We start from the raw sequence: 131,862 nt of genomic DNA on the forward strand, positions 1-131,862 counted from the left end.
TGGGCCGAGGGGCACCAACTGGTGGAAACATGCAACAGAGAGCTGGAGACTGGCAGTGTCCTAATGCGTAAATGTTCCCTTTTTTCCGACGCTCCCATTGTGTAATATGGTGCTTCGCTTGTGAATGCATCGCAGTGTCGTGCCTCTACTCCCTTGGTTTTCATTTCTTGCTTTTCTCGTTTTAGTGGATGTGGAAACCAGAACTTTGCCTGGAGGATGGAGTGTAACCAGTGTAAGGCACCCAAACCCGAAGGTTTCGGTCCGCCTCCTTTCCCTCCAGGTAATGGCATCTTTTTTTTTCTTTTTCTTCTTCCAGCTCGTCATTTCATTTTCTTGAAGTGCAGACTGTAAGATCCGTTTAAAAATCTCTTCTCCAAGACTGAATCCGTTTTTTCTCTCTCTTCAGGTGGTGATCGCGGCCGTGGAGGTCCTGGTGGCATGCGTGGTGGTCGTGGCATGGACAGGGGTGCACCAGGAGGCCCCGGAGGTCCAGGAGGATTCCGTGGGGGCAGAGGTGGAGACCGCGGCGGTGGATTTCGAGGTGGAAGGGGCATGGACAGGGGTGGATTTGGCGGAAGGGGTCGAGGTGGGCCGCCAATGGATGACATGCGTGGAAGGGGCCGGGGGATGGGGCCACCAGGAAAGATGGACTTGAAGTGAGTGGGAATTTTTTGTGTTTTTTGTGCAAGGGGAAACGTGGTTGTGCCAACAATGCTCACATGATTAACATGAAGGTGGCAGATTGAATTTCTTTCACGTTGTCTGTTATTGTTAATGATTTAATTTATCAGTATAATCAGAGTTGACAGTTAATTGTATTTTTCTCTTACTCAGGGGAGATCATCGCCAGGATCGGCGCGAGAGACCATACTAAACCCACCCACTACGGTTTTCATTCAGATTTTAAACTCGTAATTCCATATTTATAATGGTTAGTGTTAGATTTGACCGGTAGTTCTTTATATTTTATTTTTTTAGATTTTGTTCGTTTTAGTTTCTTCTCTTTGTGCTTTGTATTTTTCGCTCACAAATCCCGATGCCATGCATGCTGTTACGTGTGCAGACCGAGTCTGTGCAAAATGTTTAATTGTGGAACAAGCTTAATATTTTTTTTTTTTTTTTTTTTTTAAGCTGACACCCTGTTTTTCTTTTGCCCACCCTGTTCCTGTGTAAACTGAATTAAAAACAAAAGACCCTGTGATGATTTTGATGTAATGGCTCACTGTATGATTACTTGTAGACAGTATGTGTTGACCACATCAGTGCACATCAGTTTTGTGAACCATCAGTACCATTTAATTTTGTCCTAGTCATTATTTAATTGAATATGGTGTATAAAATGGGTGTATACTCAGTTGGACTTCAGTCTGCAGGAGTGGACTTAATGACACCGGTGCTAGTCTCAGCTAAATTTCCCTTCAGTCTTCAGACCACCAGAAGGGGTCTAAAATAATGTAAATCAATGGGCCTCATTTATCAATCTGGATGTAAATAAATGTACTGCATGTGCAGGTTGTGTAAGTATTTCTGAAAATCTCAATCTCTGAAAAAAACCTTTGTATTCCCAGTGTGTAAAAGTAAGACTTTAAAGACTTTGAATAATTTGTTTGAGTTGCTGCATTTGTTTTTAATTGTTTGATTTAGCAGAAATCCTTATCCAACTTATAGAAGTGCTTTAAAGTCTGTCCACGATACATCCTCATGCTGCTTCACTGGGTCAAGGAATTGGATTACCCTTGAGAATTATTTTGTGGAAAACGAGTTCATTTGAATTATTGATGTTAACGAAAGAATAGCAAAAAAATTTAGTTAAAACTAACCGTTCAGTCATGACTATATAGATGTTTTTATATAGTCAGACTGTATAAAGCTCTAAGCTGTATACAGACACCTCTGTTGGTGTTGCTTTTTTTTTTTTCTTTTTTTTTATATATAAATATACATTAAAAAGATTTGGGCTATGAAGTAAAATAGCTTTCATTGTTAATTTCACTCTCCTGGAGTTTTGTAGGTGTTGCTCAAGGCAAATGAGCTGTGTCAGGAATGCACTTTGTAATATATTGGATTTTCAACATACCTACACCAGAAATTACTTTCCCAAACTTGGGGTGGAAATGATTTTGTTCTTTGAGGTTTGCAAACATTCACTGTCAAGTTGAAAGTTATGAATGAGGCCCATTGATATTTTAACATTGATGAAAGAAGATTCCAGTGTCGGTGCCTGTCTTACATTCAACACAACATCTTGATGTTTGGTGGTATTAAAGCTGACAAAAGGATAGTGGTGGGTCAAGTACATCATTCCTGTAATTAAGTAAAAGTCCACTGATTACATCTCACTTCAGTATTCCTTTTATGTTACATATTTAGTTGAGTATTGGTTACTTTTGAATCAGTTTTTGACTCCCATCAATCGAGTATAAATGTACTGATCAATGAGATCTGTAGGTGATTAATGGATTGAGGGCAGTGTTTCATTCTCTTACATGTCAAACCTGTATTAGGAGAGAGTTTTCTATAGTTACAGACACACCTGAACTGTGGACTGTTGTGGTCTCTCCAGGGCTTGTCAATAAACGTTCCATATATTTGCTTCAAAATAGCAAAGAACCACGTGTTTTTGTGAAATGTAGTGGAGTAAAATGTTACACGTTCAGATGTCACAAAGCAAGTTTTCCAGATTAAAAATAATCTATCAGTTGTTTAGTAAATGAAAAATGGGATTATTGGCAAATTGCTGTGGTGTAATGGTAATAAAACACCATTTTATGTGTGAATTCCTTCACCCCGTGTCTCAAACCACACCTTATTTCCTATACAGTGAACTACATGGAATGTTGGCCATTTTGTAGTGGTGGTTGCATCCGGAATGCACTCTTGAGTTTGATTGTACATCTGATGGATACGCACTAATGCGTTATTTTCTATATTGCACTGTGACACAGCACACACGAAAATCTAAAAAAAACAAAGTTTCAACAAAATGAAAATTAGCATTACAAGTAAATTTAATACTAGTGTAACTCTAGAGTCGGCTCGGGGACCCTGACAGACGCAGCGCAAATGTGTACAAAATTAATATTGTATAAATTATTATTTTTGACAAACAAGACAAAAATAAACTACTGATTTATAATAAATAATACGTTAGTACAGGGACGGTGTATGTTCATGACCAAATTGTCAGCGCTCTGACGCATGATATTTGTGCCGCTGTCCCCGTTTGCTCACTTAATTTCATCCAATTCTTCCTTTGTAGTAAATGCACGCACTCATTACGAATACTATGCACTTTGCAAGTCAATTCAGTTGTATTTTTTTGGTGCTTTAAACAATGGACATTGACTAATGAGCATGACAGTGGCAGGGAAAACCTCCCTGAGATGGTGCGAGAAGGAAAACCCACCCTCATTCGAGTGACTCCAAATGTCTTTTAATTACAGTTGATTGGTGGGTCTTCAAGCTGTTCATGTGGAACCATCCTCAGAGTGATCTCCAATTGACGAGAACTCCATCCAGAGGTATGCGTATGCAGAGGTATGGGTGGAACGGGTGGATTCAAAAGAACAAAGACAGGACCGCTGGTCACTGTTACCTCAGGAGCATGTTTAACTCGACTGAGATGAAAAGAGAAAAAGGTTGATAAGGAAAGAAAAATAAGGATCATTAGGTAAACTTATTGTTATGCAAACGTTAGACACTGTACAGTGTGTTCCAGGTGTAAGTAGAGACTCTGGCAAGACTAGTTATGGCAGCAAAACTAAAAGGGAGAAAGAGAAGGTAACAGACACGAGGGCCCTCTTGGATAAGAGACCACCGTCAACAAACCTATATAGGGGTTAGAGAATGAGTGAACGACCAAGTTATTTCAGATGCAGCAAAACTGTAATTAGCTTAAACACTGCGATTTTGGCCCCAATTTGGTCGTCTGAGACAAATTTTTAAAATCCTTAAAGATTCCTAAAGCTACAACCTGTAGTCTCTGATCGCTGGATTGACGTTTGTGATTAGCGCAACAATTTCACACACAACAACGAACCGTAGTTAAAGGTCTACTGATTCATCGGCTTTGGCAAATAATTGGCACCTATAACTCGGCACCTTTGTCGATTAATTGGCAACTTACTTAAATTTCTAGTGGTCTGTCATTTAATGTGTTTTTGAGGGAACTCAAAAAGGAATTGCATTCGGTACACATGTGAACCAAACCGACATTCCTGTACCGAAACGGTTCTGTAAGAAAGCATGTACCGTTACACCCCTAGTGTGAACCCGGATTTAGAGCTAAACCTGGTATTTTCCAATGAGGCGCAGAAGAAGGGAGAGGTTGCTGTTTGGAACACACCAATAGCGGCGGTTCCTATTTAATCGAAAGTGCGCAGATTGGACGGACGCTGCAACTCTGGAACACACCAAACAGCCGGTCTGACAATAACAGCGAAGGAAAGCGCTCGGTGCCTCCATCATCATCATCCGCGCCGGGAGGAACATCACCCAGCTTTCATAGAGCCACATACACGGTAAGATTTGAAGAAAAATGTCTCTGGGCTTCTTTCAGGTTTTTACAGGATGAAGGAATATGTGTAGTGTGTGCTTTTCTTTTACAGTACCTCATTTCTCTAAGCTGCGCAGTCAGGGATCAGTGTGTTCACGCTATAAATGTAGATGTAATATTAAACCACCAAGTCTCTGTCTTGCACACACACACACACACACACACACGCGCGCGCGACCTGGGGCTATGTACCTCAAAATACCTATACAGGTGTTAATAACGTGTTATAAATGTATGATTAATACACTACTAAAGTTTTAATGACATTCCTGATGATTTCATTGTTTCTCCTTTCATGGATAGTAAAATAAAGATCCAAGCTGAATGATAACAAAAGCTCTGGTTTACAGCTTTTATAGATTATTTATATGTATTTTAAATAATAACATTGTACGCGTGTTTATTCATATCATTAACCTTCTTTATTATCATTCAATGAGTAATAGACAGGACTGGAAATGGTTTAGCCCGGGGTAGGGGTGTGGAAAAGATTCGTTTAAACGTTTCTTTACAGTGAGGCGGACTAGGAAATGTGTTGACTGATTGGTTGTGATAATATGTAGGTGGTGTCGTTTTAGAATCCTAGAAACGTCTAGTATGAATTGATTTGATGTATTGGAAGTCTCTAGGTTTAGGTGACCCCCACGCACGCAAGATAGACAGTGGTAGGTTCTGCGGTTAGGGTTTTAGCGGATGAGGAGTGAACGACAGGGCGGCTCATGACTGCATTGATGTTCATATCTAATGCATGAATGTTTTGTTTTTAATATGGTATATGGCATAATAATAATTAAGCTTAATTATAATAATAAATAATTTGCCTGATCGGAGATGTCGAGGACAGCAGGACGTCCATATAATAAAAAAAAAAAAATCTTGACGAACAAAATATGAATCATCCATGATGACACGGAAATTTCACATTTTCCTACTTTGTGTATGTTTCTTCTCCTTCCTGAAATTATTCTAGCTCTTGGATGAATCCTCTGGTTTGGAAATGTACTTCCGGGTTTGAATTAATTTGCATATGTGCGAATGGCCAATTGCAGACGAGATCACTGGACACGTGGGAGAAATGTTTAGACGCTGGCGATTACGTAATTCCTGAAACCCGGACGTTCTGCGTGAATAATAACGTATTAGTAAAGAATAAAAATGTGCCAACCCCCTGTCCTTTACATCTGCCTCTTTCAAACCAACCACATGCATGTCTTCCCTCACCACATCCATAAACCTCCTCCTTGTTCTTCCTCTTTTCCTCCTTCCTAGTGCCTCCATCCTCAGGATTCTCCTACTGATATACCCCATGTCCCTCCTCTGCACATGTCCAAACCATCTCAATCTCGCCTCCCCATCTTGTCTCCAAAACGTCCTACATGCACTGTCCCTCTAATAAACTCATTTCTAATCCTGTCCATCGTTGTCACTCCCAACGAAAACCTCAACATCTTCAGCTCTGCTACCTCCAGCTCCACCTCCTGTCTTTTACTCAGTGCCACTGTCTCTAAACCATACAACATCTCAGGTCTCACCACAGTCCTATAAACTTTCCCTTTCACTCTCACAGATACTCTTCTTTTACAAATCACTCCTGCTATCACTCTTTTCCACCCACTCCACCCTGCCTGCACTCTTTTCTTCACTTCTCTAACACACTCTCCATTACTTTGCACTGTTGACCCCAGGTACCTGAACTCCTCCACCTTCTCCACCTCTTCCCCCTGCAACCGCACCACTCCACTGTCCTCCCTCTCATTCACACACATGTACTCTGTCTCACTCCCACTGACCCATGCCATTCCTAACGCAACACTTCCTGTAGGAAAGCGTTCCCCTTCGGTTGTATTTCCACACTTCACCACTAGAGGGATATTCACATTTACAATTCATGATATGTTACTACCTCTGTGACGTCACAGTGCACCACACACTGAGCAGCAGACAGAATAATACATCTCGCAACCAGCGTGATGTTATTGAACAGCAGCTGGCAGATGACTGCAAGAATCACCTCACATGATCAAATCCCTAAACCCAGTAAAGTTTAAGTGTTCTGAATCATGTACTACAATTCTACTGACACAATGGTGTGAGTATCGTATTTTTCGGACTATAAGCCGCTACTTTTTTCCCACATTTTAAACCCCGTTGCTTAAACAACAACTTCACAAACTTCAAGCCAAAAAACTGAACCCCATAACATTAGACCAATGAACTTTCCGAACGGAAACGCAAAAACGCACCTCACCTGTGTTCTGAGCTGCACGGCATCGGGAGGAAAAAAAGTTTTTCTTAAACGCACAACGATGCCAAAAGATAAACTCCCGAGATAAATAGTTGTGAAAGGAAGGAGAAAGACAGTAAACAATGACTTTCTTGGTCGGCTACTGTTTAGATACAAGCCGTTGTAAAGCGTTGAGTCTGGGTGAAGGGAGAGCTCGCTAACTCCAGTTACAACAGAAATCATATAAGCACAGACAGGTTTCCAAAACTCGTGCTTTTTTATTATTCTTGGCAACAGCGTTACAGGCTAGTCAAAGAAACTTAGAAAAAAGAATCAGAAAATAATAAGGACACATGCAGTAATAGCTTAAAAATACGGCAACAGACTATTCCCAAAATACCGCTATGCTCCTAAAGGAAGCGCAACATATTACACCCGTTACACCGTGTAACAGACACTGTCTTTCGTTAAAGCCTGTGTAAAGTTCATTAGTTTCAATGTGGACAATGCGGCTTATAGACAGGTGCGGCTTATTTATGTTTAAAATAAAAATCTTTGTCAAATTCAGTGGGTGCGTCTTATATATGGGTGCGCTTAATAGTCCGGAAATTACGGTACATTCTCCTGATCAGCGTACATCGGATAACCGTTCCCACATTTTGGTCCTTAAAGCCGGATAGCGATCCTTTCTAACACTCACCATTCACTCCCTATTCAGTCCCCATCACCACTAAGAGTCCACGGCCCTTCCACACTGATGGCTGGGCTAACTAAGTGTATAATAATAAAACTAATATAATTAATAATATAATAATAATACAAACACATGTGGGGAAGGCAGAGTGCTCTGTTTCTGTCATCCTGCTTTCCCCAAGAGTACCAAAAATATTTAAGAATGTATACACCTGTGTTTTTGGCCACCCTATCTCGTTCATGTGTGCTTCTGCTGCTCCATACACACTTCATTCAACCAATCAGTGTATTGTATGTGCTGTAATCTTTAGATCGCAAATGTAACATGTTCCTGTGCTCACAGAGCCGAAGATGAATCGAACATGATCAGCAGTGATGATGGCCCCTCCAAAAGCGAGGAGACCCAGGACAACAGGCAGAGGAGTACGCGTCCGGTTGAAACTCTGCATCTTCTGTCAGCCGTGGTAGTGTGGCTGGTTACGGGAACCACCATCTCCAGCCTGAACAAATGGATATTTGCAGTGTACAACTTCAGATACCCGCTCCTCCTTTCAGCTCTGCACATGCTCACGGCCATAATTTTCGGAGTCATAAAGTACTGGTTTGATCGAAGCCAAGGTGTGGCAAGGCAGGAGCTGACCTCCAGCGCCAAGTGCAAAGTGTTCCTACTGAGCCTGACCTTCTGCGCCAGCATCGCCTTCGGCAACGTCGGCCTCAACTACGTGCAGCTGTCCTTTGCTCAGATGATCTACACGACCACGCCGATCTTCACTCTGGCCATCTCGTCTCTGGTGCTTGGCAAACAGCACCATATCCTCAAATACACCGCCATGATGCCCATCTGCCTCGGGGCTTCCTTCAGCATTATGGGCGAGGTGCAGTTTGATCGGACAGGCTGTCTGTTTGTGCTCGCCGCCACCATGCTACGGGGGATAAAGAGCATCCAGCAAAGTGAGTATCAAAACCTTGTGAGTTTCATTTACATCAACAAGACATTAGTGTATATGTTTGATACGTTTTTTAATTATTGACTGTCAGTTATCCATTCATCCATCTATCCATCCATCCTTCCATCCATCCATCCGCCCATCCATCCATTTATCCACCCATCCATCCATCCATCCATTTATCTATTATCCATCCATTTATTTATTTATCCATCCATCTATCCATCCATCCATCCATCAAGTCAAGTCAAGTCAAGTCAAGTCAAGTCAAGTCAAGTTTATTTCTATAACGCTTTTCACAAAGACATTGTCTCAAAGCAGCTTTACAGAAATCACCAGTCAAGGTGAATGGTGTGCATTTATCCCTGATGAGCAAGCCATGGCGACTGTGGCAAGGAAAAACTCCCTTAGATGTAATGAGGAAGAAACTTTGTTCGGCATCTACTTCTTCAAAGGTCCATAATCTTCATGAGGTGAGATGTGACTGGAGCTGGCCAAACCTCAGGATGCCTCGAGATGAGGAGAGAAAGAGAAGCAGTGGAGAGAAATTAGCGTAGCTGCTGTTCATGAGATTAACAGCACAAGTTGATAATGTGCATGTGATCAGATGTTCTGGAGCACAAGGTTATGATGTGAGACATATGTTATGCTCTGCTAAAAAGATATGTTTTTAATCTGCACTTAAACTGGGAGAGTGTGTCTGAGCCCGGAACAATGTCAGGAAGACTATTCCAAAGTTTAGGAGCTAAATGTGAAAATGATCTACCACCTTTAGTGGACTTTGCTATTCTAGGAACTACTAGAAACCCAGAGTTTTGAGATCTCAGGGAGCATGTCGGATTGTAGCGTGTTAAGACTGGATAGATACATGGGAGCCAAACCATTTAGGGCTTTATAAGTAAGAAGTAGTAGTTTGAAGTCTATTCGAAACTTAACAGGAAGCCAATGTAGGGACGATAAGATTGGGGTTATATGGTCATATTTACTTGACCTAGTAAGAACTCTTTGCTGCCGCATTATGAACTAACTGAAGCTTGTTTATTAATGGTGCAGGACATCCACCTGGTAATGCATTACAATAGTCTATTCTGGAGGTCATGAACGCATGGACGAGCTTCTCTGCATCAGATATAGATAACATGTTTCTTAACTTAGAAATATTTCTAAGGTGAAAGAAGGCTGTTTTTGTAACTTCGTTGATGTGATTTTTAAAAGACAAGTTGCTGTCTAAAATAACTCCCAGGTCATTTACCGTTGAACTAGTGGTTACAGAACATCCGTCTAAATGCAGGTTGAGATGCTGGAGCTTCTGTATACTGGTTTTTGGGCCGATAAGCAAAATCTCCGTCTTATCAGAATTTAGTAGTAGAAAGTTATGGGTCATCCAATCTCTTATTTCTTTAACACACTCAGTTATGCGAGCTAATTGAGCTGTATCGCCTGGTTTTGATGAAAAATATAGCTGCGTATCATCAGCATAACAATGGAAGCTAATTCCATGCCTTCTAATAATATTTCCTAAGGGAAGCATGTATATTGTGAAGAGCAGGGGTCCTAGAACTAAACCTTGTGCACGCCATAATTTACTAGCATTAGCCTGGATAGCTCTCCATTTAAGTCTACGAAATGTTAACGATCAGACAGGTAGGATTTAAACCAGCTTAATGCCTGTCCCTTAATGCCGATGTAATCCATCCATCTGTCCATCTTTCTATCTATTTATCCATCCATCCATTTATCCATCCATTTATCCATCCATCCATCCATCTATCCATCCATCCATCCATCCATCCATCCATCTATCCATCCATCCATCCACCCACCCACCCATCCATCCACCCGAACATCCATCCATTTATCTATCCATTTATCCATCCATCTATCCATCTATCCATCCATTTATCCACCTATCTATTCATCCACCCATTTTTCATCCACTCATCCATTTATCCACCCATCTATTCATCCACCCATTCCATCCATATATATAGGGATATGGATGATTTTGTTCTCAGGTATCATGATCTGATATTTTGCCAAAATTTAACATCAAATATCATGCATCAAGAGTCAATCATATATGTTCAGTGTTTAACTTTCAGCAGTTTTTTTATAAGATATAGCTGCGACAACTACATACACACATCACGTCCTCATTACTCATGTGATAACCCTATTTACCCAGCAAGGCTACCTGTCAATAAAGAGCTGTCATTTCTTTTACACAGCTCACAGCGAGTGTAAAGTCTCTTAGCAGACGTTCTTTCTCGAGGGACTCCGTGTGCAGGAATAAATGCCGCCTGACGTCAGGCGCTACTTTTGGTCTTTCCTATGAAACCACTTTTCCGAGGTCATTTCATCCCCGACGGCTGGTCTGAATTTTTTTGTCAGAGCGCATAGCACCGACGCCCTCTCTGTCCACGTCCTGTTTTAGACCGGAGCTGAAACGTCCTGACCAAACACGCGTTGCAGATCCGGTCATAGGGGCAGCTTTTTACCTGATGAAATTTGCTGATTTGAAGTGCTGAGAAATATTCAGATACGTGATACGTGTTTGTTACATTACACTGTATGGATGTCCCAAACGTATTGGGACAGCTGATTTTCAAATCAGCCCAAACTTGTGTACCTCACACTTTTAGCATAGTTGGAGGTACGCAATTGTAAAAAAAAAAAAATCCCTTCAGGAGACCCAAACCTGCTCAAGCATGACAATGCCCCTGTACACAAAGCCAGCTCTATGAAGATATGCTTTAGATAGGTTGGAGTGGAAGATCTCCTGCTATAGTGCTCTGATTCCCAACCCTATCGAACACCTTTGGGATGAATTTTTCATTCTGACTGCACCCCAGTTCAACATCTTTACTAACTATCTTATGGCTGAATGAATCTCCACAAATCTAGTGGAACATCTTACCAGAAGATTGGAGGTTCTTTTCAGAGCAAATGGGGACTAAATGTAAAATGGGATGTTCAAAAAGAGCAGAATGCTCAGTTGTCCACAAACATTTGTCTATATAGTGCCCACTGAACAGATGCCTACGATCTGATGACTAAAACAGACGCAGTGTGAAAACAGCCTGAGGTAAATAACGTGTATCATTATGTTTCCTAACATGTGGGAGTAAACAGCACACTCCCAGGAAGCGTAATCTAATTTTACACACAGAGCTTAAACATGTTTAAAAATGTTTCACAAGGTGCACAGAAGGAACAAAATGCAACGAAATCCGACCTTGTGACGTTGTAGAAATGCAATGTTTTACAGGTCTCGTTTACAGAACATGCAACATTCGAGGGTTTACATGTGATCGCTCACGTGCGCTGCTGTTGTAATTCTTACCTCTGATTAGTCAAAAGAGTTTTTTATTAAATATCAGCAGCTCTTACAATAGTGCTGGATTTGATTTAAGCCACAGATTCATATTAATACACTTTTACTACAACCGTTGATACACAATATATAAAAGTTTGTGGAAACCTGAGCTGAAAATGTGTGTTTTTTTAATATGCTATTCCACATTCAATCCCCATTTGCAGTTATAATAACCTTCACTCTTCTGGGAAGATGTTCTGCTAGATTTCGGATTGTGCTTGTGGAGATTTTCTGCTCATTCAGCTACAAAGGTGTTAGTAAATTCAGCTACTGCTGTAGGTGAGGAAGCCAGAGCACTATATCACTCAAGATCTCATGAAAACTATATCTTCATATAGCTGGCTTTGTGCACAATTGCAGGTTGAAGTGAAGGGAAAATGTCATGTTACTACATCCAAAGACAATTCTTCTAATTGTGTGTGTCCAACTTTGTGGTAAAATTTTGGGGAAGAACCACAAATTGCTGAAAAATCGGGGGGTTCCAATACTTTTGAATGTATAGCGTATGATGAAATCGTTTGTAAGGAGGTATTTTAATACTCCGAAGCCTGAATTTTTACCAGTTTCATTGTAAGAAGTCAACCCGCATCGTTTTGAGCTTTACAGTAGAGAAAAAAAACGAAAGGCTGGTGACAGAGCACCAATACATACTCGATAACAGGACATTCCAACCCTAAATTGTTGGGGAAAAAAATGCAAAGTTGGTGATTTGCTGTAGTAACAAAAGGAATAAAACACTTTTTAATTAACTTTACGTTGTTCATTATTTTCCCCTAAGCCTGCCCCTAAGTGCTTGAAACACTGTTCAGGAAAACATCGACAAAGTTTTATAATGTGGACTAATTGCTTCGAGCTGGACTTCATTATGTTAAGTGGTTTCCACAGGAGAGTGATTAAATCGTTGTTTTACAAAGGGATAGAGAGCGAAAGAGTGTAACATTGAACCATATGATTCCACACTGAGGGATGATTTGCTTCCAACATGTTACAGAACGGAACAAGCTCCTAATACTCATGGGATTTTCCAGCGTACTGATCTAATTAACGCACATTTTCAGGTTGTCAAGTTGAGTTTTAGGTAATACAGTTGTAAAAGCCCACAGCACTGAGGAGAGCGTAAGAGCTCAGATTCGATATCTAGTCTCAGGACAGAGCTGAAATGGGAAATCGTTTTTTTTTTCAGAGACTCGTGCATGCTCCTTTTTATTCATATGCAACAAACTAAGTCATTTAACTGTATGATGATTTACTGCGATCAAACAAATACATAAGATGTTCCACTTCCTCCTTTTTCTAAATTTATCCTCTTGGCATTCTGACAGTTTGTTTCTCCAAACGTTCAGGTGAAATTCTTTGCCGTGCCTCTTGTAAAACTTGCCAAAGATGTTTTTCAGTAGTTGGAGATTTCTTTCTTGTGCTCCAGTTTATCCCAGGGCAGTTCAATAGGTTTAAGGTGTGGTGACTTGGCAGGTCGTTCTATGATAGATATCACTCCAGCCGAGTGTTTGCTCTCCAAATAACGCTCACAGAACTCTGAAGTACATTTTGGCTGATTGTCTTGTTATATGATGAAGTCGGTTCCAATGAGCTGCAATCCAGACTGAATTGCATTTCCAACCTTCCCTGCTCCGAAACAACCCCAAATCATTAAGCTTTAACCTCCATGTTTGATTGTGGGGGCAGTTTGCTAACATCTCTCCTGTTCTCCATTTTGCACAAGTTCATCTGCCAGAAATGTGAAAATTGGACTCCACAGGACTTTCTACCATTCATTTATTGAACTACTTTGTTGCATAGAAACCAAAGAAGCATGCTTGTGTCTCAATCACCATAAAAGAGGTTTCCAGACTTTTCACAAGGGCTGTACTTCTTTAGTTGAGTTTTTGTTAAATAGGAAATGTACCCATTTTTATTACACATTGATATTTGGCATGACATTAAGTATTGGACTTGAATAACAGGCGGTTTGTGTGAGGTTGAGTGAGAGTTTGAGTACAGCTGTAGTACATAGCCGTTTATAGCTTAGTCATTACAACATATCAGATTTTGGACAGTCATGGTTTCGTTATCACGGTAAACATTACACTACTATAACGTGCTTCGTGAAGGTGACAGATTAAAAATAAAATACAGACAGTTTCCTCCTCGCTTTGAATGCAGCTAATGTGGCTGCTAACAGGCCAGGGAAGTGTACATCATCATCTAGTTTGTGCAGAACATGTGCCCAAATTCACACAGATAGGATACTGTGTGTACGTAAGATTTTATAAAGAAATGTCAATTTCAGTTTTTATTTAAGCGACGTGTGAGTGATGTAGTGAATACATATGGCAGGACCTATGAATGTTGTTCATTTTTCTACACAACAGTACATGAAAACAGAACAGTTTTCAGATACTGTGTGGCATGTGTGTGTGTGTGTGTGTGTGTGTGTGTGTGTGTGTGTGTGTGTGTGTGTTGATGATTTCGACATGCACTTTGACATGATTTAACCTCGAGTGCAAGATTCAACAAGCAACACCTTAGCTTATGAAACGCTTCAGGATAATGACAGAGCTGGTGATACTTTATGTAAGCTCCGTATTTTTGTCCTCATTTGGTGTAAAAAAAAATCTTTTCCTAGGTGGAGATATCCACTAGAATAAGCAGCATTTTGAGTCACCCTGAAGCTTCAGTACAGCTGAGCAATTGGGCGCAAATACCCGTCTGGGTTGGAGTGTCAGCGTCCTGTTACAGTGGGTTATTTTTGTAGGCTTGTTTACAGTGCGTGTCATACACCAGGTCAGCACGTGTGCCAGCTCACTCCAAAATCACCTTCAAATATCAAGAGAATGCTGTGGAGATTCTATCATATTTCCTGTTTACTCCAATATGTGTGTATGTTTGCATACGTACTGTACCCACTGTACTCTGTGGATTAGAGGTCACACTGAAGTCTTCATAAACACTGACTTAAGTTTTTATATATATTTTTCAATGAATTTCTATGATATATTGTAATTCCCAATTTCTCTTCATTTTATGGCTTTTGTCTCGATTGCTCTGCTTCCATGACTGTCTGTTTAGATTAGAGTTTCTCTCCAATCATATTTCAGCCATCACATTACGTTTTTCTTGGGTTGTCGGAATCAACATTGTGGGCGCCTGTAGCATAAAACACGTTGCTATATATATTAAGGCGTTAATGCAAAAATGAAAAAATTGACGGCACTTATTTTTATTAACGAAGCACGCATTTCTGTTTGACCATTTAAATATATATATATATATATATATATATATATATATATATATATATATATATATATATATATATATAAATAAATATAAAAGAGGTGAAATTAAACATATTTTTATGGAAATTTCCTTAAAAGTAAAATTAGGTACTTTATACTTTGATTATACTTTTATACTTAATATTTTTATTAGTATTATTTTTTATCTTCTATTTCTATTTACATAATGAACAGTCGTAAAAAAGCATTTGACTACATGTCGTATGCTGTATGAATGTGTATTTGACTTGATTTGACTTGATTTGATTTGATTACCTCCCATATGCTGCTGTTACTCAGAAGGTTGCACACAATTGTATAGAAGGTCACATGCTACAGAATTACAGTTAACCTTTACTGGAACAACGTCAGAAGCTCCACGTGCACACGGTGTGCTAAATTTAGAGTAGAAGAACTTGTGTGTCCTGCGCAGAGCCCTGACCTCAACCTTGTTGAACATCTTTTAAGATTGCACCCCAAACCTCCTGCCTGTTCTCACTAATGCTCTTCTATCTGAATGATTACAAATCTCCACAACCACAAGTGAAAATCTTCCCAGAGGAGTTTTCGCTTATTATATTCCAATATGCGAAGTCCAACAAGGACATACTAGTGCGATGGTTGGGTGTCCCTGTAGTGTTTCACTGTTTTTGTTCATTTACATGTCCTGCACTTTTTTTTCAGGCATCCTTCTCCAGGAGGAGAAGATCAACTCCGTGTTCCTGCTCTACCTGATGGCCATCCCCAGTTTCTGCATCCTGTCTGTGGCAGCTCTGTTCCTGGAAAACTGGTCTGCTCTTCAGTCACCGCACCACTACGACAGACATTTGTGGGGCTTCATTGTGCTCAGCTGCCTGGGTTCTGTGCTCTATAACCTGTCGAGTTGCTTCGTGATCAGCCTTACTTCCGCCGTCACGCTGCACATCCTGGGCAACCTGAACATGGTGGGAAATCTGCTGCTTTCCCAGCTGCTGTTCGGCAACCAGCTTTCTGCGCTGAGCTGTGCCGGGGCTGTGCTCACACTCTCCGGGATGATCATCTATCAGAACTCCGAGTTCCTCATCACGTATATGGACACCAGACGCAAAAAAGAGGCAGAAACTTGTTCAAGATGCACTTATGAGAACACTTATGAGTCTTTAAGTTTATATTCGTCCCAGGACCCATCGTTAGAACTTGAACTATGCCCTTCTACAGAGCCATCTCTCGAAATGTATGATGATTCAGAACCATGGGAAGAACTATACAGTGATCTAGAACCACCTCCAGCACCAGAACATGACCTAAAAACATCTCCAAAACTGTACCATGACCTCCAAGCACCTTTAAAACCAAATCATGTCCAAGAAGCACTTGATCAAGATCTAGAACCATATCTGGAACTGTGCCATGACCCACATCTATCTGCAGATCCACCTGCAGCACTAGACCATGACCTAAAACCGTCCTCAGAAATAGACCAAAACCCAGGACTATCCTCAGAATTAAACCATGACCTAGAACTATTTTTAAAACTAGAGCATGAGCTAGAACCATCTTTAGAGCTGGGCAATCATGTAGTGCCATTGCCAGAATCAGACCATGAGCTAGAACCATTTTTAGAGTTGGTCCATCATTTAGAACCATCTTCAGAACTAGAGCATGAGCTAGAACCATCTTTAGAGCTGGTCCATCATTTAAAACCATCTTCAGAACCAGACCATGAACTAGAACCATCTTTAGAGCTGGTTCGTCATGCAGAACCATCTTCAAAACCAGACCATGTGCTAGAACCATCTTCAGAGCTGGTCTGTCATGCCAGACCATCTTCAGAACTAGACCTTGCGGTAAATCCAAGCTCAGAACTGGAACATAATTTAGAACCATCCTCAGAACCAATGCATGATCTACAACCATGCTTAGAACCAGTTCAAGAACCATCTTCACTATTTCACCATGATCAAGAGCCAAGTTCAGAACTAGACCATGGCTTTTACCCGCTTCCAGCACTAGACAATGACCTTGAACCATCTTCACTACAAGAACATGATCTAAAACCATCTCTAGAACAAGGCCATGCTTATGATCTTGTCCATGACCTACAATCATCAGAACGGTTTGATGAATCTAAGTTACGTCAAGAATCTCTTCTTGGAAGCTACAGTGATGTAGAACCTTCAGCAGAGCGAGAACTGTTTCCGAAAGTAGCTCCCAAATCCGACAGTAGAACAGAGATGAGGTTCCACAAAAAAATGGACTGAAGTCTGTAAGGCCTATGGGTCTTAATTACAATAAATTTTATCTGGAGGTTGAACTGTTTATTCTGTGAGCTCCTATTACACATTTTTCATCAACATGGTGCTGATGTCTGTTCTGCGATCCCTTTTTAGGGAAACCGAACCAAGTTTGGACTCCATTGTAGAGCCCTGCATGGAACTGGTTTCTTTTTTTTTACTTACCTTATAACTGGAACATAAACAACTCTCAAACAATACATTACAACTAGCGGTTTTTATGGGATGGCGGTACTTGCGCTGTATTGGTTGTGAGTCATTAATTGCTTTTGTTGTCATGGTGATGACATGGTTTCCACGTTCTATTTAACCAGTTATGAGTTCCGTATAAAAGACCACAGAACGGTACCATGTTGGCAGAAAAGTGCTACATGTGTCTCGAGCCACTGTCTCGGTATCTCCTCACTGTGCCAATACGTTTGCTCACGAAGCTCACGAAGCTCTGAGACATTTCGGGTTGAAATGCACACCTTCTGAGCGAGTCCACTGTGAAGATACAACCCCAGATGTGTGTGGTACAGGCAGGTCACCTGTACACTGCTCAAGCACTTTTTTTTTTTAAAGGCTACGGTTACAGATAAAGACCACATTTTCGGTTCTGAGGTACTTCTCACCGTCTTCTCGCTGTGCTAGTCTGGAAGGGGCTTTAAAAGGCAGCTGTCCTGATTTTGATTTCTTGAGCTGAAGTTTACGCAAGATCTCCGTTTTTGTTTTGTTTACGGTGACGATGGACGTCTAGGTAACCTGACCTATGTTTTAAAAAAAAATTACAAATAAAAGTTTCTGGAGGTTTTAGCTATGAGGCGAACGATGATGATGTCTGTTTGACCGAAAGGTATTTTTTTTATTCTTAAAATCGTCATCAAGAGAATTTTTCAAGTAGGATTTTGTATTCTTCTTATTCAGCAGCTGATTGTCAGCGATTACAATTATTTATTGTACTAGTCATTATACTGTTTCTTTTTAGGACATTAAGTTCCTGTTGGTTTGTTTTTGTCTCTTTCTCTGTGACACATTTCGCATTACGGAGAGGCAGAAAAGAGACAATAAACCTGTCAGTCTTGAAGATTTAATTGTTGCTGAAAACGTACTGACTGTTGCACTGACACTGGAGACTCCTTCAGTGCATGTTAAATAATCATCTCCTTGCAGAAAGCTTCTCTAGATCTGCTATTCGAGTCTATAAGATTGCACGGTTACTATAGGAACGATGACAGAAAACTTTTTCCTATGAAGGGCCAAAAATCTCACTTGAATAAGGGCCATGGGCCGAAAATAAAAATGCTGCATTAGATTACATATTAGATGAAAATTTGCCATGATTTCTCTCATTTAGCATTCAGAATTTAAAAATCTAATTTTAATCTGCTTAACTAATGCAGTTCAAGTTTCAAACTTATAGTGCAGTTTGAAACGATCGAATTTATTGTACAATACAGTTCCATAACTAATTCAGTGACTTCTAAGAGACATGAAGCTGATCCTTATTTTTGGTCCTAACTAGAGATCGACCGATAGTGGATTTTACAGATTTTGAAAGCTAGTTTCGATCGTACTTGCCGATAACCGATTAATCAACTGATGAACTGTTTTTAAAATAGATACTGGATAATAAAAACAAACAAAATAAAATATATGCATTCAAACTGAAACAAAAACTACCCAAATTAGGGGTGTAACAGTACACGTATTCGTACCGATATCTGAACCGACCCGTAAACTGAGATACGTACCGAACCGTGAATTTTGTGTACCGTTACACCCATACTCTAAATAAATAAAAACAGTAACATCCAAAATGAATAAAAAAAAACATTTTAAATAAACAGCATGTTGTGTCAGTGATTCGCCTCTAGAGGTTGCTCTCGTACTGTATTACGCAACCCGGAAAAACTATCTGTTTATATATTTTTGCAGATGGTCCCTGCAATCGACTATCTGTGCTGATTAATTTACAAAACCGATGAATCGGTTGACCTCTAGTCGTAAGTTTTTCACTACAGAATAGCTAAAACATCCTCATGATGAGGATTTATTATTAGACCTGGCCTGTGTCTCTGAGGATTCCCCTCAGATTTCTGTCGCACAGCCGGAATGAACAGACTATTCGTTTCTGGAACATTTTTGTTTGTGCTTTTTGTATGTTTGCCTTGATGTTTGTTAATCAGTATTATTTATGTTGTTGGGATTTTTCCTGCTGGTTTTCCCATTCAGACAGCAACACCAGTCAAAGTCATATTTTGAAGCAGTGGAACAGTCGCTATGCTGCGTGTATTTTGTCATCTGCTGGACGGAGAGTAGACGTCATTTTTTTATTTATTTTGCCAGTTTTTTTTTCCAATGTGAATTGCACTGAAGAGTTTAGCTTGGAATTAGAGCAGAATCAGAAGTGAGATTGGGAATCAGTAGTTCCTGAGGTGTCAGAGCTGAAAGTCACCCCAAGGTCGTGTTCCAGTAAGTACCCGAGAGAGCAAGAAACACGTGAAGAAACACTACTGATATTGTTAGCGCGAGTTAGTCATGTGCCAATCGTTTGTTGAAGAGTTTCATTCCAATTGGAAGTTCAGGTTTTTTCACAGGTTTTTTGGTTTTAAAATCAAGCTACTGGATACGTTTTCCATATCACAACCATCAGCATATGTAAGGACATCTGTACTGTGCTGTGAAAAAGTATTTTTACATTTACATTTAGCATGTTTCCCTTATGATTGGCAGGTGCTATTTAAGTGATTTCTTGATTCAACAGATCTGGCAGTAATAAGGCCTGGGTGTGGCAAGTGGTTGCATTACTTTTTCACATACTTTTTCCACAGATTATTTCCCTTAACAAATGAAATTGTTACATAAAAACTGAATTTTGTATTTACAAAGTTTATCTTTGTGTAATATTGAAATTTGCTTGATGATCATTTGTCACAAAAAAGCAAGATCAGAAGGCGACAAATACTTTTTTACAGCACTGTAATACCAAGCATCTAAATGCTAACACGTCTAAGCAGTTAAATGTGGGTTATATATATTGTAATGTCCAAAAGAAGCAAGAATGAATGAAATCTTATCTATCCATATCAGTGCTGTTCGGATAGAAACATTCTGATTGACAGAAGGTGTAAAATATTTGTAACGTCCTTCCTGTGACGCTCACATCAGGCTCGCTATTAAACAAACCGGTTTGAAAACGATTAGTAAATATTTACTATGTTTTTGATTTACGTTTATTATCTACTGATCCCCAGGATGCATTAGTGCAACAATAAAAAAAGGATTTCAGTTTTAAAGCTGGAATTTTTTTTTTTATGCTGATACAGTATGATTCAATTTCGCTGCACGTTTTGTTAAAACACACATGACTGGAAACATTTTGTGGAAAAAAAATGAACGTCCTAAACAAAACCAGTGTCTTCGTATTGTATACAAAATGAGGGATCATATCATCATATCATATTTGTGAAAAAAAAAATTTTTGATGATACAGTTAAATAAAAATACATTATTTTTCGAAAAAATTTAAGTCACTCAGGATCATTTTGGGAAAAGCTTTTTATTTTATAATTGATCGCATTATATATTATACACTATTATAAACAAAAGTATCGGGACACCTGCCCTTTCCAGCCATAAGTAGTTCTTCACCAAGCTGTTTTCACAAACTTGAAGGCACACAAGATGTCAATGGATAGAAGACTTAATCCTGCATGAAAATGCCTCTGTGCACAAATCCAGTTTCATGAAGATATGCTTTACATGGTTTGAAATGGAAGATCTCCTGCTGTAGAGCTCTGACCTCAACCCTATTGAACTGAAATTGAACTGGAACGCTGACTGCACCCCAGGCCTCCTTAAATCACCTACATCAGTACCTGACTTTACTAACACCCTTATAGGTGATTGAGCACAAATCTCCACAAGCACACTCCAAAATCTAGTGGAACATCTTCCCAGAAGAGTGGAGGTTACAGCAACTGTGACTAAATGTGAAATAGGATGTTCAAAAAGCACATCTTATGGTCAGGTGTCCACAACCTTTTATAGATATGGTGTATACTGTTGCTTCGCTCAGCTCTGTTTCATTTTTTTCGTAGTTATGAGAAAAGTAATGCCTTTGTGGTGCAAAAAGATCCTGAGGAAAAAAAATCACTGATCTTTGTGTAATTTTGTTTAAAAGATTATCTAGCGGTACCTTGCAATCGCCTCTGAAAGCAGTGCCCCTGACTCTGTTTACGCCTCCTCAGCTGAACGTAACTGTACAGTGAAACTGCAGTGAGGGATTAGTTTGAAGATAAATACCTCATTATTATTATTATCATTCGTTAAAAGCTCATTTCGTCTATCATAGCGTCAAAGCAGCTTGTTGTGCGTGTAAGTCGAAGGATTTACAGATAAAGCAGTAAATGAAACTCATTCTCAGTCACACGGTTACGAATAAAAAAAAAAGCGTATCAATAAAAAAAGCAATAGAATAAACCGTCGACTTTTACATCTCATGAGAATGGGATTTGATTTTGTTTTGTTTTTTTATTTGATCTTCTTCTCAAATGTTTTGTTTTCTCACATCTATACTGCTTTGTCTGTCTGTCGGCTTTATCTCATTTGTATACGTTTATCCATGAACTGATTATTGCTTGTGTTTTTTTTTTTTTTGGTTTTTTTTGGTTTTAAAGATTAGTGAACACGTAGTGACGCAGACTGGCCTGAGAAGGTCTGACAAGGTTTGATGCTTTGTGGGAAAATGTTTTTTAGTGACTTGGAGCTTCTTAATCCAGCATGTCATTCAGCTCCATACACTCCATTATATATAAATGTTGCCAGATTTGTGTCAGAAGGATTTTTTTTTCGTGTGCGCGACTACCTGGGTTCAGGGTCTGGGACTTTCTTCTTTACAGTTCAAGATCCTGTAAATAATTAATTTGGGTTTTTTTTTTTTTTTTTTTAAAGGAGCCAAAATGTTTAATGAACTAAAGGATTCCAGGAATTTTTTTGTAACGTAACAGTACTGTTTTTTTTCCTCAGGAGCTGAATAGTTCTGGATAGGTTTTTTTTTTTCTTCAGGAATGTAAAAGTTTTTTTTCAAGAACCAAATATTTCAAATAATAATTTTTAGTACCTGTTGACCTTTAGAACGTATTTCAGGAATGGTTCTGGAACTGTTTTTTTTTTTAGGAAGCGATTTTTCAGAAATTAAAACGTTTCAGAAACTTTATCATGAATGTAAAGGTACCAGTACCTTTTTTTTAGAACTGTATTTTCTGGAAACTCTTTCATTCTTTTCTAGGAGCTGAAGAGATTTCTCAGAACCTTCCTCCAAATATAGGAAACAAATACTTAAAGTTTTTTTTTAATAATTTGAAATTTTTTTTCCTTTAAGAAGCTAGAAACAGTTTAGAAACTAAAGAGTTCTAGAGCCTTTATTAATAATGTTAACGTACAGTAATGTTTTTTTCAGTCTCCAAACACAATTCCGGAACATTTTCAGTGTCTGGAATATTCAAGAACATATTTAGGAACTGTGAGTTTCAAAATTTCACATTTTGTATTTATTTATTTATTTATTTATTTTTAATGAAGATACACAGGAATTTCAGAAACATAATGGTTCCAGAAACAGAAACTAAAGAGTTCTAGAGCCTTTATTAATAATGTTAACGTACAGTAATGTTTTTTTCAGTCTCCAAACACAATTCCGGAACATTTTCAGTGTCTGGAATATTCAAGAACATATTTAGGAACTGTGAGTTTCAAAATTTCACATTTTGTATTTATTTATTTTTAATGAAGATACACAGGAATTTCAGAAACATAATGGTTCCAGAAACAGAAACTAAAGAGATTCAGAACTCTCCTGATAGTACTGAACAGGTCTTGATCAGTTTTTTGCCTAGCGCAGACACAACAGTGTGCGGTTCTTCTTTCCTTTTTTTTTGTTGTTTGTGTAAATATAATGTTAACACAACACAAACCACACTCATGTCCCACTGCAAACAGTCTGCATCATGTCAAATTCTTACTTAATGGAAATCATGGAAATGCATGTGAGACTCACACGCTATAATGGAAACGTGAGGGACATGAGGTCTGGATTGAGAAGCTCTTAGCACTGTATTGCACTCCATGTGTCACAAAAACGTCAAATGTAACTACTTATTATATTTTATGTATTTTACAATCATGGGAACGCTGACTGAATAAATATGCTTGTTTAAAGATCTTCTAGTCTCTTGTCATACTTTGCTTATATCTTCTTCTTTCGGCTTCTCCCATTAGGGGTCTCCACAGCGGATCATCCGTCTCCATAGACCCCCGTCCTGTACATCTGCTTCTTTCAAACCAACTACCTGCATGTCTTCCCTCACCACATCCATAAACCTCCTCATTCCTGGAAGCTCCTGGCATACCCCATGTCTCAATTGCGCCTCCCTCACCTTGTCTCCAAAACGTCCTACATGCGCTGTCCCTCTAATAAACTAATTTCTAATCCTGTCCATCGTCGTCACTCCCAACGAAAACCTCAACATCTTCATCTCTGCTACCTCCAGCTTCACCTCCTGTCTTTTACTCAATGCCACTGTCTCTAAACCAAACAACATCTCAGGTCTCACCACAGTCCTTTAAACTTTCCCTTTCACTCTCGCAGATACTCTTCTTTTACAAATCACTCCTGATATCACTCTTCTCCACTCACTCCACCCTGCCTGCACTCTTTTCTTCACTCCTCTAACACACTCTCCATTACTTTGCACTGTTGACCCCAGGTACCTGAACTCCTCCACCTTCTCCTCCATCTTCTCCACTCCACTGCCCTCCCTCTTATTCATACACATGTACTCTGTCTTACTCCTACTGACTTTCATTCCCATACGCTTTCATTCCAGCGTGTACCTCCACCTCTCAACCTGCTACCTACGCTCAAATATCATACCACTCTTCACCACTCTTCTCTAAATCATATCAGAATTTTTCTTTCTCCTCCATCTCAAAACCCACTTGAGCAAAGGTACTGGTGACATTTATCATCACCCTTTCAACTTCCAGCTTTACGTTCATCACCCGATCAGAAACTCTCTTCACCTCTACCATACTCTTACTGTACTCTTCCTTCAGAATCACCCCTACACCATTTCTCTTTCCATCCACACCATGATAGAACAGTTTAAACCTCCTCCAATGTTCATGGCCTTACTTCCTTTCCACTTGGTCTCCTGAACACACAACATATCCACCTTTCTTCTCTCCATCATATCAGCTATCTCTCGCCCTTTACCAGTCATAGTACCAACATTTAAAGTACCCACTCTCCCCCACTCTCCTCCACTTCTCCTTTCTCTGCCATCTCTGTAGACGTCTTCCTCCTCTCCTTCTCCTCCTTTGGCTAACAGAAGCACAGTTTACCCCAGTACCCTGTTGGCTAATGATACCTGTGGCGGTCGTTGGTATTCCGGGCCTCGACCGATCCGGGATGAAATTTAGGTTTGAGATCTGTATATTCACTCTAATGGCTGAGTTATCATACTTTGCTTATATGTTCAATCAATAATTTATTTCATTCGTTTATTTGTATTTATTACGTCACAAAATTTTAATATTAAGTTTTTTATACATTAACATTAACAATTGATAATGAAGGCTCAGATCTGAGAAACTCTCCAAAGCAACTGGGAAAAACTAAACCTTTTTTGTAATGACTGCATTTCAACACAAGATGGCACTAAAGTCACCTAAACTCACTAAGCAGCACTTTCTACCACAGCTTCAAACTGGAGGTCAGGCCAAGTCTAGTTTATTTATATTGCACGTTTTATAACAACCAAAGTGGTGTACAGAAATAAAGCTGACGCTTGGAACATCTTAAATGACATACTTGGCTCTGATGATTGGAGGACGTGTGTATAAGACTTCTGTCTCCAGAAGTGAAGAGGATGTAGCCTGTGTAAACTGCAGCACCGGGCCATGCAGCATGTTTTCCTGTTGTGCCTTAATAAGGCAACGTTTCGCTCTCTCTCACGGTCACACACACACTCCTTACATAATTTACATCTATTCGTTTGGAGGAGACGTTTATTAAAAGCAGCATCCAAGAATCCGATCTGAGCAGTGATAGGAAGTAATCAGAATTAGAATCAGAATCAGACAGAGCTTTATTGCCTTTTTAAGCTTTATAAGTTTGCACTTACAAGGAGTTTGTTTTTCGGTGACAGAAGCTTCCAGTTGCACACTTTCCAAATTAAAAAGGAAATAAAAAAGCAAAAAAAAATGAACAAATACTTCGTTACTGTACTTAAGTAGGCTTTTCTGGTATCAGTATTTTACTTTACTATTTATTTTTCTTTTTACTTTTTACTTTCACTCATTACATTTTTTACACAAATATCTGTACTTTCTTCTTCTTATATTTTTCAACCAGACTTGTTACTTCAGTTTTAATCTATTTAAACACGATCAATATTTTTCTTCTCGTTGCGCACCATTTTTCAGCCCATCTAGAAGTCTGAGGTTAACGTGGATGAGACAGAGGGAGTCAGTGATGTAATCATGAGTGAGAACAAAGACATTCCTGATCATCATCATCTTTTCTCTGCTTGTGTTCTATATGGTGGATTTTCAGTCTGAAATCATTCATCAGATAACATTTTAAACTCTTTTATATTAATATTTTAATATGACGTGAGGTTCAGTTACCAGCGTGACACGAAAACAGGTAGTAATAATGACTACTTTTTACTAATGTACATGTCAGAGCCCAGATTCCTTTACTTTAACTTGAGTAAAAAAGTGTATTCATTATTTCAACTTTCACCAATTTTCTGATATAAACTAAGGTTTGGGTCGCAGTGATTGAAAATGCACAAATCTTCTGTTTGGCATCAGTGAATTTCAGCAGCACAAATGTATTTCTTTGATTTATATTAATTGCAAAAGACCAGACAGGATTCACACTTTTACTGTTCTGTACCAGTGTTTTTGTTCTTAGATGTTCATCCATTTTCAGAAATTGTAATTCTGTGTTTTGTTGTCTGTTATCAATTGAAGGTACAAGATTCACCTTTGACCTATGTTCGAGAACTGGTTGATTATCTGATGCCGTACACGCCTTCATTAGTGACATTCGATATTCATCTGCTTAATTCATCAATTCAAGAAACAAAAGAGTTTCATAAATTTTAAACTTGACAGATACTAACGACTGGTTTAACCATTTAGCATTCAATGACAGTGAAATGATGCACAGATGTTTTGGGGGTTAAAACAGTTGATGAGGAACCAGTATAATTTTGATCAACATGACATAAATAACTAATAATGTAGGAAACAGCAGACAGTTGTACACGTTCGATGAAATTAATGTGGATAAGCATTAAAAATTTGATCAAAGCAACAAGAAATGCGTTTATGGTGAGCAAAATTGACTCCATGATGTGGGAATTTCATTTCTGATCTGAGAAACGCCTGTACCTGTAAGCCATACTGAAAACCATGATACTGGATCAGAAAATTCTCGTTGTGTTCCAAACCAGTTTCTAGCACTCATATCTTCATCATCCCCATCGTTGTTTCTCCTCGGCTGTTTCCTGGCTCTCGGCCCATGTAAAGCCTGGGAGGCGTCTCAGGAGAGCCCAGAAGAACTCAAACAGTCCGAGTGAGTTCAGTGTAGCTGATCTAAGGGGGGGAGTGTGTACACAGTGGCTTCCACAGCTCCATTCTGCAGACCACTTGAACATCTCCAAAAGCCTCCTCCTGCTTTCTTAAAGACGTGAGAGCACCAGGTGAGTGTCATCGCCTCTCCTGTTTGTTTAAAATGAAAGTGTACTATGTAGTTATGTAGTTAAATGTATTGTGTAGTTATTACACAATAATAGCTATTTCAAGCCAATTTATCAGGGGAACAATTTTCCTTATTCACAATGTAGCGTATCAGCAACCTGTAAGTAACTGGAATCATTCCAATCCAAAGCATTTTCCAGGTAAAAGACATGTCTGAGTCTCATATATTGTCTTTATGTTGTTCTTTAAGATAATTTAATTCATCAAATTTTTTAATAAATATTTTAGAGGAAAAAAAATGAAGAGATTCCTTCTTTAAATGATATATAAATAAGAGCTTTATGATCCTTATCTTCTCCAGCCGAGCTTCCAGACATCGGCCTACTTTGTTGCTTTCTTGATTTTTCTTTAGAAAACAGTTGGGTGCCAAACCTCCTTTTCGAACAGTCTGCCATGTGTCTGTATTGTGAATATAAACTCTTATATGGAAGGAAAATGACACGAAAGAATGTGCCATTACGATATTTCGATTACAGTAGGTCCCATTGTGTTCTGAACCACATCAGCTCATCTGAGAGTGACATCACTGAAGACGTGCATGTGCTTTGAGGCAAAGAAAAAAAAATTAACAGAAAAAGGTTTTGGGTGAAACAGACTTCCATTACATCCAAGCTGCATTTGAGAGAAAGAAGCAGACGTCAGACACCAAACATCTGGGCTGTTCTGACTCACTAGTGGGGTAAGGGGAAATGGATGTTTCACTGATTTGCTGTTTTATGCAATGACACTCGGTTTTCCTGATGCAGGGGCATGTATAAAGTGATCTCGGTTCTCCATAGTTGTGTATTATTTAGATAACACACCGTCTGTCTGTTTACACTGTAGAGTACTGGGACTCTCAGATCACCCACTCGTTCTCGCAGTGACTCATTCTGTGTGTGTGTGTGTGTGTGGAATATAGCCAGTCGCTTTTAGACAACACGTGAGGTGCTGCTGTGTTTTATTTCAGCTCAGGCTAACGCACTCGGTGTTTACTGTGAAAGCAGATGGCTTTTTTCCATTTATGTCCAAATTCAAACTTTCCATCGAAAATGGAAAATACAGAATTGCATGTTTTTACCCTATAGTTTCTTATCGTGACCCCTATGATGACCCCTATTAGATGTGAAACATCTGCTCTAGTAATCTTCTATACTGGCGTTAATAAAATCCCAAACCTATGAATGATTTCTGTATATGATGCTACTGTGATTGTTTCTGTGATGACAGGACTCGAGGTATTCATGAGTGTAGAAGTAAAACTCTTAAATAAGTTTACCAGTAGATTTAGCCTGATGCGCAGTCAATGCTAAGTCTAATTACAGTCACTGTAGACATATTGATTGTTTTTGTTATTTAGCAACAAATCTGAGGTAAATGTTGATGCTTATGAATATTTTGTCACAATCAGTTAGCCAGTGTGGCTTGTATTAATTCAGTGGGGCACAGTAACGACGTAAATGTAATTCTTTGCTACATTTACTGAGGTAATTACATTTGACTTTTACTTTAACTTCACTGTATTTCAAAGTCAAATATCTCAAAAATCAGTCAGTCCTTTTTATTTATGGGTAAAAACTTAACTGGTCAAATACTGGTCAAAAGGCAAATATTATTGTACTTTTACTCAAGTGAAAGTTTAAATGAGCACTTTTATTTATTATTATTTATTATTTATTTATTGGAGTCATATTCTACAGAGTATCTCTACTTTTACTCAAGTACATGGTTTGTGTACTTCATCCACCGCTGATGTGATTACAGTGTCAATGAAGCTGTTTTCATCGTTCTTAGCAATTTACCAAAAAAATCTGAGGGAAATTTTGTTAATCCTTTTATTATTTAAACTGTAACTGATCTATATGATCTATATTAAAACTCGGCAGTGCTAACGGCATTTGCAGACAATTGCCCGCTTTTTTACTCATCTGAGAATCTTGATTTTCTGACAATTCCTGACAAACTTTTACTGCCATTGTAGACTTTTACATCGTGTGTTTAAAAGCACTATGTGTTAAAGTTAGCATCCTTTTTGTTTTCTATTTTAATTATGTCTTTACTTAGTAGTTTATCTTAATTTCTGTTATCAATGCTAATATGATGAATGCTCATTTATTCTCTTACTTTAGCTTTACATTGTCCGTATTAAAACAATGCATTTGGTGCTAAGGGTAAACACAGTGAAATTGAAACCTGTATCTGTTGTAACACAATGTTAATATTTCCCCATCTGGAGATGCAAACCATTCAGAAATGTCATTAGCACCACTTTTCTTAACAAAACAACACATCTGAGGAAAACGTTGATATTCCTACATTTTACAGCGCATTGGTTACAATTGGTATTAAGTGTAAAAGTGTATTACAGTGTAAAAATGTATTTTCTCTTCAATTCAGCAACATATATGTGGTGAATGTGGCTAATATATTTTTCGTCTCTGTTCTCTCTCCTTTTTTTTAGAAAAAGCGAGAGATACAGATAATAAAACAATGGCTGTGGTCAGTGCAGGTCCACTAACAGAGGAACAGCTTGCAGCCATTGAGGATGAGCAAGTGCTGAATGACATGGTGAGATGAACAGCTACACACACACACACACACACACACACATACACACATGGCTTTTGATTTCAGTAAATCTTTTGGTCTGAAAATGTTTGGAACTGTGTTCTGTTAAATAAAAAAAACATGCAACTTGAAAATGTATGGCTTTAAATGAGCATGGTGACTCAGACCCACGTCATAGTACTATATTGTTAAACAGTTCTTGATTAATGTGTGTGTGTGTGTCTGTGTGTGTGTGTGTGTGTGTGTGTGTGTGTGTGTCTGTGTGTGTGTGTGTGTGTGTGTGTGTGTGTGTGTGTGGGTTGCTCCATAGCTGGATAAGGCTACAGATTTTGAGGAGAGAAAAATGATTCGTGCTGCCATGAGGGAACTGCTGAAGAAAAAGCGGGGTGAGGTGCAGGTCACGTCCCTACAGTGCTGTAAATGCTGCCCAAATCTGGCAAAGTTCTTGGGCCTTGTTTTTATAGCGTCTCAACATCTATTTGTAGGGTGAGGGTCAGGGCTGTTGGCACAATCACACTCAATTAAATCATGGTTTGGCAAAAAATACCAAATGTACACAGTTGATAGTCTAGTGTCTAGGCTGTGTTTTTTTTTGTTAATGTAGTTAACAAGTGAGTAACAAATTCAGCTAACCTCGTATCTTAGATAAATAAAGCTAAATTACAAAACCAAACAATTTTTCTGAGGATTACGTACAGTTCAGGAAAAATTGTCCTTGAGTTAATAGGGTAACTAAGATCTGCATTTTGTGCAATTAATTTGTTTATTGAGCGCATTTACGAATTGTTTTGTCGCGATACATTGTTTATTCTGCATGTTTATCTTTTCTGTTGTCAATGCGGCTGCATCCTCAGAGCAGAGGGACCGAGAGCGTGCGGCCCGGCAGGAGAACCTGCGCCAGCAGGGGGTGTGTGTCGGATCAAAACCGGCCAACGGTCCAAACAATTTTCAACAACACACACACAGTGAGTTTTACTTATATAACACACATATCATTCCTTGTGATCACAATGCAGTGGGTGTGGCTTTTGTAACAATTATTTATAGGAAAAAAGCATGTGGCCTCTGTACCCATCAGGTAAAGAGGGTGTGGCCTGTATATTCATTAATCACAGTGAAAAGGGTGTGGCCTCTGTATCCATCATTTAAAGAGAAAAGGGTGTGGCCTCTGTATTTATTAGTTACAATAAAGGGGGTGTGGCCTTTAGATTCATTAATCACAGTGAAAATGTGGCTTCTGTATTCATCAGTTACACTAAAGGGTATGTGGCCTGTATATTCATTACTCACATTGAAAAGGGTGTGGCCTCTGTATCCATTGGTTACAATAAAGAAGGCATGGCCTGTATATGCATTAATCACAGTGAAAAGGGTGTGGCCTTTGTATCTATCAATTATAGTGAAAGTATGACCTTTGTATACATCAGTCACAATTAAGAGGGTGTAGTCTTTATTCATTAGTCACAGTGAAAAGGGTGTGGTCTCTGTATTAATCAGCCATCATGAAGAAGGCATGCCCTTTGTATACATTAATAACAATGAACGGGGGTGTGGTCTCTGTATTTATTACTCACAGTAAAATAAAGGGGTGTGGCCTCTGTATTAATTAGTCATATTGAAAAGGACAGACCTTATATAATATTTATATTTTTAGGGATATTTTTATATAGCTTTTTTACAAAAAAAATCTGTTTTATTCAGTATTTTTGGATTTCCTTCTTTGTTTTTGCTTCATAGAATCAGCTCATGTGAAGTCTCCAAGTCCAGCACCTGCAGCCTCACTCTCTAAAACATCAGGAGGGTAAGAATGTAATATTTGTTAGGTTTAATATGAATGTATCCTGTTTTGTAGTGTTAACTGGTATTACTAGCATTAGTTTGTGTAGCTGACCTGTTCTTTAAAGGTTGCGGTGCTATCAATGTTTATGTTTGATAGACCAGCTTGTTGGTTAATAGGCTGAATTTGAAGTAATAGTTGCTGAGTAAAGTACATTGGGTTTGAGGGATTGGGTTGAGGTATGTGGTTGCTCCATTGCAAAGAAATGCCACTGTAGACTATCTAGTAGGTAGCAAAGGTTTCTCCATAACTAGCAAATTAGTTTGTATCAGTCTGAATTAGGAAATAAACTCATTATACAATCCCGACAGGCCATTTCTCTGTGTTTGCAATGTATTGTGGGTATTACATATTGGCACAGAACCACCATCAGTAACACTTTATGAAACTTACCGATACATTTTTTAAACAGAATCTCTGGCTGACTTCCTTGTAAGAACACAAACTAGACAGCATTTAATCCGTTCTTGTCTTTTTCCTGGACACAGTGTGGCTCGTCCTCCAGCTGCTGCAGTTCAAGTACCCCGAAGCTCAGCGCTCGGCGGCCCAAACACCAAAGACGTGAAACAGATGCTGCTGGACTGGTGCAGAGCCAAGACTGAACCATATGAGGTGAGTGCAGGGGGGAGCTGACATTTACAATATCCTATACTCCTGTTTGTGTATTAGCATGTCAACACTGTGTAAAATTACAGCTTTTCACTTTACGTTCATTTACTGTTATGTTAGTCTTTATTTATCTTTTTGTTTTTTAAGATGTTTACAATGAAATTTAGCAAGACACTATGAAGACACTTTCACTATCGTTTCAAATAAGGACATAAAAAGCTATCTTCAAGATAACATACCTACGTGATCATACGTGAAGGGGGCATGGCTTCCGTAACTTCTATTTAAAGTAAAAGGGTGTGGCCTTTATATTGATTAGTAATGGTGGGTACGGGGGTTTCACTCACAATTAAGGGGGTGTGGCCTCTATATATTTATTAGTCACAATAAAAAGGGTGTGACCTCTTTACTAATATATTGTAATAAAGAGGGGCGTGGTAACTTCAAGAAGCTACTCAGGAACGTTTTGTAAAAACTTCTGATGAATATCCAGAAGGTAACCTAATTGTGTTTGTGTGCAGGGTGTGAATATACAGAACTTCTCATCGAGTTGGGCTGACGGTCTTGCCTTCTGCGCCCTGGTGCACCGATTTTTCCCTGAAGGGTTCGAGTACTGCACTCTGGACCCATACGATCGCAAAGCCAACTTTGAGAAAGCCTTCCGAACCGCAGAGTGAGCAGAAGATCTAATTATCTATGTCTGTGATCAAGAACTGGTTTCACTTCAGCAGTTATCAGATTTTGTGTAGACAATGCGAAATGAATATATATGATCTTTTTTCTGTAATTTAATGAACATTGATGTGAAATAGTAGGCTTGGATGGGAACAATGAAGATATTTAGTTTTGATATTGTCTTGTGATAACATATTCAGAGTCAAAAAGATGTTGGACTTGGGATTGAGTTCAAATCCCAGCATCACTATGCTACCAAGTCTGGAATCTTAAGAAAAGTCTAAAAAACTCTGAACTGCTCAGTTTTATAGATAATTGTAAGTTGCTCTGGATGCCATAAATGTAAACATCTCGCTGTAGAATGCCACCACTGGAGTGCAAGATGACTCAGCATTTTCTGTTTGAGTTTGGGGGAGGGGAGGAAAAAAACATATTATTTAAATCCTTGTGTGAAAATACATTTGGGATGTACATCTCCATAACTAAAGCCACGATGCAGTGCGATCTGATTTCAATTTGATTCAACACTGCGATTAATTGCAATGGAAAAACATAATTCTATGCAGTTCAATATGGTTCTGATATTTCACATTTATTTCTGAGGTTCAGACAGACAGCAAATCATATATTTTCTTAATGGCCTTCTGACTTCTAACGCATGGCCCTTTCACAAACATGCCATGCAGTGCAAAAAAAAAAAACAAAGAAAAAAAGATTAAATAAAACCAGATGTTCTTTTCCTGTTGTGTGTGCAGGAAGTTACAGCTCTACCTCTGCCATGTTAATCTGTATTCTATGTGAATCTCAGGACGCACCTCGGCCTCTGTAGTGTTGCGATACGTATTGATTACTTACTAAATAATAAAAGTATAGTGCATCTACTAATAATTATATATAAACAAATCATTAACTTGCCAATGTCCCGATGCAAATAAGTGAATCTTACCATCCCTAGTGTACACAGACAATAATTAATAATATACCCAAATAACAGCTGCACAGTGTTCTACAATGTGTGTGTGTGTGTGCTTACTGTTGTGTGTCCTCAGGACATTGGGGGCTGTCCTCGTCTGCTAGATGTCGACGACTTGCTGCGTATGCGGGAGCCGGACTGGAAGTGTGTGTACACCTACGTCCAGGAGTTTTATCGCTGTTTAGTTGAGAAAGGACTCGTCAAAACCAAGAAGAAAACCCCTTAACCACACACACACACACATGCTCATATACATTCACACACAGTGCCAAAGGTGAGTCAGACACAAAAAATGTAAACTGTCACACACTCTTGATTCCTTACAGTCTTACAGCTAATTTATTGCTGTAGAGTAATATATACATAGAATTGTGACATATTTTCCTGACGACAACATAAATCTTTTTTTTTTGTCTTGTACAACTTCAAAAAAAACCTTTTTTAAATATAAAATATCCAAAAGCTAATAAATACATCTGAAATACTCTGGTGAGAGATGGGACATTTATTGCTCAATTTATTTCAAGATTGTGAAAGAAGAGATTGTAGTGAGAAGAATACACTACATTAATCATTATTCTAGTCACTTAGATGTTCAATAAACAGTCTGACAGCATTAAATTAAAATACTGGTAGGTGGAAAAAGTTTGTACATACATAATATGGGCAAAAGTATTGGCATTTTTCCAGCCACATTCTCTAAAATGTTTACCACAAAATTAATTTATATTATATTGAATATCTTTAGATGGCATGAATTATTTTCTGAACTGAGAGACCCAAACCTGTTCCAACATGACATTGCTGCTGTGTTCAAAGCCAGCTCCATGAAGATATGCTTTATATGGCTTGGAGTGGAAGATGCCCTCAACCGTATTGAACACCTTTGGGATGAATGCAAACCCTGACTGCACCCCAGGCCTCCTCACCCTCACCTCCATCAGTACCTGACTTTACTAACACCCATGTGGCAGAATGAATCTCCACAAACCTCCACAAACACATTCCAAAATCTAGTGAAACATCTTCCCAGAATAGTGGAAGGTATTATAACAGTGAATGGGGAGTGGGATGTTCAAAAAGCACATAGTTGTCTTATAGTCAGATGTAAAAGTACACACATCCTTCACTCTAGTAGAAGTGCAGGTACTCATGTTTTAAAAAAATCTGGTGAAGAAATCTGGTGATTACATTTTTTTTACTCAAGTTAAAGTAAAGAAGTTTGGGCTCTGACATGTACTTAAGTAAAAAGTAGCTGTTACTACCGGTTTTCGTGTCACGCTGGTAACTGGACTTCACATAATATTCATATATTAATATAAAATAATTAAAAATTTTGTTGTCTAATGAATGTATTCAGGCTGAACATCCACCATATAGAACACAAGCAGAGAAAAGATGGTGATGATCAGAAATGTGTCTGTTCTCAGTCATGTTTACATCGTTGACTATCTCTGTCTCATCCACATTAACCCCATACTTCTTGTTGCCTTCTGCACTGCTCATTGTTAGCTCTGCAGTCTAGCCTACGTCTGTGGTGTGTAAGATCCAGGAAATGATACACCAGTGGTTGATTGAAAAAGGTTGATGGGCTGAAAAAGGTGCACAATGAGAAGAATAAATATTGATGTCACCAAATAGATTAGAACTAAAGAAAAAAAAGTAAAACTAAAGAAGTAGAAAACACAGACATTTGTGTAAAAAAAAAAAGGTTGTCTGAGAAATAAATAGTGAAGTAAAGTACTGATACAAGAAAAATCTGCTTAAGTAGAATAATAAAGTATTTGTGCTTCATTACTTCCCACCTCTATCAAATCAAATCAAATTTTAAGATCTAGTCAGATCTTTTGTCCCTATAGTGTATTTTTATTTATAAAAGGCCCATCTGAACTGAAAGGCATGTAGCCATCATAAAGATGTGACACCTGAACACCAAACTTCTGCCTACACTCTTTTCTTCACTTTTCTAAAACACTCTCCATTTCTTTGCACTGTTGACCCCAGGTACCTGAACTCCTCCACCTTCTCCACCTCTTCTACCTGCAACCGCACCCCTACACTGCTCTCACTCTCATTCACACAATTGTACTTTCATTCCCTTTCTCTCCAGCGTGTACCTCCACCTCTCCAGGCTCTTCTCAACCTGCTTCCTACTCTCACCGTAAATCACAATATCATCCGCAAACATCATAATCCATGGAGACTTCTATATGAACTCGTCCGTTTACCTGTCCATCACCACTGCAAACAGGAAAGGGCCCAGAGCTGATCCTTGATGAAGTTTAACCTCCACCTTGAACCAGTCTGTCGTTCCTACTGCACACTTCACTGCTGTCACACCGTCCTCATACATGTCCTGCACCACCCTTATATACTTCTCTGACACACCAGACTTCCTCATACAATACCACAACTCCTCTCTCCACCCTGTCGTACGCTTTCTCTAAATCCACAATCACACAATGCAAATTCTTCTGACCTTCTCTAAACTTCTCCATCAACACTCTCAAAGCAAATAATGCGTCCATGGTGCTCTTCCTCGGCATGAAACCATACTGTTGCTCACAGATGGTCACCTCTTCTCTCACCCTGGCTTCCACTCCTCTTTCCCATAACTTCATGGTGTTACTAATCATCTTTATTTCCCTGTAGTTACTGCAGATCTCCCTTATTCTTAAAGATCGGTACCAGTACACTCCTTCTCCATTCCTCAGGCATCTTCTCACCTTCCAAAATCTTGTTGAATCTTGAACACCAAACTAACACCACATTTTAAGGAGTTTATTGTTGTATAAATTTTCTAAACTTTTTTGTTTGTTTTAGAGAGATAAAAAATGAAATCGTCTGTGCTTTTAAATTAGTGTTGGGTTCCCTACGATTCACATTCAGATGTTCCACACTCCTTTAATGCAGCTCAGTTTAGCTTCATACATACTCTGTAGTTCACTGCACTTTTATAGTCTCGTGCCTTTGTGTAAAATACATACAGTATGTGTGTGAGAGAAAGAAAGTTTTCTACATTCCCCAGATGTTACATATCTGTATTAATCTAACTCAGGCAGGCTCTATTATAGTGTGTGTGTGTGTGTGTGAGTGTGTGTGTGTGTGTGTGTGTGTGTGTGTGTGTGTGTGTGTGTGTGTGTCTGGATGACTTTTTATGGTGTTGTTGCTCTGTTATAGAGGCAAAAAGTCACCCTGCTTATTAAGGACATTGGAGCTGAACCCAGAATTATGTTTGTATGAAGTATTCGAATATCTTCAGTACACATCAATTTTATAAGCTCTGAAGACGGACATTTTCTAAAGTGTCCTCTTATCCTACTGGTAAGAGAGGACATTATATTGAGCTCTTTTTCCATAAATAAGTGTGATGATGGAGGTCCAGGGATGAAACTCTTTTTCTGTTTTGTGATGATGCACATCTTCAAGTGATTAATGATCTGGAAAAAAGAGCCTAGTTAGCTTTTCAGACAGACATGTAGGCCACACCCCCTTTTGTTGGGACTGACAAACATAGAGGCCACACCTCCTTCAGGAGAATTGATGGACACAGACCACACTTCCCTTGAAGGATTTTGGTGGACACATATGCCACACCTCCTTCGGTGGAATTGATGGACACATAGACCACACCTACTTTGATGGAATTGATGGACACATAGACCACACCGCCTTTTCACGTACCGACACACTCAGAGGTCACGCCTCTTCACTAATTCTGGAAAAACAGTAGTCACATGCATATTCGTTCTTTTTTGCTGTGTTTGATCCAGGTCAGCGCTTTTATGGAAGCCATGTGGCCGAGATCCAGCTCAGAGTGAAAGACCAACACACACACACACACACACAAAACAGAGGCACGCCTCCGTCAGTCCTGCAACAGAATGCCAGCATCAAATGAACCAGTCACCATCCAACCTTCAGATCCTGTAGAAAAAAAAACAACCCTGCAAAACCTCATATGACCACTAGGTGACTAGACTTAAATCTTAGACGCTTTATTTTTACCAGGTTGAAGTGAGAAATGCACTGGTGTCACTGGTTCCTAATTCTAGTCATGAACCCACATTGTTGTGTTTTCTCTGATCGAACTGACCCTCATCAACTCAGGGACGGCTGTTAATCAGCTGATTATTTGTGTTGGGTACATTTGGAGCTGGAAAACCTACGAATGTGCAAATGTTTCTCCAGGACCAGGTTTTAGAACCTTTGCACATGTTCTAACGATTGTCTTCAAATCCTCTTTTGAAGTTTGTCTGTACAGCTGCATGATTATGATGCAGTGTGTGTTTTTTGATTGGAAGAAATTGGACAGTGTTTTTGGCGTCCTGAAAGAACACGGAGAGCTGAAAAAGTTCATATGCAAAATGGCTACTTAACTCATTTCTACACAGGTCATGGAGATCAGATCTTTACAAATAAAGTCTTTGTCACAATCTGGTTGTCAGCTTTGTTCTGATACACGAACGATTTCAGATTTCAGATTCGAGGACTTCACCCCAAAATGAAATGTCTAACTCTACTGATTTGTACATTTTTGAAAGAATGAAATGTCACGTTAGATCCATTTCCAATGATGTACAGAACCAAAAGTTAGCACACCTCCTACTTAATTTTTTTCCCCAACATTGCACATTAATACTGAAGACATCAAAACTTGAAAGAACATGTATAGTATTATGTATTAAAAAAACATGTTAAACAACCCAAAGTATATTTTCAATATTAATGCGTGTCATATTTGATAACAGCTTGGCAAACCCATGGCATTCTCTTATCGGATTCGGATTCATCAGATTTTTGAGTGCTTGTTGGCTGATTTTCCTTCACTCTCAAATTCAGCTTCAGGTGATTAGGGAGGTCTTCTGATGCAGCGCTCCATCACACTCCTTCTTGGACAAATAGCTTGGACAGGGTCGTGTTCCTGTTGGAAAATAATTGATGCAAACCAGATGGAATGGCACTCAAATCTGAGGCACATCATCACACCTCCTCCATGCTTCACAGAAGGTTTTCTTTCCTGTTTAAAAAAACAGCTTTACCTCTGACACTGGAGACTCCTCCCATAAACACACACACACACACACACACACACACACACACACACACTTTAATCGTGTCTGCTTAAGACAATAGGTATAAACGCATTATGGTTATGTTGAGGTTGAGGTTATAAACGGATGAATGATGAACATCTCTGCAGGCATTTATCTCAGTCTGTGTGTAGCTGCAGTTAAGGAGGGGGTCATTGAGCGCGTGCACGTGTGAGGGGGGTTACGGTTGGATGTGCGGTACTCCTTTTTTTCCTCCTGTTTTTGTGACGTCATGAACACATTTCGGTTTTGACAGCAACAGCGGATGTTGGATAGGATGTGACACGCAGCACATCTCTCTCTCTCTCTCTCTCTCTCTCTCTCTCTTCTCTCCATCTCTCTCTCTCTCCATCTCTCTCTCGCGTGCAGTCCCCGTCCTGTGCGGGGATAAATCGCATCCGGACAGGAGAGGACAGGACAGGCAGGACACGACAGAAGGACAGGTGAGGACTCCACTACGAAGACCATCACGTCATACGAGGCTCGTGCACGGTGCGCTATGCGTGGTCGTGAGCGCGCGCGCGCGCGCCCTCGGCGGGTTAGTGAACGGGTTACCTGTGTTCGACCGGTTACGGGTCACGTGACCGACCGGCTCCTCTTCAATACTACAGAAACTGGCGAGATGTTAGGATTCGCAACTTAATAAATAAACATACAATTTCCTTCGAATTGTTACTGATATTACCGGATGGATTTTCGGCGTTTTGAGTTCAGTTGAGGATTAAACAATAACCGCTAATAACGTTTTTTTTGTGTGTCGGTTTCACCTTGTGAATAAAAGGTAAGTCAGGCTACATTTCAGAGATTTAGCACTGACTGGGTCGAGTAAACGCTTTACATATTTATTATCATGTATTTGTGATAGAAGATAATATAATTTTGTAATTAATAGCAATGTAAAAATGAGAAAGATGTTGAGATCTGGTACAGAGGTTAGGGTGCGAATCTAGGTAACGTTGGCTTGTTTTTATTGCGCATGCGCGGACGCTCAGTAACGTGGTTCGGCTTTTCGAAAATGAAAATTATTCCCATTAATTGCGTTTCTTTGAATCTAATTTCCCTTTCCTATAGTGTTAATTATTAATTAAAACCAGAAATAGACTTCTCAGCTTTAAGAATTGCTTTTTAAATATAAACCAAAAAAATCATATATACAATTAAATATTAATTATAACAAACAATTATAACAAAGATAATAAAAAGGTCTAATTTATAATTTGTATTTTTTTAGCCTTAAAAACTAAACTAAATGTTTATAGTGCTTTTGAGTTCTCCAATCTGATTGGTTGATTTCTTACATGGCTGCCAGCTGTCATTCAAACCACAGCTTCATATGTTCAATGTTCTCATTTCCATCAGTTATTGTTTCCATAGTGACAGCTCTTTCACCTACACCTACAAAACGATTGAACCGTCAAAATCTATTCTTGCTGATATGGTGATCAATCTATTTTAACTTATGGAATTTACTTTATGTGTCTCTTCGTATCAGTCAGTCATTTTACCTCCAATGGAAAGTTTTGAGGATTTTGTGATGTCTGTTATTCTTCATGCTTTTTGCCTTATTTAATTCATTAGTGTAAAAAGAGAGGCTTTTAATAGCCCACTGGTTAATGGTCTGGGTTTATGATCTGAGGTTTGGGGGTTTAAGCCCTGGTATTGCCAAGCTGCCACTCTTGGGCCCCTGAGCAAGGCCCTTAGCCCTCTGTGCTCCAGGGGTGCTGTCTCATGGCTTTGGCTGCACTCTGACCCCAGCTTCCTAACATCACTGGGATATGCGAAGAAAGAATTTCATTGTGCTGTAAAGTACATGGGATGAATATAAAGCACATTTTTTTCTGTATCTAAAATTTGTTTTTCAATAATAAATTCGAACTTTCAATTTATGGCAAATTCCTGTGGTATAAGAAAAATTTTGGGCTCATGCTGTTATTGGAAAATAATCCACTTTGGGGTGAAGATGGTAAATCTGCTTTTCTTTCTGGCTGCATTACAGCCACCCATCGGTTATTATTTTTCTCTAATAGCAATTCCCAAGTGAATCCTCATATACTGTATATCAGTTTAAATATAGACGTAATAACAGATATGTAAGTAAAAATAGACCTATTGTATATCTTTACCTCAGAGTCTATTTCATGAGTAATGTACAGGATATCACTATTAAATACAAGTCAGGTTTGTTTTCTAGGTGAGGTGAATATCATATACGGAAAGATCATAATCGCAGTATTATAATATCGCAAAAATACAACGGAAAAAAACAGGAAATCATAACAGATGTTTGTGCAGATATACATATATCAGGGCTGTCAATCGATTAAAATATTTAATCACGATTAATCGGATGATCGTCATGAGTTTACTCCATATAAAGCACAAATACAAAATATTCTTGCAAACGTTTTAAAGTAATTATGGTGTTTTAAAATTACGTGAAACATCAGGACACCAAACTGGAAATGTTACTTCGTTTCCACACGGACGGATTTAATAGCCGGATGTGTGCATCAAACAAATGTTTAATGATGAAAAATTATTTTTCGATGAGCTTTATTTATTTATTATGACTTATTTTCATCCCGAGCCAAAATCCTGTATGGCATGTTTGAGTTTGTACGCAGAAAGGAGTAGCTGAGCTGGTGCGATTGAATTTGATGTCATTGCATATGGTCGATTAAAATGCGACATGTCCGCGCTAAATGCTGAGTAAGGGCCGCTGTGGAGCTCACGTGGGTATGGACGTTTATTCACGCCTCGTTGCTCCTGCTGTTCTAGTGTTGATTATACACCATCAAATGTAATCATTTTACAGCATGTTAATAAAGAAACAGCTGACCGAGATCATCCACATAAGGTTTAACCCATAGGTTTATGAAATTCACACCGTGTAGGGCTTTAGTTTTAAACTTCCTAACTTTGATGCTGCCATAGTAACCATGCAAATAGAGATAAATGTCTCATCCTTCGCTGTTGATGGCTTTCAGCAAATCTTCATTCTGAATGAAAGCAGGAGTTTTGTACAGATGATCGCATCTCTTACAGGACAGACAATGAACAGCTCCAAGAAGTGAAGGGAATCAAATCTGATCCTTGAGTTTATTACCCACGTGAATGATCGTATAAGACAGTAAAGCAGTTACTGCCTGACAGGTTATTTGTTTCTCTCCTGACAAGCAAGTGTTTTTTTTTCCTCTGTCCGATGAGGATTCGTGGGTTGTTTAATATTACAAACAAAATCATAGCAAAGAGAACAGAGCATTCAGTAGGCAGTGCAGTTTTCTAACCAGCCAAGTGGAAATGAAGCCCTGCTGCAGGAGTAAATACGGAGCGAAAGCATTTGGGGGACATTGTGGGATGTAGTGTTCTTGTGTGAGGTACTTTAAAGACATTACTCAGAAATAAAGTTACACATTGTATTTATGGAGTCTTTGGGGTGGTACTGGATGGTACCATTGAGGATATATTTTACCTGCAGACATGGATGTATTGTTCCTTTAATAAGCTTTGGGACTAAATGGTTAAAGGTATTTCAGTAATTTGGACTTAACATAACACCAACTCTAAAATATATAATTTTATCCTACTGTAAAATGGTGATCTTGACAACACTGAACATGAAACAAAAAGCATATGGTATCAGTCATTCACCTGTAAACAGCCGACCGGAAGAAGGAAAAACTATCGGTATGGTATGGAGTTCCCACAATTAACTATCGGTGCTGATTATTCAGGAAAACCTGTATGTATATGTCTATATATATATATATATATATATATATATATATATATATATATATATATATATATATATATATATACAGGTTTATATATATATTTATATATATATATATATATATATATGGCACCGCCAGAAAGGAGGAAAAGAGGAAGGTCAAGGAGGAGGTTGATGGATGTGATGAGGGAAGACATGCAGGTAGTTGGTTTCGAAGAGATGGATGATCTGCTGTGGCGACCCCTAATGGGAGCAGTCAAAAAAAGAGATTAGTCAGAGAATATTAGTACATTTAGTCCCGATTTGCTTTTATTATTCCCTCCACCCTTCTGGGAAGATGTTCCACTAGATTTTGGAGTGTGCTTGAAGACATTTGTGTTCATCAGACACAAGGGTGTTAGTAAAGTCACTAATGTTAGTAAAGTCGCTGATGTAGGTGTGGTGAGGAGACCTCACTTTGAGCTCAGGGGCATGTTCGTGCTGGATCAGGTTTGGGTTTAGAAGTTCAAGTTTGCAGAAGAACCACATATGGCAGGAAAGGTCAGGTGTCCCAATACAATTTGTCCATATAGTGTATATTAATATTAAATCAAGGTGACAGAGCTATACAGGAGACAGAACTGCAGCATAGAAGAATGAGAATATAAAGAAGAGTTATTTACTTCTTTTATTTTTCACACTGACGAGATCACTGAGCCTTCGTGGTTAGTAGATAACCGGAGGCGAACCAGGCACCAGGCTGACTGTTCATCATAATTACATTTTTCTATTTTCTATTCTCTGTATGATACAGGGATCAGCGAGCATCCACAGCTCATATTGAGCTAATATCTGATCGCCCAGCTGATTTAGAAAGCTGTTTGCATCTTCATTTTGTGTGAAAGATAAATTTGATCGTTAAGTAAAATGGACTGAAATACTTTTAACAGTGTCACATCAGAGCTGAAATGTATCCAGCGCTTGATTATCAGCCCCGATATAAATACTCGTGCATAATCCTCGTACAGTCAGCACCATGCTCACTGGGGGTGTTAATGAGCGTGAGCAGAAGTGCATGAAGTGTGTCATACTGGCAAAGAACTGAGTTTTTCTTTCTAGTTTAGAAATTGTTGGAATTTGATTGGGAGGCATTGTGTTATTATTTGTATTTTTTATTTATTTATTTATTCATATTATGGTTATCATCAGTATGTTGTTATAGAGATATATTATTTATTGTCTTTTTTTTCCCTTTTTTTTTTCTTTCTTTTTTTTACTGGAGAGAATAAAGCAGCAGCAGCACTGCGATGCGTTCCACACTTGACTTTATGCCATTTTCTTCCTCATCAAACACTGCAGCGCATGTGATCTCACCCGGTCTGTTTGCGAAGCTCTGTCCCAAGACTCCTCTGCACAAAACTCGCCGATCTGTCCACGTCGAGCAGATGGAGCCAGAGCGAGGCATTATCTCGCATTTCGCTCAGACACTTCTCTAGATCCAGATCAAGTTCACCGTAGGAGTAAAATACAGTCAGGGACTGGAGTATGGACAGTGTGAGTTTAATCGGTTAAATCTGACCTTTTAACCTTCACATCACAACACCGCCAGTGCAAAGGAAAAGCGTCCCATCATCACAGAGGAATTATGGGATTGCAGAATTCCAGCAAAGGTTGTTGGGCCATGGAAGTTGTTGCCAGGCAACATGAAAGTGGAGCAGGATAGATGAGACAGGGAGGGAAAGAGGGATTGTCTGTCATCTGCAGGAAGAAAGATGATCCTCACTGAGTGAGAGTTCTGAAAGCCTGCTGATGTCAGTCGTGACATCCTGATCAGTACAGCGACAGGACATGAAATCCAAACCCTAATCCCGCTCTCTCTCTCTCTTTCTCTCTCTCTCTCTCTCTCTCTCTCTCTCTCTCTCTCTCTCTCTCTCTCTCTCTTTTTGTCTCTTTCTTGTTCTCTCACTCTCACACATACACATACAGTCTTGCAGACAGCACCAGACAGAGAAAGGAGGAAGTGTGAAGAGCATGCTAACTCAGCTCGCCCTCGTTTCACCCTTCACACTTTTATCACCTATTCTGCATCCCCTTATCAGTATCGCACAAGATATATCATGCCTTTTTAAAAATTATTTATTATTTTTTATTACAGCCGTCATTGCATTTTTTTTTGACATTTTCTGACATTTCTACAAATTCATATTACTTATTACATTCAATACTCTCACAGATATTTACTGGATTCATTTAACATTTGTAGAACGTGTATTGGACAGGTTTCAGGAACAGGATCCACCTGAAGTTTAGAATCTTTATAATAGTGATGGGAAGATCAGATTATTTTACTAAATTGGGTTCTTTGAATCTTGTTCGTCTAAATGAACAAATCTTTTTTTTTTATGTCATTTAGTTCATTTTGATCCTTTATTCAGAATTAAAATAAGATGTTACAGTTTCAATCCCCGAACATGTCTACATGCACCAACTTTCACTATAGTTCCAATCATTTATATATTTCTATATTACTGCATAGTGTATGGGAGTCACGTGACAAAAGAACGAATGCGCACCAATGCTTTGCTCATGCACTGAGTAGAAAATTAACCAATCACTCTATGAGAGGACTCGTTCTTCTGAGTTACATTAAAGACTCATTCAAAATAAACAAATCGTTCATGAAAGATCCCGTCACTACTTAATAACACAGTAATAATAATAACAGTTTAAACAAACTGCTCAAGTCCAACATTGGCTGATTAGTTTAGGTTCTTGATTAAAATGCGCTCAAGTCATATCAAGAGTCCACATCACACAGCATAGAGCTACGTAACACAGAGCTAAGGACTAAAAAAAAGTTGTCCTAACCACAACCTAGTGCAAACAGACACCTTCTGTATAGTACGTTGTACAGTACAATGTGCAAAATAATAGGACTGTAAACAAGGAGTGTACTTGTAAACATTATACACTTCTGTAAAGCAGTGACTGGTGGGAGTTTGAAATGCATGTAAACCAGCAACAGCAGCAATTGAGTAAGTGGTAAAGTCTCAGGCTAACATGATTACTGGGCTAGCTAACCAATGCTAAAGTTTCCTTTTGTAATGTTATCTAGTATACATTAAACACAATGTTGTTGTTTTGTTTTTTTAATCCTCACACAGTAGACCAACACCCACCCTCCCTCTTTCACAGGTTTGAGACCATCCATTACTGGAGTACTTTATCCTCTATTTTCACAACTGAGCACCCATGGGGTGTTAAGGACCTTGCTCAAGGCCCCAAGAGTGGCAGCCAGGACTCAAACCTACAACCCCTAGATCCAAAGTCCAATGCCTTAACCACTAGGCTACTACCTCCCCATTGTTGTGTTTTTCTGATGCTTTTAATCTCCTTTTTATTTTATGTTTTTTAATGTCAAATATTATGTTTCTGTAGGTTGATAGATCCAGCACTGACTGGCCAGAGCTGCTCGTTCCTGATGCAGTCCACAGGAGCACCAAGGCTTAGCCCCTCTTCAGTTCCCATCCTGCCCCCTCCGGCTTCAGTCTGCCCCACCACGAAGACATTAAACCCTACACTCAGCACTGCCAATATATCAGATACATCCCAGAAGGAACGTGGAATCCCAGCATCCACTGCTTCAGTGTCCGGCTCTGTTAGCATCAGCCGACCCAGGCCTGCTGCCAGATCTGGGGTAAAATCCCCCCGAACTGTGGACCCCCCTGCTATTTTACCCGTTATTCCAGCAGCAAGCTCTACATCTCAGACACCTACAGATATGCTACAAGGACATCGCAGTCCACAAAATTCTCAACTTGGACCAAAAGATGCTCAGCTAAATTCAAATACAAACACCCAGTTCAGCCCCAGCACCAAGCCAAACTCATTAACGTTCCCTAGTCCTCCTGTACAAGCTGGACGGAGTTCGAGTCTTCTTCCTAAAGCAAGCAGTCATTCCACTTCTTTTCCACAACCCAACCTCCAGAGCCAAACACCGGAGCCCATTCTCATAAGTCCTGGCACTGCAGAAAAAGCGACACACAAGAAGCCGTCCAATGAAGACGGAGATTTTAGGTAAGAACGCCTCTCTTTAAATCTCATGAAACTATATACAGACTTGTAGAGCTGTGGCTTAGATTTTCTGTGCTGCTTGTGAATGTGTTGCCATAGCAATTATACAGCATTTTTTCCCCCTTGAAAGTGAAGCATTAGGCTTACTAAAGGTTAACAGTGTGCATGATTTCTTTCTCCTTCTGAGGTGATATTTAAAGCAGCCAGCAATCTAAAACGGTCTCAACATTTCGCTTTTTCTATTTAAAATAATACGGTGTAATTCATTATGAAATGGTGGAGGAGTAGGAGGACATGTCTCTCTCAATAAAACAGACAGGTACAGAGCCCACACCTCTGTCAGTGGAGCTGAGAATTACCAGAGGCAACTTCCCTTTTATTAGGACTGGCAGGTATATAGAGAACATGGCACTTTCACTGGAACTGCAAGGTGTATACAGTATCTCACAAAAGTGAGTACACCCCTCACATTTCTCATTTGTCTAAATAACTGGTGCTCACACAACATATTGACACTTTGGACAGTTTTGACATGTTCCCTTAGGGGTGTACACTATAATTAAAGTTTCATTTCTATAGTATTGTCCTTTTAGAAGATATTGCTGAAGGGTTGCTGAAATGTGAGGGGTGTACTCAATTTTGTGAGATACTGTAGGTGATACCTCCTTGACTGTGATTGACATGTACACAAGCCAAAACTTTCTGACTGTGATTGACATGTACACAGGCCACACCTCCTTGACTGTGATTGACATGTACACAGGCCACACCTCCTTGACTGTGATTGACATGTACACAGGCCAAAACTTTCTGACTGTGATTGACATGTACACAGGCCACACCTCCTTGACTGTGATTGACATGTACACAGGCCACACCTCCTTGACTGTGATTGACATGTACACAGGCCAAAACTTTCTGACTGTGATTGACATGTACACAGGCCACACCTCCTTGACTGTGATTGACATGTACACAAGCCAAAACTTTCTGACTGTAATTGACATGTACACAGGCCACACCTCCTTGTCTGTGATTGAGTGTTACAGGCCACACCTCCTTGACTGTAACTGACAATATACAGGCCACACCTTCTTTTCTGTCAGCTTTTAACATGAACATTAAAGCCTAATTAAAGCCTCTGTGGATTGAGACAGGGCTGTTTTGGGACGACGTCTCCCCCGAGTCCATGACTCAACAGAGGGTAAAACAATTAGAGCGGCGACTGTCTGATTTCCCTGATCCGTGTCTTCGTCATGGTCTCTAATCTGTGAGTGACAGAATGAGCTCAGCGAGGCTACACTGGCCACGTTCCCACTCACAGATATCACACAGCAGCTTGTGCTACAAAATCTCGAGCTGCTCTGCCAAGCACATGATGACAAAACATGACAAAACATTTTTAGTATTAAGTAGTATCCTGCTGGAAAATCCACACGTTCTGCCTGAAAGCCAGTTTTTAAAACGCAGAACGGGTTGGTCAATCTGGAAGATTATACTATTGGTGTTAAATCACGAACATGTTTTTAGGACACTATAGTAAATATAGTATAATCTTTATGTGAGTTTGATGTTGAAAAATTTATTTCAGACCAAGCTGGATATATCGGGACGGTAATTCATATATATGCAAATAGTGTAAGACATATTCAGAAAGAAGTTAAAGGTGTATATTTTCCAGTACTCAGGTAACCATGCGGAAATTGTGCAGCATTAAATCTTAGGTTACTACTATTAACTACAACTGTAGCTAACTACAAAAACTGTAGTTAATTAATTACGACTGTATTAATGAATTATGAGTATTATTGTACATTTCTCCTACAGAAATCTATGCTATCTATGGTCCATTTATGAAACTTACAAATACTTAAGCTTTGTAACAAAAAGCAAAAAAAAAAGCTAAAACAACTCATTAAAATGTATTGCTCAGGTAAATACAACAGAAAAGTGGACCTAGAAAGAAGCTATAAAAATGATACCAGCACCTACTTTAAAGCATTTTATGTAGTAAATCCAGGCTTTTTTTTGTTGCTGTTGGAATAAATCTCCAGAACACATGGCATTTCTGTAACACTACAGACAGCTCTGTGCTTTTGCAGTTTACGCCTCACAGCTCAGTTTCGCAGCTCATGTTTAGTCAAAATGCCTCAACCCAAAACACGGCTGGGTCAATTCAGGGTCAAGTCATTTTCTCACTTCAGCTGAACTGTGCTAGATTTGACTTTGGAAACAGATTGAGACCACTTCACTTGGATACTTGACCTGTTATTTACAAACCCACTTTCAGTTCATAGACTAGGAAATAGGAAACCCTTTTTAGGATGGGGGCCATAGTGTGTTTTGTTGTGCAGAAAAAAAGCAGTCGGTCTCAGAAGAAAACATTAAAAAGCCCATTAGTACGTCTACGGATGCTGTCATTGCTGTCAATACATGTCCTGCTACGTCTTTATTTTTGATCCATAACCATGTTGATGTTTTCAGGGAAGTGCCCTAATTCACTTACACAACATGCTGCAGGACCGATAGGCCGTAATGGCCGTAATGGCTGTAATGGCTTACTTCTTTCATTAATTATTCATACCCTTATTGATTCATTCATTTATTATTAAGTAGGAAAGCCCTCCAGAGACCAGTGTCTCATTTGCAGAGACACCCCACATGTTGACAACAAGGTAATCAAAACTTCCTTCCAAAACCTTACCCATGGGGATGCTGGAGATTGTGCCAAAATATATGTTTTTGGGAATTGGGCAAAGATGTAACCCTGCATGTGAAAGCATAGCGATTATACATCGATCCTGGTATAGTTGTATGTAATGCGTTCTCATTGTTTTTCAGTCTTTCGGTGTGTTCTGCAGTTTATTCCACTGTTGAGAGGCGAAAAAAAGGAGCAAACATTCTGCAGTAACGTTATAGTTTTCTGTAGGCCATTTTAAGGATGTAAACAATAAGACATGTCGTGATGAAACTGCGCATGTCTGGTCCAAGAGCATTTCCGGTTGCGCCATTTTTATAGCACGAAGCTGTCAAAATAAAACGACTAACACACTTTTTAGTTTAGTTAAAACAAAAGAGGTAATATATTTATCTTCTTCTTCTTTCGGCTTCTCCCATTACGGGGCGCCACAGCGGATCATCCGTCTCCATACCCCCCTGTCCTCTACATCTGCCTCTTTTACCCCAACTACCTGCATGTCTTCCCTCACCATGTCCATAAACCTCCTCGTTGACCTTCCTCTTTTCCTCCTTCCTGGTGGCTCCATCCTTAGCATTCTTCTACTGATATTCTAATGGTTTGGACATGTGCAGAGGAGGGACATGGGGTATAATGGAAGCAGCCGAAAGAAGAAGAAGAAGAAGTTCTCTTTTTCGCTGAGTGTTTTTCTGCTAATAGCATTATTCTCCATTAACATTGGGGTAATCAGTTAAAGGCATTGTTCTATAATTCAGGGCATGGCTTTCTCCATCAATTGGCCTTGTTTATATTCAAGTGCATGGTTCTCCGTTATGGGGCATTATTCTATTATTAAGGCAATGGTTCTCGATTACGGGGGCAATCAAAGGCATAACTCTCCATTAATGACATTGTTCTCCATATAAATATGTGATACTCCATTAATGGCACGTTTTTATATTCTCATTATTCTCAGTGAAGTGCTTCTTCTTTAACAGCCGGGTTCTCCATTTGATTCTTTGCTTTTTATTTATTTTCCACAATAGTGTACTGTAGCTCTTTAGTTAATGACAGTTTGTTTCCATTGTTGTGGTTCAATGGTTGTATCTGTGGATCTCTCAGTAATGACATGCTTGCTATTAACCACATTAATATTTAAGACATGTTCCATTTGTTCTGTTTCATCCACTCTCATTATTCAAATTCTGTTCTTTAATAACAGTTTTCTTGTTTGTAGGATTCACATTGTCACGTGGAACGTTGGCTCAGCGATGCCACCCGATGACATCAGCGGGCTGTTCGGCCCGGGAGTCAGTGACGGGAGCACAGACATGTTTATTGTTGGGTGAGATGGTTTGTCATATTCCCCACTGTCTCAAGCTACATGTCCAGACCTGCTGCTAGAAACATTACATTCACTTTCCAACGTGAACCTCTAAAGAGCTTTAGAAATTAACAGGAGAAATTAGCAGGAGCAGGTGCAATAGTCAGAAGGGCTGGAAAGACATTCTCCTGGGTAGAAGTCCTGCAGGATCAGGGTTTGTTGACTCTTTGAGACATCTGTGTCATTGCTCTGAGATGTTTCTGCATCACACAATGTTTCCCCTCCGCAGGCTGCAGGAAGTGAGCTGTATGATTAATAAGAGGCTGAAGGATGTGCTCTTCGTAGACCAGTGGAGTGAGCTGTGCATGGACACACTCGGACGTTTCGGTTACGTGCAGGTTAGTGAAGCAATGCTTCTAGACACATCTCTGCAGTCAGGTCTAAAAGTATCAGCCCACTCTGAAGAACTTTGTCAAACACAGAATCTATTGTTTTAATTGATAATAAAAATCGACTGTTTTTTTTCCCCAAAACTGTCACGTCTTATTGTCTAATGCCTGATGTGGACACAGTTAACACCACCTTTCCTGCCGTTTTCTTGAAGAGTTAACTTTATAATAGTGAACAATTATAGAATCATGTCTGCGAATTATAACTTGGCAAAAATGCACTAGCATTTGATAATTGCTAAAAAATTCGTATTATTATTATATTATTTTTTTAATGATCCGATCTTTCCATCCCGTGATCTGAGTACAGCTCCTGTTTTGACCTCTAGGTGGCATCTCAAAGGATGCAGGGAGTTCTGCTGCTGGTTTTCTCCAAGTTTTGCCACTTGCCATTTCTACGTGGGATCCAGACCCAAAGCACACGAACCGGCCTCGGTGGCTGCTGGGTGAGTCACGAAATCTGGACATCATCCGACTACAACTTATTTACATTCGGTGTTGGGAACAATCTACATTTCACAGTTTGATTAGATGTTTACTTTTCTGTAGAGTGGGTGGGGCTAATTTTGGATAATTCTTATGTAAACCTCATCCACCACCCACAAGGCTGATGTTGTGTTCATGCAAGAGCCACTTGAGTGGGAACGATCAAGGCTGGAAAACTAAATTCACACTTGTAGGTTAAACAATCCTATTTTTTAAGATTGCACGAATGTTTTCAGTTTTGTTTACGTGCTATAGCATGCTTTCATTCAAGCACACATATTAAAATATTAGAGCATGCACTCTAGAGCTGTTCTCAGTTTAAACAGATAAGCTGTGGCTTTAAAGAGTTTTATGGTGTTATTTTTAAAAAGGATGAATGTAGAATATAAACTCCAGCTTTGGATTATACAATCATCTGAATAGTATTTCACCACAAACCTACAGACGGGGCAAGAATTGATTTGTTCCCCCCGCCTATGGTTTGGGTCTATCTGTTATCTTAGAGGAAAGAGTTATTGCCAATATAAAGTTCCCTATAATAAAACATGTCTATCCTGATGGGCATGGCTTCGTCTAGGATGATGAATAATGAGAATCATGTCAAATGACCAGTGTTAGAAAGTAATGAAGTAAATTTAATTTGTTACTACACTTTTCTGTAATTTACTGAAGTATTTCCATTTGGGGAGACGTTTACTTTTACATTTCAAAACCAAATATCACACTTTTTACTCAACTACATTTTGCAAAATCAGTCGTTTCTCTTTAATAATGAGCGGATAAAAACTTAACCGGTCAAACACGCACCGATCAGTGTCGAGCACACGCTCTGTTTTGAACTTGTTTTGATCGCTGCTTGGTGGTATCTGCTCATCACCAACATCCAGTTCAGCATCAGGAATAAATGTTGGAAGAAACTCCTGACTCTAATTAATAACTAATTATGATATTCTTTTAATATATTGGTGTGTTAAGAGTAACATTAGAGTCTTTTCACATAAACTGATAATAGGAACATTACAGCCATAATGAATCATAGTACTTTGGATACTTAAGTACATTTGAAGGTCAATACTTTTGTACTTTTGCTCAAGTGGAAGTTTAAAGGGAGCAATTTCACTTTTACTGGAGTCACATTTTACCTACTGTTTCTATACTATATTCATCCACCACTGTAAATCTATTCTTATGGCCATCACAATCCACACAAGTATATGTATGGAAGAATTTGGGGCGATGTGTCCAATATCATCAAAACAGCAGCTAAAGGGGAAGTATTTCAGGACAGAACCGTATTTATCGCTCCGACACCTTTCCAGAGACGTGTAGAATCTGTGCCAAGGAGCGCAGACGCTGTTGTGGCTGCTCATCGAAGCCTCACTGGCATACTTTATGTTCACTTCTTTTTTACATCTTTTTTTTTTAATCATTTGATCGAACTCGTGTTTAAATTCATTTCTCCGCCACTATTGCGGCTCAGCTCCTCTCATCCATCCTTCTGATGTTTAACTTCAGAGATGTGTCTTAGGCTTTGACCTGGTGTTCAGATGGACCTTTGATGATCATTGCAAGCCAGAGAGAGTTAGGTGTGTGTGTGTGTGTGTGTGTGTGTGTGTGTGTGTGTGTGCATAGACGTCACAGAGTTCGTGTATTGATGTCATCATGGCTCCAAGGTTGTGCTGCAGTCTCCTTTGAGCCGTATGCAGTAGGGCACAGCAGCTTGTCCACACACACACACACACACACACACACACGCACGCACAGGCAGTAATTTTTTAACCCACCAAGTGTATTAAACAGACAGTGAACACAATAAACAATGCTCATGTTCAGTCGGGCCAAAAATTCAGCATCACTTCTAACAACTCCAAAATGCCTCCAAAATCGGCCATGTTAGATTGCAATACAATGGATGAAAAATCCTCCTCTGAACCTGAAATCTGATTGAAAACACTGTGTGTGAGATGTCCCTCAGGGAATACAGCTGTGCTCTGTTCTGCTCTACTCCAATAGTGCTGCATCTCACTGAGCATCACATCACATCAAAACCCACAGCTCCTGATTATTAACAGCAGCCAATTACAGGCTTATGCATATGAATTCCTCCTTCTTAACAGGAATTCTCAAGCCCTCGACATGCCATCAGAGCATAAAAGGGGAAAAGTGGCACTACATCTCAATGAGTCATCCACCTTCATAGCAATTGCAATGTATTGACACAAGGATAAGCAGCAGTGTCACTACAAAATCACTGACAGATCTGTTCTTTATGGGCTTTTTAACAACACAACATAATCGCGTCAACAGATGTCATGTACAATGCCCTGAAGTCAGCTTATACCAGGTCAGCTGTATTCCTCAAACATTAACTGGTAGTGTCATTTCATCTTAATTCAGGTAGCTTGTCATGAGAGGAGTAGAATCTGAGAACCAGGTTTTGCTGACACATCACTATGGCATCTGCTTGCAAAATAGAATATATATAATTGGATAAGTGGTGAAAACTTGGCTTTCCTCAAACTTTCTTGAAGGTGATGAGCTTTGTTGGCTTTAGAGCTAGTATTGCGGGTACCAGGTGAAGTTCTCTGCCATGTCAACACCAAGGAGTCAGTGTAAAGCTTTTATCGTGCATTGTCACGTTGTCATTTCTTGTTCTTGTTTCTATATAATCTGTACACCCACTAGGTTATTTCTCCTTTTATTTATCATAACAAATACCTGCAGTTGTCACATGTGCAGTTGTAACAGCTCCTGTTCCTGGATTTAAAGGACTTTAATCATGTGATGACCTGCATGCCATGTGAAACTGTAGGTAGCTCAGTAGTTAAGACTTTGGACTTCTGATCAGAAGGTCGTGAGTCCAAATCCCAGCCACTCCTGGGACCCTCAACTGTTCAGTTATATGAATGAGATAAATGTAATCGCTTCTGGATAAGGGTGGCTGCCAAATGCCGTAAATGTAAATGCGTCACTTAATAGGAAGTGAAAAAGAAGTTACCTATTAGATTCAATCCAGTGTGATGTTTATTAGACAAATTTAGAAATGAGAGCATTGGTCTCCTGAAATATTGTGATATCATGAGGCTTTGTCTAATAAAATAGTAAACAAAATACGTGATCATAAATCACTCGAGATTATTTGACTTCATTAGGAATCAGTCTCTCCCCCTTTCTCTCTCTCTCTCTTTCTCTCTCTCTCCCTCTCTCTCTCTCACCCTTCTAGGGGAATAAGGGTGGAGTGAGTGTGAGGATGATGATGTTCGGTCACCCCATGTGCTTCCTAAACTGCCACCTGCCGGCTCACATGCGGAACCTGGAGCAGCGCATCGAGGACTTTGAGAGCATCCTGCAGCAGCAGCAATTCGAAGGCGGTGCTGCCGTGGGTGTGCTGGACCACGAGTGGGTGGGGCCAGGGGTTTAGCAAAGATCTGAATTGTTATTTCATATTTCTTTCTATTTTTAAAATGACAATACATTGTACACTGAGGTCATACTGCTGATTAATTAACCCCACTTTTATATCAGTAAAGAGAAAAATATTTACCACTTCTGTTTATAAATATAAAAACGTACTAGCTACATAAGTTTGGGTTAACTGGAGTAATTGGTAAGAATAGTTTTACATCAGCCACACTAATAGCTTTAAAGGGAAATATGAAATGAAAGGTTATTTACTGGAATGCATAGTTTTTGTTTTAAAATTACAGTAATCCCCCGGTTCGAATCTCGCGGAATTGCATTTGCCACGTAAATAATTTGTTTGGCTGATTTTCCCGGTCTTTCGCGTATAGCACGATAATCCTTAACAACTTATAGGGAATCGTTTTTATGGAGTTTTATGTTGAAATAATGAAATTTATTATCACAAATATAATTATTAATTATAAAATGAATTAAATTGTTAATACAGTACAGTACTGTATACATAAAATTAGATTTTTGTAAACAGAGTGGTGTCCGTTTATCGCAGTTTTTCGTTTATCGTTTTGGAACGTAACCACCGCTACAAACGGGGGATTACTGTATATCCTAGGGTATATTACATATTGCTATTTGGAAAAACCTTTGGAAAATTTGGTCCCGCTTCATGTATTTCATTAGCAGTCACTAAATAGCTGCCTCATTCATTGAACTCTATTGTAGAAGACATTGGAGTGTTTCTCATTATACTGTACGAGGTGGTATCAAAATTTAAATGTGACTTCCCACGTCTGCAACCAGTCGTTCAAGGTATTTTGATTGGCGAGCGGAAGAACATCAGAGACGTCAGAACCATTCGGCCACTTGTGCATGATGATCGTCGGAAAACAATGCACATGTTCTGACTTCCACACCCACCCTACTCGCCAGATCTTCTTGCAGATTAGAGCTTCTGCAAGGACTTTTGCCCTCAAATAGCAGAAGGTGCTCGAGACGCTCCAGGAACGCTGGAGCACTGTATTGCTGTGCAAGGGGACTATTTTGGAGGTGATCTTGTGCAAACATGGATAAATAAAGTACTTTCTTGTAAACAAAGCTAGTCTCGAAACATTTTGATACCACCGCGTACGTTTCACTAAACTTTGAACTAGTAATAGAATAGAATTCAAAATACATCTGCATTAGTTAAGTCATATTTTCTATTTATTCATTTTCAAATATTATGAAATCATAAATGCGAGGAGTCATGGAAACGTAATTTTTTTTAATATAATGGTACAATTTCGTTTTGGCCCACGGCCTTCAATCAAAGTTGATTTTTGGCTCTTCATAGAAAAGCATTTAGGTTGTTCTGGTGTAGGGTATCCACATAAATATTTGTTTAACTAATTTGAAGAAAATCCTTCGATTTCAAAATGATGCTGCGACTCCAAAGCCAGGTTTAACCTCAGGCTCGTGATGCGTGCTCTCTTTCTCCACAGTGTCGTGTTCTGGTTCGGTGACCTGAACTTTCGCATCGATGACTACGATATCCACGTGGTGAAAAGTGCAATCGAGAACAATAAGCTGTCTGTGCTCTGGGAGAAAGATCAGGTGAGGTTTCGAGTTTCAGGGACGACTGATTTCAGACCCTCAGAGAGTACCAGTACAGTGTACAGTTTCAGAAGATTCTTTGTAGACCGAGGATATGTAATATTAATTTTAAAGTTCAGAAAATATGATCCAATCTACCTATTAACATTCGGTATAATCATAGAATGTACTCTATTGATTTAATATAATATAATAATTCTCAATGTAATTAATGCTGAAATTCAGTGCAGTTCCTTTTACCTCCACACGGGTCCGCTCATCAACACATTTATGGTCTGTGTTGTTGCGTGCAAAGGTTTCCGTACCTAATGATTATTCAATGTTATTCTTTTTATTACAGCTTGATATCGATGAAAAAATAAGAATTCGAAACAAACGATACCAGTACTCTATGATAATAATACCAGTACTGATACCGAAATGAGCAATTTGCTTAATATGAATCAATCAGGGTCCTTTATTTATTTAGTTCACCTCTGTTAAAGTTGATTGCTGGCAAGTCCTACTAGCAATGAACACATTGTGCTTCATGTCTAAGTTGTTTTAAGTTGTTCATATTTTTATTAAGGGTGAAGTGGTGCCCAACCTGAGCATGCAGATCCGCATCTTTGATGGTTATTAAAAACGTGCTGCTCCTCTACATTAAAAAGTCACCGAAGACACTTGAACACTCACTTCACTGCTTCACGATCAACACAATTCATCACAACCTTCATCACAAATGTTTTTGTTCATACAGCACCTTTTCATGACCACACACACTTTTACTGCATTCACATTTACTGCATTTAGCAGACCCTCCTATCCAGATCGACTTACAAAAGTGCTTTTAGTCTCTACCAATGAATAAGTCAACAGTGTTTCGCTAGATTGCAAACTTAAAATTGCCTTTAAACAAAGACAAATCAAACCAGAAAAAGTGCTAGTTTTAGTGTTTCAGAAAGAGGTAGGTCTTCACCCGTCGTTTGAAGATAGCCAATAACTCCATGTTCAGACATCTGGGGGAAGTTCATTCCACCGTCTTGGTGCATCACCTACTGCGCATGTGTTTTCAGGTCAGTCATCGTTGAAACACAATGAAGATGTTTTATGATTCAGTTTTATGATGAACATGTTATAATGCTTTAGTTTGTGTAGTTTACACTCTGCTTTGCTTTTAATAATTAACTCTTTAAAAATGTCCAGATCGTCAGGGATCAGGCAAACAGCCTGGGAATCAGACTTGGTTCTAAGTAGCTCAACGGAAACTGATCTGACTAGGCAATGTCTAAAATGTATTCATCCGTTAACACAAGGAATTAGGGTTAGGGGCATTCCTTAAGGGCCCAGGAGCAGCAATTTGGTGGTGCTTGGATTTTAATTCGAAACCTTCTAATCAGAAATCCAACATCTCAAATAGAGGTTTAATCGCCACTGACCGAAACTATCGGCAAAAAATCAATACTGCTTTTTTTAGTTTGCTGAGCGGAATCTAGAGACGAATTACAGACGCCAGGTGTCGTTTATTTTTACATGCAAGATTGCGACCTGTACACTTTATTACACATTTTTAAGTGAAGTATGGAAACCCAGTGCCTAAGATGGGAAGCTTAGCATATGAAGTAGAGCTGCATTGTTTTAATTAACCTAATAAAGGCAATCGATGATTAGAAATTTGTGCTCAAACTACAGAATACGACATTTTCCAGATGTCTAACAACAACCTTGTTGTGAACGTAGCCTTTTAAATGCATAGCATTTGTACCGATTTACTTCTTAAAAAGTGATTATTAACCATGCTTTCAACTTTGGTCTTGTCTTTCAGCTCAACATTGCAAAAAAGAGCGAGTCTGTGATGGACGAGTTTATGGAAGGACCTCTGAATTTTCCACCAACCTACAAGTTTGATGTGGGAACGCATACGTATGACACAAGGTTCGTATATTACTGTGTGATTTTAATGCCTTTGGCATTATTTAGACAAGTTTTATTTCCTGTTCGTTTTTCAGTGCTAAGAAAAGGAAACCTGCATGGACAGACCGAATCCTGTGGCGTCTCCGCAGGACGGGTTCCCCCGTGCCGTCCCATAATGCCGCTCTGCAGCGGGGTCTTACCTCGTGGCTTGGTGGGGCCACACAGGTCACGCAGTGCTTTTACCACAGTCACATGGGCTACACCGTTAGCGACCACAAACCTGTCTCCGCCCTTTTTTCTCTGCATGTGAGACAAAACAATCACGTTGAGTGTGAATATACATTTATGTATTAGGGGTGTAGCGGTACACGTATTCGTACCGAACCGTTTCGGTACAGGGATTTCAGTTTGGTGCACGTGTACCGAATGCAAACCTTTTTATGTATGGAACATATTTAAAACGTCCCTCACAAACGTATTTAGTGGCGGACTCAAGTTTGTTTAGTCTCCGCCTGGCACTTTGAGCACAGTTTTTTTAAATTATTATTTAATTAAATTATTAAACTAAAAAACATGCACAAGCAATGCCAGGGGTATAAAAATAAAGAAACTAGAATTAGCGCAGTGTCACTATGGCTACTCACTCCATACTAGAAATACGATTTGCATTTGTATACTCAGATTTAGTTTTGCTCATGCGCAAAATCACTGCCACTTCTATTTTTACTACAGTCTTCTTGAATTCTATAAATTCTTTATCATTTTATTTCCAGTTTGAAGAATTTCTCTTAAAAGGAGAAAATCCTGAAAATTCCGCAGAATCGAGGGAGTAAACGAATGAAAGATTGAAGGAATGAAGACATTTGTTCAAGTTTGCTGGAAAAATTTGAACAATAATGTAGATCATATATTTAGAAAATTAAATATTAAATGTAAAACACACACACTTATAGAAACATCTGTATTACCCAAAAGAGGTTTAACAGATGTAAACTATTTAATAATGTTCCATATATTACATTTTATTTTATTTAATTTTTTAAATATTTAATTTTTTATCAAATATTGCATTATATAAAATATAAAAAATATTATACAAAATATTATTTTATATATTATTTAACCCAGCAGGTGTTTTATTTAAAATTGCTTAGAAAAAATTATTATTGTTGATGTTCCCAAATGAATTAATAAAAAACAACAAGCATTTCTATATTTTTATTTTCTTCCACCAAACTGTAACAAAATTAAACGGAACTGTGAATTAAAACTGAGGTACCGATCCGTGAATTCTGTGTACCATTACACCCCTATAAATATATATATATACATATAAGCTGGATGTTTGTGCAGCTGTTAATACAGATGCCCTAAACGGTTGTGTCTCTGCAGTTTCCCTTTAAGCTGGATCTGCCATTAGTCAAACTGGAGGTAGAAAAGGAGTGGACCAAAGTGTCGGATGCGACAACCAAGTTTACTACAGCATCAGGTTTCCAGAGAAGCTCCTGGGACTGGGTGGGATTGTACAAGGTAAGAAAGAGTACAGTTAAAATGAAGGTCATGAGTGACCACTGAACTTCAAACGAACCTTGGCAGCACTGCATACGCATTCCTTCATCACTTCTGGTCTTTTATAACAGGCTTTTTTCAGTATTACGTTACTAACAAAAGTGAAATATTCCCTTTAATACAAAGCAACACTCAGATCGAGCTTACTGGATAGCAGAAGCTTTCGCCCCCACGTTATCAAGAGATCACGCTTCTGAATGCCACCGCTATCTGTGGCCAGGAGTCAGGAGAGCAAAACTGCCAACGCTCTCTCTCTCTCTCTCTCTCTCTCTCTCTCTCTCTCTCTCTCACACACACCTGTGAATCTGAGCGACATTAGTCAGGCATGAGAGTGTTTGTAGAATAGGGCATTTTGTGTATCCTCTGGAGGAAGCATACGTTTGCCTTTAGTGTCATGTGATGAGAGACACCATCTAGTGAGTAAATTTGAAAAGTGGAAAATTATTATATAAAAGGATTTTCCCGGCACTTCAGGGCTACAACACTGCCAAGCACCAACCAATCATAACATGTTACAGGTTATGAGTTTTGTCTGATCTCCTACATTTGATCAACATTCAGGTTTATATTTTTCATTCCTCTTTAGTGATGCATTTAAAACATAATCATCAGCAACATAAAAGACTCAGTCAGTGAACAAATCCAACATGGAGTCATTTTATTTCCTCCAAAAAACGTTCGGGGAAACATTCGAGCTACAGACTAGTGATTGGCGGATCAGATCAGATCAGATTTAGCGACGTTCAAAATGATTAAATCCTTTTTTTTGTCCATCATTTCGTTCCGTTGATCAGAAAGAAAATAAAATGGTACATTTTCAATAATCCCCCAACACAAACTCTGACTATAGTTCCAATAATTTATACATGTACATAGAACTGCATTGCGCATATGGGAGTCACGTGACAAAAGAACGAACGACTCGGAGAGGACTCGTGAGATGAACTTCTCAATTTTGTTTTCATGCGCAATGCCATGCATAGAGTATATGGGAGTCACGTGACCAAAAAAGTTAATAGAAGAGTTAAGACGTAAATTCCTCAATTTGGTTTCCTGTACATAACCTACGGAGATTTTGCGATGCTTTCTAATGCGCGTCCAGTAGAAAATGAACGAATCACTATTTGAGACGACTCATTCTTCTGAGTCACATTAAAGTCCCTACTACACACACATTGTCCAAAGTATAAGTTAGACAAAAGGACAGATGACAAACGTAAAGATGAAGCAATAGTATTTTGTTTGATTGTTTGACATGTGGATGAAATGATATACAGCCAAAATGAGCTTCCTATCTGCCTTTATTATTATTGTTATTACTATTATTATGCCATGGATGGTCCGCTGTGGCGCCCCCTAATGGGAGAAGCCGAAAGAAAGATTATGCCATGATATAATGCATTGCTCAATCGTCCTATTGTGAAGATATTGATAGGCATTTGTTTTTAGCCTCCCATTCAATATCACCACAAGCTGCCACTGATTATCACACAAATAATTTCTATTAGCCATATTACTCTATATTGGCCTGTAGATTCATCTCTATAAACCTTTTCCTGTACATTCATGAAAAACAGTGCAACATGATTCGGCTTATTTTACTAATACAGTATAAGTACAATTGCGGAATAGAAACGCAGAGCCATTTATCTACTCAACTGAAAGCCGTGCATGTAACTTGACCTTCTAGGCATTTTAATAACATCCTCCTGTAACGTAGTTTTATTATTAACGTGCCAAGAAAGAAAGTGCTGGTTAAATATAGCTGTCTGGTGTGTATCTTACTATCAGCACATGCCAATCGCACAGCCCGTTCTAATGGAATTTGAGCTTTCAAGACAGGAAGTGGATGAAGCCATAATAACCTTGTTGCTAAGCTCCTGAGCCATGTGGGTGCCAACATAACTTGGCACTGTTAGATAGGTTAGATATAATGGTAATGATTACGCTCGTGGCACATATCCACCCAATTTTACACGTACTGGTTGTTAGTACACACAAGTTACACCTCTCAGTCACTGCTCATGCTTAGGATCATAATTACTCGTTACATTGTTACTATTAATGTTTTTACAAATATACCCAGCAGATGTTGATCATCATGTCATTCTGAATCCAAGACACTGTCCTAATGCTAATCTAATCCGTTTTCCAGAACGTGCACCAAGTTGAGAAATGTCCGTATTTCATCACTACTTGAACTGCGAGCTATCTGAAGATTTGACTTGCAGAAAGAAATAATTGGGATAAACAAAAATTTCTCTGATAAACAAAATGCAAATAAGCAGTCTCTGATCAATAGTCAGATTTTCATTATTGCAAATGTCACAATGTGTGTGTTTAGGATAATGTTTAATATGTCCTCTGTGACCTCTTTTCTGTCAGGTGGGCTTCAAACACCACAAGGACTATGCAGCCTATGTCTGGGCCAAATCTGACCATTCCACTCAGGTAATAAAAAAATGAGCACAATAAGCCTGAAAAGCACCCAGACAATCTGATTAGTGTGTGAGATTACACTAAAGACCTTACGATTGTCGAACCAGCAGTATATGCAATGTGTAGTGTTTTTTGTTTTCGTTTTCGCTTCCAGGTGACTTTTCCAGAAGAGGATTTGCCAAGAGACGCAGGAGAATACGTGCTGGGTTACTACAGCCACAACACGAACAGCATTGTGGGAATTACAGAGCCATTCCAGGTTGAGTCGATAAGATCTCATTAAGCAAAAGCACGAACGAGCCAAACTTACCGCCAGCCATCATTTAGTCCAAATACTGTACAAAGAACGCTTTAGCGTTTGGCTATGACCAAGCCGATCACAAGTTCATCATTTACTGCTGGACGTGTGGGTACATGGTTACGCCTTGTTTTATTTGTATTTTTCCGAGAAGATTTCACAGTATAAAGCAGTAACTCAAAATACAAAATACAATACACCAAGTGCTGCGTTTTATTAGTGACATATATAAATATTTACAGCTTATACTGAGACAGAGCTTTCCTCAGCTGATGAATGAGGCTACAGTTATTAGTCACTCTGTACTGATACTTGGTTTTTGTTTTCTATTTCTTATTGCCTTTCCTTTCACAATAACCTTCTTTCTCTTTTTCTACTCCACTCTCCCACCTCCAGGTTCACTTACCTGTCTGTTCCCCTCCTGCCCCACCGTACCCGTCTCACTCAGACAGTTCGGATGCGAGCTCAGAGGACGACAGCACTCTGGTCCTGTTGGCATCCAGCTCACGCAGCCCAAGTCCCAGGACATGCTCCACTAAACGCCAGAAGCAGCACCACCGCAGTCGCAGCCCGGCCGTCCCCGCTCTGCAGTCCCTAAGTCTGAAATCCAGAGACTCCCTGTTTCACCCCGCCAGGCCATGAACACCAGGAAGGAGCGTCTGTTTTCCCCTGAGTCCCCCTCTCTTAGTCCTCTGAGCCCTGCCAATGGCATCAGTGTCCCAGAAGCACTTGTTGTTGCCATCCTGGGGGAACACAGACCACCTCAGGGTCAGATCCCAGCGAAGAGCGGCGACTCTAACCGATGACCACGCAATTTGCTGATCAAGACTTATAGAATGCCATTACATAACAGCTACAATGAGTGAGAGTCGTGTTTTCTTTTTAGACGTAGCACTTACCTGTTGCTGTGTCACACTGCAGTCTGTTTTTTGCGAAATCATCTCTTCAAATCAGTGCCGGTTCAAGCCTTGCTATTGGGCCTCGTCCTCTCTCATCACAGTCTGCTGTGCTTTTGAGCTTTTTGAGTATTAAACGGTAGCTAGCTTCTAAATGTTTTGGGCAGAGTGCTTTCAAATGTCTCTCTAGCCGCTGGACATGTCTGCGAGGTCCATGCTTTTTGATTACTTTGTGTGGAGCTATAGGCTGTTTCTCTTAGAAAATGCTTTCACCTGGAATGATCAGAATACATTTGGTTCTGTGTGTCAAATATTAACATGTTCTTAAATTTAGCATATCAGCACGAGTTCATCCCTCTCGAGATAAAAAGAATGGCATTCACCCATATTTCCGGAAATTTCTAATTTTTCTCTGAATAAAAACATAATAAAATCCATTAATTCAAAGCAGGAAGTTGCAGTTCCTGAACCCCAAAGTTGTCTGAAGCCACAGCATTCAGGAAACGACAATTCACATGCACACATCCTCTTCCTCTATTTATCTTATGCCTCTGTACAAGAGTAAGAATCCATCTGTCCATCCTTCACAGTGTTGACGAATATTTTGTTTCTATTATTCTATCCGCTATTTTTCCCATCTGCTACATCTGTTAAATCAATCATCCTTCATCGCTCTCTTTCACTCTATCCTCTCATCACTTTTTTTATCTCTTTCTCTCGCTGCCACTTTGAAGTATGAGTTCATATCTCAACACCACCAAGCTGCGAGTGCTGGGCCCTTAAACAAGGCCCTGATTAATTGTATAAATGATATAATTGTAAGTTGCTCTGGATTAAGGGAGTTTGTCATTTTACTATTTATTAATTGGCCTTATCCAGAGCGACTTACATTTATTTCATTCGCTCAGCGGCCCAGGAGTGGCATCTTGGTGTGGCTGGGATTTAAACTCATGACCTTCGAATTCAATGCCTTAAACACTATACTATCAACTTGTTATGGTATTATGGCATTCATATAATGCTATAATACTGTATTATATAATAAGCAGTTAAAAAAATCCTCAATTATGCTTTTAAAAAATCATTGGTCAGGAAATGAAACAAATGCATTCCTGAGAAGTCCAAGGTCGAACATTTGCTCGTTCACTTTTGCTGCATTAAACTAAAGCTAGAAAAATGGAAATTCACTTTAGGTGTCACTTCAGTTAACTTATTTGTTTATGCAAAGATAAAATCTTGATGAGCAAATTCAGACTAACACGTGTCTGTGTGTGCAACATTTTCAAGAAATATGTTTTGAAATGTTTTTTTTTTTCTTTTAATTATCAGTCATTATTTCGTTACCTGAACACCTCATGCAGTCCATCAAAGGCCTGAAAACAAATAAATTGAACCAAAAATGAGAGAAATTTGAGCTCTACAGCTAATAATCTTTTAGCTATCTTTCTGAACAAGACCATTAAACACTTTGTATTTTGCCATTTTGGAGTTTATATGATTCGCTAAGATAAAATTAGCATTTCAACCTAAAGGCCAAATTCACCAGTGACATTTCTAGTTTGTGTGTGTCATTTGTTTCCCAGACTCATATGATGCTGTACAGAGCAGTGTTGTAATTACTGCTGTGCATACCATCTATATCAGTTTTTCTTTACATTTTGCTTTTCGTTTTCATGACAAACCCCTGCCATCTTTGTAGCTAGTAGTGCTGTGGCTCAGCCAAGCTAACGCTAGCTCTGTGTAGTGTCGAGCTAAAGATCAGGTACTACTGGTTGTTGCACGATGATGTGACTGTTGAAAATGAAGCTTTTCTCAGAGAAGCCTGTACTTTTCCTTTACACACTTATCCATTTATAAAGCGTGTGTGTTGGAGGAACCGGGACCACTTTAAATCCTCACTTCAAGCTCATAAAATTGTGTGTGTGCTAATGTGTGTGGCTGCAATGCTATGAGCTTTATTCGCTTTATATTTATTTATTATCTGCTCAGAGTGTGTGTTCATATCTTCTATTTTCATCCCATTGAATGCAGGAGAATCCGAATGTTATTTGTGTAGAAAAAACTCCAAAGCCATAATGTACAGTATTGTTCAATACAGCAACCGAAACACGGCAAGTTTTTCACGGAAGAGAGTTCAAATATTTTGGGGTTAATTCAGATGAGTAATAACGTGGGATAAGATGGTGTACCAGTTTGACCTGCTTGGTTGTTTTTTTGGTAGCTAATCAGATAAAGCAGGATTTGTCAGCAGGGAGTGCTGACCAGATGAACAGGATTCCTCTTTTATTGACGTCTCAGAGTGAAGATGAGTGCAAAGGTTTGCATAGATTTATGAATGTCACCTTATTGGCCATTTATCACTGTAATAGTAATCAATATTTTTTCCCTTTAAGCCAGTAGACACCTTATTTGCACAAAAACACAGGAACAGTGAACTTATGAGGTAAGAAGGATGAATGCTTACACTTTTTACTAGCAATAAAATAAAATAATTATATATATATTTGCCACATATAAAATCAATGATGCAACAAGAGATGTCTACTTTTTAACACAAACTTTACAATAAATGTCAACCCGCTAGCTAGCTTAGCTCACATATCTAGCTAGCATTACATGAAAAAATGTTACAATATAAAGCGTTATTACGACGTTTCATTTCGCTACTACTTCTACTCGGTTTGTGTAGCTGCAGCTTCATTTCCAGACAAATTTGTTTACTTTTGGCTCATGGATACTACGGCATCTTCTACGCTTTCCGCTCAGTGCTTTTCGAACTTATTTTCTGTGAGTTACGTGACGGCTGTGTGAGACCGTTGGTGCAACGTTTTTTTTTTTTGTGTTGGTTTTTTTTTTTTGCAATTTGTAAGCTTTAACACATTGTGCGGAATAATAAAAACAACTTGGAAAACTGTGTATTCGTTTATAAAAGTATCAAACGTAATGTTTATGGAGATCTTTTTATTCAATATTAATTCGTAACCTTTTCTAAATTTGACAGTTATATTATAAAAATCTGCTTTGGAAACTCTTCTTTAGCATTTACTGGAAATTCTCTTGAGTATTTCTGAGAAATACATCTTGGAATTTAAGGAGAATCCCATTTTATAGTACATTATATATATTATATACACTGCATGGCCAAAACAAGTCACCATCTGGATGTAGCCAAGCAATTAGGTAAAAGCCTTTTATTGAATGGTTACTGCAGTGATTAAAATGTGTCATATGACAAGTTATTTAAGCCTAACTGTTATGGTCAGTAGATTTTCATTTCTTAAACAACCATCAGAAGACGTATCCTGTGGTTGAAAAAGATGTTACTCTGTCTCAGAAAGTTTAAATGTTTGCCCTTAATCAAGCCAAGATAAAAAGAGATTATTACATTTGGAATAAGCACTGTCCAAAACATGATTATTCACCCATCAGGCATAACATTAGGACTTCATAACATTATGAGTGGTGATGGAATCATGGGATATATCAGCAAGTGAACATTTTGTCCTCAAAGTTGATCTGTTAGAAACAGGAAAAATGGGCAAGCATAAGGACTTGAGTTTCAAGATTGACAAGGGCCGAATTGTGACGTCTAGACGACTGGGTCAAAGCAAAACCGTGGCTCTTGTGTGCTGTTCGTGGTCTGCAGTGGTGTCAAGGAAGGAACAGTGGTGAACCGGCGACAGGGTCGTGGGCGGCCGAGGCTCATTGATGCATGTGGGGAACGATGGCTGGTCCGTGTGGTCCGATCCAACAGACGAGCTCCTGTAGCTCAAACTGCTGAAAAAGTTAATGCTGTTAATGATCAATGGGTTATGACTGTGTTAAAAGCAAATGGGGGACCAACACAATATTAGGCAGGGGGTAATAATGTTATGTCTAATATATATATATATACTTATATATATACTTATATACTTAATAAACTCTTTACTTTGAATTAAATTAAATTGATTAGGATAGTGGAAGGATAGTGATGGACATCTTTGTGGAAGAAAAGTGGTCAGAAAAAAATCTTGAATAATCGTGCATAAAGATCACAAACATTTGTTGAAATCAAATCATACAAGAACAACAAAGAAATCATGGCTATGAATAGTGAAAGAAAGTGCATTTCAAATTACACAATGCAAAAAGAAACCTTACTGAAACTAGACAACTGTGTAGACTAAGGGAAAGTTCAGATTGACCCTGTTCCAGAATGATTGGTGCATCAGGGTAAGAGAAGAGGTGGAATAAATTGATACATCTCTTACTCCTATTGCCTACAGTTTAAGCCTGTGGGGGCAGTGTTATGATCTGGGGCTGCTTCAGTAAGTCAGGGTATGTTCAGCAATGTTATGTATGCAAAACAAGTTTCGATTACTACCCAAAAATACTAAATTACCAGGTTTTCCATCAATGGATTTTCTTCCCTGGTGGCACTTGCATGATTTAAGATGACAATGCCAGGATTCATCAGGTTGAAATTGTGAAAAGGTGGTTCAGGGAGGCTTAAGAAACTTTCAGATGTGCTGTAGAAGACTCGTTCTGACGTCCCATCATCGATACAGGATCTTGGCTAAAAATGAATGCAACTCTGGATGTAAATAAATGTTGTAGCATTGCATACGCTTTGAGAAACTACGCCACTGCAAATGCATGCAAAGAATGATTGACTTTTTTTGTTGGCCAGGCCATTAAATTATCTGTCATGTGTTTAGTGATTGTGCTGCTAATACTATGTTAATTGACTGGATTTTATATTCATGGTTACAACTTCAGTCTTTATGAACCCTGTATGATTTATGGTGTAACCATCTTGTATAATAGGAGTCACTTTCGATTTCGATTTTATCATTCCATTGTAAAGTTTGTGGCAGTTTTATGGTGCATTTTATTTGACTCAGATAATGAAGTCATAATATACACTATATGCCAAAATTATTGGGTCACTTGACCTTTCCTGCTTTATGTAGTTCTTTTCCAAACTGTTACCACAAAGCTAAGGGCACTCAATTGTACAGGATGTCTTTAGATGTGCTATAATAAGATTTTGTGAAACCCAAACCTGTTCCAGCACGGCGATGCCCCTGTGCACAAAGTGAGCTCCTTGAAGATCTGGTTTACATGCGTTGGAGAGGAAGATCTTGAGTGGCCTGCTATAGAGCTCTGATCTCATCTTTATACCTTTAAGATGAATGTGAGCGCTGACAGCACCCCAGGTCTCCTCACCTACATCAGTACCTGCCTTTTGTAATACCCATGTGTCTGATAAACACAAATATCCATAAGCAAACTCCAAAATCTAGTGGAATATCTACCCAGAAGAGTGGGGGGAATTATAAGAGCAAATTGGCACGAGACACATGCTGTACTTTTGACCAGGTGACCCAATACTTTTGCCGATATAGTGTATTTACTGTAAGCATCATATCACTCATGATCATAAAGTATTTTAAACTCTTCGATTATTGAGTAGACATTAAGGTTTGAGAGGGCTCTCGCTCAGCTTCTTCTTAACCGCAGGTTGGAAATTACTAGTTATGGGTCGCTTGTATTCTCATTAATCCTGTGCTGGTTGTTTTATTTTATTTTATTTTATTTTATTTTATTTTATTTTATTTTATTTATTTATTTATTTTATAATATATATTTTTTTATCTTTTCTTTTCTTTTCTTTTCTTTTCTTTTATTTAACCTAGAGAATTTTAATAGTTCAATTCACCACACAAAAGAAGTCAGAAAACCGTTAAACAAAGTGAAAACAGAGCAACATGTTGAAGAATTTCATTACAAAATAAATCTTGGATGCTGTTAAAAAGGTTTGTTTCCTTGAATTAATGCAGACTGCAAGTTGTTTTTCACACTTTCTAACTTTATATTTAATGTTTATTCTTCATGAAGGAAATAAGTATGCTAGCAGTGGTAAGATTAGCAAGCTAGTTCGATAAGCATGTCTTTTTGTCTGTTGTGTCCATGTCTTTCGAGACTTTTAAAACTGAAGCTAAAGGAAAGTATGTGGCAGGTCTTATACGTAAGTATGTTCTCAGCACCAATAATTCTCAAAAGCATTTTGCCGTTTGTAAAGCGGTCGGCCAGAACAATAAAGACAGTGTCTGATCTTGGCACAGGGTTTCTTCCAGAGCACGCTGCTTTTCTGCAAATCCACAAGCTAATACATAAAGCTACACTACGCAAACTGGGCATTAAAGTCTATATTTCTAATGAGGCTGTGCCATTTCACCCAATTATAAATAATGTTCCTTAGACAGACAGACAAAATGACCTTCTGTTTACTCAAATCTGGTACTGTTTTGACTCTTAGCATGTGATGTATTGAGGAAGAAACATTAGATTTACTCGTTTCCCCTTTACAAATTTATGTCAGTTAAGGTAGGGAAGTGCCAGCACAGTGAATAAGATGATAGATTTTTGATTGGAAAGTCATAAGTTTGAATCCCAAGCTGCCACTGTTGGGCCCTTGAGCAAAGCCCTTAACCCTCAACTGCTCTGTTGTATAAATGTGATCAATGGAAGTCATTTTGGATATTTTCTACCTGATACCAAATCCAGTTTTTAAATAAAGTCAGTCTTTCTGTAGATTATAAACATTTTTTTTTCTTTCATCACATTCATTCTGAACACTATATGCTTTTAAATTGCAAAAAAGATTTCAAATACTTAATTTATTATAAATGCAGCTAATGTAAGGGGCACGTCTACATGTCTTTGTCTACGTTTCATTAAAACGATTAGCATTTATACCGATAATTGAGTGCATTTGAGCAAGGAGCAGATCTTTCCTTATTATTCATGGAAAACTAAAGAAAAATTCCATCTCAGCTGAAAATATTGGTAACATTAGAAAAATGGGTTAGTTGATATTGATGATATCTGACCCTTTCTGATTTTTTCTCCTTTCGATGAAACACTGAGGTTCATCCTGGATCCCAATCCATTTGATCAAGTCCGATGGTCATTCGGCCTTCTTTTGCCTCTAGTTATGACACACTGTGCAGAAGAAAATGGGGTGTGTATTTACAGCCTCAATACTGAAACATAAGCATGGTTTGACAAAACACAGGTTAGATAAGAAATGAGTTTATTAGAGGGACAGCGCATGTAGGACGTTTTGGAGACAAAGTGAGGGAGGTGAGATTGAGATGGTTTGGACATGTGCAGAGGAGGGACATGGGGTATATCAGTAGGAGAATGCTAAGGATGGAGCCACCAGGAAGGAGGAAAAGAGGAAGACCAAGGAGGAGGTTTATGGATGTGGTGAAGGAAGACATGCAGGTAGTTGGTTTGAAAGAGGCAGATGTAGAGGACAGGGGTGTATGGAGACGGATGATCCGCTGTGGCGACCCCTAATGGGAGAAGCCGAAAGGAGAATAAGAAGAAGGTAAAGCGGAAAAGAAGCTGGGAAAAGAATTTACTGAAACAAAGAACACATTTTGATTGCATGACTGACTACATCTGGGTGAAGGGGAACATTGTGTGAAATGGGTTTTTTCTGCAAAATGTGGACAAATTATGGATTCTGGATGGTTTCTCTGGTTTAACTGTTACAAATGTTACTCTTCAATATTACCACATCTTACCTTGTGCTTTGTATTCATCCTAGCTTCTGTATGTGATTGTTTGTGAGTGAGTGTGTGTTGGTGTGTGTGTGTTTTATTTTCCGTTTGCTCTAAAACTGTGCTGCTGGGTTTGGATTGAAGGAGCTGAAACACCTCTATAAGAGTATCTGAGTTAACCTGGGATATTTACTCTGTGTTTATGACACTATGAGCCCTTATTGAGGCTGATTGGATGCCAGTATCGATCACGTGACAGGCTGCGTGTAAAGCTGCTTAAGAACACGGATAGCCCTGATTTGAGCTGAAAGCTGAGAGACTCATTCATGACCGCATGACTGCACCTTTTCAGTGACCTTTGTGTAAAGCCTTTTATCCCAAAATGTTACAATGCAATGCTACAAACACACTTTTTGGATAAATTATGTCAGAATTTTATGGGACATGAGGTGCATATGTGATGAATGTGAATGTGAAAAGAAAGAAAATGTGAAAAAGTGATAAGGGACATGATTGTAAGAACTTATAGTGAAGCTTTAATATGCAAAGCTTTCGATAATTAAACAATTAGACATGGTTTGGTCTGGCAAGTGTTAAGGGGTAAGATGTTGGTCTGTGAGGTGAAATTCCAGCAGTGGTGGACATCTGGTGGTATCTGTACTTTACTGACATATTTTCCTATAACTCTATTTTTTACTCACCTACATTTTGAAAATCATTTGGTCCTTTTTATTTATGAGGATAAAAACGTAACTGGTCGAACACGCAGCAAGTCACCAATCAGGGTCGAGCGCACGCTCTGTTTTCGATTTGTTTGGATTGGCGCTTGGTGTATCTACTGATCACCAACATACTCTTCAGCATCATTTTAACAGCAAGCAGAACATTTAGAGAGAAAATAAATGATGAAGAAACTCCAGACTCGAACTCAAAACAACAGCCGTGGTCTTTTAGCAATTTTTTTGTAGTTGAAAAGATTTTGGGCTCATAATCATTTCAATAGACATCAATCAGTGTTTGACTCATAAATATCGTTCTATTAATAGATCAGTGTTCTGAGAGTCACATTAGAGTCTTTTCACATAAACTAAGTTTGTAAAAGAAATTGTAATAGGAACATTAGAGCCATAATAAATAATAGTTCTTTGGATACTTAAGTACATTTGAATGCAAATACTTTTCTACTTTCACTCGAGTAAACGTTTAAAGGGACACTTTTACATTTACTGGGGTCATATTTTACACCACTAAAGTCCAGCATGGTGAAGCTGCCCTTGCTGGGCCCTTGAGCAAAGCCCTATTCCTTAACTGCTTATTTGTGCAAATAAGTTAAGTGCAAGTCGCTCTGCCAAATGTTATACATGTAATGTAAATTACAAATTAAAAAAAAAGCTTTATGGCTTTTCATTTTCCCCTCTCTGAAACTGTTCAACATACACAACGTGTCCTCATCACTTATGGAGTTCATCAGCCCAGACCATTATCATGCACATTATCACCCCCACACACACACACACACACCTATGACAATGTCTCAAAGGATGCCATGATGACTCTGCTTAGAAGAAATGAAAAGACGACATGCTATGCATCTCTATGAATGACCATTAGACTGTGCCTAAGCATGAACTGTGTTAATGTGTGTGTGTGTGTGTGTGTGTGTGTGTGTGTGTGTGTGTGTGTGTGTGTGTGTGTGGCAAGATCCTGCGTTGAGATGAATAGACAAATTTTAATATGAATAGATGAAACATTGAGTTGATATGTTTGAGCACAAGTAATTAGAAAAAAGAGAGAGAGAGAGAGAAAGAGAGAGAGAGAGAGTTGTGCAATAACAACACAAACTTTTTTTGGCCAGGAAAACACAGACATCTCATCTTACTCCTGCCTACTTGTCTAAAAACAGCGTAATTGTACTTTTTATCCATTTGCAGTTACTTTTAAAGTTGTGTAATTCCCACAAAAAGAAGCTTGTTCCTGTTCTCACTCACATTACTGCAGATATAAACAAATGTTCACTCTCTTTCTTTTTCCTGTATTTTAAAGTTATCGAAACAAAAAAAAGACATGCAAATTGTTTTCATGTTTCCATGTAAGTGCACAGCTCAGAGGGTTTTCTCATGTAAAAAAATGACAGCTTTTCTGATACTCGAGCCTCTTTCCTAAAGTTTTGACTATCTAATTACGAAGAATTTCTTCAGAACATCGGCGGCTAAATGCAATCCGTCTTTCGACCTGCTTTGACAGACAGGCAGTCAAAGCCGGCAGTCCACAGCTGTCTCCTCTGAGAAACATGATCATCACGTGGAGAAAACACTCCCATAATAAATCCAGATGAGAGTAAATGGGAACATTTAAAATAGCTTGCATAGGGGGTAGTAGCAGCTCGGTGGTTACGGCTATGGGTTACTGATTAGAAGGTTGAGGGTTTAAGACTGACCCCAGCTTCCTAACATCTCTGGGATCTGTGAAGTAATAATTTCATTGTGGGATCAATAAGTATTCTTAAAAAAAAACAACAGAACTGACTATTGAAATAATAATATATTCTATATGTGTAACAGAGTGTTTTAATCCGCATGTGTGTGATGCTTTTTTTTTCTCACATTCACTTATATATTTCTTATATGTAAGTGATAAAATATTATATGGATCTAGTATTAGACTAGCAAATAAATGCAGCAATTGAATGTCTTTCTACCTGTAAATATTGCAGACTTGATACAGAGACAAAACTGAATGACGTTCACAAGTGGAACCCGTGTAGATGTGTCTCCAAAAAAGAAAAAAAAACACAATTACTGACAATAACATTGACACGAGGAAACATTTTACTTTCGAAACCTTTTCAATGAAGCAACATTATATTGATTTTCATAGTGGTGTGGACTACATTCTATTTGTCCGTACATAAAATCTAGACACATTATTTATATATTCACCGGTTCATTTTTCTGCACTTTGTTTACCCTTGTACATTGCAGCACAGGAGGTCCAGAGTCCATCTTAGACTGGATATTTAAGTTGATGAACTTGAGTTGGATTAACCAACAATTTGTGTAATCAGCAATGTGTAGATGAACTATGGACATACATGACAACAGACTCTTTTCTCTACGACTGCATCATTTATAAACAAGTGTGTTTTGTAGGCATTTTATATATATATATATATATATATATATATATATATATATATATATATATATATATATATATATATATATATATATATATATATATATATATATATATATATATATACACATGGGCGTAAATTTCATTTAACAGTAGGGGGGGACAATTAATATAAAATTTCTCATGAGCAATTTTTGAGGGGGGACACAAATAATACAGTCAAATTGTACTTACAGTATAAAGACAGTACATTATTATTGTAGCATGGAGACTGCGTCAATTACAATGCTAATTCAAACTGCTTTACATAAAGAAAGTAAAACTATCATAAAAAATAATCACAACAATAAAAACAAGGAATTAAAAAAATGTTTAACATTTTATTTACAAATTAATGAAGACACTTAAGAACAGAATAGAAATTGATTATAAAAATACAGTGTGGTCAGTTCAGATGTAGCACAGTGCTCATTTAGTAAATGCACAGATAAACAATATGCTAATTGTGTGTTAATGTTTAATTAACATTATACCAAGTCGTCCCAAATAAAACACTGCATGAGAAACGGCTTTGGTGTGTTAGTGTCAGTGCACTATGCTACAAGCTATTGTAAACAAGCTAACGTTCACTAGATAAGTGATATTTTAATCACTAATAGAGCAGATTCATGAAAAATTACATCCGAAATCAGCATTTTTGCCGCAACTAATTTATGAATGAGTTTGCATCAACTACATTACAGAGAATTGCTTTATTTAGTGAATAAAATAAGTGAATAAAATACCCTACTTAATGGAGATGAAAATTAGTTGAGCTGCAGCCACACACCTGACTCGTGTGTGTAGTGAAGGTGAGATGAACACACACCTGACTCGTGTGTGTAGTGAAGGTGAGATGAACACACACCTGACTCGTGTGTGTAGTGAAGGTGAGATGAACACACACCTGACTCGTGTGTGTAGTGAAGGTGAGATGAACACACACCTGACTCGTGTGTGTAGTGAAGGTGAGATGAACACACACCTGACTCGTGTGTGTAGTGAAGGTGAGATGAACACACACCTGACTCGTGTGTGTAGTGAAGGTGAGATGAACACACACCTGACTGTGTGTGTAGTGAAGGTGAGATGAACACACCTGACTCGTGTTTGTAGAGAAGGTGAGATGAACACACACCTGACTCGTGTGTGTAGTGAAGGTGAGATGAACACACACCTGACTGTGTGTGTAGTGAAGGTGAGATGAACACACACCTGACTCGTGTGTGTAGTGAAGGTGAGATGAACACACACCTGACTGTGTGTAGTGAAGGTGAGATGAACACACACCTGACTCGTGTGTGTAGTGAAGGTGAGATGAACACACACCTGACTCGTGTGTGTAGTGAAGGTGAGATGAACACACACCTGACTCGTGTGTGTAGTGAAGGTGAGATGAACACACACCTGACTCGTGTGTAGTGAAGGTGAGATGAACACACACCTGACTCGTGTGTGTAGTGAAGGTGAGATGAACACACACCTGACTCGTGTGTGTAGTGAAGGTGAGATGAACACACACCTGACTCGTGTGTGTAGAGAAGGTGAGATGAACACACACCTGACTCGTGTGTGTAGTGAAGGTGAGATGAACACACACCTGACTCGTGTGTGTAGTGAAGGTGAGATGAACACACACCTGACTCGTGTGTGTAGTGAAGGTGAGATGAACACACACCTGACTCGTGTGTGTAGTGAAGGTGAGATGAACACACACCTGACTCGTGTGTGTAGTGAAGGTGAGATAAACTGAGAAAACAGGCAGTGGGTCAAACCACTGTGAGGAAGGGGGGAACTCAACTGTTTCTAAATGCATTTTTCTACTTACACAATTATTTTAGGTATACATACATATATTTTTCATATAATAGAGAATACATATAATAGAGAGTGCGATTTTGTAAATATTTTTATTGGGGCAACCCTTGGACGGGGGACATGTACCTCCGTCCCCCGGATTTACGCCATGTGTATATATATATATATATATATATATATATATATATATATATATATATATATATATATACATGAACACACACCTGACTCATATATATACATATATATATATATATATATATATATATATATATATATATATATATATATATATATATATGTGTGTGTGGCGTCACATATACTTGTAGAAATCAAATAACCTGGGTGCCTTTATATTAAAAAGGAATGACCAAAATAGAAAGTTGGAAATGCAATGTTTTTAATTTATTATATTGTATATATGCTTGAACGTGCCATGCTGCTTCAAAGCAAGATGTGTCTGTTTCGTTCGTACGTCACTTGCGTTCCCGTGTGGGCGTTGTTTTAAATCCTGCCACGTGATTGGCTCTGGAAAATGACTGACGTCTCTTTAAGGCAATCAGCTTCGAGCGTTCGGCTGATGACGAGAAATATAAGCGACGGCATCAGCCGCTACATTCATTCAGGTTTAGTGTGAATCGAAAGGTGTTGTGTAAGACTTTAACATCGCTCCCGGTTCACGGAACACACCAGCAGAAAGCCAGCCATTTAAAAATATTATTATACATTGACCAGTTTATATACTAGAAATATGAACGGACAAGGAAACTCAATCACGAATGAAGACTGCTTCCTGTTCACTTCCGAGTCAGTCGGTGAAGGACACCCTGGTATGTATCAGCAAATAATGTGTAGTTTAATCCGAATTAAAGTGAAAATGAGTATTTGAATGAAGGATTAGGTCGTGGATACGAGCAGGGGATGAACCGTATCTGACCCAGGCGCCAACAAGAGCTTCCAGCTAGCATATTAGCAAACAATAGCTGCTTCAACCGGTTTGTCTAGTCAATTCCATGTGTAGTGGCGTATTTTGTTTAATTTGTATTGTTTGTTATTCATACTTAAACAGATATACGCTTAGAAAAAAAATAGTAAACAGACAAAATATTAGTTTATAGAAAAATGTTTGTGCCGGTATCCGTTAATCCTCACCACGCCGCCGGTCTCCAGGCAGCGAACAAGAACACAGGCCAACACAATACAATAATATTTTTCCATATTTTTTCCCCATGTGTACATTATGGAAACATTGATATCAACGCGAACCTGAATTGCTTCTCAATAATTTTATATTCAAGAAGCGACATCATTTACTGTGCAGTGATGGAGAAGTTGTGCGCATGCGCAGTGCGACGAGAGGACAGCATGGTGCCCGAGTAATGCTCATGAGCAGTTTTTTTTTCTTGTACAAACGATCGAATTTATTGTAACAATTATTATAATTACATAACTAAATTTTTTTTAATTAAATATGTAAATCCTACCCCCATTCTGATCATCCCAGTTTCCCTGTTTATAAATGATATATTAAGTCGCTGGATTTAAGAATTCAATATTTGTCAATTTTACTTAACACTATTACTGGGGGGGGGGGGACAAATGTTTTCTGGTTTGTGTATATACGTGTTTGTTTTATTATTATTTATATTCATGAGCCTGATTTAATCCCTTTTCTGATCGCCTGCATTTTTGGCTCCTCGTGCTCTTGCGTCAGCCTCCATCCGGGGTTGCCAGATTGGTGATTTGAGTTTCTCACGCACATTTTTCAGCCCAAAGAAAAGTAATTATTAGGACCCCCAGAGTCCAGAATAGGTTCAAATTAGGCACTGCGTGTGTAGGGAATGGGTGTGCTGTGCACATTTTAAGGGAGTTTTGTTTCGTTTTTTTAAATCAGGATGCTTGGTTGGACCAAGGCTGCCTTCACTTGTGGTAGAAGCAACCACATGCGGGAAATGAGTTGTAGAGCAACTCAAGAACAATGAGGATGGATCTGTATTTATATATTTATATATCTGTATATATGTAAAAAAAAAAAGTAAAAATCTGCTACAAAGGTTAGGACGGGCCCTTAAATACACAACTGTGCATTCAAACTGCAATCACTGAGCAGCACATTTACAATGATTGAAGGAAAATGAACGAATATTGGCACTCGGATGAGGGTGGGTTCTTTCATATCATACCATCTCAGTGAGTTTAATTGCCATTGTTTCCTCTGGCTTGCTAATTAGGTTTTTATTAAAAATATACAAGAGAAGCATTTAAAACTTCCAATGAAACAAATTTTGTTCGTGACGTCTTTGCTCAGATCTAAAAAATAAATAAATGAACTTCGTGAAGATTCTAAATCACAAAACATTTGTTTTACTGATACCAAGTCTCAAATCAAGCACCAAAATCCACCATGATGCACACATCCGGCAATTAAAACCGTCCGTGTGGAAACATGGCAAAAGTTTTCGTTTGGTGTCCTGATTATTTAGGTAATAATTATTAATGCCATAATTATTTGAATTAAAACCTTTTACAAGAATGTTTTTACAAGCTGCCCAGTCATCTAAAAATGTAAACAGTAATGCAAACTTTTGTTTAGGGTGGCTTCACTGATGATAGACATACATTTGCATAAATCACCAGTATTTGTCCATGCCCATGTTGGTTAGAGTATTGAAAACCTTAGTATTAATTTAAGGTACATTTAGAACAGAGAATGTGCGATAAACTGCTAGGTAACTCATGACACTCGTGATGACAATCATGTGTTGTAACTGGCTTGCAGCCAATATAATATACGGGTTTCTGTACTGTGTTAAAAAAAACTTTGCTAAATCAGAATAATCTAAAGATGATTATCAGCACGTTGCTTGCTTTCTCTTTCATTCGGAAGTTTGGCCTTTACCATCAAGAGTAAAGACGCCCTAACTGGCAACCCTGACCTTGGAGGGAAATCCTTCATGTTCAATGAATCGCATTTCAAGCTCATGCCAGACCAGATGGGATTAAATAGTTGTTGTTCATTAGTTAATTATATTTGTGTTTATCACTACAAGAAAGCGCCCCAGGTTTCCAGGCAACGTTATGCAGCCTATTGTGTTAAACTGCCTGCCTAGAGCCGCATCGGGTTCATGCACAGGGCCTCGAGTCCTGGCCGTGATGCAGCTGATTAGGCCGGCTTACGCCTGCTTTAAATATAGATTCTCTGTAAGGCTGCGGAGTGGTAACTCCATTCGCACATAACCCAACTGTTAAGCGAGGTATCTAGTTGGATGCTGAGTGCATGCTCCTGTTTGAAAGGCATCTTCATGATGCAGGTCTTCCCAATGTTGTGCCAAGTGCTGTTTGTAATCAAGTGGTCTGTTTTGTCTTGCCTCCTGCTTATGCAACATTTTATGCAAAGGTTCACAATATAGATTTTTTTTTTTTTTCATTCTCCCCCTAATTTTTAACATGATCAGTGTTGGCGCTGATGTACACAATGATGCCAGACGTCTTCCCTGTACAACAGCTGTAATGTTTCACATGCTCAGGAAAGATACGCTGCTTGTCCGTTACTGCAGAAGGTCTGTCTTGCTTTTAGAGAAATATCTGACAGGTTTTCTGTTCGTGAGCCGTATTTTGCTGCAGTGGGCTGCTTCAAACTCCAAGAAGGAATGTGTTTAGCCAGCAGTCTTGGCATGGTTTATGTCCGCTGTCAGGCAGGTTGATTACATTGGTGTCAGATTTGTTGAGCAGCACTCTCCAGTGCGTGAACGTGATCGTTATTTTATCACAGACCCGCTTATTAACGTTAAAACCTGCGCACGCCGTTTCCCCACAGATAAGATTTGCGACCAGATCAGCGATGCGGTTTTGGACGCTCATCTCAAGCAGGACCCCAACGCTAAGGTGGCATGTGGTAAGTGTTAAACCTACGTTAGGATCGTTATGAGATTAAAAGCTCCGAATTTTATTTGCAAATTATTGAAACAAGGTGTTTACAAAATTCTACTACTCAAACCTTCTGTGGTTGTTTAGGTTTTTTTTTGCCCTCCTCCTCCGTTTGTATCTCACTGCAATCTCTCTCTATCTCTTTCTATCTCTCTTTCTCTTCAGAAACCGTGGCTAAAACCGGTATGATCCTGCTTGCCGGTGAGATCACCTCCCATGCCAACGTTGACTACCAGAAGGTCGTTAGGGAAACAATCAAGCAGATCGGCTATGACGACTCCACTAAAGGTGTGACGGTAGAATCAAACTAGTTTTGCAAATTGTGTGATTTTGCATATGAAGAACATACTTATTATTTGGCATCATTATTACTTGGCTTTTGTAGTTTCCCCTCAGTATGGGTTTGAGTCATTTCAGTTTTGTGACTCGTTTATAAATTGAAGTGTTTGGGATGGTTACTGAGCGTGATGTCAACCTTTATTCTATTCCCTGTTAATGACAAAACGCATATTAATGGACTTCAATAATACACTTAAACAAAAGACAGCTTTTCTACTAGTTCATACACCGATCAGGCATAACATTATGACCACCTGCCTTGTGTTGTGTTGGCCCTCCTTTTGCTGCCAAAACATTCCTGACTTATTGAGCATGAACATCAATAACTTCAGCAATTTGTGCTACAGTAACTCTTCTGTTGGATCGGACCACACGGTCCAGCTTTTGCTCCCCCACGTGCATCAACGAGCCTCGGCCACTGTTCACCACTGTTCCTTTGTTGGACCACTTTTGATAGATACTGCGGGAACAGCCCACAAAGCTGCGGTTTTGGAGACCCAGTCGTCTAGACGTCACAATTTGGTTCTTGTCAAACTCTCTCCTTACACTTGCCCATTTTTCCTGCTTCTAATACAACAACTTTGAGGGCAAATTGTTCATTTGCTGCCCTTATATACCCTACCCACTAACAGGTGCCATGATGTAGAGACAATGTTTACTTCACCACTCAATGTTATACCCGATTGGTGTATTTAGGAATACTAGAATACATTAAACTGATGGACTCCACTACTGAACTCTGCTATGGTCAAAACTTATTTTCATTCCCACCTTGATTCTGCCATGGAATTTACCATTGATGCTGGCATGGCTTTAAAAACCCATAAACAAACCTAATTCTCAGTAGCTGCATGTTGGTGTATTATTGTGGCATTACAGTGTCCTTTCCATCCCTCGTTTTAATTTTCCTTTTGTGGCACTTATATATGATCTTTATTGTTCAGGGTTCGATTACAAGACCTGCAACGTCCTTGTGGCTCTGGAGCAGCAGTCCCCGGACATTGCCCAGGGCGTCCACCTGGACCGCAACGAAGAGGACATTGGAGCTGGAGACCAGGTGAGTGCGAAAATGCATGTAAACTATAGTACAGTGTTGTAGACGAAGCAGAGTGTCTTTTTTAAAAGAGCATAGGGAAGACTTTTTGTTCCGAGATGTGCTTGATGTGGTTCTCAGGGTTTGATGTTTGGCTACGCCACTGACGAGACGGAGGAGTGCATGCCCCTGACCATCATCCTGGCACACAAGCTGAACGCTAAAATGGCTGAGCTGCGCCGCAACGGGTCTCTGCCATGGCTGAGGCCGGACTCCAAAACTCAGGTGAGGTGTTTACCTACAGCTTTTTAAATGTGTTCTGGTATGACTTAATTGACAGAATTTTAAGGAATCGTCCAATCAACAGTACAAAGTATCACGTGACTCACTGTTGCGTCAGTTATTCCCTGAACTGAATTTCTCAAAGGCATTGTTTTCAGAGTGCGCCTCATGAACACTTTCCAGGTTGAGATTGAGAAGGAACAAAAATCTGTCAAATTCTGCAAAGGAGTGCACATACTTTTGCATGTCCTCCATTAGTTCTGATAGGTTTCTGTTCTGTGCATCTTGCAAGGTTTCCTGTCAGCTTCTTCTTTTGAATTAATGGAAAATTTTGTAAATATACACATAAAAAAGCATTCTTCAGTTGCTGGATGCAAAGTAGTTAAAAAAATTATCAAGGCAAATAAGTATGAGGTGTGAGAGGAGCTTGTGTTTAAGGTGTAAACATGGTGTAACAGTTAGGCATCTCCTCTTGTAGCTGACCTCATGCTCCTCTTCTCTTCTGTAGGTGACTGTGCAGTACCGTCAGGACCGCGGCACTATGGTACCCTTGCGTGTGCACACCGTGGTGGTGTCCGTGCAGCACGACGAGTGCGTGACTCTGGATGAGATGCGTGACGCCCTGAAGGAGAAGATCGTAAGGGCGGTGGTGCCAAACCAATACCTGGACGATGACACCGTCTACCACCTGCAACCCAGCGGGCGCTTCGTCATCGGCGGCCCACAAGTGAGTGATTGGCTCGTTCTACACATCGGATGGTGTGGACGTGTTTTTGTTCCTTTTGAGAGGGTTTCATGGTAACTGTACTGCAGGGCGATGCTGGTCTGACCGGACGCAAAATCATCGTGGACACATACGGAGGCTGGGGAGCTCACGGCGGCGGCGCATTTTCTGGAAAGGACTACACTAAAGTGGACCGATCTGCTGCCTATGCTGCCCGCTGGGTTGCCAAGTCTCTGGTGAAGGCGGGGCTTTGCAAGCGCGTACTTGTGCAGGTTAGGAATTTGACCATGCCCTTTTAAAGTAGTACTTTTACTTTTTTTGCTGCTTTCTTTAATTGGGTTCATTTTATTTATTACCTCAGCTGTCGTATGCCATCGGCGTGGCCCATCCTCTGTCCGTTTCCATTTTCCACTACGGTACCTCCGAGAAGAGTGAGAAGGAGCTGCTGGACATAGTAAAGAAGAACTTTGACCTCCGCCCTGGAGTTATCGTCAGGTAAAGCAGGCTTATTAGCTGTATACCAGTCATGCCTCTAGAGTATCAGTGAATTAATGAATCCCTCGAGGCTTTGGAGAGGGTGAAGGCTGCAGCTGGAAGAAGGAGGTGTGGCCAGGAATATGTACATGTGTAAACATTACAACAACTTTGTGGTGAATTGCAGCAGAAATTGGGGCAAATTCCTAAATATGTTGAAATGATTCTATTATGTATAAATGTTAAATATCTCTGGAAGCACAGACAAGATGGTGCTTTATCTATTAAGGCTTGTATATTGTATGTTGGGTTGAACATGAAGATAAAACCCAATTAATTGTGTAGTAGTCTTCAGGCAGCTGCATCACCTTTTTAATCACTTTTGTTATTTAAGGTGTCCTGGAGGTTTTTTTTTTTATTATTATTATTATTTGGCTAGATGTATTTTACTATACACGTTGCTTGTAGTGTATCCAGTTTTTCACCCGTTCGTCCTTGGCTACGTTTATCACGTTCTCCTGTGTACTTCCAGAGATCTGGACCTGAAGAAGCCGATCTACCAGCGCACCGCCGTGTACGGCCACTTCGGCCGCGACTCGTTCTCGTGGGAGGTGCCTAAAAAGCTCCGTTATTAAACCCATAACATCTCCTTTTAGTCAGCAGGTGTTACACTACAAGGAAAGCTTGCTGCTTCAAGGAGAACCGCGATACCCTCACACTTAACCCTCAACCCTCTTCCTCTGAATCTGTAATTCCCAAAGATAGAGAAATCCGTCCTTCCTTTCGCTTACACCCGTTCTCAAAACTTGAGCTTCGACCGTGACCGTTTTCCGTGTACTTAGAAAGGCCTGTAATGTGACAGTCTGGGTAGTGTTGATTTAGTTTTTTTTTTGTTTTATTTTCTCTCCACCTCATGTTCTTCCTTCCCTCATGCTTCTCTCCTGCGTCCTACTGATGTTTATCATGGCACAAATTGCTGTTTTGAATGCACACTGCTATGCATTGCCACTTAAAGCACTGAAGCCAATCATACCTTTTTTTTTTTTTTTTTTTATTTCCGACAAGTTCCGTTTACGCCAGCATGACCTATATATTTTTTTTTTTTTTACCCGACGCATTTCGATCACTTCAGAACCCGAAGATCAGAGGAATGTTTAACAATCCGAATGCTGCCTGTGTGTAGTATTGAGTATGATCACAGTAAAAGTATAACTCTAGGCCTGTTTCGATTGGTGAACGTATATTTTCTATTAGAGAAGGTGTTATTTTTCATATGTCTCTCGTCCGGTCCTTTTCAGCCCATGTGTGTTCTGGTGTGTTACAGAGAAGCCAGAAGCTGCTACAGACTATGGTTCTGAAGGACCGTGATTCTTAACTCCACGCATTTCCTTCTGCTTATTTATCACTAGATTATTTTTATAGATTGAATCGTATCTTTGTAGCTCTTGGCTCCCTCTCCCCCCTCTCACACACTCTCTCTGTGTAGACCACGGTGAAGTCTCTGCACTTCCCTGTCTGCGTGCGGCCGATAAGACGGTGTAGTTACAGAGAAGCCGAGCTTCCTTGCCGCCGCAGACGGGTTGCCTTCGCCGCTCGAGTTGCACCAGTTTCAAACCCTGCTGTTCAACCTGGGGGGGGGTGTCAGGGAGCCTCTGGAGCACCGGATGTTGAGTTACTTTTTGTATGTCAATCATTTTAACAGTTATCCTGAGCAGCGGTGTAGCTGCCCGCCCAACGTGCTACCACGTGGCAACCTCATCGCATTGTACAGAAAAGCTTTGAGGCTCTGGTGCTGGGTGGCTCCGGAAGCTTGAGACCATTGTTGCCTATTTTATTAGTTTTACCTGAGTGACAGCAGATTAGGAAAGACTGACCATACGCGCACATTTTATTCCATACTGGGTGACCTGGCATGCAGCCGAGACAGAAGCAAAAGTTTGGCCAGTGTTGTACAGAGAAACTGGCCTTGTTTACGTTGCTCTGCTCAGTAGCGGTCAGGCTTTTACATTGTGGTGTTTTTTTGTTTTTTTTTTTGTTTTGTTTTTTGTTTTGTTTTTTAAATGCCAGCAGTTGGTAAACCAAACTGGCAACTGGTAGAGCAAAAGTGCCTTTTTCGGTTTTCCTCCTCCTTCCCTGTTCCCTCTTGGTTTGCTTCCTCTCAATCTACCTTCATGGTGTCCGTACCTGCAAAAAAAATACTGAATTCTCCACTGTCTGTTTCTATGTTGGTACTGTCTCCTAATTTTGATTTAAATAAAACCTCTGCTCTCATGTCACAAGTTTGTCTTTTGGAGTTTTGTTCTTGATTTAAGTTCTACAGCAAGTTTTTGATTTGGTATGGGGTTGGATTTGCAATGTCGTCGCTTTGAGAGGTGCCACTTTTAAACGTTGTCTTGATTTTTATAAATAAAACGTAGGTAATGAGTAACATAATACATTTACAAATACTATACAAAAATATAACGCGTGGCATTACAGAGGCATTTTGCATATGGAGGGTATATACTATTTTATTAAAGCAAGCTCCAAACCTCTACACTACAAACACAACTGTGCACCTACATCATCTAGAGAAGTTCAGAATCAGTATTTGTCTAATAACATGAGATGCAGACTCATAATTTGCACCGCACCTCAGAGGCTGTAATCCAGTGGTACCGCTCGTATTCACTGGTCTGGAAGTTGGTGAACTAACCCTTTTCACAGGCTGAGACACAACAGCTAGCTTCGGTGTTGACCGACCTCACGATGTCTAGCTTTCTTGAAAATTGATTTTTATTTTAAATATGTCCGAGACCAAATCAATTTCTCTTCCTCCGTAGACATAAAAAAAAAGCCTAACTCAGATGTATTAATGTGTGCAGAGCTACATGTGTTTTGCCAGTCGAACTTGGCTGTAACAGTTTCCCTCTGACCAACCAATCAGAGGACAGAAACATGCTGACTATGTGCCAGCTAGCTGCCCTGTGAGGCAAATATGAAATATGATTGGTTAAAGAAACAGACCTGTTTGGTAATATTCTCTGTGGTAAAAGAGCCAGCAGTACTGACTTTGAGCTCTGTGGAGATTAGATTGACATGGCAGCACATAGAGGCTGAAATCTGATTGGACAAAAAAAAAATCTAACATGCACATACTGAAAGCAGTGCAGCCGAGAGAAACGTTACGAAATGAAGAGAATAAACTGTTGGGAGTAAATTAATAATTTCATGGAATAAATATTAGAATTTAGGTTGTAAATGTCGGTCAGTGTTTAGGCGAGCAGAGAAGACTTTACTGGCCCTGACTGCCCGCCACTGCATTTAACTCTTCCAGCTGAAATTCAGTGCCACATTAAGCTTTTTCCAGGGTGATCAGTAAAACCACTATTACTGCTGTAACTCTGTCTGTATGGATCTTTGTCTGGATTTAGGTCAAATGAAGACCATGTTTTTTGTCGATCGGATACTGTTTTACAAATGACTAATTTAGCCTTCGAACGTTAACAGAACATACGATATGGGCAAAAGTTATCAGGACAATGACTTTTCCAACCATATGTGGTTCTTCTCCAAACTGTTACCACAAAGATTGTATTGGATGTGGTGCATTAAATTTTCCCCTTCATTTGAATTAGGAGACCCAACCTATTCTGCACAAAGCCAGCCTCATGAACATGTGCTGTACATAAGTGAAAGATCTACTATAGACCTGTAAACACCCTTGGGATGAATTGAATGCTGTCTGCACCTCCGACCTCCTCACCTCACCTACATCAGTACCTGACTTTACTAACACACTTGTAGATGAATCGACACTAATCTTACCAAGCACAGGAGACTAAATGTGGAACGGGCTGTTCATAAAAAGCACATACGAATCTTATGGTCCGCAAACCTTTGTTCATAGTCTATTTATGTAGTTCATCAATTGTTTGCTTTCAATAGTCTTCTGTAACCAGTAATTAAATGACACGTTGGCATTATGCAGCTCTAGAAAAAAAGTGCAAAATGCAGCTCTAGAAAAAATAAACACCTTATTCATGGGAGCAAAATGATTAACTTATCAGCCATGTGACTTATTCGGTGTTTCAAATTTCGATTTTCTCGATTCATGCTTCCAAATATACTGCAAACAGACCAACAATTTAGTGTGCAAATGGTTTCATTTTAAATGAGAACAGAGTTTTGAATGCAGAAGTGAGACAGTGGAGGAAAAGCATCTGGATGAACAATGAGATTTGTCAGATATGCAGTATACTGGGCTGCTCAAACAGAGTTTCCTCATGTATAATTTGTGAAAATACACAACAGGGCAGGTTCGAATTTCTAGATGAATTGTGATAAAGATCAGTCACCCTGACCCTTTCCTGCAGGTCAATAGTATTGACTGGTTAAACAGCAAATCCCTGCCCCAAGCTGTTATTGCATATAACACCAATAATATATATTTGTGTAAGATATAAAACAAATGTATGTGTTTTATTTGTTGTTTGTTTGTTTGTTTTTAACATGTCTTTAGTCTTTTTTTTTTTTTAAGTCTGATTTGTCCAGGGAATGTGGTTTCCTCAGCCTGGGTACTGCACACTAATGTTAAACCTTGAACATAATGTAATGAAATGATTCTTTATATTTATCAGAATGTTCTGCATTTAAATGCGAGATTTGAATTCCTGATCGTACCTCAAACGATTCAGTTTTTCCAAAACAGGAGCTTGTAGACAATTAATTATCAAGTAAACATTATCTTAAACACAATGGAGGAAAATCATCACAGGTCCAAGCATTACTTTGTGCATGGCCTTTTCTTTGATCCATCATAATGGTGATCATTTGTATATTTCTGTGTGACTGTTAATATCTGTTTACTGCTTGAAATATTCATATCTGTATTTGCAGTGTGGTCTAAACCAAAAGTTTGATTCAAATTCTTTCACAAAATATAACCAATTGGTGTAATGTCCCACCTGAGACCCTTGAACTGGCAAGATGAATGTATAAAATTGTATTAAATAATAATAATAATACATATAATTGCAACAGCTACATCTGAGGTCCTTTTTTAGCATGGGCAAAAGTACACACATCCTTCACTCTAGTAGAAGTGCAGATACTTGTGTTTTAAAAGACTCTGGTAAAAGTTTAAGTTCTGACTACATTTTTTTTTTTACTTAAGTTAAAGTAAAGTTTGGGCTCTGACAAGTAAAAAGTTGCCTGTTTTAGTGCCACATGGGTAACTGGACCTCACATCATAAAGAATTTCAAATTTTGTTGTCTAATGAATGTATTCAGGCTGAACATCAACCATATAGAACACAAGCAGAGGAAAGATGGTGATCAGCAATGTTTCTGTGTACGTTAGCCATGGTTCTGGTTTCCTTCTGTCTGGCTTGTTGTTGGCTTTGCAGTCTAGCCTACCTCTGTGGTGTGTGAGAGCCAGGAAATGATACACCAGTGGTAGATTAGAAAAGCCGAGCAAAGACAGGAAATGGGCTGGGCTGAAAATGAGGCTCAATTAGAATAAAAATTGAAAGTAAAAAATAGTGACGTGAAATACTGATACTAGAAAAATCTACTTAAATACAGTTTAATTTTTTAATTAAATTAAGTACTTCATTACTTCCCACCTCTGGGCACGTTATAGTGACCTAACAAATTTCCTTGAAAATTCGACCTTTGACCGGCCCTCATAATACAGTTTGAAGTCTGATACTCCCAGAAAAGGTAGATTTTCTAATATAATGTGTGCTATACATGTTATTCGTGTTTGTTTTTTGCTACAAATGAGTGAATGTGATACTGATCTAAATACTGCTACTGACCAACTGTAATAGTAATAACTTCTCTAGCGCCTTCCACACAGAATCCATGTCTCCAAACCATGTCCATCAGTTGTATGGTGTTGTTTTACCATGACCTATACGATGTGAAAAGGAGTGGCAAAGTAACCAGAGAACGGAGAAACACAGCTGAGCTTTCCTATTTTAGAAGTTACATATGGTGAACTTATAGCAGCTCTATATGTTATGCTGATTCCTCAGTGTTAGCTGATATAACCAGTACTGAATTTTAGCCATTCATAGCTTGGTTTTGATCCAAGATTTTAACCATTGAACCATAAAGTTTAATAAATTTCCATTGCAGTATTAGTGCCAATTTATTTAAGCGGTTCTGGTTTCCAAAATATAAATAAACAAATAGAATCATTGAAAGCACTGGCACCTTGACCAGGCAGTGACTAAGGATGAATAAATGATTGTTAAATGGCATCCTACAGGATCTGACGTTAATAATGGTGACTAATTAACTTCCAACATTAAAGGTAACCTATAAAGCACCATTTCAAATCTATTTGGCCTTGAAACATTTTTCAACAGCAAATAATTATATTTTAGACAACTATAATGTGTTTTTTTGTTGTTTTTATTTCAATGAAAAAATGAGGGCTGGGAAATTAAATACATAATCTTGGGGATAAGAATAGGAAGAAATGCTTATGCTTTGATATCTGAGGCAACATAAACTAAAAATAACATTTTGTCAATATCGCGAAATCAATGGATTGTTCAAACCTCAGATTTCATCAAACAACCAATGAAATGTAGTTTAAGCAAAAACTCTGACATTCAGCATCTGTTTCAATTAAAGTAGACTCTAAATCACTTTAATAGCTCTATCCCTCATATTGGGAAATTTCAAAATGGGAAAAAGTGAGATGCTACAATTCAGCCAACATACTTTTCACACTAGGATTAGCCTAAAGATAAAAAATAAAATAAAAACCTGAGAAGAAACGACCCTTTTGCCATGAATTACACAATAAGAAGCAGGATCTTGTGACCAAAACTCTGTTGTAAACTGAACACTTTTTTTTAACATTGAGTGATTGTTATACTTAGAAAGTCTGTAATGCTTTGCTAACACCCATGATCCTCTCACAACCAGGTCTAAGCCTTAAGGTGTTGTTTTACCATGACCTATAGGATGTGAAAGGGGGTGTCAAAGTAACCAGAGAAGAGAAACCCCCAGCTGAGGACTTCTATTTTAAGTGCCATGCATTTGTGCTGTTCCACATTGCAGGCAAACACATTTTCTAGTGTAAATATAGCAGTTTTATGATTTTTCCTGATTCCTAATAATCAGCTGTCTAACACAACTATTTTATACAACTATTATAAATCTTGTCTTGATCCCCCGAACATTGTGTAGAAAGCGTTGTTTTGTTTTTTATTGCAACATCATGAATCCTCATCCTGTGCTGAGTGTGTTCTCGTTGTCAAGCTACAGTAACCTACATGATATAAGCAGGAGGAAAAAACAGTTGGAAGTCATAATTAAAAGAAGGTAAACCTGAACTCTGAAAGAAAGAGAGAAAGTGTACAGCTATGAGTATCAAAGTTCAGTTTCCTGCTATTAACATTCCTTGAACACTTCCTGTTTCTTTCTGTGAGCTCAGTTTTTTTTACTGCTTGTGCATTTATTTTTAATGTAATTTGTGTGTATAAACATGTCATATGCATTTCACATATATGCATATATATTTTTTGGGTTCTTTTAGCATTAGGGGGACATGTTTGTGGTAATATTTCAGCTTCACAATCTGTGTAGACTTTCACAAAGTTCAAGAGATTGGTGTTGTTAAATTGCCACAAAGTGTTTATATATATATATATATGTGTGTATAAAATCCCTCCTTCCTTCAGGTGCTACCATGATGGCCTTTAGATCTACCACAAAGAGAATATGATTAATAAAAGTGAGTGATGAGTAGGGAACTAAATTAGTTTTTGTTTAATATTCGAAACTCAAGATATTAGTGATTTGTGGTTCTCCAGTTTCCTCCCTCTTCCCAAAACAAATACACCAGTGAGTGGCTTGGGTTTTTGCCTCATGCTCATGTTCCCAGGATAGACTCCAGTTCTACTGTAAGTTATACCAGGATACATAAATGAGTGAATGCATGACGAACAAAAAATAAGATTTATGTGTCTTATCAGCATTTTTAATTATTTTTAAGAATGATTTAACACCTGACCAAAGTCTTCCAGTCTGGTTACGGAGTCTGGCTGTAGACCCAGCTTAAATAATTTTAAACATCTTTAATTTTATAATGATAGAGCCCACTGGACCCCAGAAACAAATCCTGAATGATTTTTTTACCATTTTACACCCTTAAACCTATACATTTTGATTTTGGTCCAACATGCACTGTGAACTGTGGAAATCCTAAAACGTATGCAAAAGTGGCAACTCAGTAGGTTGAAGCATTCAGAAGGTCATGAGATCAAATGCTGCCATTTTTAACTACATAAATTATTTTAGTTTTGGATTTTTAATACATTTGCTAAACTGTGTGTGTGTGTGTGTGTGTGTGTGTGTGTAAGTAATACAAGTATGGATACACACATGACACACACTAAAAGATCACACACTAAAAACTCTTCAAACATATCTGAATTTTATTGCAATCATGAGAATAATTTCTTTCATCATTGTATAAAAGCAAATAACAAAAATTACTTTTACAGATTACAGAGGGAAAAAAACTTACAAGGACCTGACTGTAGCAGTGGTGTCCAGGGATTAAATGAATTTGTTGGCTAATTTACATTTTACCAATTTATCATATTTGTCTGATCCATAGTGGGGGTTTTCAAACAAGATAAAAACATATCTCTAGATTGCATGTTTAGACTGTGTGGCTGATGCTGAGATGAAAAGCAGCAGTTGTGAAGCTGAAATCCAACAGAGAAACAGATCTGTTCATAATAAAAATACAAAAAAAGAAGTTAAACATTATAGAAATCAGAATTGTACTACTTTCCATATTGATACTTTACCGATATCTGATAGTAAATACAGGAGTGTTGGTGGGGGGGAAAAAAGCAAAAATATGGTGATCATATTCCCAAAATCTAGTGGAACATCATCTCAGAATATTGGAGGTTTTTATAACAGCAAATAGGGACTGAATGTGGAACGGACATAAAAAAAAATTGTCCATACAGTGTATACAGAAGGATCTCCATGTTAAAGATTCTTCACCCACACCAACTACTACATAACTGTTTCTGTAGCAATCAAAATGACTACAAGATCCAATAAAATCAGATTTAGTCATTTGCAATGTGGACTTTTAGCCTGAAGTTTTCAATTAAGACCATGTGATTGAATTTAGGTGAAAAAGTCAGAGGTCTTAAGCTGGTCAGAGCTCACAAGTCCAAAGATGAGACTCAAACCATAGGATATGGTTGTGGTTTTCTGTTAATAGGCTGTGATAATGTGTGAAATATGAACTTACTTCTACTTCCACACGTTCATCTGGCAGAATGAGATAACCTGAGAGAAACAACACAACTCTCTTTATATTCCTGAACAATACTGGTGTTATTTTATTCAAACATTTTTCAGTCAAATCAAGAGATCAACCAGACTGTTCTTCAGTTCAGTGAGCAGAACAGGGCATTATACATGTCTGTATCTGTGTATATACCGTCTGGGTTTATAACACAAAACAATGAGCATTTTGGCGCCCTCTGCTGCCTTTAATTTGAACTGCAATGGCGAAACAAAATTTAATTCAATTCAATTTTTTAGCATTTTCACCAGTGGACATGGTCTCAAAGCAGCTTTACGGAATGTAAGAATTATTGAACAAGGGTAACTTATATTTAAATGTATGTGTATTTATCATCCCTGAAAAAGCATGAAAAAAAAAACCTTTAGATGGTATGAGTAAGAAACCTTTAGAGGACCCATACTCATCTAAGTGACACCAAGAGTGTGACAATAAATTATTAAAACGTTAAAAAAAAAAAGAAATATGAGCACCAAAGTGTGTGATTATGAGTAATGCCCTTTCTACAGTCTTATACAGTCAGTTGGAGTAGTGGAAACAGAGGCTACTAAACAACTGTAAAAACTAGTTTTTCTTCTTCACCCTAATGGATCCATTTCTTTAAAACCAGGCAGAACCTTGGTGTCTGTAAAACAAGGCCAAAGTAACCCTGACCACAGCACAATATTAAAAAGATAAAGTATTGTCTAGATTCTCTCTTTTTGTTCTCAATTCAACTTCTACTTCTGACTTATCCTACATAAATCTCATTTGCCCAGTCACTTTCTCACACACACACACTTCACACTCATTCACAACTCACCCCACAGGTGTGAGCAGTTTGTAGATCTTGGCAGCTGTAGCTTGGCCCCAAGGTGCAGGGGTCACCAACATCTCCCTGCTCCGTCCTCCTACTCTTCACACACAGATCAACTCTCTGAATAGAATAAAAAAGAATAACCTTTATTTGTCACAGCACAGTGAAATTCTTTCTTCATATGATATAGCACAGAGGGTTAAGGGCCTTGCTCAAGGGCCCAAGAGTGTCAGCTTGGCGATCCCAGGGCTTGAACCCCCGACCTTCTGATTAGTAACCCAGAGCCTTAACCACTGAGCTCTATTTTGTATATCCCTGGAAGCTGGGGGTCAGAGCACAGAACACACACACCACACAAACACAACACAGCAATGGAACAGACATACTCAACATTCTGGCTCTGTGTGTACAATAAAGTCCAAAACAGGAACTTTAAATAATGAAAAAATTTTTGTAATTGTTGTGTTAATGTTTGTGACACTCACTAAGAGTAGCACCAGTGCTAATGTGGCTCATAAAGCCATTACAGAAATCAAACAGTTGTCTCTACATCTGTGCTGTTAATATTCTGTACCTCACACACATCCAGAGCCACTGCCTCTTTACCCAGAATCCACCGGAGCTGCTCACCGTAGCGCTGAGTAAAACTCTCACACTGCAGAATGACAAACAATCAACCAGTGGTGTAAAGTATTTGAGTAAATGTACTTCAATACTGTAATTATCAAAGATTTGAGTAATTTGTACTTTCTACTCAACTACATTTATGATTCAATAGATGGTACTTTTTACTCCATTATATTTCTTTGACAATCACTGTTACCAATGACATTCTGCAGCTCTATTGAAGATGTTATCAACACTCCGCTACCCACATCTGCTGCCTGTGAGCGACTTTTTAACACTGCTGGCCTCATTTTCAGTCCAAAAAGAGTTCGAATAAATTCCAACAACTTTGAGAAGCAGCTTTTGTTAAAGTTGAATGAAAATATCGCCCCCTCTGGGACTGAGCGGTGCATCAAAACACAATCAGCTCTAAATCTTTGGTTTTACTTTAAAATTATTGAATTTTATTTGTCCATTAAATACTAATGGCTCTTCTACTTTGTGACATAATTTTATTTGTTAATTAAAAGATCGTTTTACTACTTTGTCTTTTATTTTTAATGTACTTGTTTGATCTTTGTTTTATTCTGGCATGTTGAAGAGGCTGTTGTGGTGATTTTGGTTAATGCAGTGTTGAAGTGTATAATCTGATTTGTATTTTTAGGAAATAAAACCTCACAAATCAGCTGTTTTTGGCTTTTCACTAACACGTGTCTTGGTGTTGAGGCCTGGTGCATCTTTGAGCCTACGTTTAATATGAGCCAAATACTCAAGTACTGTTCAAATCAGATACTCGAAGTCATATTGGAATTGGTAAATTTTTACCAGTAAGGGGGAAAGTTTTGCAGTAAGGGATCTATACTTTAATTGAAGTATGATATTTAGGTCCTCTTTACACCTGTGCAAAAAACAGATACAACTAAGCAGGACATTTGCAGGACATTTAGACCTGCCATGATGTGAAGTCTGCAGATGTTTATAAATTTAACTTCTCAAAAAAAGAAAAAAACTATGTGTGAAGAAGAGGTCAGAAACAGTTTAAACAGCTGGTACTGTTTATCCCTATTTTATTCCAAGTTTGGTCTCTTGCTGTTTCCCAGCCGGCTCTCACTTTCATACAGCAACTATAGTAACCAAGAATAATACAAGAGCTACCGAAAACAAACCAAATTTGTTCAGACTTTTCCACCCTGCCTCAAGTTTTAAATGAAGACTGAGTAAATGAACACAGTGAAGAGGTCAGAATAAATAAGATAAAACTTTAACCTTGGGGAGGACGCCAGGATGAGACTGGCACACAGAGCTCATGAAGGATGTAACCTGAGACTGAGTGGCATTGGAGCCCAATCGAAGACGAGACAGGATGACCAGAGTCTGACATGAGTCACAGTCCGAAAGAGGAGACGCAACTGAGAAGAAAGAGAGAGAGAGAGAGAGAGAGAGAGAGAGAGAGAGAGAGAGAGAGATGTGTATGTCAGTTATCAAGACAAATGACAAATAATCAAAGAAGAAAGACATAAAGACAGATTAGAAAGGAATGAAAAAAGATGAATGAAAACAGAGAAAGAGACAGACAAATGGTTGTTACCGAGTGGAAGTGAGCTCTGACAGAGGCGTAGCACAGAGCAGATGGAGTTGGGCGATTTTGCGTTCAGGAGAACCTCAAACAGCTTCTTCAATGATCTCTGAACCAGTCGTGAGCACTGACCACTTAGGACCATGGGAAGAACGGAGCATGCTTCATCCAGCACACTGATCAAAACACTCTAACATAGACATAGACAATGTGATTTTTATACATTTAATTGTTATGTTACATGTTTATACACATGCATAACATGTTTCTGGACATAATTCTCAATGCAAATAATTTGTGTGTGTGTGTGTGTGTGTGTGTGTGTGTGTGTGTGTGTGTGTGTGTGTGTTCCTCTCACCTCTGTCTCTGTTGTGGGTAGGAGACAGTTCAGCACATTCAAAGCATATGTGCAAGTTTTGCACGGGAACGAGGCCTCCAGCTGTGTGTGTGTGTGTGTGTGTGTGTGTGTGTGTGTGTGTGTGTGTGTGTGTGTGTGTGTGTGTAAAACGAAAGGAACATTATTAACAGGGTAAGCAAGTAAAGCAAGTGAATCAAAAAAATTCCTAGAGCTTCAGCCGACAATCCTGCATCTCACCACTAGATGTCGTCAAACACTAAGTATTAACTGAGCATACTTAATGAATCTCATTAATCTCACCTGTCTGTAATTATCACCCAGCATGCACCTTGATTTAATTTGATCAGATCGACTATGCAAGTGACTTTAAAGGTGTACAATTACATGCTAAAGTCTGTCTTCAATGATTTAATAATTTACTAGGTTAGGTTGTATAGTTTAAACACACTTCCAGATAGTGCCCTTGAGGTGAACTTTGATTTCAATCCAGGTATCTGATGTGTTTACCATGACAGAAGTGGGTGTGATGGTCTTCTGTACGTAATTCATCAAAATGTCCTCCATCTGCAGCTTGAACTCGCCTTCACATAGGTTTAGATAAGTGCACATTTGTCCAGGGTTCTACAGATAGACAGAGATCAAATGGAAACACAGCCTTTATTATTATTTTTTAAAAGGTTTTTCACAATGCTGGTGTCCTGGAACAAATTTGTGAACCCAGAATCAGTATGCTGAAGTTTCATGGCATGTTTCAAAATTGGTACCTTGACAATGTCTATTGTCAACGCAACCAACTCACCATCAGTCCGACGAGGAAGGTGAGAACAAGAGGAAGGTCTTTGTCCATTTCATTGTGACACTGGTCTTTAATCTGCTCAGGCAGCAAGTCACACACCCCTTCCAGAGTGCCCTTCAGCCTCGTCTGACAGAAACAAAACACACGATTCACAGATTTCGGATTAAATATTGATAAAAGGCAAAATGGTTCTGCTCAAGCACCATGTACCTGATCGTTAATGGCATTTCTCTGTCAATTTCTTGATTTATTTTGTGTCAGAGAGAATAAATTAAATAAAAAGAGAAAGATCAATCATCAGGCAATATGTATTTAATGAATAATCGTTTTCTTTTTGTTTCTGACCTCTTTTTAACCTCGCTAGAGTCATGCAAGCAAACACCAAAGAGTCACGTTCATGCACGTTCATGTCTTTATCCCACTGTTGTAGGCATGTGCCAATATTAACTTTTCATCACGTTACGTCTATCATAGATATTCCTTTAAAAATATGACCACATTCACCTTTCCTTGACAGTATTATGCAACATTCTGCCTAATGCAGGAAAAAAATTCATTTTTTTTTTGTTTGTTTTTTGCTATTCTCTAGGATCCTGTGAAGACATCTGTCACTGTAGGTCTCCTTCCTTTACATCTCCTTCCATAAATGGAACTTTGAATAATAGATATTTTTCAATATTGATGAATGTTCATGAACATAATATCATGTCTGATCAATATCGTGATCTTATATCGGCACATGCCTACATTGTCCACACGATCAGATCAGTTTTGTGGCTTAATTTTGATTAATAAAATAAAATTCTCACCTGAACCTGATTCTGTGGAGTGAAAGTAAAAAAGTGTTTATAGACCTTGAGACCAGCTTATATTCCACATGCACATGTGATCATGTCTAACAAATGCTGATACTGAATTTGGTTACAAGAAACAAGCGAATAATCAAATTTGTATTACGCTGTAGCATTTTGATGCATACAAATGAACGTCAACATTAATATTAGCTAAAACTAAAAATTAAATTGCTTGTCAAAGTCACAAAGAACAGCATTTATAGTATACATAGGTGTAGGACCAATTTGTGTCACTGTTCATGTAAAGCAGATTTACATGAACACACAAATAATTTACTGTGGCACAATTTGTGTCACTGTTCAAATATTTATGGACCTACCCCTATGTATACTATAAATGCTGTTCACCTGAAAGAGTTGACTCATTTGAATCATTGCATTGACGTAGATGTTTTCAGTGTTGTCACCCTTCTAAAGTAGTTCAACCAAAACATTTTCAAGGAAACGTGTTTCCTTTCAACCTCGGAGATGTTCAGAGTGAAACAGTTGAAAACCCCATAATGACTGGAACTATAATGAATGGACATTTGGTGTCACCCAGATAAGAATGAGTTCCCTTTGAGTCTGGAGCCTTTCTAGATTTCTTCCTCATGCCATCTGAAAGAGTGCCACTGTTATTCAATACAGGTATAAACTAATAGGGACTAATTAATGACGCTATAATTTACATTTGTAATCTTTTGAATTCTGTAAAGCTGCTTCACTGTCCATTGTTAAAATCACTGTACAAAACCATTTTTAATTTGTTAAAACAAACATGTGTCAGGAGAAATTTGATTCATATCAAAAGACTGCTTTACTAGCTAAAGACTAGCTAAACACTTCTGCATTTAAGCCCCATAACTGAACAGTACACCCCAACAATGATGGAACATTTAGTGCTACCCAAATGAGAATGGTTCCTCTTAAGGTTCCTTCCTCATGCCATCTCAGGGAGTTTTGCCGTGCCACCTCAAGCGACTGGTTTGCTCATCAGGGATAAAATTATAAGGAACAAACTTAAAGGCACTAAACTTATACATTCGAACTTCATTAGATTCAATAGAATTCAATAGATTCAATCAAATCTATATAAAGTTGATGTTTTGTTAGTTAGAAGGTAGCGTATGGTTCATGAAATACAAACCATTAGATCTAAAACATTTAAATGGGCATTGATAAAATGGAAAATATAAAGAATTTTGCAAATATACTATAATAATAAATATGGTTTAGACACCAGAAATAAATAATAATTCCTACCTGGAAATCTTCATCTGATAGCAAGTGCTTCAGAAGCTCTATGATATGAATACAGTCTTGGCAGGCTTCGTCATTCTGAAATCGGTTAACATATTAGTCATTGCCATCGAGGAACTCATTCTATCTATTAAAGTCAACTAAGTGCCAGAATTTTGCATTATTTAACCAAATAAATCGAAATAATTGGCATTATTTATTTGAACAAGTCATTCGCTGATCACTGGTGGGAAACTATGTCCAGGATTATTTTAATTATTATAGATGTTTTGTGGGTTACTTTTTTTAAAATCTAAGAATAAATTACGAGCCTGAAAAGCTAAAGCAGAAGTGAGATGAGTGTATATCTTTAAAAAATGTGTTATGGTTGGTGTATTTGTGGTGCAGCTGTGAGGAGTCGGAGGATCTGAAAGCTGTGATCACCTAGTGTAAAAGAAGACCACCCTGAACAAACTGAACTGAACAAAGGACAAATTTCTGAGTTCGGATCATAACATTAATATCAGGGTAAATAGGAACAGTTCCACTTTCCCTAAAGTTAGTCATGTTTCATGTCGGAAATTCGCATCTTTAGCTAATATAGCTAACCCAATGAATTTGACTAAGGTGGGAAGTGGGACATATTTACAATTGAACCTTTTTTTTAGCAACATATCTAACCAACTAACTCTCAAAACGCTGATCCGTGTATTCTGTATTATGGATTAAATAAGACAATTAGAACTGCATGAGACAATGAGATGCAGTTTAGCATCCAAACAGTAGAGCAAAAAGCAAATAAATGAAATGAAATATTACGATTATGGTGCAATAATTGATATAACACTGTAAAAGTAAACAGAAGGAATGGCAGTGCAAATTAGACTACATGAAATTAATAAGAATTATGAAGCAGTAGGTGATATACTCATACATACAGGTTAACATAAGTTCTGCTTTGTATACTGTTCATGCTGTTAGCGGCCATATTGACTTTATATCTCTTGCTGAAATCGGAGTTGAGCTGAACGTCCTGGATAGGAATTTTGAGAATAGGGTGTATTTTATTTGTTTTTATCCTGGTTGGAGATTAGGACTAGTTGAATGCAGCAGTAGTTAGGATTAGGGATTTTAACATCATGCAACGGATTTTTTGGTTTCCAGTAAAGTTTTAAATCAGAAACCCTACTGAATTTTATATTCTTTGTTGATGAATGTCTGCAGTGTGTATGTGATTGTGAGTTATTCTGTAAAGCTGTTTTACCTTTATGTTATTCATCTCATTCAGAACCACTGTTTCTGCACCAAGTATCCTTGCATTGGCTGTAAAAAAAAATAATTGCAATCTAAAAATGGCTGATTTATCACACAGACCTATTAGTGGAATTATGAGGCAGTGGATTACATTGCCACCCTCACAGCTCCAAGGTTTATGGTTCGATTCTAAACTTTGGATGCATGGAGTTTTGCATGTTCAAATGTTTGTATGGGTCTCCTCAGGGGTTTTCTAGTTTCTACCCATCATGCAAAAATACATGTGTGAGTGTGTGCTCTGCTATGGGCTGACATCTCATCAGGATTTCACTTTATCACAATGAAGCTGTTACTTACAGGAGAACAAATAAACTCTGGTATTAGTAGGAAGTAAGAGATGAATGTTGGACAAAAGTGCATCTGCTGGTACATGTTTGTGTGTGTATGTGTGTGTTTGTGCGCATGTATTTTAAGAAGAAAAAGTCACAAACAATTTACAATACACGTCTCCTACATCATTTGGAATGTCTGTAAAAGTAACCAAAAAACACATAATATAGATGTCAAAAAGAAGAAACTACTAATAATGTTATAAAAAAAAAAGAAAAATATCTATAATGTGATATATCCATCATGTGGATAATTGTTTTAAATAAATATGTAAATATGTAAAAATGCCAAATATAATATAACACAATATAATATAATATAATATAATATAATATAATATAATATAATATAATATAATATAATATAATATAATATAATATAATAATTTATATGCTGATTTTATTTTCATCTGTAATACAGTAATAAATCACTGGTCAAATAATTTAATAAAAAATTTAAATTAAAAAAACTTTTCTTTGAACACAATTTTATTATTTGTAATAAATTATGGTTCAGCTGAATTTTAAACTTATGGTGGATTATGTTTAAATCTATAACACCTTATTATACACGCTTTTTTAAATATACAAATAGAAACACTGGTTTTAAGGATACATTTTGGCCTGTTTTTTTTTCTCAACGGCCCTAATGACAGGCAACAATAAAAGAACACTTTTAGCAGTTCAGACTTACCGATGCCAAAGATTGAAAGGAATGAAAGCAACAGGATGCTGGGGACAGCCATGTCTCTCTTCAGTCTGATCTTTGGTTTTCAGAGAAGTTCTCCACTGCACTCTGCTTTGGCTCACAATATATATATATATATGGTTTCTCAAAACAGGAACTAACATTCTGAATCACGTTTCATGAGCATTTTGATGTGCTTAGCCAAAACCACAAAGCCAGCCTTAGTTGATAAGGTGCTTGTTCATGCTTTGTTTAGAAGCTGTGTCCAAGTCACGGCCGAAACTCTTGGAGGAAGAAAACGAAGCAACTCAAGATTTCATAAATGTAAAAAAAAAAGTCAGAGCAGATTTGTTGATTTTTTTTTCTTTAGATGATTTCAACACTGAGTTATAATGTATAAAAACCCCGATAGCATGATAAGGAACAAAAGATCATATCAAAAATATCAGCTCTGCTTTTTGATGTTTTCTCTTAATCCGATATGTTCTTAAAAAAGTGCATGCATGTAAAGCACACGTCTACACTATTCTGCTTTGAATTAAACACGACGATCAAATGAAATGAACGCTGTATATGATATCAATTTAACACTCAAAAAATAGTATTATTACTGTGTAGTGATGTAAATATTTGGCAAAGGATCAAGTCCTCTAGTTCTAATCAGGAAGAAAACCAATACATCTAATGATCAATGTATAATAATATTTTTTTTTTCATTCTCTCATGGAATTGCATCAGATGTAAAGATGTATTCGATGATATTTTGTTCATACTTTTACATCTACACAATAATTTACTTCACAACAATTTTTTGCCAATGTTTATCATTAATGATACATTATAAAGACAAAAGCTTGTGGACACCTGACTGTAAGATTCGTCTGCACTTTTTGATCATCCCATTTCTCATTTGGTACCTACACTCTTCTGGGAAGATTGGTTTTAACCAATGAACTATTTGTTAGATGTACAGAAGGTGAATTGACATTTCCTGAATGTGTGGTTTCAACTGTGAAGCATGGAGGAGGAGGTGTAATAGTGTGGTGGAGCTTTGCTGGGGACACTGTTGGTGATTTACTGTAGTCAAAAATGGGGGCACACTTAACCAGCATGTCTACCACAGCATTTTGCAGTCACATGCCATCCCAACTGGTTTGCACTTAGTGGGACCACAAATGGGGATCATTTGTTTTCCAACAGGACAGTGACCACAAACACATTTCTAGGATATTAAACAGCTATTTATCCAAGAAGGAAAGTGATGAAGTCAAGTCAAGAAGCTTTTATTGTCATTTCAACCATATATAGCTGACGCCGTACACAGTGAAATAAAACAACGTTCCTCCAGAACCCTGATGCTACATTGAACAACAATCACAGAAACAGAAAACACAGGGCTAAGGACTAGTAAATGTCAAATGGATGTCAAATATGCATAATGTGTTAGGGATTTATTTATTTATAATTGATTGCAAGAACGATTAGATATTCGAATATGCACAAATGAAATATAATTAGAGTAAATTCGCACAGGACTTTAGCATTTCTGATCTTTTCAGGATTCCTTTCAGGATTGTAGAGAAGTCCTAAGAGGCTATGCATGATATTTTTTCTTTCTTTCTTGTTTTCTCATGATCAGGACACAGCAAAAGTTGTTTTCTGGTTATCACGACTTAGGTTTGTTGTTGTTTTTATTTGTTTGTTTGTTTTGTGATCTTGATATAACACAAATCTTTTCCTCGTGATCAGTACATGATTTTTCTGTGTTCTAGCATGTTCTAGAGTTCTAGAGGCAGCATCATGTATAACCATAACAATTTGTGGCAGTGGAGAAAATTTCACTAGTCACCATTTCTATTACCCAGAATTCCTGCTATAGCGCGTCTACTTCCTGGAGACGCGCGTGCGGTTACCAAGCATGGCGGCGCTGTTATGGATGTTCGCGTGCTTGACGTGCTTCGGGAGCACAATTTGCGTGAACGATGCGAACTCGGACCGAGTCAACGTGACGCACGTCGTGTCGAAGGACACGTTTGTCTTCGATCAAGCCTTCAATCTGACCGGGAGTCAGGACAGTGCTCCTTCACCGCCTCAGCTGTCGACTTCCACGGAGCAGAGTGCTCATGTTCCGGGGAGTGATGGAGGAGTCCGGGCGGCGACATCCACCCTCCTCCCTGCTACTGAATCACAAACTGCACAGACATCCGGTATCACAGCAGCGGATTTACCAACAACGGGGACACCATTACTGACCAAAACAAGCACAATAACTACCTTAAACCCCACAGCAGAGGGTGGGGGCAGTTCATCACTGCCTTTACCCCTCTCAGGGGCACTGCCTCAGCCTGTTTCTGAAGGTATAACTTTACATTCTAACAGTGGTGCATGAAGTACACAAAGCATGTACCTGAGTAAAAGTAGAGATACAGTAGGTAAAATATGAATCCAGTAAAAGTGTCCCTTAAACATTCACTTGAGTACAAAAGTATTTGCTTTCAAATGAGTTATTATGACCATAATGTCCTCTTGTCCTCTTGTCTATTGTCCTCTTGTCTATTGTTCTCTTGCTTAATCAACTCCGTTTATGTGAAAAGACTGTTACTCTCAGCACACCGATATATTAATAGAAGGATATTAGAGTTAAACACTGATCGATATCTATAAAAATCATCACGAGTCTAAAACCTCTTTTTCAACGACTACAACACGAGTCAGAAGTTTCTCATTTATTTCTCGCAAAACTGATGCTGAACTGTATGTTCATTCTAAGTAGATACCACCAAGCGCCAATGGCCCCTGGGTGAACCAACGCCATGAACCCAAAATCTCCCCCATTGATTAGTTTCAGCTTTGTAAAGCTCTCTGCTTCAGCTGCCGTCCCTGGATAAGCAAGAAGATATTCTCAGAGCAGTCCACAAATTTGGATGCATTTCCGAGCGCTTCGTTTCATATATAAATCTCATCCTAAATGTATTTATCGCACAATTAAATACACGTCATTGCGCACAATTGATCAAACTCTCCAAGAACCATAAAATTCCTTGGCTAATTGTAGCCATAAGATTCATACAACATTTATATAATTATAATGTCTTTTAAATGAGCCTTTAAAGCTGCACTGTAGATTCTCCTTACTGACCTCAGTTCAGGACCATCAGTACAATCACAGAAAATCTTTATGACGTCACCTCAGTTAAAGGTAACCACGTCAAGAAGTGTGTTTAACTACAATCCAAATATAATTTATAGTTTATAATTGTTTTGTTGCTACACACATTATGATAAACTACATACTATAAATTATAATGTTATGCAGCTAAAAGAAATATTGTTGCTCTATGTGTAAAAACATAACAGGCAACAAAATACGCTGTTGATATACATTTATTAGTTTATTTCTTTAAATGCATTAGTCTTTACTATTGTCATACCAAGAAATAAGTGATAGAGCTGCATACATACCTTTATATTTTGCACACACACACACCCACACCCCTACTTCTTTTCATTTTTTTTCCTGAATTGGGCTCCTGAGGGTTTAGAGCTTTTTTTTTTGTCCTCCATAATTTTAATTTGGATCTCAACTTTCCTTATTGACATGACGTCACCCAGTACCTGCCTCTGTCTTCTGAGTGTATTAGTGTGGGAACTTCTCCAGGTGGTGGACGCACATTCCAAGTACCGACCAGGTTCATTGATCATGACATGATCTAATAATTGATGCAGTTTATCCAGAATATTGCTATAATTATTTATGTATCTTTTTTTTTTTTTTTTTAAATATGTGTATTTAAAATGAAGTGAAATTGCACATACTCAGTGTGTTGATGGTTTGTATTTGACTGTGTGTGTGTGTGTGTGTGTGTGTGTGTGTGTGCTGCAGTTTCTGCAGTGTGTCCGTGTAACATACAGAGAGAGCGATGTGATATAAACTGCTGCTGTGACCCAGACTGTACTCAGGAGCTGGCCTTATTCACACAGTGCACAGTGCAGAAAGTTGTGTAAGTTTTTTTTCCAATACCACACACACACACACACACACATGGACAATTGTTATCAGTGGAATGGTTTTAAGATTAATATATTTTAAAATAACATGCTGAACAAGTTTGTATTGCAGGGTTTCATATGATGTGTTTATGTTCTGTATATCTTGCTTTTTGCCTCCTGTCACATCAATCACTTGATTAAGCCTGGTTTACATTTGCAGTATTTGCTTGTTTAAATGAGATTGTGGTAACCAAACAGTACAAGCGTTGTGTATGTAGGTTTTTAGCACAAACCTTTAGCACAGTGTTGTTTCTTTGCTTCTCATAGTAGTGTATTGTGTCAAATCATATCAGACCTGGCAAATGGATTTAGCCTTGATTAAGAACACCCACCTGCTCTCTTTGCTCATATCACAGGTACAAGGGTAAATATTTGTTATTCATTTGTCCTGGTGTACAAAAAAAAGTACATTTATTTCTTTAAAATGTTAAAACAATATCACTTTTCTTTCATCAAAAACATTCTAATATACTTTGTGTTTTAGTTCAGAAGGTTTTTTCAGAAGTTTTTAGAAGTCAGAAATAAGAAATAGGTCTGGGCAATATGATTAGGCGTTCAATTCAGTCTAATTTGCATTTACATTTACATTTGCGGCATTTAGCAGACACCCTTATCCAGAGCGACGTACATAAGATTTTTTAGATTGTTTGTTTATCACTTTTCAGTGGACGTTGTACCAAATCAAGCTTAACAGAAATAGATTATGAATATATACGTGTTAGTGTCATAAAATAGTTCCTATAACGTAGACTGTGTCTGAGGCTGTGTCTGAGGCTGTGTCTGAGGCTGTGTCTGAGGCTGTGTCTGAGGCTGTGTCTGAGGCTGTGTCTTGAGGCTGTGTCTTGAGGCTGTGTCTTGAGGCTGTGTCTTGAGGCTGTGTCTTGAGGCTGTGTCTTGAGGCTGTGTCTGAGGCTGTGTCTAGAGGCTGTGTCTAGAGGCTGTGTCTTGAGGCTGTGTCTTGAGGCTGTGTCTTGAGGCTGTGTCTAAGGCTGTGTCTAAGGCTGTGTCTAGAGGCTGTGCCTGAAGCTGTGTCTTGAGGCTGTGTCTTATCTGTGTCTTGAGGCTGTGTCTTGAGGCTGTACCTGAAGCTGTGTCTTGAGGCTGTGTCTGAGGCTGTGTCTGAGGCTGTGTAGAGGCTGTGTCTGAGGCTGTGTCTGAGGCTGTGTCTGAGGCTGTGTCTGAGGCTGTGTCTGAGGCTGTGTCTTGAGGCTGTGTCTGAGGCTGTGTCTGAGGCTGTGTCTGAGGCTGTGTCTTGAGGCTGTGTCTTGAGGCTGTGTCTTGAGGCTGTGTCTTGAGGCTGTGCCTGAGGCTGTGCCTGAGGCTGTGTCTGAGGCTGTGCCTGAGGCTGTGCCTGAGGCTGTGTCTGAGGCTGTGTCTTGAGGCTGTGTCTTGAGGCTGTGTCTTGAGGCTGTGTCTTGAGGCTGTGTCTCAGGCTGTGTCTGAGGCTGTGTCTTGAGGCTGTGCCTCAGGCTGTGTCTGAGGCTGTGTCTAAAGCTGTGTCTGAGTCTGTGCTTCAGGCTGTACCTCAGGCTGTCCTGAACACTAATTGGAAGCCTGTTTCATAACTGTGGGGGTTTGTAAGAGAAAGCTTTGCCCCCTTCTGTAATAGTTTTACTATGACTCCAACCAAAGCTCAAAATGAAAGATTATAAAGTATAACATGGCTCCTGTTCGTGTGTTTTGTTAGTGGGAATGCTAAGAAGTGTAGCCAGGATGCAGCCATGTACACACTCACTGTAACTCCTGATGGTTTGTCCCAAGTGACAAGGTCTGTCCAGCAAGAGATCAACCCTGATGTCTTCTGCATTCAGTCTGCCAACTGTAAGTGCAGTAACACAAGCATAAATGTACCTATTTGATATTTTTTTATTACTGCTAACTAAATATTGTCACAGCAGCTTGATTTGGCTCCTGCACATTTTTAATTTTATATGTTTTTGTTGTACTTAACAAATGAAAGTGAAAGCTGTATAGGTTGGCACCATTTGAGAAGTGCGACCTTTTCAGAAATGGCCACTGCATAATTCTGTTCATGACACAAACGTTCAATGAATTTCATCAAATACATTCAAAGGTTTTATTTAAAGCATTTATTATGACCGGAAAATATCAGCACATGCACACATTCCCAGTGCATTCATTTACCATTAGAAATCAGTATTCCTATCTTTGTTGAAAGATATGTCACGGTCACTTCTATTTTTTTTTCCGGTTTGCTCCAAGATGAACAGGGCATGTCATTCATCAACCCCACGATTCCCACCGTGAGCAATTTCGACAGTCTGTTCGCTCGCTTTGTAGGATTCTTCTTCAGAGGCTCCAGTGGAGACGCTGGTGCATTGCAGACTCCTGCACAGGAAACCTCTGTGGGATATGTGGTAATGTTGTGCATTATTTAGCTGTTTTAGTCATATCACTGATTCCTGAGTGTGCTCGAGTTTGGTGATGTAAGTTCTAGCATGGTACTGCTGTTCTGTGGTGCTCTCCTTCCTCCTCCCTGACTTCAAAATTCATGTAATGTCATTTCTAATGGGCAGCTTGCATAAGTATTTGCGTGCTATGTTCATTTTCAGTATGGCGATCTCATCCAGACAATGAATGATCTCGAGCAGCGAGGTTTCTTCAAGCTTCCAGCATCAGCCGGTGCGGCTATCTGCTTAGATACGAATCCTGCAGGTAAAATAACACAGTGTCATTTGCCACACAAATTTTATCATTGTACAGATCTGGAAATTTTCCAGGTATCAAAATTTGCCCCCCCCAAAAAACAAAGTATATCATAATTTTAGTTTTATAAGTTTTTAAAGATATTAGAATAATTTCCAGAGAGCTATGAGTATTTAAAAATAAAAAAAAATGTGAATCCATGGCGTTTTAGGGCTGTAGTACAAATAAAAAAAAGTACTATAATGCTGCATTTATTGTTTATTTTATTTTATTTTTAATTTTTTATATAATTTGTGTCATTTCCTTATGTCTTGCTTTTTGTGTAAAATTCACCGATCAGGCATAACTTTATGGCAGGTAGAGTGAATAACACTGATTATCTTTTTATCATGGCTCCTGTTAGTGGGTGGAATACTTTAGGCAGCAAGTAAACATTTTGTCGCCAAAGTTGACGTTTTAGAAGCAGGAAAATTGACAAGTGGAAGGATTTGAGCGAGTTTGAAAACGGCCAAATTGTGACGTCTAGACGACTGGGTCAGAACAATTCCAAAACTGCAGCCTTTGTGGGCTGTTCTTGAACTGCAGTGGTCAGTTTTTATCAAAAGTCATCCAAGAAATGAACAGTGGTGAACCGGCGACAGGGTCCTGGGCGGCCGAGAGGGGTGCGGTACGAAGGCTGGCCTGTGTGGTCCGATCCAACAGACGAGCTCCTGTAGCTCAAATTGCTGAAGAAGTTTAAGCTGTTAATGCTCAATGGGTCAGAACTGTTTTGGCACCAAAAGGGGGACCAACACAATATTAGGCAGGTGGTCATAATGTTATGCCTGAAACTTCTGACACCTTGCCATTTGTGACATTTTCTCTGCTTCTCTGCAGCCTTTTTGAAGGACCAGACAAGCAGATGTGTGAGGAACTTCGATTTGAAACAAGACTGCACTGTATTAGATGCGCTGAACATTAAGGCCTATACCAGTTTCAGCATTTTTACAGTGAGTCCTGAGCCTTGCAGGGGTTCTTCAAACTTGGGTATTACGACTGAATTTGGAGCATGCAAACGTTTAATTCTGAATCAATCAAATAATTTTAAAAAGCATATCTTGATAATATAACTTTTAATATATGAGTATTTCAATTATGAAATTGCACATGCCTAAATGTTCTCTCTCAAATCAATAATTTTTTTTTTTTACTTTTGCAGGGGAAGGACAATAATGCAGATGTAAGAATACAAATCTATAATATTATACTCACCTTTTCTGTCTTAGCCATGTTTTGGAAATTGATAATTCTGCAGATTTAAATTAGTTCTAGCATTCAGGTTGGTATACCTGAATGCTAGAACTAATATATATATATATATATATATATATATATATATATATATATATATATATATATATATATATATATATATATATATAAGCATAAGCATGTTCAAAGGATGTTTGGATCAGCAGAAAAGGCTAAGTTCAAGTTTTACTGATGTGTGTGCGTCTCTTATAGCTGGTGTTTGTAGCAGTGGAAGCCATTACATTGCAGTCTCTAGAGGGCACACACACACTGGTGCAGACGGACGCTGCTGCTGCTTCTGAATACACGCCCGTGTTTAACGGTCTGATCTGCAACCAGGTGGTGTTACAGGTAAGCAATCATAACACTTTCGTGTTATTGACAACCGTATAACTAGAGCAGAACAATACTACACATGTATACAGTAAGTAATGATTCACAGTGAGTGAGTTAAAAGGTTGGGAGTTAAAATCCCTGTCACACCAAGCAGCCAGTCTTGGGCCCCTGAGCAAGGCTCGTTACCCCATAGCTGCTAAGGTGTATGACTGGAAGTCAGGTAAGGTCGTCTGCTAAATTCCATGAATGTAAATGTACATCTGTCTAAAATGAAATCATTCTTTAAAAACCTTAAAAAAAAAGCATATGTGAAAAATATCTATACTATTATACCATGCATATACCAATTTATATATAAATTGGTATATGCATGGTATAAATATTTATATAAACATTTTACATCCATACATTTTATAAATATATTTTGAAAAAATATAAATAAATATATATAAAAGAGGCAGAATTGAAACCTTAAACACAACACACATTTAATTACGACGTCCTTTCTTTACTCGGATATAAAAAATCATAATAATAATAATAAACTTCAGTGAACTCCAATTCCTTCCCGGTCCAGATAAGTGAGGTAACAGCAACAACAACAATAATAATAATATTTATTTTAATAATTAATAATAATAATCTATATTCTATGAATTAACTGTATTAATAGCCTATGAACTCCTACTGGATTTAAAACCTCTGTTACTGTTAACTGCTATATATATATATATAAATTGAATTAGTATTGTATTAGATGTGTAGTTCACGTGGTCTGTTTTCTGACATCTGTCTCAGGTTAAATACACGGTGAGGTTTGATGACGCCGGACAAATTGTGGGCGTGTCAGCGTCATTTGTCCTGGGTGCCGTCGATACAAAAACACTGCCGATTCAACAGGAGTTCCAGATAATGTTTGAACAGGTGCTCGTTCAGGATTTTTTTGTTTCGTGATTACATTTGCATATATAGTTATTATTATGATCATTACTGATTAATAATAATATAAGTAACTATATTAATAATAATTATTATTATTATTGTCAATATTATATTACATTATTATTAAATGCACAAAAAATGTTTATGATATGAGATATGCAGCAACTCTTTATTCGTACTGCATTTTGTAGGCGTCCAGAAATGACACTACGCTGCACTCTAGTGGAAATCCGGGTTATGTGGTTGGTCTGCCCCTTGTGGCCGGATGGAGAACTGCAGAATATCCTTTCCAATACGTCCTCCTTTGATATTTATCATTTGTTTACTGGATCTGGTTTTAACACACCTTGTAGAGATGTTTCAGCTTATGGTCAAACCCTTTATCCGGGGCTAGTAAACTGAAATGTATTTTAATCAGAGATACCACTTTTCCCCTGATCCCTTCACTTTCAGACACTATGAATACCCATTTTATATTGTTTAAAACTGCTAAGTATAAAAACATATATACACACACACACACACTATATTGCCAAAAGTATTGGGTCACCTGACCTTTCCTGCTATATGTGGTTATTTTCCAAACAAAGCTTGAGGTACTCAATTGTACAGGATGTCTTTAGATGCACTATAATAACATTTTGCATTCACCTGAACTTGGAAACCCAAAACCTGTTCCAGCATGGCGATGCCCCTGTGCACAAAGTGAGCTTCTTTAAAATCTAGTTTACATGCTTTCGAGGGGAAGATCTTAAGTGGTCTGCTATAGAGCTTTGATCTCATCCCTACTGAACACCTTTGGGATAAATTGGAACGCTGACTGCACCCCATGTCTCCTCACCTACATCAGTACCTGCCTTTTGTAATACCCTTGTGGCTGATGAACACAAATATCCAGAAGCACACTTCAAAATCTAGTGAAACATCTTCCCAGAAAAGTGGAGGGATTATTTATAATTATGTATGCATGTATAATGCTGTAACCATTTAAGATGACAGATTGCCCCAAATTTATGAATCAGTTTTTGGTTCCTTAACTCCTTGTTTAGGGGAATTATTCGAAGCTCAGATCCAGACGGGTCTCTTACTGTCTTGAAGAGCTCTGCTGGACAGGACTGTCTGCTCGGCCCCACTGAGCGCATACCTGTACTGTTTGGGACTGATGTACTCTCAGGATGCACCTTCAGGTCAAAGATTTAAACACTCCATTTTGTGTTACATATATTTATTCCCAAATAATATATTACTTTATAAGCCATAATATATTTGTTACATTTTAGGCTTGATGATGGCGCGAATTGTTCATTACTCTCTGAAGTCATTTTGGGAAGGCTAAAAGGCCAGACTTTTCCCGACTACGTGGCGTCTTTTGGAAATTCTCTTCCTCAAAACCCCATGGACTGGGTTCCTATAGAGAATCAAACCACACCCACGGTAAATCAGAGTGCATGGTCCATCGCCATCATGATACAGCGCCCCTGGAGCACAGAGGTTAAGGGCCTTGCTCAAGGGCCCAAGAATGGCACCGATCAGTAACCCAGACCCTTAACCACTGAGCTACCACTTGAAATATTTACTATACATTCCAGAAAGGATTAAAATGCACAAGTTAGTTACTAATTTCTTTATATTTTGAGGAAAAAGTAATCTCCAGGATCCAAGCATTCTTTCTGTATGTCTGCAGGAACAAGAAGAAAAAAAACCCACACACACACCTATATCTCTAACACAAATATAAGTATATTTAAGGACCGGCACCTTAACATTCCAACAATTAAACATTTTTTATAATCATATGATTTGAAGCAGAGACATCCCAGGACACTCTGGTGTCTGGTCTACACCACACAACTTTTCTAAGTAAGAAAAGCCCGTGTGTAAAGGTGAATTTTCCAAGAGTAAATAACACAGTAAAGAAATGGAGCTCAAGCTGCTTCGTAAATACTGTTTTGAATTCATGTCACGTTGCAGTGTTGTCAGTGGGCGAACAGTTTGAAGAATGGGATTTTTCTGCAATGTCACTATGATTATGAAACCACAATCATATGGGCTCAAGTTCAACTCTAAACCGGTTTTACTTCTTTCTGCTTTCCTAGTGCTTGTTCAGTGTAGATTTAAGATGACCATACACAATTTATCAGTGTTTGCCAACCTGAGACCTGTTTGTTTAGTGTGAGGGAAGAAAATGTAATCCAGTCAAACAGTACATTATTTTATGGAATACACACTTATTTCCCTTTCATGTGGTCTTTTTAACTTCTTTCCAGGGCATGCAGGGATGCAGCATTCCAGTGTCCTATCATCTTGAAATAAAATGGACCAAGTATGGTACCTTGCTGAACCCCCAAGCCCTGATAGTAAATGTAATGGAAACAATCCAGACCAACACCAGCACCTTGGTAATTCTAAGCAGGTTTTTGGTTCTCTTGTGTCTCAAAGTAGAAAGTCTAAACGACAGCTATTATCCTTGAAGACTCTGCTGAAGTTTTTCATCAGTCTTAGAGAATACTATGAACTTCGATTCAAATCTCTGGTGTGATGCTATTCTGTTGAGAAACCTGTTCAGGTCACATGACCAGTAATAGTGTCTTAAGGGCTACACTGATGCACAACAACGATAGTAGGTTGATGATATCTTGCTCAGGAATGCTTCGTCTCAGTTTGTTGGTACAATTCAATTCATTTTTACTGCTTTTAACAATGGACACAGTCTCAAAGCAGCTTTTTACGGAGATAAAGCGCTCATAAACTTGTATAAGTTTAGTGCCTACAAGTTTGTTCCTTATAATTATAAGTTCATCCCTAATAAGTGAGGTACGACTGTGGCACGAAAAACCCACCTGAGATGGCGTGAGGAAGAAATTTTGAGAGAAACCAGAACCCATCCTCAACACCAAATGTCTATTTATTACACTTCCACTATCAGCCTTCTAAACATCAGTCTCCAGACCATGAGGAAAAAATTGTCTTTGTAAATTACCCCTCTTTGAGGGTTCCTGAGTGGCACAACAGAAAATTGTTTGCCATCATGTGTTGAAATACAAGTGTCTGTTTGTTAGAATGATACAAGCTAATCATGGGTGTAACTTTATGTATGCGGAAGAAGGCAATTAGCGCTGTCCTTCAAGGCTGGATGGTCTGCTGCCATGGGACCGAGCATAATTACAAAAAGTTCAAAAAGATCCTAACCCTGAACTTAGATACTTGGTAGATGTAGCTTATAGGTTTTTGTTTCCCCCCTGAAGGGCTGTATCGCCAAAAGTTTGTGGACACCTCACACCCATGGTGTGCTTTTTGAATATCTCAGAGTAACACTTTAATCTAAATTTAAAAAATTGTACATTGTATTGTATTTCCAGCCGTCTCCCTCTACTGGTGGTGGTGTCGTTTCAGTCAGGAGCTCGGTGAGCTTTATTGACGTGTCGCTGTCAGCCAGCCCAGGATTCAGAGTTCCTCCAACCATCAACGCCAAACTGCCATCTGACTTCTTCTTCCCGTTTGTATGAACAGGGAAACGAGTAAGCATTTCACATTGAGGTCATTTCCTGTCTAACGTAACAGGGATACAGTGCACACATTTGATTACATGAATCTTTCCAATGTACAATGGCTTTTGGATTCTTAATTTCCTCCCATATTAACAGCAGGATATTCAGTATAAAACACATTTATAGATGAGATATATATTTATGAGATATTCAGGGCCTTTATTAAAAACTTTTACATACAAAATTGACATTTTACATTTCATTATTCTTTATTGTGTTCTAATTGTCCCTTTTCTAAAAATGGTGTTTATGTAAATAGTAAATTATTCTGTATGAACTGTATATATTGCACATTTTCTGTTTATTCTGTATGCATATGGTTTTTAATTCAAATAAAATACTTGATTCCTTTGTCAAATACAATAGGTTAAGTATATTATCTTGTAAAAAGCAAAACAGAAGCTGAACAATTTAATGTGGAGTTTGTCGGTGCACATACTAGAATTCTGCATGTAAGGTTTTAAATAAGAGAATGAATGAATGATCAAGTGGAGTCTTAAACGTAAAAGGAATGTTAAAGAACAAGCTGATTTGCTTCATAAATATTTCCAGTGCTACATGTGCTGATAGAAAGTGATATTCGTTACCTACACTTTGGCATTTATATTTGTCCTTTCACACGCCTCTATCCAGAACAAGTTCTTTCAATGCAATTGAAGGTTAAGAGTTTTGCTCAAGGGCCAACAGTGGCAACTTGGTGGAGCTGGGATTTGAACTCACAACCTTCTGATCAGAAGTCCAATGTCTTAGCTGCTGCGTTACTACTGCTTTAAGACTGCCTGTGTTATATTTGGAAGATGTCTACCTAGTTAGCCTTCAGTGCGAGTTAACACACATGGCTGCCTCCATGTTTGTCTTCAGAAAGCAAAAATGTGATGACGTATATTTTCCTGCTTGACTGTACAAAAACAAATGCATACATACACACAGTATACCTCTAGTGATCAAGTGAATAATTCATTTAGTGGTAAAGCTTCAAGTGAACAAATTGTGGAATTGTGAAGACTTCCCTGACGTTCCAATTTTTTCCTAATCAAAGCTCAAAGTCTAAGTAGCAGGTTCTGACTCTAATAGTGTAATGGCAAACCCTAAGACACTATAAGATATTATGACTTCTTATCACATTCCAGCTCAGAATATTGCCTTTGTTGTTCAGAAAGCAAAATTTCAGGCCCGGATTTACGGTATAGCTAAAATTGATTTTAGCTTTGAATCACTGCCATTAAATACAAATATAAAACTCCTATAAGTTGTTTTTCCAGTATATTTCCCTTTGTCGGCTCACATTCTTAATGAGGGTTGTGTTTACAAGTATATTCATACAGCTGGTGAGTAACATTCACTAGTACTGGATGGAGTGTTGTGTTAAGATTGTTCTCAGCCTGCTGACCTCTTGGTCCTGTAAACAAAATGATAAAAAATAAATAAATAAAAAAGATCAGTACTTTCCCACGAAGTAACTCAAATCAAATAAACAGTGCTTTAAGGTAAAAACAACCTAGAGTATGACCGCTATATATTTATTTGTATTTTTATTTTATGCAAAGTGGGTGGGGCTAACCTTAAACTAATGCTACACCCTCACCAATCACAAGTCTGATACCAAAGCGAGCAACCAATCAGGCCTACTGTGCTCACCCTACAGGTTGACTAAAAAACGAGCACCAAATTTTGAGCCATTATCAGAATCTCTGCATCTCTGATAGCCATAATATACCTTCGTCACAATAATGATAAACCTCAAGGTTTTAATCCAAAAACTGCCATGAACACTGCACTGTATTAACCCCATTAGTTCCATAACTCCTGGCTGACTTTGTATTGGACTCCCTGTATAAATGGGCATGTAAGTACATGCTATTTCGAGAAATAATGCAAATGGCATTAAATACGAATATACAACTGATAAGCAACTTAAATTGCAGTAGATCATCAATTTCCTGAAATTTTAAACTAATATTTCAATGTTTTCCCACCTAATCTGCATTTGTTATTACTGTTTAAACTTTTCCTTGAAATAACAACACAAACCCTGTTTATACCCCGTGCAAACCCTGTTATAAACACTAATGACAGAAGCTTAGTTTTTAGGGGGAAAAAATATGCACACATTTAACTTTTAATATGTAAATTTGGCCATTTTTTTTTGTCGGATGAAAAATATATATATATATATATATTCCCAATCTAATATTAATTCTGTTATTTTTCCAGTATACAAAAATGTAGACGTGGCAGAACCATATACATACAATGTGCCAAACTGAAACAAATGATGAAGGCGATGTAGTGATCAGTTTGCTCAGCAGGACAAATACTCACCAATGTGTATTTGTTCTGTTCCAATTCACTGATTTGCTCATGGAGATTACTATTTTCCTCTTTTAGCTTGTTCACTTTGTGATCAGCTTGACTTTTCACTGATAACAGAATACCTAGAGGATATAACACACAGATAATTAAATATTATAACATAGCCATTTCCTTTCACCAGCGTCTGTATCAGAATTACAATGCTTCTGTGCACAAATCAAGCTCCATGGAATAGGGTTGTGCATCTCCATAGCTGAGGCTGGTCCGATTTGCATCTCGATGCATAGCCAACGATACGATACATTAAAGATACATATGAAGCAGCTACCGATGGGATCCGATTCACCCCTATTACGATGCAGTGAGATCCGATTTCCATTTGATTCAACACCGTGCAATTCAATGGAAAAAATATGAGGCTCTGCAATTCAATATGGAACAGATACCATAAAGAATTTAATTGTTTCAGACAGCAAATCATACATTTATTTGAGTGTCGTCTGACTTCTAACACATGGCCCTTTCACAAACCCGCCTTTTAAGTGCTAAAAAATTATTAAATAAAACCAGCCGTTCGATGCATCACAATTGTTGAATCTTTCCTTCCCTACCATTCAAAACATAATTTGCCAAGATTGATTAAAGTTGAATAACTCGAGCATTTTTACCTCAACCTTACTGTGATGAACTGGAACACTGTCTGAACCCTCCTCACCCAAGATCAGCACCGGTTCTGATGCCTTAATGATGTGAGGTAATGTGCAATGATGTCTCACATTCATGTCACATTTGTTTAAATACAACTCTGCTTCAAAACATCTAGGTAGGTGATGGTCAAGGACACAGTGTGTGGTGTGGCAATTCAGAACAGACTATCTGCTTTGAGACACACCCCTTTTTTTTTTTTTTATTACACTGAATAGACTGTTTGTTCAATAATATCTGAGGAAAGATTTTTTTTCTAGGTTCTAGATTGTTCATTCAGCTCTCCACTAGATATACCAGGCTAACGTTTGAGCGCTGTTTGAATTTTCTTTGTGTAATGCTATTAATGATTGATATGCAGTGTCAGAAACCAAAAAAAAGGAAGTCTGTTTGGAAAGCTAAACATCCTGTCAGGTAAAAGGTGTTTGTTTAGGAAGTAAACTGAACAAATCATTGATTTCCCATGAACTCTTCCATTAACCGCGAGAACCGTACCATTTATGATCCTGGCCACCCTCCACAGCCTGAGCAGGATGAGTAGGCCCATGGCATCGAAAGCGCTTTCTTGGGAGATATACACGATATCCAGGATGAAGGACACGACCACGACGATCGCATCAAACACCTCAAACTTGTGGTGGAAAAACTCGAGCCGAAATGCATACAGCTTAAAGCACAGCTCCACCATGAAGAAGGTGAGTAGTGACAAGCTGAGGTAATGAAAGATCTGCAAGAGGAATTTCTCAGATTATGAAATATTTCTAATTATAAAACGAGACTAATTTGAAATGGATCTTGCTTCGACTCACCTGTGGAGCGATGTGGTGCTTGTCTACTTCAATTATAGACAGGTCTAAGAGCAGCTCACACAGCACAAATGCGGCATCCAAGATCACCAAGCACACAACGGCTATCTAGAGCACAGAATGTCATTATCAAGAACCCAAAAGGAGCATGTGACGTTTACTACTATAGATTTATAGAAAATCTTTATACATTTTATATATATATATATATATATATATATATATATATATATATATATATATATATATATATATATATATATATACTGTGTATCCAATACATTGTTGGAAGTAAAATCCACACCACAGTTTTGGTGCATGGTGTAGAAAAGGATCTGATTCAGAATTCAGAAATTGCAGCTTCAGTACCTGAAATCTCTCAGAGCCAAAGAGACGTTTCAAAGCTTCTCTGAAAGTCAGATTTGTGACCGGTTGTTTTACAGGCTCCAGCTCTTCACTAACTTTGTGTAGTTCATCGTCATGCCACCTCGAGACAGAGTGGTCGTTGTCACCCACTGCCGTGAAAAACCTCAAACAACGGACCATGGTCAATCCAAATTGCCCGCTCGCCGATTAATAGCTACGTATGAAGAAAAAGACAATCTTCAGTAGATTTTAGTTTCATCCTAATTACATTTTTAATTCATTTAAAAATAAAATGCTAAAATGGTCATCCCACACAGACACATACATACATACACACACATTATATATAAATTTATATATACAAACTATTCCGTAGACAAATCCTACATTCAATATTTAAAGGTTATTAACATAATTTAACTAAAACATGCATTTAAACTGTTTTTTAAAAGTTTTGTACTTGCCAGTTTTTAACTTCTCAGTCAAATTTCAACTTGGTTGTGTACTATTACGAGGAAAAGAAAGAGAAAAGTTAAAGCTAAGCTTGCATATTGCTTTCCCCACATTCATGTCACAATAAAATTACAAAAACTGAGTTTAATATGTGCAACATAAACAATGCAACACAGGCTGTGGTCGAACTGGAAACGCTGCAAACAAAGTGCATTATTTCTGCATCAGATCGCAGCTCTACATGGCTGCCTGCCTTTTAGGGTTTACATTTACTGGGTCATTTATTATGAACACCCTGTGCACATTCATGCGCTTATCCTGGTCGTTCATTTTCGGTGAGGCAGTTTTTGAAATACTGAGACCATCTTAACTAGCAGTAATTTTTATTATCATCAATAAAACATCTTTTTTTTTTCTTTCTTTCTTTTTCTTAGCACCATGTCAACTTCTATGGTTATGTTATGCCATAGGTAATGTCATGGTGAAAGCTTGGTTTAGTTATACAATAAGATAGAACATTTTAAATCAGATCTTTAAGATTACTCTTTTCTAAAAACTTTAATACTACATTTGGGTTTACTTGCTTAAAAACCTTAAGAGTGTCAACAGAGTAAAACAAGTGTCTCAAAGAGCTATAAGTATTACAGTCCATCAAAACATGCTTCATGGACATCGGAATTTGACAGGTTTGACATTTTGGGGGATTTTCTCTTGTTAGTAAAAATTTGCGTGTTAGTTTTGAGTGTCCTATTCAGCATCGTGTGTAGATAACTTCATCCCAGCGCTTGTTAAACTGAGAAATATGTTTTTACCCAACATTAGGATTCATTTCATGTAGTTATGTATGTATTTACTAATGGTCTCAGATCTGTAAATGGTATGAGGCATTTCATTGGTTCTATAGATAATACATTGGTTAATATCTTTACAATTGCTGAGTGGTCAGTTTTTAGAGATTCCAGTTTTCCAAAGCAAGATTTTGAGTCTGTTATTATTAAGAAATTGATAAATTTCAAAAGTAGGGCGTTTCTTATATCTTTTAACCTGTTGATTTGTCATTTTATTTTAACAGATTTTTATTCCAAACCTCATTAACGCAAAAACAGGGTGTTGTGTCCCGAAGCAAAACACAAAAAAAAACCCAAAACAATATAAATGTTTTATTCCTTTACTGAACTTCCTGTGGTTATGTATATTATATCAGCTATAAATAGCTGTCTCCCCCCTGACTTTAGAGGTTTACCATAGTTCCTGGTCTGCAGGACCCTAGAATGAGAAGTATAAAGGTTCAGCAAACTACAGCCATGAGGAAAAAAAAAAAACTAGCTATGGTTCCTGTGATGGAACCAGAATAACCCCTTCAGTGTTTAGCTGATTTGCAGATAAGCTAGATCTAACCAGTGATGTTCTTCACACTGCTCTCCTCCGCCTTTCTTAGCCGCACATTGTTATTTTCTCATTACCTTAATGCCTATTGGCTGAGATAAATCAGAATGTTGTTATTTCTTTTTCTCATTTTGTGATTCTTATCCTTGCCCTGAGTTGTCATTTACTTCTCTACTGTAGACAAAAACTAAATCACATTTGTTGACTTGAGGTTGGTTATTAGGAAAGCAGAAAAAAAAAAGTCAAAGAAGGAACCAAAAAGTTGATGTCAGTATTTCAAGATGTTAGTCCACCTATATCCTTACTATGTTGCTCACAAACAAACACAGAGAAGATTGTGACCTAAAGCTGTCATAGATACTTATGTGTTTCTTAACTGGTGAACAAATTGTCAAACTGTTTTTGCCAACATTAGTCTTGCAACTTCAGTACAAGTCTAAAAAAGTTTTTACAGTGGTCAATGCTAGCTTAAAAACAAAAAATACATTATTAGGACACCACTTTGTCATAAGACAGGATTTTGCAATTTCTTCACAATGAGTACAGCAAATTTAAGATATCCAGTAAGTCAACAGGTTTTAAATTTTTCTGTATCTTTATGCTGATGGTGTCCTCACAAATCCTGAAGTCAATCTCATGCCAGAGAAAATAAAACTTAGAATATCTAACTATATTTTGGAAACTGTAAACATGGTCACTTTGTGTGTTCTCAATGGATTTATAGACATGTATTTTCTCTACTGGTCCTGAAGTTTTTGAACCTGAAGGCCTCGTACTCAAACAGGGTTTCTTGAATGATTTCATTACATTAATAACAGAGTAAACATCCAGAAATTACTAATGATCATGCATACAAGGGGTTTGTTCTTTCTTGATGCCTTGACCCAAAATAAATAGATGTATGTATGTAGTATGTGGTATGTAGTCACAGCTTTGTCATTCCCCTGATTGTTTTGGTTGTCTTTCAGACTTGTTTGCTACTTATTGTAGTCTCAAGATCTGGATATTAATACATCTAGAAAATAAATTAAGATCTATTTCAGCAGTCCTGGCCCTTATTTTTGTTTGTTTGTTTGTTACAGTTTTCGACGTCCATTGCTCAGCTTTTTCCAAATCAGACCTAGTTACTGTTCATTCATGAGTATGGTACGGTTTTTGAGGTGTTTATGAAATTACTACGGGGTTTTTTTTGTTCAGGTTTCCAAACCCGAATTAGCCGTGTGAATGCGCTTCAGTGGACTTTCACCACTGCCTCACGGAGTTGCAGAGATCCGTTAAAACCGCTGAAGTGACGGTTATTATTTAAATTTCAACAAAATGACCACGCGCTGATTCATCTCGCGCAAGTAGATGTGGTACAAAACAAAACACAACAAAAAAACAGACAAAATAAAACTATTAATCCTGCTAAAAATAGCCCCAAATGAAGCCGCAAATCAAAGCCTGGTTGTCTACTGAGCCGTCACAACACGTCCTGTGGTTATCTCGTGATTTCCCTTCCCTACACACACACACACACACACACACACACACACAATATACACTCTTTTTCCTTAAAATTCCCTGCAATCCAAGACCCAGAAAAGGCTTCCTGACCATTACATTCCACAAACTGAAAGAAATAATAGGTGTTACCTCTCCGCAGGATGTTGGGTTGGTAGTTTAAGTGCTCAGGTTTCGATTAAAAGCCTTTTAAAAAAAGATAAAGGTGTAAACAGGCTTCAATACTCCGTTTGTTTGGATAAAACTTTGACCCTCCTAAACCAAAACTCCGCCTTAGTCGGTTTTCTTCCCTTCCTCCAGACTGATTTGAGATCAGCACACAACATAAACATTTCATTTGTAACCACTTTCTGCCTGATCATTTGGTTTCACTGACACATTTAAAGCCATTTTTATGTTAATGTTGACTACATGCTAATATACTATATGCTATACAATAAGCAGATACTATATTCCTTATGTTGACTTTTTAATTCCATATTTGTTCTGAATGTAAAAGAAGTAAATGAGAAGGTGTGTTCAATCTTTAGACTGGTACACTGTTTATATAATATAAATCATTTTCATATAAAGCTTTGGAAAACAATAATGAAATTACTCCAATTTTTCATTTCAGCCTTGAATTCCAAAACTAGTGAAGTACTGATTAGGTTGATTTCCTCGCCCAAATCTTATTTAACAAGTAAAAGTATGAACACCAATGCTGTGGTCATCATTATCCTCTTGCGATAGGACCGACTGGATGGCGAAAACAGTGCTAGTGGTACCTCAAAAGTAATTGGAATAAATAAATAACCACTGACCATGCCAAAATAGTTTCGAATGAAGACATCCAGGGTTAAATTCTGGCTTAACTAGCAGAGAGATACAGTTAGCATCAGGTTGCTTCCGTCCTTAAAGTTTCCAAGACACTGGTTTGTAAGAACAAGGTCAAGCTGCAGACTGGCAGAGGACAAAAACTACTTTCCACCGACCAGGACGAATGCCAACTCATTTAAATGTCAGTCAACAACTGTACGATGAAATCAAGTGACCTACAAAAAGAACAGGAAATGGCACCTGGGGTGAATTGCACAGTGAGGACGATGTGAAACAGGCTACTAGGAGCAGGGCTCCAGACTGAGATTTGCAAAAGACCACAAGGATTGGACTGTAGAGGACTGGAGTAAGGTCATCTTGTTGATAGGTCCAATTTTCAGCTTTGCCCAAACACCAGTTATTTAACGGGTAAAAGGAGACCTGGAAAGGCCTACACCCGCTATGAAATGTGGTGGAGGATCGTTGATGATCTGGGGGCTAGAATCGGCACATCCGTCTTTATGAAGGGCACATAAATTGTCACGTACAACATATACAAGGTTGTCCTGAAAGAAAAGAAGAAAAGGAGAAAAGCTCTGACAATGTTCTCCAACTCTGAGGATTAGTTCAGGTCTGAAAACACTGCATTTGTTTTACCCATTAATAATAAAACTTTGTGTGACGTCTAGAAGTGGTAGTAAAAATACCAGATCGATAGTTCTTGTAAAATCACACAATCCAGGAGAGTATCCAGAAAATTCAGCTTCTTTCCAGCAATCATTCTAAAAAAAAACATTCTATACATTAGCTATCAAACTTTTACTGACTCAACATATCTCAGTAGCACACAGCCCTCCAGAGAGCGGTCTACTTAGCCGAGCATATCTCCATTTCTGCTCTCATTTCACTGCAGGCCATCTACACAAAGTGGTGCACTAAAATCATAATCATCATCGGCTAATAAAATCATAAAGGACTCCACGCACCCTGCAAAGTATCTGTTCATCTTGCTGCGATCAGGCAAGTGCTTTTGTAGTATGACAGATATAACTAAGAGTCTCAGAAGTCTCAGGCCGTCCCATCAGTTATCCGCCTTTCTGATCCCTTAGGACTCCTTAAAGAGACTTTTGTCCACTCTGCACTCCACTGATATACCACACACTGCACTTAACTTAATACAATATGTAAGTAATCTGATATAAATAACAGGCTAGAAGTTGAAAATGGGAAAAGTTGCAAACTATTTTAAAACGTTTTAACATAAATACAAGTGGGAAATTTTAGATATATGGAAAAACCAATAAAAACTTCCATTTTAGTCGTATAACATGTATTGAACAACATAAATGGATATACATTTATTTTTAAGTTCCAAGGCTAATAGAGTTTGGAGTAAAGGGCTCGTTTGATTACGTTCATTACATTGTACATTGTACATTTATTACTTTCGGTGTGGAAATATTTTGCATGCTCTTCCTGTGTCCATGTGTGTTTTCTCAGGGGGTTCCAGTTTCATCCCAACACCATACCAATAGGTGACAAATGAAAATTGCCCCAAGGTATGAATCAGTGCATAAATGTGTGTGTTGGTGCCCTGCTATGCACTGACTTCCTGCCCAGGGTGTATTCCTGCCTCACATCCAGTGTACCTGGAAGCTCCAAATCCACTGAGACCCTGACCAGGATAAAGCACTTACTGTAAGTGTATACCTTTTGCTATGTGCTTTATCATTGCGTCCTAAAGATGGCGCTGTGTGCCTGTTTAAATATGTAAAATTAACCTAGATGGGGTTTTTTTATGAGAATATACATACTGTAGACTTTTATATTTACTTTTAACTTTAAATCGATAATATGCAGGTAAAGATATTCACTGAGTAATGATCGGGATTTGAGCATGAGCGTGAAATACATATAAAGCGGCGCTAAACATCTGTATTTCACAATGTCTTAGCATTACTAAGATAAGATTCTCAAGGGAACATTCTTGGACTATTAGTTTGTGTGTGGTGTCTGGGAAAGTGAATATATTTATATGTAAAACTATTTTTTAAGTATTTAACTGCAACATTGTGGTACTTTTAAGGTGCATTTGCTTGTCCTGACTTTACTAAGTGACAAGCTATGTTTTAATTGTGAAGCTACAATTCTCCTGCTGTCTGGGAAAAGGTCTTGAAGCATTCGGGTCCTCGCGCCCAGACTGTTTAACATTTATTTTCTGCAAGCCATTTGACTACTCAGAACAAGGGGATCGGATTGACAAAAAACACAAATGAACAAACTCCTTAACTGTTTGCACAGAAATGCTGTTTTGCACAAATTTCTGCTAAAAGATCGTCATGATCTTCAAAGATTTTCATGTACAGTATTTATTATTATAAGAACAAATCACTTGCACTTATACAAATCTTCTGTATTGGTCTGTGCTACAGAGCCACTGTTTACTGTCTGACTGTTTTACGTTGTCCTTTGTTACACACGTCCTCTTTATGTCGTGTCCCAGTTAGTTGTGTGTTTTGTGTTGACAGCAATTTATGTTGTCTTATGTTTCACCTTGGTACTCTGTGTCCTGGGGTTGTATTGTTGAACTGTGCACTGCACTGTATATGGTTGGAATTACAATAAAGCCTATTTGACTTGACTTTACTAATGTAACCAACAAAGTAAGGGACGTCAACTCAAAAGTCAATAACTCTGTTTGGAAGTAATATCACAGATCAAATTGTACCTTCATCCAATGTAGGAGACGAAGGATCGGCTGTGGCGACTCCTAATGGGAGCAGCTGAAAGAAGAAGAAGAAGAAGAAGAAGAAGAAGAAGAATGTCTTTACAAAGTTTTCTGAGGCAAGCATGTGATGATGTAGACACGAACTGTGTCTAAACTGGAAGTTACATGGCTTCACTCGTAAATCGTGTAAATTGTTGCTATAAATCATTTAGAAATTAAAGAGCGTATATCTTGAGATAATCATTTTCCTTTAGCCATCAGCACAGGATACGATGAATGGGCCTAAGTGTTCACTGTGTGGTATGAATGGGGTTTACACAGACTTATCCCCCCTCATCCCCGTCCTCTCGTCTCCTCTCCTCCTCACACACAGCTGGACTTAATGAGAGTATAAAACTCTGAATTGGCCTCTGTTCTGGCAAAAGGTCCTTCACTACACACACAAAAAAATATTTGTGTTTAAAATGGTGCTTTACTTCCCATATATTTCCTATATATAAAAATGCATGATGGTTTTTCTGTAATATTGTGTAATACATTGTGAACATTTATGAGTCTACTGGTTACTCTCTGGTGGGCTCTTAGGGAAAATGGCTCAGGATGTAGTGAAATGGATGCAGTTTTGATACAGCACCCACTTCTAGTAACAAAGCAGCCAATACTCAGACTTTTTTAAATTAAAAAAGAACAACACAGTGCGTTTTTGTTAGTGGTACAAACCATGTACTTGAGAAAAACCAGAGATAGACTCGGTAAAATATGACTCCAGTAAAAGTAAAAGTGTCCCTTTAAACGTTTTTTAGTAAAATTTGAGTAAAATTACGAAAGTATTTGCCTTCAAATATACTTAAGTATCCAAAGTGCTATGATTTATTATGGCTATAATGTTCTTACTATCATTTTTGTCACAAGACTCTTTGCTTATTCAACTCAACTTATGTGAAAAGACTCGAATGTGACTCTCAGCACACTGATCTATTAATAGAATGATATTAATAAATCAAACACTGATTGGTATCTATTAAAATTATCATGAGCCCAAAACCTTCTTTTCAACTGTTTTAAAAGAATCACACAAATAAGGCTACGGGTGTTGTGGCAAGATTGATTAATTTATTCTTCTCAAAATGTTCTGCTTGATGTTAAACGCAGAACTGTATGTTGTTGATAAGTAGACACCACCAATCGGCAATCAAAACAAGTTCAACACTGAGCGTGCGCTCGACCCTGATTGGTGGCTTTCTGCGTGATTGACCAGTGAAGTTTTTATACACTTATAAATAAAAATGAATGACAGATTTTGCAAAATATAGTTGAGGAAAAAATATTAATATTTGACTTGTGTGTAACGTAGTGAAGTTGAAGTAAAAATCTTCCAAGTGGAAAAACTTCTGTAAAGTACAGATACGTGAAAAAGCTACTTAAGTACAGTAACAAATTAATTTTACTTTGTTACTGTCCCCCACTGTCAAAAACCCCCACAAAAAATAAAGAATTTCCACTGTCCAAAATTATCATTATAACTTTTCCTCAACCTGGAGACTCCTTCCTAACCACCTCATCTATCTATCTATCTATCTATCTATCTATCTATCTATCTATCTATCTATCTATCTATCTATCTATCTATCTATCTATCTATCTATGTCTGTCTGTCTGTCTGTCTGTCTACAAGTTGGTATCAAAAGGTTCTGAGACTTGCTCTGTATATAAGAAAGTACTTTATTTATCTACGTTTACTTACTATCACCTTTAAAACAGTCTCCTTGCACAGCAATACAGTTCTCTTACTGTTCCTGCCACTTCTGGAATGTCTCCTTGAAGTCTTCCTTCCGAAGCGTGTCAAGCACCTTCTGTGAATCCTGCTGGATCTCAAAACGGCAACCTTTGAGCTGGATCTTCATCTACAGAAAAAGGGCGAAGTAAGCAGGGGCCAAATCTGGCAAGTAGGGTGGGAACAGAAGTTAGATCATGCGGATTGTTCTCCGACGATCATCATTCACAAGTTGCTGAAAGGTTTCAACAATTTTGGGGGATGAGCTCATTGCAGGTCTTCCTGATCTCTTGTTGTCTTCCAGTTCTTTTGCTCTCGAAGCGTGCGTCACTCAAAACACCTAAAACGACTCGTTATAGTATCATATGTCAATGACGTATGTCATGTCAAACGTCTCTGTAGCAGATTTGCTCAGTTTCTCTTTGTTCTAACTTACTGTCCATGATTAATTCGCAGACGTGGTAATGCACATGTTCAGAATAGTACCAGTTAGCACCATTAGTCTTAAATCATATTAATACCACCTCATATTTATCTATCTACAGTATCATCTCTTCATGTCTTTATATATTTCTAATCAGTGTTTGTACTTGTTTTCACTCTGTAACGATGGAGGTACAAGTGTCACTGTGAAGCTCTTTATGTTTGAACAGAGCGAAAGAACACCTGATTGACTGAAGTTTTACTGCTGAATTTTCACTTCCCTGCTGAGAGCTTTTTCACCAGCTAGCAGAAGTGTTTCTGAGATACGCAGCAAAAACCCCAATGCTGAATTAACACAATGTTTACCGAACCCAGATGAACACACCAAATGTATAATTAAACTCTGCATGAGTTAATCCTCTGTGAATCATTATTGCATCTTTAATTCGACCATGTGCAAGTGGGATTAACAATATAGGTGTTAATTAATTATTATAATACAGGTTTTTTTTTCCCTTTATGTTGATTCACTGGGAGATTAACTAAATGACATCATCCTTTCATTTTCCAGACTAACATCATATCCATGACTGAATTTGCTAATATTTCAGTTCAGAAAATGGACATTTCTGCTTCAGTTTAAATTCCTGTCATATTATATTTAAAGAAATTAATGAAATATAAGTATTTTACTATAAATACTGAACGAATAACTCAACTGGTCAAAGTGCTTTACAACTCAGCAGCCTAAGCCAGTTGCCATAGTAACCAATTAAAAAGAGAGAAGTTCCCCTGATATCTTCCATTATGCCAACAACAAAAAAAAGAAATAAAAACACACATTTAGCCATTTTCGCCTTGTATTTAATTTCCAGGCATTTTGACAACTTTACTGTGCATTTATGCTCTAAATGTTGTTAATTTCTGGCTCTTTTCCCTGGAGATTTTTAGCATGAGAGGCGGAGTACAGTTGTACAGGGTTGCCAGATTGTTTTCACAGAAGTCCACACAAACCATTATAGGTCCTACATAGCACACCTTTTGATGGTTCCTTTTTCAAGTGGAATTGTACATGAACTGTACTGTAAACTCAAAAAAAAATTGTGAATTACTTGTCAAAAGCATTTTATTTACTACTTCAAATGTATAATACAATACTAAAATTTTTATGTAATTTATTAGTACAAGCTCTGTTTTAAAATATTACTCCAAACTTTCGAGCCACTCGCGGATTCTGGCAAACTATCCGATTTTTTGCGAGTTACTCTTAGTCTTCGAGTATTGCGGTACCACTGTATATATATTGGGGTGTTTTTTTACACAAAATTCCGTACGTACTTTTTTTAAGTCATGTTTTGGTACGGTTAGGGGGATGAAATGCAAAATTGTTTGTCGTTTTTTTTTATTAACACAGTTTATTAATATTAACATTTGTGATCAACATCTGTACAGTTTACATTTTTGAAACAATTTTAAATAAAATACCTGCTTGGTTAAATAATATATAAAATACTACTTTAGTGGCTAACGCTAGTGCGATGGATTCTTTAGCGTTTTCATGCATGCCCAAAACAAATCATATATCCAGTATGGAGTGAATAGCCACAATGACACTGCGCTAACTCTAGTTTTTTTTTATATCCCTGGCATTGTATTGTACACATTTACTTTCCTCTGAAAATATCTCAGCATACAACCATTATTGTAAAAATAACTAGAAACAAAAGTGAGCACACTCTAAATAATAAGATAAGATGTGTATAAATTTAAGTGTAACACCTTTGTGATCAACTGAAACGCTGACTATATGCCATCCGCCTTTACCTGACCTCCTGAATGCTCATGTGTCTAATAAACAAAACAAATCCCATGACTTATATGACAAAACTGATTGGAAAGCCTTCCCAAAAGATTTGGACCTGGGAGTAGTAGCAAGGCATCCTGAAAATGTTATTAAATGCATAGGAGCTTGTCCAGGATGAATTATCTACTAATGATGAATGAATGAGCAACAAGCAACCAGCAATGCTAGAGGGGGATTATATTCAACGTGGCAACCTGAATTCAGCTCCTCTTTCATAGACTGCTGAATAGACCTCAGTTCCTTGTACACTGACAGAACAGTTTCACTGCTTCTCTTCTCATCAGACACATGCTGGGGTAAGTCATCACTGATTTCATGCAGAATGTGGGTTTATTGCTCTTACATTGAGTGATGCAGGCTCCATAACACTGAGGCTCCTCAAACTTTGAGGCTCAAAAAGCTGAAACTTCTGCTTAGATGAAAGCATGCTTCTAAAACTAAAGTTTTAACAGTTTGAAAGCTCCAGTTGAGATAAAATCATGTATAATTTGAAACCACATTTAAAACTATAGTTTGCATAAGGACATGATTTTAAGAATATACTTTCTGTAAGGGAAAAAACAAGTGGTCTCTAAAGAAGAAGTCTTGCATTACAGGAGATTGAAATATTTTGTGGTTTCGGGGGAAAACTTCCAGGACTGAATTGGCTTCACTTCTTCAATGCATACCTAAACTTTTTTTGTTTTTTTTGTTTTCCATAATTGATAATTTTTTCCAAAAAAATCCATTTTAATGGCTGAAGCCCAATACAACAGTCTGACACCACTGAGTCATTAGTGTACAATACCTGAGTAAACAGAAATGGACTATCCTTAAATGTGTGTGTGTGTGTGTGTGTGTGTGTGTGTGTGTGTGTGTGTGTGTGTGTGTGTGTGTGTGTGTGTGTGTGTGTGTGTTGAGCGGTATAAAGGTTTTCAGGATGCCATGGAGCATTACTGCTGCAGTCTTGGCATTTCAGAGTGAAAAGAGATAATGTCAGGCACACACACACACACACACACACACACACACACACACACACACACACACACACTCACACACTCACACAGAGGGAGAGAAAGCTCAGCCTTAAACTGTAGGGTTTAGAGCATTCCAGCATTCAGTGTATATCCATTATATACAAATAGAATTCATCCAGCTGTTCTGGTTTTGACCTGTATCTTTTTTCTCTTTTAGCTTCTCTCTCTATATCGCTCACTCTCACACACACACACACACACACACACACACACACACACACACACACACCTCTTAACATCCTTACATGTCAGAGTATGAATGAAGTCTTACCCTTTAGAATCCTTAGTAAACCAAACCCTTTTTTGGTCATTTATTTATTTTATTTATTTATTTATTTATTTGAATTCAAAGTTGCAAAAACAAACAAAGACAGAAAAAGCATTTTTATGCCTATGAGGACCAGCCTAATGTCCCCATAAGGTTGAAACTGTATGTTACACTGGTCTACTAGGAGAAAGCCTTGGAAATGAAAAGCTACATTTGTCCAAAATTGGGTCACTGATAAATTAAAAATCATGTAAATTAAATTATGAGTGTTAATTTGCATCAGTTTCCAGGCTACAGGTTCCTGTCAGAATTGCATAAAAATAATAAAAAATGGGTGTGTGCGATTATGCTCCATCACTTCTCTGCAAAATGTGGTATAGCAGTGAGAAAGGTGCCACACCAATCATTATGAATGTATCTTTTTATTTATACAAATAACATAATTTTTTATTTATTTATTTATTGCTTTTTTTCAAAGTGATAGTAATAATTTCATGTTGATTGTTGTTCCAATTGCATAATTAAAAAATACAAGCTCTAACATAAGATTAAACGACAAGGTTCCATCATTACTTGGTATCTATCTTTTGGCTTGTCTCTTGTGAACTGCAGTAGGACAGTCCCCGAGGAGATTTCAGCCTTAATCGGTAAGCATGGACGGACTCCATTTGCTCTGATATCTTTTCTCCATGCCTTCTGGTGGAATCTCTCCCCATGGTCATCACTCACCGCCCCACAGTTCAAGGGAAAATAGTCTAAATGCGAGTAAAAGAAGTTAGTCAATAATGGCAGATAAGTTGTACATGTAAATCAACAATAATGAGGAGCTCAACTTTTGTCCTGATCCCCTATTTTCTATCCAAAATATAGGCGGTATGACGTATTTCATTACTGTCATCATACTGCACTTTTGAGATGCGAGTGTAACCTCGTCACTAATCTAACAGAGGTTATCAACGTTTTGAAGCATCTTGTTTTCTGAGGAATTATCACGTTACTGTTCTTTGGGAATGTTTTTACAAGCCACCAAATTTAACTGTATGATGTATAGATCTGGCCAAAAGGAATGTACTCTGCAAAATAAGACCAATAAATGACAGTTAGATAATAATCTTTAGTCTCAAAGTAAAGGTACATTTATTTCATCTTCATTTATTTCATATTTTATTTTAACTTTCATGTCAAATTTCGATGTTCTTCCTCACTTTCTTGAGAAGTTACAAGGCATCATGAAATATTTTGAAAACTTTAGCCAACCAGCACCTTTATTACCTGTTTTCCAATTCATCCCATCAAAATATATTAAAATTAGCACATTTTATCTCAGAGGTCGATAATTTCCCAAAATTTATAGACCAGTATTATTATATAAAAAGTGTTAATACAGTAGTTATGAGAGTTACACAGTTTCTTATGTAGTTTAGTGTACTTACATACATATATATATATATATATATATATATATATATATATATATATATATATATATATATAAATCCATGCTTAATATCATGTTCTTGTCTGAAAGGCTTAAAACCCAACTTCTTCTGCTTATGCAGAGTCTCATCCACCTCAGGTTTGTGTGTGTTGTGTGTGTTGTGTGTTTTGAGATACTTAGCTTTTCACCATGGATGTAAAAAGTGCTATTTTGAGTTACTGTAACATTTTTGTGATTTCAAACGTCGAACCAGTCGGCGC

The 131,862-nt window shown here is 38.2% G+C and overlaps 9 protein-coding genes across 14 annotated transcripts in view; 7 read left to right on the plus strand and 2 right to left on the minus strand.

Annotated features, from left to right (window-relative positions):
* Positions 1 to 2,785, plus strand: part of ewsr1a (EWS RNA-binding protein 1a) — a 12,538-nt gene extending 9,753 nt beyond the window's left edge. For all 3 annotated transcript variants that reach the window (XM_046861393.1, XM_046861395.1, XM_046861394.1), the window contains exons 13-16: positions 1 to 67; positions 186 to 280; positions 407 to 656; positions 835 to 2,785. The exon at positions 1 to 67 is cut by the window's left edge and continues 75 nt beyond it. In XM_046861393.1, coding sequence (XP_046717349.1) covers positions 1 to 67; positions 186 to 280; positions 407 to 656; positions 835 to 874 — 452 coding nt within the window. In that variant the 3' untranslated portion in view covers positions 875 to 2,785. The remainder of the gene's footprint in view (positions 68 to 185; positions 281 to 406; positions 657 to 834) is intronic.
* Positions 2,786 to 4,341: 1,556 nt separating this feature from the next.
* Positions 4,342 to 21,158, plus strand: slc35e4 (solute carrier family 35 member E4). Of its 2 annotated transcripts, none has more exons than XM_046862048.1 (3): positions 4,342 to 4,520; positions 7,816 to 8,423; positions 15,755 to 21,158. In XM_046862048.1, the coding sequence occupies exons 2-3, from the start codon at positions 7,835 to 7,837 to the stop codon at positions 17,308 to 17,310; spliced, it is 2,145 nt and encodes a 714-aa protein (XP_046718004.1). In that variant the 5' UTR covers positions 4,342 to 4,520; positions 7,816 to 7,834; the 3' UTR covers positions 17,311 to 21,158. The 2 variants fall into 2 exon arrangements, with proteins under 2 accessions (XP_046718004.1, XP_046718003.1); XM_046862047.1 differs by lacking the exon at positions 4,342 to 4,520 and adding an exon at positions 6,387 to 6,644.
* Positions 21,159 to 26,944: 5,786 nt separating this feature from the next.
* smtna (smoothelin a) lies at positions 26,945 to 34,293 on the plus strand. Of its 2 annotated transcripts, XM_046860437.1 has the most exons (9): positions 26,945 to 27,101; positions 29,600 to 29,706; positions 30,017 to 30,092; positions 30,561 to 30,671; positions 31,444 to 31,507; positions 32,032 to 32,155; positions 32,674 to 32,825; position 33,028; positions 33,877 to 34,293. In XM_046860437.1, exons 2-9 carry the CDS (start codon positions 29,629 to 29,631, stop codon positions 34,024 to 34,026), a joined length of 756 nt encoding a protein of 251 aa, XP_046716393.1. In that variant the 5' UTR covers positions 26,945 to 27,101; positions 29,600 to 29,628; the 3' UTR covers positions 34,027 to 34,293. The 2 variants fall into 2 exon arrangements, with proteins under 2 accessions (XP_046716393.1, XP_046716392.1); XM_046860436.1 differs by lacking the exon at position 33,028.
* Positions 34,294 to 44,128: 9,835 nt separating this feature from the next.
* LOC124393928 (inositol polyphosphate 5-phosphatase K) lies at positions 44,129 to 64,176 on the plus strand. The gene is given in 14 exon segments (XM_046861990.1): positions 44,129 to 44,162; positions 46,047 to 46,685; positions 50,597 to 50,704; positions 50,973 to 51,081; positions 51,462 to 51,578; positions 54,842 to 55,017; positions 56,520 to 56,631; positions 58,436 to 58,545; positions 58,620 to 58,830; positions 59,917 to 60,054; positions 62,479 to 62,544; positions 62,687 to 62,791; positions 63,227 to 63,431; positions 63,434 to 64,176. Coding segments are annotated over 13 exon segments (2,256 nt in total). The 5' UTR covers positions 44,129 to 44,162; positions 46,047 to 46,089; the 3' UTR covers positions 63,637 to 64,176.
* Positions 64,177 to 76,877: 12,701 nt separating this feature from the next.
* On the plus strand, positions 76,878 to 85,329 carry mat2aa (methionine adenosyltransferase II, alpha a). Its single transcript, XM_046861953.1, has 9 exons — positions 76,878 to 77,104; positions 80,092 to 80,169; positions 80,367 to 80,489; positions 81,485 to 81,597; positions 81,715 to 81,858; positions 82,364 to 82,582; positions 82,669 to 82,851; positions 82,941 to 83,074; positions 83,586 to 85,329. The coding sequence occupies exons 1-9, from the start codon at positions 77,026 to 77,028 to the stop codon at positions 83,686 to 83,688; spliced, it is 1,176 nt and encodes a 391-aa protein (XP_046717909.1). The 5' UTR covers positions 76,878 to 77,025; the 3' UTR covers positions 83,689 to 85,329.
* A 6,144-nt stretch (positions 85,330 to 91,473) lies between these two features.
* Positions 91,474 to 101,044, minus strand: sftpba (surfactant protein Ba). Of its 2 annotated transcripts, XM_046860525.1 has the most exons (13): positions 100,932 to 101,044; positions 99,859 to 99,917; positions 98,619 to 98,693; positions 97,332 to 97,343; positions 96,526 to 96,648; positions 96,234 to 96,347; positions 95,727 to 95,807; positions 95,381 to 95,558; positions 95,059 to 95,201; positions 93,761 to 93,841; positions 93,193 to 93,306; positions 92,334 to 92,371; positions 91,474 to 91,791 (listed from the first exon to the last, which is right to left on the minus strand). In XM_046860525.1, the coding sequence occupies exons 1-12, from the start codon at positions 100,981 to 100,983 to the stop codon at positions 92,336 to 92,338; spliced, it is 1,068 nt and encodes a 355-aa protein (XP_046716481.1). In that variant the 5' UTR covers positions 100,984 to 101,044; the 3' UTR covers positions 91,474 to 91,791; positions 92,334 to 92,335. The 2 variants fall into 2 exon arrangements, with proteins under 2 accessions (XP_046716481.1, XP_046716482.1); XM_046860526.1 differs by lacking the exon at positions 97,332 to 97,343.
* Positions 101,045 to 102,818: 1,774 nt separating this feature from the next.
* On the plus strand, positions 102,819 to 114,123 carry tctn1 (tectonic family member 1). Its single transcript, XM_046861369.1, has 14 exons — positions 102,819 to 103,282; positions 104,809 to 104,926; positions 106,663 to 106,796; positions 107,199 to 107,353; positions 107,549 to 107,651; positions 108,519 to 108,631; positions 108,841 to 108,861; positions 109,146 to 109,283; positions 110,067 to 110,192; positions 110,402 to 110,490; positions 111,260 to 111,397; positions 111,491 to 111,644; positions 112,478 to 112,609; positions 113,570 to 114,123. The coding sequence occupies exons 1-14, from the start codon at positions 102,844 to 102,846 to the stop codon at positions 113,714 to 113,716; spliced, it is 2,007 nt and encodes a 668-aa protein (XP_046717325.1). The 5' UTR covers positions 102,819 to 102,843; the 3' UTR covers positions 113,717 to 114,123.
* Positions 114,124 to 115,004: 881 nt separating this feature from the next.
* hvcn1 (hydrogen voltage-gated channel 1) lies at positions 115,005 to 121,579 on the minus strand. The gene is made up of 7 exons (XM_046861370.1): positions 121,423 to 121,579; positions 118,413 to 118,453; positions 117,952 to 118,162; positions 117,586 to 117,690; positions 117,272 to 117,503; positions 116,081 to 116,193; positions 115,005 to 115,157 (listed from the first exon to the last, which is right to left on the minus strand). Exons 3-7 carry the CDS (start codon positions 118,126 to 118,128, stop codon positions 115,101 to 115,103), a joined length of 684 nt encoding a protein of 227 aa, XP_046717326.1. The 5' UTR covers positions 118,129 to 118,162; positions 118,413 to 118,453; positions 121,423 to 121,579; the 3' UTR covers positions 115,005 to 115,100.
* Positions 121,580 to 129,102: 7,523 nt separating this feature from the next.
* Positions 129,103 to 131,862, plus strand: part of csgalnact1a (chondroitin sulfate N-acetylgalactosaminyltransferase 1a) — a 31,478-nt gene continuing 28,718 nt past the window's right edge. The window contains exon 1 of the mRNA XM_046861921.1: positions 129,103 to 129,173. The gene's annotated coding sequence lies outside the window, so the exon portion shown is untranslated. The remainder of the gene's footprint in view (positions 129,174 to 131,862) is intronic.

The sequence above is a fragment of the Silurus meridionalis genome, chromosome 11 (assembly GCF_014805685.1).
Source record: "Silurus meridionalis isolate SWU-2019-XX chromosome 11, ASM1480568v1, whole genome shotgun sequence".
Lineage (NCBI taxonomy): Eukaryota > Metazoa > Chordata > Actinopteri > Siluriformes > Siluridae > Silurus > Silurus meridionalis.

What these genes read in the sequence shown, in the direction of transcription:
- slc35e4 (XM_046862047.1), top strand. Translation starts at nt 6,616, where the DNA reads ATGTACTACAATTCTACTGACACAATGGT. An exon ending in AATTCTACTGACACAATGGT is followed by an intron (nt 6,645 to 7,815) that starts GTGAGTATCGTA and finishes CTGTGCTCACAG; the next exon opens with AGCCGAAGATGAATCGAACA. An exon ending in GATAAAGAGCATCCAGCAAA is followed by an intron (nt 8,424 to 15,754) that starts GTGAGTATCAAA and finishes CTTTTTTTTCAG; the next exon opens with GCATCCTTCTCCAGGAGGAG.
- mat2aa (XM_046861953.1), top strand. Translation starts at nt 77,026, where the DNA reads ATGAACGGACAAGGAAACTCAATCACGAATGAAGACTGCTTCCTGTTC. An exon ending in TCGTCATCGGCGGCCCACAA is followed by an intron (nt 82,583 to 82,668) that starts GTGAGTGATTGG and finishes ACTGTACTGCAG; the next exon opens with GGCGATGCTGGTCTGACCGG. An exon ending in CGCCCTGGAGTTATCGTCAG is followed by an intron (nt 83,075 to 83,585) that starts GTAAAGCAGGCT and finishes GTGTACTTCCAG; the next exon opens with AGATCTGGACCTGAAGAAGC.
- smtna (XM_046860437.1), top strand. Translation starts at nt 29,629, where the DNA reads ATGGCTGTGGTCAGTGCAGGTCCACTAACAGAGGAACAGCTTGCAGCC. An exon ending in TTTTCAACAACACACACACA is followed by an intron (nt 30,672 to 31,443) that starts GTGAGTTTTACT and finishes TTTGCTTCATAG; the next exon opens with AATCAGCTCATGTGAAGTCT. An exon ending in CCAAGACTGAACCATATGAG is followed by an intron (nt 32,156 to 32,673) that starts GTGAGTGCAGGG and finishes GTTTGTGTGCAG; the next exon opens with GGTGTGAATATACAGAACTT.
- sftpba (XM_046860525.1), bottom strand. Translation starts at nt 100,983, where the DNA reads ATGGCTGTCCCCAGCATCCTGTTGCTTTCATTCCTTTCAATCTTTGGC. An exon ending in TCACACCCACTTCTGTCATG is followed by an intron (nt 95,808 to 96,233) that starts GTAAACACATCA and finishes ACACACACACAG; the next exon opens with CTGGAGGCCTCGTTCCCGTG. An exon ending in ATCCTGGCGTCCTCCCCAAG is followed by an intron (nt 93,842 to 95,058) that starts GTTAAAGTTTTA and finishes GTCATTCTGCAG; the next exon opens with TGTGAGAGTTTTACTCAGCG.
- hvcn1 (XM_046861370.1), bottom strand. Translation starts at nt 118,128, where the DNA reads ATGGTCCGTTGTTTGAGGTTTTTCACGGCAGTGGGTGACAACGACCAC. An exon ending in AGCACCACATCGCTCCACAG is followed by an intron (nt 117,504 to 117,585) that starts GTGAGTCGAAGC and finishes TTCCTCTTGCAG; the next exon opens with ATCTTTCATTACCTCAGCTT. An exon ending in AACAGAACAAATACACATTG is followed by an intron (nt 115,158 to 116,080) that starts GTGAGTATTTGT and finishes TTTTGTTTACAG; the next exon opens with GACCAAGAGGTCAGCAGGCT.
- tctn1 (XM_046861369.1), top strand. Translation starts at nt 102,844, where the DNA reads ATGGCGGCGCTGTTATGGATGTTCGCGTGCTTGACGTGCTTCGGGAGC. An exon ending in CCAGTTTCAGCATTTTTACA is followed by an intron (nt 108,632 to 108,840) that starts GTGAGTCCTGAG and finishes TTACTTTTGCAG; the next exon opens with GGGAAGGACAATAATGCAGA. An exon ending in AGAATCAAACCACACCCACG is followed by an intron (nt 111,645 to 112,477) that starts GTAAATCAGAGT and finishes ACTTCTTTCCAG; the next exon opens with GGCATGCAGGGATGCAGCAT.